The sequence below is a fragment of the Pinus tabuliformis genome, chromosome 8 (genome assembly GCF_031772625.1).
Source record: "Pinus tabuliformis cultivar Carrire ecotype Pingquan chromosome 8, CPIR1, whole genome shotgun sequence".
NCBI lineage: Eukaryota > Viridiplantae > Streptophyta > Pinopsida > Pinales > Pinaceae > Pinus > Pinus tabuliformis.
Window position 1 is genome coordinate 907,080,925 of NC_142294.1, and position 144,179 is coordinate 907,225,103.

At 39.5% G+C, this 144,179-nt stretch overlaps 1 protein-coding gene across 2 annotated transcripts; it reads right to left on the reverse strand.

Annotated features, from left to right (window-relative positions):
• Positions 1-9,364: 9,364 nt before the first annotated feature.
• On the reverse strand, positions 9,365-96,554 carry LOC149238474 (protein RBL-like). Of its 2 annotated transcripts, none has more exons than XM_089373042.1 (7): positions 95,942-96,554; positions 94,657-94,845; positions 94,455-94,553; positions 74,630-75,717; positions 74,257-74,533; positions 10,221-10,489; positions 9,365-9,977 (listed from the first exon to the last, which is right to left on the reverse strand). In XM_089373042.1, the coding sequence occupies exons 2-7, from the start codon at positions 94,673-94,675 to the stop codon at positions 9,840-9,842; spliced, it is 1,890 nt and encodes a 629-aa protein (XP_089229168.1). In that variant the 5' UTR covers positions 94,676-94,845; positions 95,942-96,554; the 3' UTR covers positions 9,365-9,839. The 2 variants fall into 2 exon arrangements, with proteins under 2 accessions (XP_089229168.1, XP_089229169.1); XM_089373043.1 differs by having other exon boundaries at positions 9,365-9,974; positions 95,942-96,552.
• Positions 96,555-144,179: the final 47,625 nt, after the last annotated feature.

Below are 144,179 nucleotides of genomic sequence, written 5' to 3' on the forward strand. Positions count from 1 at the left end.
GGTAATTATATGTATTATTTTAAAAACATTAAAAATAAAAATAAAAATTACAAATATAGAGATGTAAAAATTATATAAATATGGATACTATTATTAAGAATCAACATAGATCCATCTTACTTTCATATATACCAAGCATTGAGAGAAATCAAATTTCTAAAGGTGCAAACTTTTCCTCAAGTTTTGCACTCAAAAAAAATTGCATCTTGAGAGATTTGATCCCTCTATGGGCTTGGTAGATCCAGAGATATGGTGGATCTATGCTGATTGTAAGTATGATTATAGAAGTATGATGGTTTGTGTGTCATGATGGAATGAGTCAAGGTCATTTGGCTTATAGCCAACTCCATATTTGGGGTGGCAGAGCTTTAAATTTGGCAATTAGCTTTGGATTATGACCTTTCCAATTAGTATCTTACTCTTTTTGCTTAAAGTTTCTTGTTTCAAAAAAAATTGGCTCATGAAAGAAGTGGGAACTTTGGAGGGATTGACGATTTTGGGGATGGCCCAATGGCCTGCCCCACCCTAATCAAAGCTCTGAATTTTTTCTCTAATTTACTTCTTATTTAATTTCTCTAATGTTTTATTTAGTTGCCACCATCCATAAGGACCTTGATCTCTTTAGAACTAAGGTCTCTATGATTATTAGGTTTACATCTTTTGAGATTAACTCCCTCTAGACTACCTATTCTAAGTATTGGTTCCTCGAGGAATACATTCAACATTCAACCATACTTTGGAGGAAGATTCACTTCCTAGCTTTCAAGGGTAGTCCTAAAAACTTGGAAGCGCGCCCAACTCACTTGTCAAAACATAGATACAAATGCTTCTCTTAGAAGCAAGAAATTGGGTCTCTAGTTTAAACCTATTTGTTTATCTTGGTATGAAAAGAGAAGCAATAACGTCCTCCTCAATTACTCGTCTCATTTTTTTCCTAATACTAGTAAGAGAGGCAAGCATAGGTTAATGTTTTTAAATACTTAGGAAAATCTTTAGAATTTTTGTAAGATGAAAATAGTGATATTTTGATATTGTTGCAGTCTTGGTTTCGCATATAGATGGGCCATAAACAATTATACTTGTATTATATTATGTGACATGTTAATATTAATTTTATCTAGTTTACAATGAAAGAATAAACATGTTTATAAACCCTTATTACATCATTATCATTAAAATTTAAATTAATAAATATAATAAACGATTGAGTAGTATGACTCCAAGGAGGGTATATATGGGTTAAATATATATGATATGACCTCAAGATACATGTGCATGTTAATATTTACACAACTCCAGTATAGATATGAAATTTATTTAAGACTTTGATGTCATATTCATAGAGGTCATAATTTGTAGTAACACCTTCAATTTTATTTTAAGAATCAAAATGAATGAGATTGATTTATATTTAATCCAGCCAAGTTATTATTTTACAAATCCTTTGCCATTATATGCAAAAATATAATAGTTCAAAGTTGTCTTCTTATTATTTCAAGTTTCTGGTATACACCCAAAATTGTCATGAGAATAAACAAAAGTATTGCCATAGTCAAAAAGAGACATGTACACATTGATTTACATAACTCTAGTTTAAATATGAAACTTATTTAAGGCTTTGATGTCTCATTTATATCTAAAATTTGTAGAGATCAGAATTTGTAATAACACCTCCAATTTTCTTTTGAGAGTCAATATAATCGAGATTGATTATTATGTCATCCAAGTTATTCTTTCACAAATCCCTTGTCATCATATGGTAAAAACATAATATTTCAAGTTGTCCTGTGATTATTTCAAGTTTCCGGAATACCTCCAAAATTGCAATGAGAAAAGCCAAAATTAATGTCCTGGTGAAAAAGAAACATATACAAGTTGATATTTACACAACTCTAATTTCGAGATGAAATTAAATCGGATGTCTCATTTATATTTGAAATTCATAGAGGTCAAAATTTGTAGTAACACCTCCATTTTTCCTGAATCAAAACGACAAATTGGTTAATATTTCATCGAACCAAGTCATTCTTTCACATGGCCCTGTCATTATATCATAGATGATAAATCCAAATTGAATCTTTGCTTCTAAAAATATTTGTTGAGATTTTGATCCTACAAATAAATTGGGTAATGAAACTAATATTGGGCCTCTTGTGATATTTGTGTAGATTTGAATTTGCAAGTGATCAGCAATGTTTTTGAACAATAACAATTATCTAGGCAGGTTGTCATGAAGTATTTCCACCTCTCTTGCTTTGTCAAAAATAAAAATAAAATTACTCGTCTCCTTGCCATTGATCCCTTTCTCCCTATTACATGGGATTCTTGAGAGCTATATTTGACCCTTTTATCAAAAGTATAGAATCTTGACAGGGCATCGATTCATTGGTGAGATCAATGGAGTATTTACTATTATGCAATCTACTAAGGCTGCATTCTTGTGGTCCAGCCCACCTAAGTGACATGTCATCAAAGGGATGAAGTCCAGTGCAAGTTCCTGGTGTTTTTGGTAGAATAGATACCCCCCAATCTATTACAGGAAATTAGTGTTATGGAGTGCATCCCCCAATCTTGGGGAATGTTACTCAGATTAACTTCCAAAAAAAAAATAAAGAATCCATCCAAAATTACTTCATCCTAGCTTTCTTTATCCTATTTTGTTCCTTTGCATATCCAAGGGAAGTCTTCCACTCAGCAAACATCATGACTTTGGACCAAAACTTGATCATGCCTAAGATTGTCAAGGGAGAGCACTTTGCTTGCAAAAAATCATGACTTTGAGCCAAAGCCTAATCATATTGGTGTAGACCCCAATGCAAGTATATTTGACACCCTAGATCAAAATAGCAGCTCTACTTGACAACTACTTGGCAAACCCATAATGGAGAGCCAACTTCTCAAGTCAACAAAACTCAACAATAGCTTCTATTATCAAAAAAACAATGTAAATAACAAAAAAAAACAAGGAACGTAAAACTCACTAAACTTGACTATAACATAGGAAACTAGCTAATAACTTGTTAAGTTTGAGTAAAATGGAGCAAGTTTTCATTCAAATATTAACTCCACTCTTAGCAAACCAAGTTGATTCATGGAGTACTTTACATATTTGATAAGCCCTATTACAAGGCCTTGGATCTTTAATCTACAAATTTTTTAATGTAGCTTGGATAGTTGGGAGAAATGTTGTAATCCTCCCCACTCGAGTTCAATTCCTGCATGTGACATATTCAGCTCATAATGAGTATATCCTTCTAATGGCTTTGACTCTTGTGTTCTAAGAGCCACTCAAGGACTGAAACTTGTATATTCCTCATATGGAACATAATGATATTTCAAAGAAAAAGAAAAAAAAGCACATGCAGACACATTATCATCTAACACATCTTAAGACCATTTTATTCAATATCTCCCCATAATCAGAAATTCTTCTAATTATTATAACATGAACAAAGATACAAAATTAAACTCCTAAATATTTTTTTTCAATATATTTGTATGATCATTGTCTAGTAAATGGATCAATTACAATTACTAGCACGTCTATTATCCCAAATCCTATTGTATACATATATGAGATACTGAAAAAACTAAATTAAAAATCATTCTTTTCAAAATAAACTAGTTATTTATATTATAGCTCCCCAGCATATTAAACCTGAAGTCAAAAGTGAGGAAATTGTAAGTTACAAGTTTCTTATTATTACAAAGATATAATATTAGTAAGTACTATTCCATAAAGTGAAAAATTTAAGTTAGAAATCAAACATGTTTTCGTTATAAAATCAATTGTATCATAATTGTGCAAAGAGGCCTGCTCTACAACCCAGCGAGGGCAGACTGCAGTATTCATCCATCCTGTCAGTGAATCAACTGTATCATAATTGTGCAAAGATACCTGCTCTATAACCCAGTGAGGGGAGACTGCAGAATTCATCCATCCAGTCAATGACACTATATGGAATACAATATTGTAGCTCCCCAGCATATTAAAGCTGAAGTCAAAAGTGAGGAAATTGTACGTTACGAGTTTCTTATTATTACAAAGACATAATATTAGTAAGTACCATTCCATAAAGTGAAAAATTTAAGTTAAAAATCAAACATATTTTCGTTATAAAATCAATTGTATCATAATTGTGCAAAGAGGCCTGCTCTACAACCAAGTGAGGGCAGACTGCAGTATTCATCGATCCTGTCAGTGAATCAATTGTATCATAATTGTACAAAGAGACCTGATCTACAACCCAGAGGGGAGACTGCAGAATTCATCCATCCAGTCAGTAACACTATATGGAATACAATATAATGATTTATTCATATATTTAATAAATAATAATTAATTTGCAAATGTATATTAATCATTTTAAATCAATTAGATGCCAGCCTCACCTCAAATTTTTACAGTCAAAAAACCTTTAATCTCATAAGAAATGGTTCCTCTCAATAATGCAGTGTCAAGATAAATCCAATTTGATATCATTCTAAATAACTACAATAAAAATACAAGCAAAATTTAGAACCAAAAACCCAACCATAACAATCATATATAAACATGGAATACGAATAAATGGTTCCTCTCAATAATGCAGTGTCGAGATAATTCCAATTTGGTATCATTCTAAATAACTACAATAAAAATAAAAATCAATGTTACTTGGGAGCGGGAGCGGCATTTTCAGAAGCTCCCGGTTTGGGAGCGAATCCCGGAGAGATTTTTTAAAAAAATATATATATTTTATATTTTTTAATTTTTTATACATATATGTCAACAAAAACATGTGGAATGATGAATTAGATAAAAAATAAATAAATAAAAATAAATATATAGATTGATCATTGAACCATATCACATCAATCATCTAGAAGTTATAATCTTCATCAACCATGTCCACAAGTTAGTAACATACATATTACAACTGCAACATATTGAGTCTCGTGAATCATGATTCATCAAATTCAATCTTAAAGTTTCAACTTCAAGCTTTCAAAATTGAAAATTCAATATATAACATTTATCATCATTGATCACCAAAGTTGTACTTGTAAGCTAAGTTTAACCATTACAAGAAATAATATCTTAGATATTTCTAAGTTCTAACTTCTAACTGTTAACATGAAATGAAATGTTATAAAATGAAATATGAATAATGAAATGAAATGAAACAACTTTAGTCTTTCACGAAGCATCATATTCATAATTCACAATCATTACCAATGAGTTATAATTGCCAACTTGGCAACTTCAAACTTCAAACTTTCATTGTCACAGTCATATATTGTTTACAAAAAATATCATTATGATATGAAAGAGTCAAGAGTCAAGAGTCAAGGACTCAAGACTCAACAGTTATGAAAACTAATAGAAACTAGAAAAGACAAGTAAACTGTAAATCTACATGTGGCCCTTGCCACGAGAGTCTCTTGTATAAGCAAGTCATGGTGGTCTTCTAGGAGTCTCCCACACAGACCGACGACTAGAACTAGAAGGCACATGCCCTCCACGTGAGGGTGTAGATGGAGGTGGCGATAGAAAAGGAACAAAACTCGGAACTCGACCACTGCTACTGGATGGTGGAGGTGGCATGGCTACTGCAGCTGCTTCATCTTCATCCCTTATAAGTTCCTCTTCCAGTTCTTCAAGATGTATAGTGTCATCCTCCAAATTGTCATCCTCTGGGTGGTTGTCCTAAATTTTATATGTGGGATCCTCATAAGCCCGATCACAGTAATGACTCAACAACCTCAAGTTGTAGTGCACATAAACCAGCCTTTTGCCCAGTTTTCATTGAATCTGTTTCTTTTCACATTATGTATGAAGTTGTAGGTGCTCCAACACCTCTCTGTAGAAGAAGTATTTCCTGTGATAGAACTTTTTTTGCCAATTTTGGCAAAAGTCCCTAGCCGCCATATGTTTCCCACCATGTGAGAGAACCAAATCTGTCTCTGTCTTCCATTGCATGGAAGTTACCAAACAAACCAGTGCCACTGAAGTATCTGCATATTTCAAGGCGCACAGCTGCACATTCCTCCCTGTCGGGTATCAACTTTTCTAATGCTTCCAAATATCCTCTAGTTACCTCTGCATCTAAATGGGGTTTGGTCCTAATCCCACCCCCTGGTGCAGGTTGGCCCAACCAAGATGTATAGTATTTTGGCGCAAGGATATACGCCAAGCAATGTAGTGGAAGATTAAGTTTATTCCACCATACACACAATCGTGACTCAGTTTGTACAAGTCGGGATCTCTATTATGAACAATATCTTTTATTTGCCCCAACATGGTATCCATTTGCTCATACACCTCGCCAATCACTGATTTATTTGTATCTGCAAACCAAATCATGTGATAAATGGGCTTGCTGAAATCCAATACTTGCCTCACACTTGACCAAAACATACCATCAAGAGCGGCCTCCTCCACCAGTTCAAAACCTCGCCTGTCAGCTACATTTGTAGCCCTTTCCTTTAATACCTGCCAATGTGGACTTGATACCATGCTAGCCAATGACTCTCTTACTTTCAAAAGGCGCTTGAAGGTGAGGTAATAGCTACCAAATCTGGTCTTCGCAATCTTCAACAACTCCAATCTTGAGTGACTGCGGAAAAGGCCATGGGTATTGCTATGATTTGTAATAAATGTTATCATTTGTTTGTCTTTGTTGTACAAATCACCAATCCATTTGTATTGTGCATTTTTGTTCTTGACAACATCATGCATCAGAAGGTTCAATGTGTGAACCAAACACCTAGACCAAAATATGTTGGGGTATTTATCCTCAATAATTGCTCCTGCTGCCTTGTAATTAGGAGCATTATCAGTGATGACTTGGATGACATTGTATGGCCCAATACGGTCAATTGTTTCAAGTAATGCTTCTGCAATGTTGATGGCGGTCTTGAACTTGTCTGAGTAATCATATGCATTTAGAAAGATGGCACCACTAACAGACACAGCAAGAACACTTATCAATGGCTTGCCTTTTACATTTGTCCATCCATCAGATACAGTGGACACCCCATCATCAGTCCAACAACTTGTCATTCTATTCAAAGAATGTGATATTTTTGCTTTTTCATGATCAAGTCCAACGGTTCTTGCCTTGTCATACCCAAGGCTCTTGTATCCTTTAGGGGCATCATTTATGGCAAAAACCATTTCGTGCCAATAAGGTGAGCGAAGAACATTGAATGGTATCCCACATGCATAGAGAAACCTATAAACTTTTGAATCCACATCATTTCTACACCCCTCATCAAGGAAATCTGATATGGTTCTACGCCTTAACGTTGTTGACCCTGTGCCTCCATATCCACTGCCTTGAGAGGATGCTGAATGAGTTCTTTGTGCTTGTGATTGTGAGCTTGGTTCAAAGAAACCCCTTGATTTTTTAGATTTGTATTGGGCTTCCTCCTCTTCCCTTATATATTTGGCTCTATCTGTTGCTGACACAACAGCACAAGTTTTGATTCCTATTTGTTTATCTCCATCCCATGGCCTTTTCCCGCAGAGGTGTTTTCTGGCACGGGTGTATGAACTTGTGTAATTATTGTTGTAATGGGGGCAATGAAATTTAGTGGTTCCACCCCCTTTCCCTGCTTCAGGCCTGTTAACATATTTCCACAATGGGGTTTGGTCTTGTTTAGTTTTTTGAGAGTCATGTTCACCCTCCTCCAACTCCTCCTCACCAGGGTTTTCATCAAATCCACTTTCTCCAGCTTCTTCATCTCCCTCTTCATTTTGGCCCCTCCGTTTCCTACTCTCCAGCACCATAATAACCAGAAAAAGGACCAAGAAGACGAAAATGCCAAGAAATATAACCAAGTCCATGATGTTTGATATTTGTAGGCTTTTGAATCTGCAAAATTTAATGGGAATAGGAATGAGAAAATTAATTTAATTTATTTAGATTCATGATTTTTTTTACTAAATAAACTAAACTAAACTAAATTACTAAATTACTACCTAACTAAGGTTTAAAATACTAAATTGCTAAGTTACTAAACTCCTTGCAGGCTTGCTCCTTGCTCCTCGGCGCTCGCTCTTCGCTTCTCCTCGCTCCTTTGCTCAATCTCATTTGCTCTCCTCAACTCATTTAAGTCACAATGAAATATTTTTTTGCCCCCCGAGCCCTTTTAAAACAATTTTTTTTTTTAAATGAAAATTTTTCTTGGCATCCGCGGAAATTTTTTCGCGCAAATTGCTTCCGGCGTCGCGCGCGTCACTCTCGGAACGAAAATTAAAAGCTTGGGAGCGATCGGGAGTGATTGCTCTCGAGCTTTAATTTTTGCTCCGGGAACGACGGAGCGACGCTCCCGAACTCACTCCCAATTTTGACATGGAGCGGAAATTTTTTATCAGGAGCGCGCTTCCGCCCGGAGCGCGGATTGGGAGCAGGTTCGGGGGGGGGTGGGGTGCTCCCCCACAACTCTGATAAAAATACAAGCAATATTTAGAACCAAAAACCCAACCATAACAACCATATATAAACATGGAATACGAATATTTGAGTAGCAGTCCTTGCATTCATTTTAAATATTTCAAATATTGCATCAAGGTTTAATTTAATTCCCCATATATCTCACCGATAATTTCAACAATGCCCAATTTTATCATAATTAAAAGGATATCAAAAAAACACACGTCAAAAATGAGAACAAAGTAAATGGCAATTGGTGGATGATATGGAAATGCAAAGCCAATGTCGTAGAAAACCCAGTCAGTCATTTATATCCTTAGATTAAACAAAACCTGCGAAATGGCGTGAAATCTCTCCTTAAAATCCACATATACAAGAAAGGAGATGATGGAAATGCAGTGGAGGGAAAAGAAAACGAGGAAAAAGAAAGACCAAAGAGAGAAAATATGCACCGGCATTATTCTCAATACCCATTACATTACATTAAAACTTAATATTAGTTGACAACGTTGTTCAACGATTTTTATGGCTTTTCTTCAACTTTTTTTTCAAATGATTTTATATAGGTACGGAAACCTCCATGCTACAGTCCGGGCAATCATAGGAATCCTCTGTGAATATCAACAATGGGGCAAAGTGATGATCCTAGTCAGGAGCATGCAAAAGTCATGACTATCATTAAAGCATTGTCGAAGGTCTAATTAAAGAATGAAAATATTAAAGAGTAGATGAAAAGATTCAGATGAGAATCACAACACTAACCAATGCCCAAAGCATTAAATTTATGAAAGTGTTTCAGGAACATTTAACGGAAAGAATGCATTACTTAACCACTATGACAAAAAGTATGCCCATACTATATCGGCATTAGAAAACAAGCACAGACAATAGCCCATTTTGGAGTATTAACGCAAGAGATATCATAAGCAGAAAATTCTGAAATCTGGGAAAGCAAATTCCTTTTACTGTTTTTACCTCTTTAGTTACATAAATGACAGGAAGAACAAATTGCATTCCCTGTTAAATATGTATGGCATCCATGAAATGGCGATATGCTTGCTTCACTGAAGACAACGTGAAAGTTTGCATTGCCTTCCTGAGGTGATGAATATAAATTTATATTTACACTGCATGCACTTAATGGTGCCTGATTCAATCGAGACAAAGAACCCAATAAACAGCATCCCAGACACATGCCTTGTATAGGACGATATAAAAAATTGGCCTCAGCTTCAAATACAGGCTGTCAAATAACTTGAGAAAGTTGCAAGCAAATAATGATGTTTCCCAGCGCTATCTAAGAATTCGTCTTTGGAACCAGAGAACAGACAAGATTTCATAAAATTGGGATTTCCCATTTTATGTTCTACAGATATTCCGAGGCAAAAGAAAATCGTGGTCGAATACATGTACAAAATTTTATAGATATCTTCCATTTTCAAAGCCATTTGACTCACTTTCCGGGGAGCTTGATGAGTCACGTGTGTAGTTACACGGATGAAAAATCTTAAACCTCTGAAAGTCCTTGCCACCCTTTTGAGATAAGCTGGGAGCCTGCTGAAAAGAATCATTAAGGAAAATAAGCAGTCCACTGTATCATAAGAACATTTGGGAGGAAAAAGAAAAAATAATAACACTTCAACAAGAATATAAGCATGACATCAATTTTGTTAGGTCTTTCCTGTTTTCCACTATATTGTTACTTGCACAAACAAATCCTAAAAACGATTTATAAAACATAATGACCCACTGTCGATTTCTCTATTTATTTGGAAATTTTCTTTCCAAGATAGCAAATACCTCGTCCCCATTTCTGAAAGGCTCATCCCCAGTTCCAAAAGGCTCCCCCGCATCTGCTTTGGAGCCTGACTTTAGATTTGAACTAGAGTCCAACAATCCACCTTGAACCACATCAACCTTATTTGTGTTCATGAAATTAACTCCAGTCTTCCGCTTTGCCGTAGACCCATGCTTCTGAAAAGTTCTACGTCCCTTTTCAGCCTGCAACTCAGCTCCTTTCTCTGATAACTTGCGTTTTCGCTTGGCCCGTCCATTTAGACTCGGCTCCTCTGCAATGGTTTAAAAATGCTTGAGGAGTTAGTAATTAAACATAAGAGTAACTATCACAATACTACCCCATTAACATTGATAATAGCTCACCCTAAGACACTGACTTAACTTTTCACCCATGAAAATAGCAAACGGATTTTGAGAAATGCAGATTATAAATTTCACTTATATGTGATCTCACAAATCACAATCATAAGGCCTTGTGGACTGTTTATCTTCGGCAAAACCTATAAACTAATATGGCTCTCTTTATCTTCTATACACTGGATATGCTGAAGAAATAAATATGAAGGAAGAGAAACTGAAAGACTAAATGATTTATGATTCCTGGAAGTGCACAACATGGGATTGGCGTCTAATTTTAATTGACCTTTTAAACTCATGAATAATCTGGCAGTTACATCTCTTTTACATATAAGTAGCAGTTACACATTATACAATAGAATTACAAAATTTAACAAAGCACAATTATTCAGAATTCTTAACAAATATGAGCAATAAATTCTAATATCCTGGATAGAAGTACTCATCATTCTCTCCTTGTGGGAAAATTGTCCCAATTTTTTGTTATAGATAAGGTTATTGCTGCTTGTGGATAAAATCACCCCCATTGTCTCTTGTAAATTCTGCTCTATAAACACTGGTTTTTCCTTGTTCTTCATGCTAGCATGTTGTTGACGTTGAAAAGAATATGTAAGTTCATGTGGTGCAACTGGTTAAAGGATATTTTACATTTCAGACCCACCATTGTAAAATTGCTATTAATGCAATTTGAGAGGCATCATGTAATATACCTAATTACTATTATTTATAATATCTTTTTTACATAAAATTGTGTCCAATAAGGTAGTCATATATATTCATATATATATATATATATGAGACTCTGTGTGTGTCAATCTCCTCACCTACCTATCACCATACTTTTGTAGCTCTTATATTTGAATTTAGTCCTTTGGAGAATATGGCTTTGTGCATTTACCTATGAATGCATATGGCTCACCATGACTGCTGTAAGGTATGCCACAAGTAGCAACAGAGATTTGCCTGAACCACCAATTATAGTCACCCCACTTTTATCTTCTCTGTAGCCTTTTCCCCCTTTCCATAATTTTTTCACTGGACATCCACTAATATGAGCAAAATTGCAACACTGGAATGTAAATGCATAGAAAGAGGTGACATAACTTTACATGTATCTCGTACACTCATTTGTACTACGTATATGTAGTACAAAAAACCCACAATTTGAATGTAAATGCACAAGTGACATCCAAAGCTTTCATCACTCATGTCCTTCCAATAAAGCTAAACCCTGTATGAGAAGAACGTAGAAGCTATTATAAGTTACAATAAGAAATATAGAACATTGCCACTTGGCACCTACTAATTCTCATCATTTCCCCACCGCTTAGAGGAAATTGTTCCCAATTTCTGTTGTAGTTTGAGAACACCTCTACCAATGAAGTATAAAATGATCCTTGGGCCTTGGGTAGTTGAGGTCTTTGTATGTACCCATGTCCCTGCTAAAAATGAAGTGGAAGAACACTCTGCTAAAGGGAACATGTTAATTTTAGATAACAATGGTATGTTTTATGCTTTGCAACAATTACTTCAATGTGCTTTTATTAGCCCAATGATAATTTCCAATTTAGTTTTCCAATAGCAATCACATTAACCATTAATCACATTGACAGTGACTGCAGATAGAACATAAACAATAAATGCAGAGGACAAGCCAAGACAAGAGAACATCAATGCTAGGGAAAAACCCCAAGATGGGGAAAACCCTTGATCAATTCTTCTTATTATAAATATCAAATGTTCAACACAGAGAGAGTACAATAATATAAAGTCAAATTCAAAATTGACTTGCCAAATCATTGTCCAAAACAGCCCTGTCAAAACAGCAGTATTCTGCTTCCTGTCAACAGCAGTCAAACAGCCCTAACCAGAGAGTCAATGGTGATCAACGCAGCAGCACAGTCCTCTTGGAGCTCAGTCAAATCCACTCAAATTCAGCCTTCCTTTCTGGTCAAAGTCAGCCCAAAACAGTCAGGAAAACAGTAATCAAAATCAGTCAAACTGATGTCAGCCCCGCGGTCAACGCAGGTAAAAGTGACCAGAAATTCCCGGTTTCTGTGCCAATCAGTGTGTCCTGCCCAAACAGAAAGATGTCCAAAAGATCGAACTGAATTCTGCCCATAAAGTCAAAGTCAACACTGGTCAATGCTGGTCAAAGTTGCAGACAGCTTCAGATTTTCGGCCTCCTGAAATTCGTCCTCCTTTCTGCCACGTGTGAAAAGAACAGCTGCCCAATGAGGTGTACAAGCCAATCAGATGAGGAGAGAGAAGAATGTGTTGTGTGATGATGATCCAAATGAAGGTGCAGGTCTCTCTTATGTATATGAGTCGATGAGGATCAAAAAGCACGTCTGTTGGGCTTCACTTCAAAAACACATTTCTCCTTGTTCAAATTTAGTGATCTTTAGGTCAGTTTTGGTCCTCTCGAAATGAAGAATTCAATGCAATAATTATCTCCATCAAATGAGCTGTCCAAAGTGGAATTTGGCCCTAGTTGCCAAATTTAACAGAACAGTCTTATAAAAAAAAGTCATTGGAGAACCTCCCTGCTCAAGAACAAAACTAGTAGAAGATTGTAAAGGATGGGAAGGGGGAGCACCAATGCAAAATATTGTGTGTTTTTTTGTAGAAGAAAAATGAATAGGAGTAACTACACAAGTAACATAGTACACAAAAGGATTGAACTCATTTCCATGGATGAGGCGTGTGGAACCAAGAGTTGAATGAATCTTTGTCCAAAGAAAGATGATAAGATCGAAAATTGCATGGTACATAAAACCATCCCTGCTTAAGTGGGAAGCCCCAGTGAGATGTCTATTGTGAGCAACTCCAAATGGATAAAAAGTGTCTAAGATCAATCGAGGGCAAAAAGCCCCAAAAGAACAATGTGGAGACAAATTCGAGATGATTCTCCAACACCAATGGATCACCATGTAATGGAGTTGGAAAAGTCCAATGCATCTCTAAAGTGTGAGCAACTTGAAAAACTAGTAGTGAAGTATATTCATGTCCATAATAGGCACAAAAATGGACTGCAGTTGAGGTTGCCTTGGCTCATGCGATTCTTCAATGTTTGTGTCAGATGGTTCTATGACAATCTCTTAGGTTCTTGAAAAACATCTTAATATGCATGTTCAAAATGTAGCGAGTAAAGGTCTTCTAGATTGTGCCTTACCAATGAAGACCTTGATTTGTCTCTCTCAGTATGAGTGCGAGCTCATGAGTTAGACCTTAGTTAGGATGAGTTTATTTCCAATTTATTGGAATAATCATCAAGATGGCGTGCATAGAGTTTGAGCTTCAGTTAAGTGGAGTCTTCATCAATTTCACTATAGAACGAGGCGACAGTTACAAGTTCAATTAGAGCGAGTTAGTCTTCAGTCTTGATTGAAGGGAGAATGAGCTAATACTTCGAGTGTTGATTGGAGACAGAATCAATTGGACTCTCAATTAACTCGTCAATCAGAACTCGAGTTTCTAAATTGAGCTAGGCCCCTTGCATGATCGAATTGGGTCTATAAAGAGGAGGACGAAGGCACAAGAAATCATAAGTTTTGTACAAAAGGTTTGTGAGACAAGACAGTTCAAGAGTTTGTGAGAGCATCTTTGATTGTGGAGAGCGCAGAACTTGTGTCCTAAGAAATAGGAGATCACAAATGCGCTAGAATTTAGGAGATTGATGGTGTGCAGTTTTGAAAAGTTAGTGTCCTAAGAAATAGGATGCAGGAAGTGCGCAAGGAAATAGGACTTGCGCTAAGAAATAGAAGTCGGACTTGCGCTAGGAAATAGGGGATTTGCGCAAGGAAATAGGGTTGTTAAGTGCACAAGGAAAGAGCAGGATCAAGCAAGAGGAAGGGTCCGTCAAGGAGGCAGCAAGGGAACAATTGCGTGCTAGAGGGCCGAGATCAAGCAGTGATCAAGGCAAGCCGAGATCAATTGTAGCAGTTGAGATTTGTGAGAAGAAGAAAAATGCTTTCTCGAAGAGACAGATTGCTTTGTAATAGATCCAATTGCTCAATAATAATCAATAAAATACACATCAAGGAAGCAGGTTCTCCTTTTTGGGTTTCCTGAGAAAACAAGTGTGTCAATTTGTGTGAATGTGTTTTTATCTTTGTTGTTTTATTCCGCAGCTTCTAATTTGTTAAGAAACTTTGTATCTTGGTGAAAGTAAATTTGGTTTCAGCATTCAGTTGCCTAGTTTTCAGTAATTCACTGAGTAATTGCAAAGTTTCGTGGAAATTTAACATGGTATTAAAGCAGAGATCAGCATAAAGACCAGCACCAAATTGATCTGTCACAAATTAAGCAAGATGCTTGCGCTAGAGTTTGAAGAGCAGTATCTTTCAATAGTAGCATGGCGTTCCAAGGACTAAGGTTAGATCATAGTTTAGAGGGATCCTCAAACTACTACTCATGGAAGGAGTGGATCTCAGTGGTGTTGGAAGATAATGGGTTGCTAGAATTTGTAAAGAGCCAGATAGCTCCACCTCAAGATGCGCAATCGTTGATCCAACATAACAAGAATGACATCAAGGCAAGAAGGATCATTTTAGAGTGTTGGGTTGTGTTATATTCTTTCCACGACTAGCCCCAAAGGATAAAATAACAAAGTTGGATAGTAAATCTAAAAAGTGCATCTTTATTGGGTATAAGGATTGTTTAAAAGGCTATAAGCTTTGGAACCCAGTGACAAGGAAGGTTGTATACAGCCAAGATGTGGTGTTTAGAGAAGTGAAAAATGTTATTAAACATGAAGTTCCATCAAAGGAACCTGAGAAGATAGAATTTGATCTAAAGGAGGAAGAATCAGACTCTACAGCAAAAGAGGAATCAGAAGATGAGGAGCCACAAACTTCGGTTGTGAGAATATCAGTTCAAGAAAGGCAGCCAGAATAGTATAGTCCATTTGCTTCCTGTTCAAATTTTGCTTTATCTATTACTGATGATGATCCCAGAACCATGAAAGAAGCAGTAGATTCAGAAAATGGAAAACTCTGGAAAGAGGCCATGGTTGATGAAATGGCATCTTTGCAGAAAAATGAGGCATGGGATCTGGTGGAGTTGTCAGCTGGAAGGAAACCCATTGGCAGCAAATGGGTGTTCAAGAAGAAGACAAATGCAGAACGAAAGGTGGAGAAATACAAAGCTCGGTTGGTAGCAAAAGGTTATTCCCAAGTGTCGAGAATTGATTTTGGTGATATTTTTCTCTCGTTGCCAAGGTAGCTTCTATTAGATTACTTTTATCCGTTGTTGTTGCTTTTGATTTTGAGGTAGAGCAAATGGATATGAAGACAACATTTCTTCACGTGAATCTGGAAGAAGAGATCTACATGAAGGAACCTGAAAGCTTTGCAGTGAAGAGTAAGAAAGAACCGGTATGCAAGTTAAAAAAGGCTTTGTATGGATTAATACAGTCACCAAGGATGTGGTATCAAAAATTTGATACATTTATACGAGGACTTGGCTTTACCAGAAGCAAAACAGATCACTGTGTGTATTTTAAATTAATTGGTAACCGTGTTATTTATCTGGTCTTGTATGTGGATGATATGTTGTTGGTTGGAAATGACAAAGAAATTATCCAAGATTTGAAGACCCAATTGTCCTCCAAATTCAACATGAAAGATTTTGGTGCTGCAAACTATATTTTGAGTATGGAAATTAAAAGAGATAGGGCAAAGAGGAAACTCTAGTTAAACCAGAGGAAGTATGTCAAGACAATACTGCAGAAGTTTAATATGCAGGATAGTAAACCAGTGAAGATTCCTATTCCTATAGGTGTAAAGCTATCTACTGAACAGTGTCCCAAGACACATGAAGAGGAAGAAGACATGTCCCGTGTTCCATATGCAAGTGCAGTGGGTAGCCTGATGTATGCGATGGTCTGTACTAGACCATACATAGCACATGCAGTGGGAGTATTGAGTAGGTTTATGTCAAAACCAGGGAAGGAGCATTGGATAGCGGTGAAGCAGGTTTTCAGATATTTGCGTGGCACTAGTGATTATGGTTTGTGCTACCAAGAAAGACTAGGATTGGACAGAGTTTTGAATATCCGTGGCTTTGTTGATGCAAACTGGGCTAGAGATCTGGATCAGAGAAGATCTACAAGTGGATATGTGTTTAACCTATTTGGGGGTGCAGTCAGTTGGATGAGAAAGAAACAATATGTAGTGGTACTATCAACTACAGAGGCAGAATACATGGTAGCCACTCATGCAAGCAAGGAAGCAGTTTGGGTGCAGAGATTGTGTTCAAGTGTGGGGTTAGTACATGGAGCTATAAGGATAGACTATGATAGCCAAAGTGCAATTTTCTTGGCAAAGACCCCTGCTTATCATTCAAAGACAAAGCACATTGATGTTCAGTGTCACTTTGTGAGGGATATGATAAAAGACAAAAAGGTGTTACTGGTAAAAGTGGACACTTTGAAGAATATTGCAGATGCATTGACAAAATATGTGAGCTCTGAGAAGTTCTCTTGGTGTAGAGAAGCAATGGGCGTTGCAGGGCTAGATAAATGACTAAGCTCTCCTCCGGCCCCCTATGGAAAGAAAACAACAAGTGGGAAAATGTTGGGTTGTGTTATATTCTTTCCACGACTAGCCCTAGTAGAGGGGCGGTAGAGCCCCTCTTTTGTTGGGCAATGCACAGCAGGGGAGTCACGGGGGGGGCATGCCCTCCTGTACGGGGGGTTTGAGGGGGGCAGTTCGGCCCCCTCTACGAGATCCGGAACAGCGCCTCAAGAAAAAAAAAATTGGACCTGATATCACCCCAAGAAACTCTCCTAGGTTGTACATCAGATATGCTCATGAACATTACAAACTCAACAAAAATGTTGGAAAATGGTGGATGAATAGAAGAAATGATGCATATTCAAGCCAGATAACCACTTCTACTATGCTTAACCCCAGACATGGGTGAACACCCCCAGACTACAAGGCTTTAGACCACCAATTACTCACAGTTTGAGGATTTAGTGGAAATGGAGAATGTTGATCACACCAGCAGATGCACAGGACCCTGTGATGGCCAGCTGCAACCAGTTAAAAGGTCTGTAAATCTATTTCTTAATGCACAGATAGGATGACAGCTCTCTGGCATTAAAACAACAGAAACCTGCATACACATTCAATAATACTAACTAGATTCTAACACAGAGGTGGGATGACAGCCCCTCTAATGCTAAACATCAAGAGCACATGAATAAATGCATAACAGGCACAGCCTGGAACAAAAAAGAAGTGGAAAGTGAACAATTAACAGCAAAAGAAGCTTGCATTAGCTGTAAATGAAGACCAGACGCTACAAGTATCACAGTAGTTACAGTCTCCAGAAGTTGAACCTTACATCAAGATAACATTCATCAACCCGATTACATCTTGTTTCTTGGTATATATGGAGTTTGTTTACGAAACTGCTCTGCTGCTCTATGCGTGGAGGGGTCATAATGGACCACCAACCACATTTACAATCAAATATAGGTCTCTGCTGCAAACTGTGTTTTAATGAACAAAATCAGCCTTTCTAGTACTCCGATGTCCTTCTTGAGCAGACGGAGTACCGTATGGGACAAAAAACTCCATAACTGGTAAATGAATTCAACTACTCGAAGCAGTACTTTCCTTCCCTAGCCGTGTTGTCTCTTGAACGAGGTAGTTGAAGACTTAACTGTGAAGAGCGCTGGTGGGTGTTTTCCTTCTTCCCTCGGATGCACGGGACAGACTAAAAACACGACAACTGCATGGGGAATGAATGGAGGGCAGGAAATGAATATTGGTCGTCGGATGCAACTAACGGAGGTCTACGATCTCATGGCGGGAGGCGATGGGAAGACGTGGGGCGGAGCACTATGAACCGTCGAATCACATATACGGACGGCCGAGATTATTTGACAGGGAGGAATGGAGGGATGGATGATCGAGAGATCGAGGGTCGTCGGATCTTTCGCGGGCAAATCTGACGGCTGACGGGCGGCTAACAAGCGCAGGAGATAACGCGCGAGGGTCGTACAGGATAGCGGTAAGCGGTTTCCCCGCACCGCTCACGAGAAAAGTAAAACAGTGCGAACAACGCATATGGATTTCCAAATGAATTAATTAATCATGAGCAAGCTAAAGCTCAATAATAATACAAAGATATTTACAATAATAGAAACATCAAGTTTCTATGTAGAATATGGAAACAATCAGTTTCATCTAAGAAACTGCTAAAAGAATAAAAATAGCAACAGCTAAAAGAATGAGCATTAAATACTAAATAGGAATATTCTAATACCCTCCCTTAATGCTCAATCTATTTACAACACCAATAGACCCTCGGAATTTTACAAATTTATCAGGACCAAGAGGCTTGGTGAAAATGTCTGCAGGCTGCTCTGTTGTGGGAACATATTGCAACTGAACTGAGCCGTCTTCAACAAGCTGGCGAATGTAGTGGCAATGAGTTTCCACATGCTTTGTTCGTTCATGAAAGACTGGATTCTTGGCAAGTTTGAGCACTCCCTGATTATCACAAAACAAAGAAGTAGGCCCTGTCTGGGAAACATGCATATCTGCAAGCATACGTCGAAGCCAAACTGCCTCACAGGATGCCTTAACTGCTCCCCGATACTCTGCTTCTGTTGAGGAGAGAGCCACTGCCTGTTGCTTCTTACTAGTCCAAGTAACAGCACCGAATCCTAGACTAAACACATACCCAGCTGTAGATTTACGGTCATCAACCGAACCGGCCCAGTCAGAATCAGTGTAACCACTGAGTATAGGATTGGAACCTCGAGTGTATAGGAGGCCATAATCAGAAGTGCCACGCACATATCGTAGCACACGCTTTGCTGCTATCCAATGATCAGCTTTAGGAGCTGACATGAAGCGGGAAATGTAGCTTACTGCAAAACTGATGTCAGGTCTGGTAGCAGTAAGATAGATGAGACTGCCCACTAATTGCCTGAATAAAGTTTCATCCACAAGGGGAGAGGATGACTGTGCTGAAAGTTTGAGCCCTGGTTCCATAGGAGTCGTGGCCGGTTTGCAATCCTGCATTCTGAACCTTTCCACAAGATTTTTGGCATACTTGGACTGAGAGAGAAAGATCTGATTTTCCGTCTGCCAAACTTCAACCCCCAACAGTAATGAAGGAGTCCCAAGTCTGTCATCTCAAAAGTTCTGCATAAATCTTGTTTGATCCCATGGATCAAATGTGCAGAGCTGCCAGTAATGATAAGGTCATCCACATAGATAACCACAAACAAGATATCATCACCAGTATGCTTGATATACAGGTTTGCATCAGATGGGCTCCACTGAAAACCCTGATCTGTCAGGTACTGATCAATTTTCATGTACCAAGCCCGAGGAGCTTGTTTAAATCCATAGATTGCTTTAACTAACCGACACACTTTCTGTTCTTGACCAGCAACCTTGAATCCTCGAGGCTGCGTCATGTAGATTTCTTCTTGGAGATCACCATTTAGGAAAGCACTCTTTACATCCATCTGATGAACTTTCCAATTGAACTGAGCTGCTAGGGCAAGGACAAGCCTAATGGTACTCATCTTGGCTGTAGGAGCAAAAGTCTCCTCATAGTCGATACCTTCCTTCTGTGAGAACCCTCGAGCCACAAGACGAGCTTTATACTTGTCTATGGTTCCATCAGCTTTGTATTTCACTTTATACACCCATTTGCAGCCTATGGGCTTTTTCCCTGCAGGAAGATCAGAAAGCGTCCATGTGTGATTCTTCTGAAGACTCTGGAATTCGGCTTCCATAGCCTGTTCCCACTCAGATGTACCCTTAGCCTCTGAATAGGTTTGAGGCTCAAAAATACTGTGTAGGTTAGCCATAAGAGCAAAATTCACTGTAGACTGTTGTCTGTTCTTATGTCTAGAAGTTCTACATTCAAGGAGCTCATCATCCCGGAGATCACCAATGGTTTTAGCCCACCATTTAGGCCGAAGAGTAGAAGAACCAATATCAGGAGTAGAGGAACCAATATCAGGAGGAGGTGGAGAAGACTCAAGAGCAATAGGGGCAGCAAGAGGAGGGTTATTTTCTGGAGGAAGCTCAGATAGAGTATTATCAAATACTGATGCTACATCATCCCTCCCATCAGGTGGACCGACCGGAAGAAGAACACTGTGAGGCTGATCCTCAGAATACTGCTCAGAAGAAGAAGACTGAAAGAATCCTTTGTCTTCATCAAATACTACATCCCGACTGAAGCTAAGAGGCTATATCTATCAGCCTATAGGCCTTGTGATGATCACTGTACCCTGTCATCATGAGTTTCGGGCTTTTGGAATCCAACTTAGAGCGCTTAGCCGCTGGAATCCAAACATATGCAACTGAGCCAAATACTTTGAGATGACTGATCTTAGGCTTACGGCCAGACCAAACCTCTTCAGGAGTCTTCCCTGTAACAGCCTGAGTAGGTGATCGGTTAAGAAGGTAAACAGCAGTAAATACTGCTTCAGCCCAGAATTTGTTTGGAACACTCCTGTGTTGTAACATGGAACGAGCCATTTCAACAACCGTGCGGTTGCGACGCTCGACAACACTGTTCTGCTGAGGAGTGTAGGGGGTGGTTAATTGACGTTTGATGCCATGAATATCACAGAAGTTGGCAAAAGCTGAAGAACAAAATTCCCCCCCATTGTCGGTCCTAAGAGTCATGATGTTATAGCCAGACTTTTTTTCAACTAAGTTTTTAAACTTCTGAAAAGTACTAAGTGCATCAGATTTATTTTTTAGAAAATACACCCACATCTTTCTACTGAAATCATCTACAATAAGTAAAAAATATTTGCAAGCAGTGATAGACGCTGTATTCATAGGACCACAAATATCAGCATGAAGTAACTGGAGTACCTTAGATGCGCGCCAAGATTCTCCATTCTTGAATGAAGACCGATGTTGCTTTCCCGCTTGACAGGCGCCGCATACCCCCAACTGCTGAGTCTGAATATCAGGTAATCCTGACACAAGTCCCTCCCGAGAAAGCTAAGAGAGATACTGCATATTTAGATGCCCATATCGCTGATGCCATAGAGTACTGATGGGAGAGACACGGGCTGCTAGAGCCACTTCTGGAGAGTCACCGGTGTCAAGTAGCCTGTATAGACCATGGTCCTCTAGGCCAACAGCAACTGTAAGACTAGTCTCCCTGTCAATAATGGAGCACTTGTGCGCACTGAATACTACGTCAAGCTGAGGAGAATTTCTCATAATCTGGCTGACAGACAGCAGATTAATTTCCATACCAGGAACATAGTATACATTCAGAAAGATGAGTGTGCGCCCACCAGACTGGATTTGAACTGTACCTCTGCCAACTACTGTGTACTTTTCACCTCCGCCAAATACCACGGAATCACTGAAAGGTGAAAAATCAATAAACCAGTCACGCCTGTGAGAAAAATGGCGTGATGCACCAGAATCAATATACCAGGCAGAGGACGGAACATGATCTGAAGACCTTTTAGCCATAAAGGCGTAAAAGGCAGAATCTGTCTGTTCGGAATGTTCTGTCAGATTGGTGAGTGATGCCATTTGAATGTTTCCCAAAGTAAATTAAAAAAAATCTGGCACAAATTTCAATGTAGATACCCACTGATCTTGGTGCAATAAAGATAAGCAAAGCAGAATTTGATCTGCGAAACAGGTTCAGGAAAATATATATATATATATCACTTACCCAGCAAAAATCTCCACAGAAAAATGAGCGCTATATTTTGAACCAGCAAAAAAAAAATTCTGGGTGGCTATCTTTCTAGATAGGGCGAAACTCCAACGTCTGATTTTTCAGCAGATAACTTAATTCATGCAACCAAGAAACAGCATAATGACCAATACGGGAGAAGAGTTTGACCAATACGTGGGCTGAAATGTGGAACCACGTGAGCCGCACAGCACGTATACACGTTTTTGAATAGACCCACGCTGCACGCGGGGAGAATATTGCCTGGACACCGCCACGAAAGAAGCAACAATTCACCGTAATAAATTATAGCCTAAGAGATTATGTAATTTTGTTGTGACGGGATGACTTATCCCTTGCCTGTTAGACGGAAATATAACGAACACGGGACTGGAGACCACAGTGATTGCCAAAGGTATAACTTGAACCCACTTATGTATGTTGCTTTGAGCCGAGGGATACAAACACTGAACCACGTTTCTGTCTGTCAGAGACACAACAGCGAACACCAGAACAGCAAAACCAGCTGCCAGAAAATCCTCAGCGGCTTCGATCTTCGTTTACCTTGCTGCGATTTACCTTGCTGCCACCAATCTGCACTTTGCTGAAGATTAAACGTAATTTTCTAAGAGGCTGAGACTTTTACCATTGACGAAGTTCGACCATCGACTGGTGCTCGGATCCGCCACGAGAGTCGAGCCAATGTCCAAGATGCGTGGTCAATTCTCACTGCAAAAAAAAACTGATTGACCACGTGACGTGCAGAGGGCTCGTAGCAGGGGACACGGTCAATGAAGAAATGTCCAAAGAACGACGGTAAATATCGTAAATAGCTTCCTTATCGAGGAGAACGGCCACATCGGTGTGTTCCTATGAGGACAAGACAGAGACGCCGGAATTAGAACAAGACGTCCAATCTCCTACATCTGCCGGCACCACAAACCCATCAATTTCTGTGTCCGCTGGCCGTTTATTGAATTCGCTGAACCATTTGAAATTTGAACAGAGCCGAGAGCTCCCCAGATGCAGCTTCCAACGACCACTTGCTACGTCCTCAACTACTCAGCTACTCAGAATCCATTTCTGTATCGAGATAGACGACTGTAAGCTTTTATCACAGTGAGCAAAGCCGAGGCTAAGACTCAGTGAAGGCTACCTGGCTTACAGAGGGCTCGACCTTAGAAAGGATTGAAAGAAAGAATTCAAGAGATTAGAAGCGTTCTTTGCAAATGGATACGCTAACCCTTAAAAAAAATTCGAATGTGGCCACTATAACCAAAATCCAGACCCCTAAAGAGCAATTTCGAAATGAAACAGAATTTTTCAAACAGTGAAAAATTATTCCGAAAGAAACCTGTGCTCTGATACCATAAAACAGTGCGAACAACGCATATGGATTTCCAAATGAATTAATTAATCATGAGCAAGCTAAAGCTCAATAATAATACAGAGATATTTACAATAATAGAAACATTAAGTTTCTATGTAGAATATGGAAACAATTAGTTTCATCTAAGAAACTGCTAAAAGAATAAAAATAGCAACAGCTAAAAGAATGAGCATTAAATACTAAATAGGAATATTCTAATAAAAAGGTGGTAAACGTACAGGGTGGGCGGGATACCATTCAAACGTTGACGCGTGGGGGACGTGACTCACGGGAAACCGCTTTCCGTGCTAACTATCGTGCGCGTATGTTACGGGAGTGGGGGCTGCGAACGCCGTCAGATCTTGCGGCAGGCGATTGGACGGCAGAGAACAAGCATGTGGGTTATGGGCGCGTGGGACAGTGGGACCGTCAGATCAGGGGATGTGCGGTCGGACGGTGGGGATTAAGGCGAAGGGTTGATCGGATGGCGCGAAGCTTATATGCACGAGTTTTTAAATGGAATAAAGTGAAAAAGGCTTGCGAAAGTGTTTGGACGGGTTATCGGGGTTTTATAATGTTAAAACAAAAAACACCCGCGAGCCGAGGAAAACGGATATGGTTTATGGAGAACTTTTAGAGGAAAATAGAGGAAAATCGGGGTGGCGGGAGTTATAAGGGTATACAGCAAACCAAGGTGAAAGGATGAAATAAACTGTTGTGAGCTCCCTCCTTGTAAAGACAAACGGCCACGGTAGTCATTTGGTCCTCCAAACACAAAAATGCATAGCGGAGCTAACACTGGCTCCTTCTGGGGATGAGATCCTCCCTGTGAGGTCTCAAGAACCTGCAGATCAACGCCTTTCCAGTTGAAAGCAAACTTAACCAAAAATTCCTAGTGTTCCATTGGGCATAAAGTCTACTTTGCCTACACAAAATTGATAAAAACAAAATATTTACAACTTTTAAGGCCAAAGACCTTAAACAACATAATTCTTCAAAAAACGCCCATTAACTGGGCCATCAAAAACTGCTTCTCCTCCCATACTTTTCAATATGACGATATTGTTCCCTTGAATCTGTAAAATGATGAAAGGGCCTGTCCAGAAAGCATCAAACTTCCCATGATTGCCTTTCTTTTCTTTTAATGCATCCCACTTCAAAACCAAGTCACCAACCTGAAAATTATTTGTTTTTGCCTTCTTGTCAAAGGCTTCCTTGATCTTTCTCTGATGTGCTGCAGCCTTTTCAACCAGCGGTTCTCTAATTTGATGTACCTCTGCTAAATCAGTGATCCTTTTTGCCATTTCTTCTTCCTTGTTCTACTCTTCTTGAAGGAATTTTGCCACAGGGAGAGTTAGCTGAATTGGGAATACAACTTTAGTACCATATACCAGCCTGAAAGGAGAATTACCTGTGGATTTCTTAATGGTCACTCTGTCAGCCCACGGTGCATACTTGAGCTTTGAATCCCAATTCTTTTTGTTGTCCTCTAACGGCTTCTTAATTATCCTTATCAGGCTTTTATTAGAGGATTCTGCTAGACCATTACCTTGAGGATAGTATGAGGTGGAATGAACAAGTTTAATACCCATTGAATCACACATTTCCACCAATTCCTTTGCCATGAAGGCTGTTATATTATCTGTGACAACCAAATCTGCTAAAGATATTCTCTGTCAAAAACTTCATGACCACATTATGATCAGCCTTCCTGGTAGGAATTGCCTCAATCCACTTGGTAAAATAATCAGTGGCTACTAATATCCATCTATGCTAGCCACTGGAATGTGGATTGATTTCTCCAATGAAATCGAAGCCCCACTACTGAAAAGGTCCTTTTGCAAGAATTGGTTTTAAGGGCAAGGACTTCAACTGTTGTTTTCCTTCAAATCTTTGGCACCTGTCACAGGATTTAACAAACAAAGACACATCAGAAAATAAAGTGGGCCAATAGTACCCAGCTCTGAGAATCTTATGGGTAGTGGTTTTCCAATAATGGTGTCCTCCACACATGCTGGAATGAAATTGCTGCATAACTTCTTTTGACTGTTCATTGTCCAGACACCTCAAAAGCATTCCAGATGGATCCCTCCAATGGAGCAGATTCTCAATAATGCAATATTTAGCTGCCCTAAGCTTTATAGTCCTAGCTTGACTTTGAGTAAGATCTGAAGGGATTTCTAGCTTCAACAAAAAATTAATTATTGCAGAATACCAATCACAGGAAGCTAGATTTTCAGCCACTAACTGCTTTCTGTGTGGTTCAGTTGTTTCTTCTTCTTCTTCTTGACCATTTTCTGCAATTGTGCACAGGAAATCCATATCTAAAGATCTGCAATTTTCCTCAGCCAACAATCTAGCAAGACCCTAAACTCTGACAAGTTTGGTAGCTTTAATTCTATATTAAATTCAATCAGCTTTGCAATCCATTTAGCCCTTGTTCCATCAACGTCAGGTTGTGTCAAGACATCTTTTATTGCAGCAGAGCGTACATATGCAATTATCTTAGAATGCAGAATATATACTCTGAAAGCCTTCAAGGATTTGATAAAGAGCATATGCCTGTTTTTCAATAATATCATACCTCAGTTCAGCATCCTTTAAATTTTTGCTGAAAATGCCACCGGATGCTCTGAACCTTCTTCATCTGCTTGCAATAGAACTGCTGCAATGGTATCTTCAGAGGCAAATGAAAATATATGGAACTCCTTGCTGTAATCTGGACTTATTAATGTGGGAGCCTCCATAATAGCTTTTTTAATAGACTCAAATGATTTTCTTGTTGCATCAGTCCACCTGACCTCTGATCCTTTCTTCAACATGGAGGTAACATGCTTCACCAGTTCTGCAAAATTTGGTATGAACCTCCTGACAAAATTAATTTTGCCCAGAAAGGACTGGATATCTTTCTTTGATCTCGGGACAGACAAAGTCTGTATTGCTCTTACTCTTTCTGGGTCAATTCGGACACCTGCAGCAGAAACAACATGTCCTAACAGCTTGCCTTCTTCTAAAGCAAATTGTGATTTTTTAGGATTGACTGAAATCCCAAACCTTCTGCACTTCAGAAACACTTTTTTCAAATGCTGCAAATGATTTTGATGGTTGTTGAAGTATATTGTTATGTCATCAAGGTAAATAAGGACAAATTTATCCTTCTCTCCTACAAATGCTATATCCATAGCTCTCTGAAAGGTTGCTCCAGCATTCATCAATCCAAAAGGCATCTTGGCATACATAAAAGTGCCTCAAGGAGTGGTAAATGCAGTCTTCTCTTGATCATTTGGATGCACAGCAATCTGATTAAAGCCGGAAAAATCATCCAAGAAAGACATTACTTTGGCTCCTGAGACCTTTTGCAACAAATGCTCCATCTTCGGTAGGGGATAATTGTCTTTCTTTGAGCACTTGTTCAAGTTTCTGAAATCAACACACAGTCTGATTTCTCCACTTTTCTTCCTCACTACCACCAAATTGGCTACCCACTTGGAATATCTGAGAGGGACTATAATCTTGGCAGCCAGCAACTTTTTAATTTCCTTTTCAATTAGAGGAAGAAGCATAGGATTTATTGGTCTCAACTTCTGTTTGAAAAGAATAGTGTCTTTCTCCAGAGGGATTTTATGCTGGATTATGTTTTTATCATACGTTTTCAAATCACTATACTCCCAGGCAAACACATCAGCAAATTGCCTCATTAAATTGCAGTATTCAGCGCTTTGATCAGCAGACAAATGAGTGGACAGATTTATGTATCTAGGCTGACCTGGACTTCCTATATCATGCCTACTAACTGCAGATTGGTCTTCTTTTTGGGCAATTTTGTAAGGCACATCATTCTGGTCAAACAGTCTTTCTAGAGTAATTAGACCCTTAGGAATATGATTGCTGGGAAGCTGGACAATGCTATCTTTACCAATTTTATTTCTAAGCTGTGACTGGGGGTTTTCTTCCAAGGCATCATTTTCTTGATCAATTTGCATTTCAGAAAATTCATCAATGACTTGCAGAAACCTAGTTATCTCATCATCATCTTCAAAAACCTTCCAATGTTGGACATTATCAGGCAAGGATGGTCTGTACTTTATTTGGACTTCATAAACTAGTCTGGGAGGCATTAGAGGGATAAATAGACTAGCAGAAACAGCAAGGGAATCAACAAGCTGATTTTTGGCTCTAGGAATATATGAAATATAGAAATTTTCAAAGGAATCTTTGAGTCTCCATACCTCATCTCTGTATGCTTTAAGCCTCAGGTGCTTTGCTTGAAATGTTTTATTTACTTGTTGAATGATCAAATCAGCATCTCCAAACACTTTTATGTTCTTGATTCTTCTGTCTTTTGCTGCATTAAGACCCAATAGCAAAGCCTCATACTCTGCTATATTGTTTGTGACTTTGAAAGCCAACTTAAAAGACAGCTCTGTGCTTTCTTTCTCTAGAGATACTAGCACCACCCCTGCTCCTGCAGCGTCCTTGGAACATGCTCCATCAAAGAACATCTCCCAAACCTGACTTCCTTGCTCTTCTTCGGCCTGAACTGTTGGTTTCCTGATCTGCAATGAGGCCTTCTGAGACTCTTCTATTTGGAGAATACATGCTCCAAAATCAGTGTCCACAGCATATATGGGATGATTAGTAGGATTCTTCTCATCACTGATAATGTATGCCAATTGTGCTTCTCTATACAATCTCCTGCTTTCTCCTCCAAAAACTGGGACAATGGCATAAGATAGATCATTCTGTAATGTCCCACCTAGCCTCTTAATCCATCCTCTGGACAGCAGCATGCCAAACTTAGGAGGAACATCTGCTACCACAGTATCCATCATCATACTCTTCATGGGCAGCTGAGTTAAGGTAATGGCCAAGTCTTTGATTAATCCTAGGCATTTCACTTTCCTTGAATCAAAATAAATAAATCATGATAGGGTCTGGTGATATCAAGGCCTAACTCTTCCATGACAACTTTAGGCATTAAATTGTGGCCGGCCCCTGTATCTAGTAGGCAGTTGTGGAGGATTTTGTCATGAATGGTCAGGGAGACATAAAAAGATGGAGAATTATTATCAGCAGGTTCAATCATAGGGTTGAGCACAATGGTAGGCTTGTCATCTTGCAAATTGACAGAGTCAGTGGAGGTTTGTGTGATTTCCAGCTCAAGGGCTTCAAGGATAGGCTTTCTAAACATTTCACTCTTGACCAACTCTATCAGAGGCACAGATATTTTCATCTTCTGGACTTCTGACTCTAAGCTGAAAGAGGAAGGTAATTTATCAGAACCTCTTACCTCTTGAATTGGAGCTTTGAGGATGACTGGATCAGCTGTTGGTCTTCTCTGTTTGATATTCTGTGGCTCTGTTTGGACAGCAGCTCTTTGGGCAGTATTTTCCTTGACATTTTTTGCATTTGATCTTAGATTATATCTTTGTTGTTCACCAGTCTACAGAACAACTTCTTTGTCCCATTCTTGACTGTCTTGTTTCTGCAGCAATGATTCTTCATAAGCAGCCAAAGTCAAAAATGCAGCGCTACCTTTATCTTCCATGTAGTGAATTTCATCCTCATCTTCAAATTGTTCCTCCTCCATGACTACATTTTGAAAAGGAGCTTTAACTTTCTGTTCTTCTTTTGATTCTTCACCCCTTTGAATAATTTGTAATTGTTCATTCGCTATTCTGAATGGATTTGGATTTCTTGGAGCAAATGTGTTCTGCTGCCTTGTTGTCCCTGAATTTTGCTCAACCTTTAGCTTATAAATTTCAGCAACCAATGACTCTATCATCTTAGTCATTTTATCTAATTTAGGCTCTGAAGATGATGTAGATGAGGTAGAAGCCTGACCTCTCTGCCTTCTTCTGTCAGCTTGACTTTTTAGCTTTTCTGCAGCCATAATATTAGATTCCACTTCTAATGCTGCATCCCGCTGTCAGCTAGAGTGGCACATCTTCTTTCTCTCAACAATAGGCAGAAATCAGAGTCAAAAGCATTGGCATAAGTGAGTTTGGTAGAGGTGGGGGTAGGCTTTACCTCAGTTGATATCTTACTATACATACGATTGAATCTTTTATTAAAATCGGGCAATGATTCCCCATTTTCCCTCTTCAGGTTACCAAACTCAGTGTGATAATACAGCAAGTCCTTTTTATCTCCCCAATGCTTCAAAAATGCATCATCTAAGGCTTCAATATCTGTTATAGATCTCTAGGGTAATTCTCTGAACCATTTCCTGACCTCTCCATCAAAGGCTCTGGACAAAAACTCTTATCCACACATCATTTTCACTTATATCTAAATTATCAGCATAACTGTAAAAAGCTTCTAGGTGTTCTTCTGTTGTTACTCCATCTGTGCCAGTGAACTTAGGCATATATTTCTGATATTCTCCCACAGGCATAGGATTCAAAGGGACAGGCAAGACCAAAGGTCCATATCTGACAGCAACGATTCTTTCTATCTTCGTAGGTGCTTGTTGGCTTGCCATGATTGGGATATGTGGAAGGATACTAGCATATTGAATGGTAGGAAGCAATGCGATGGATGGCAGAGACAAAGGGATGTTTTGGGCTGGATGGGAACCTTTCTTTGGACTGAGATTCAAAGGGGAACTAACTGCACAAGGGGTTGAATTAATCTTTGAAGGAATTTCCTTATTAACAGAGCTGGGCTTTAAATCTTCAAACTGTATATCTTCAGTTATAACTGTATCTTTCAGAGATGAATGAGATTTCTTAGGCTTACCTGATCCTGATGCCCCTTTCTGTGATGCTTTCTTCGATTTAACAGTCCTCTCAAGGTCAGGCACTGGTTCAGCTGGTGATTTCTGAGGATTTCTTCGAGTATGTCTCACAAACTGAGCCAGAACTTCAATGTGGAGTCGCCAAAGGTTGGTCTTCCTCCAGTGGAGTCGCCAGATAGATGATTACAACCAGAAATATGCCCAGACCTTGTCTATCATCAAAATTTGGAACTGTGTCGTTCTCCCAGGGATGCTGAGCTTCAATCTCCTCTCCCCGGCAATGGGCCAATTAATGTTATCACCCCAAGAAACTCTCCTAGGTGGTATATTAGAGATGCTCGGGAACATTACAAACTCAACAAAAATGTTGGAAAATGGTGGATGAATGAAAGAAATGATGCATATTCAAGCCAGATAACCACTTCTACTATGCTTAACCCCAGACATGGGTGAACACCCCCAGACTACAAGGCTTTAGACCACCAATTACTCAGTATGAGGATTTAGTGGAAATGGAGAATACTGATCACACCAGCAGATGCACAGGACCCTGTGATGGCCAGCAGCAACTAGTTAAAAGGTCTGTAAATCTATTTCCTAATGCACAGACAGGATGATAGCTCTCTGGCATTAAAACTACATAAACCTGCATACACATTCAATAATACTAACTAGATTCTAACACAGAGGTGGGATGACAGCCCCTTTAACGCTAAACATCAAGAGCACATGAATAAATGCATAACAGGCACAGCCTAGAACAAAGAAGAAGTGGAAAGTGAGCAATTAACAGCAAAAGAAGCTTGCATTAGCTGTAAATGAAGACCAGACGCTGCAGTTATCACAGTAGTTACAGTCTCCAGAAGTTGAACCTTACATCAAGATAACATTCATCAACCCGATTACATTTTGTTTCTTAGTATATATCAGTGTTCCACGGGGACGCGTCCCCCAGGGTCGGGTGCGCGCACCCCACGCACCCGGGATGGTGGGACGTCTAGGGAAACATTTCCCCACGCTCCCCTTCTGGGGAGACGCGGGGAGATGCAGGGGGGACGTTTCCCCAGTGTGGGGGATGCGACTCCCCAAAAGGGCTCAAAATGGGCTATGCATCCCCCCTTAAATTTGCTTGTAAACAATGATTTCTGATAGGGAAAACGTAGTATTTGACCATATTTCCCTACTAATGCTATGTTATTCATGGTAATGTTAGATTCTTAAAGTAAAAGTGACATTCTCCTTTATCTTTCATTTTCATCCTTTTACTTAAATTTTTAATGACTCAGGATGTTTGATCGTGGTTCTGACCTCATTGGATTTCATATGGAGAAAGTAAAATTTTAGATCTCACTCAAAATCCAGCAGACTTAACAGTTTTTCAGGAATTCAGGATTCGATGGAGTGCAATGTTTCCATTGCATTTTGTCATGTACAAGGGTATGGAATTAGTATTTAATCAAGAGCACCAAGCCTTCTTTGTACTTTAGAGTGACTTTTAGACTCATCACTCCATTGTTTTTGAGTTTTAGTTATATCAATTTACTATTCCAGTCTTTAGATCAATTTTACAAGAATTCAGGATTCGATGGAGTGCAATGTTTCCATTGCATTTTGTCATGTACAAGGGTATGGAATTAGTATTTAATCAAGAGCACCAAACCCTCTGTGTACTTTAGAGTGACTTTTAGACTCATCACTCCATTGTTTTTGAGTTTTAGTAATATCAATTTACTATTCCAGTCTTTAGATTTCAGTATCTATTATAGTCTATTTTGCTTAGCACTAATTAGATTCTAGAATGATAAATGATGAATTTTAATTTTAAATCAATTTAGAATCTAGAATGATGAATGATGAATTTAATTTTTAAATCAATGTAGATTCGAGAATGGTGAATAATGAATACTGAATATGGATTAGAGTATTTCATTACTGAATCTCGTGGTTTATGGATGAATCATGTATGTATTAGTAAGGATGATGACTATGGATCAATGTATTTCGTTATTTAATTCAATTATGTATGTATCATTCTATTTATGCTTTCATTATTGAATATGAATTTGAAATATATATATATATATAAGGGGAAAATATATTATATACCTCGACGTCCCCCCGTCCCCCCTAAATTTCCCTAAAATTTGAGGGTACTCCCACACGTCCCCCTTGTGCGTCTCCCCACACCCGCATCTCCCCGTCCCAGAGTCTTGGTGGAACATTGGTATATATGGAGTTTGTTTACAAAACTGCTCTACTGCTCTATGCGTGGAGGGGTCATAATGGACCACCAACCACATTTACAATCAGATATGGGTCTCTACTGCAAACTGTGTGTTTTAATGAACAAAATCGGCCTTTTTGGTACTCTGATGTCCTTCTTGAGCAGGCGGAGTACCGTATGGGACAAAAAACTCCATAACTGGTAAATGAATTCAACTACTCGAGGCAATATTTTCCTTCCCTGGCCATGCTGTCTCTTGAATGAGGTAGTTGAAGACTTAACTGTGAAGAGCGCTGGTGGGTGTTTGCCGCCTTCTCTCGGATGCACGGGATAGACTAAAAACACGATAACTGCATGGGGAATGAATGGAAGGCAGGAAATGAATATTGGTCGTTGGATGCAACTGATGGAGGGGTACGATCTCATGGCAGGAGGCGATGGGAAGACGCCGAGCGGAGCACTATGAACCGTCGGATCACATATACGAACGGACGAGTTTATTTGACAGGGAGGAATGGAGGGCTGGATGATCGGGAGATCGAAGGCCGTCGGATCTTTCGCATGCAGATCCAACGGCTAACGGGCGGCTAACAAGCGCGAGAGATAATGCGCAGGGGTCGTAAAGGATAGCGGTAAGCGGTTTCCCCGCACCGCTCACAGGAAAAGGTGGTAAACGTACAGGGTGGGCGCGATACCATTCAAATGTTGACGCATGGCAGACATGACTCGCGAGAAACCGCTTTCCCCACTAACTATCGCGCGCGTATGTTACGGGAGTGGGGGCTGCGAACGACGTCAGATCTTGCGACAGACGATCGGACGGCGGAGAACAAGCATGCGGGTTATAAGCGCGTGGGACCGTCAGATCAGGGGATGTGTGGTCGGACGGTGGGGATTAAGGCGAAGGGTTGATTGGACGGCGCAAAGCTTATATGCACGAGTTTTTAAATGGAATAAAGTGAAAAAGGATTGCGAAAGGGTTTGGACGGGTTATCGGGGTTTTATAATGTTAAAACAAAAAACACCGGGGAGCCGAGGAAAACGGATATGGTTTATGGAGAACTTTTAGAGGAAAACGGAGGAAAACAGGGGTGGCGGGAGTTATAAGGGTATACAGCAAACCAAGGTGAAAGGACGAAATAAACCGTTGTGAGCTCCCTCGTTGTAAAGACACACGGCCACGGTAGTCATTTGGTCCTCCAAACACAAAAATGCATAGCGGAGCTAACAGGACCCATGGTTTTGTGCATGGTTTTCGCACATGGTTTTGGACGCGATGGTTTTCGGTCCATGGTATTGGATGCTTCGGCATGTATATATATGTATTGTAACATTGAAAGGAACATAATGAAAAATCAATCTGGTAGTCCTGGTTTTGGGATTCAGGGGAAATCTCTGTGTATATTTGTTTTATGTGTTATGCTCTTGCTATTGTTTATTTTTTGTTATTAGAATTCGTATGCAAGTAATTTCTGTACGGGGTGCTAGAATTTGTAAAGAGCCAGATAGCTCCACCTCAAGATGTGCAATAATTGATCCAGCATAACAAGAATGACACCAAGGCGAGGAGAATCATTCTAGAGAGGGTTAGAGATCATATTATCCCTCATCTCCATGAGAAGAAGAAAGCATATGAGATGTTTAAAGCCATCTTAGATCTATATTAGGGTTTCAGTGATGCCAGAAAGCTTGCTCTCAAGGACAAGCTAAGAAATATCTAGATGAGCAAAGAGAAGCCCATCATTACGTATCTTTCCAAGTTCACCCAGGTTCGTGACATGCTAGTTGGAGTGGGCGTTATTGTAGCAGATAGTGACCTTGTGAGTCTTTTGCTTCTAGGACTTCATAAGTCTTGGGAGAATTTCCAAGATGCAGTCAAGGACGAAGAGAATCTTCCCAGTTGGAAAAGGTTGTGGTCAGATTGCATCCAAGAAGAAATCCGAAGAGGAAAGACTGTTGGGAAATCAGCTCTGACAAAGGATGAGGAGAACTTTACCCTAGCAAGAAGGGCCAATGAGAGGTCCAGTCTAGCCAGAAGGGTGAGAAAAAGAAGAAGGATTTGAGCAAGATCGAGTGCTTCCATTGCCATGCGTTTGGGCACTATGCCACTAAGTGTCCTAATTGGAAAGAGTCCAGTAAGGATCATGTGGCTGCATCCGCCGAGGTAGATGCGCTTCCTTCTCAATTCGAGAAAGATTTCTCATTGATAACTTACATGGAAAGCTCAGCAGACAGCAGTGTATGGTATATTGATTCAGGAGCATCCTTCCACATCACAGGGAACGAGCATTTCAACCAACTGAAGGAGAAGGACATGCAGCTTCAGATTGAGCTAGGAGATGATGGCATGTACACAACTATGGGAGTTGGTACTGTCAGGTTTGAGAGGGAGTCAGGTAGCTCTCTCCATCTCAAAGATGTCCTCTATGTTCCAGGCCTAAAGAAGAACCTTGTTTCAGTAGCTACCCTTGAGGAAAAGGGTTATGATGTAATCTTCGGCAAAGGTAAGGCTTACATCAAGCACTTGGCTTCTAGATGTAAGAAGCAGATAAGTGTGATGATGAAGAATTTGTACGTACTACCGGTTGAGACAAGCGCAGCCTTGAGAAGCAAGGCAGGAAGTGCATAGAGTAGAAACATGAGGGTTGAGAAGAGCGGAGTTCTGAGGGAGTCCTTAAAGAAAGCGTAGGTTAGAGCTCCCAAGAAGGAGCCTCAGCCAATATCACAGTTTGAGTCTTGGCTAATTGGCAAGTGGGTCGACCAACAAGATGATGAGGAGAAGAGACCAAGACGAGTGGAGGTAGCCACTCAGTCAGTGACTCCCGGCACAGGGAGGAGGAGAGCCAACTGGGCCAATCAGGAAGCGCAGGAGCAAGTTGAGAATCCTATCTCTATGTTCAGGCAGAGTAAGTAGCCACAAAGGTAAACCGGGTATATGGCATTGATGATTGAGTTGATAGACTCAAATCCAAAGAGAAAATCAGTAGTAGGCTCAAATGGGGTGTACAAGGTAGATCATAGGAGCTTGGTTGAAAGGAACGGGTCTTTAGACCAGATTCTGCAGCAGGAAGCAAGAAAGTCTTCTAGTTCAAAGGGAGTAGCTACAGCTATGGATAACATGGTGGTGTCGGAGACATGCCCAGGTGGAGGATGTTCTTCCAAAAGTACCTTCCTCGCTAAGAGGGACTGTTGAAAATGTAGCGAGTATAGGTATTCTAGCTTGTGCCTTAGCCAGTGAAAACCTCGATTTGTCTTTCTCTTAGAATGAGTGTGAGCTCATGAGTTAGACTTCAGTTAGGATGAGTTTATTTCCAGTTTACAGGAATAATCATCAAGATGGCATGCATAGAGTTGGAGCTTCAATTTAGCGGAGTCTTCATCAGTTTGACTACAGAACAAGGTGGCAATTACAAGTTCAATTAGAGCGAGTTAGTCTTCAGTCTTGATTGAAGGGAGAACGAATTAATACTCCAAGTGTTGATTGGAGAGAGAATCTGTTGGACCCCCAGTTAACTCGTCAATCAGAACTCGAGTTTCTAAATTGAGCTAGGCCCCTTGCATGATCGAATTGAATCTATAAAGAGGAGGACAAAAGCAATGGAAATCATAAGTTTTGTGCACAAGGTTTGTGAGACAAGACAGTTCACGAGTTTGTGAGAGCATCTTTGATTGTGGATAGCACAAAGCTTGTGTCCTTTTATCTTTGGTGTTTTATTCCACTGCTTATAATTTGTTAAGGAACTTTGTATCTTGGTGAAAGTAAATTTGGTTTCAATCTTCAGTTGCTTAATTTTCAGTAATTCACTACATAGTTGCAAAGTCTCATGGAAATTTAACAATGCATCCATAATAGCCTAAGTAACTATGTTATCTTCCTTTGCCTGTCAAACATCATAAAGTGTGAAGTACTTATTGATATTAACCTATTTCATTGCCTTCTTTCCAGAAAGTTAACAGGAGTTGGGTAAAGAAGATGAAGAGGTATGTTTGCAAACGTTACCACCCATCTGAATTGTGTAGGTGTCATACAACCCATCGGGAACATGTCAGTCATACTAGTAAGGACACCCAAGGATTAACTTAGAACATCTAAGTGGAGTGATGTCACATTGAATTAATGGGTCCAATGCAAAATGTCACTGCACATTGCCTCATTACCGGAGTTGTATTCCCAGATCTTAGACCCACCCCAAGTGATAGGGAATAGAATGATTTGTATTAAGAAGTTGTAAATTTGAAACCAGCATCTTAGATACTAGACTTTTGTCACTGCCATTATCAATAATAAGAGAAATCAGGTGGTCCTTTACCTTGCATTTCTGGTCGAAGTGTACTTCATTCAATCTTGTTGAATGGTCTCTAATCATCAGGATAAGCTGCAGATCTAGAGCGACTGGATTGTCAACAACTATCTCTACATCTTTTGGTTCAAGCTGCTGCCGTATGAGGAGAGCCTTATACATTTTCTTGGACTGGAGAGATTCACATTCTTCAGTGGAATGACCATACTTCTTGCAATATTGCAATTTTATTCATTCTTTTACTAGCAAATGAAGATGGTTGGCCTGAACTCTTCAACTCTCCATTAGGGTTGGACAAAATCTTGCAACTGGAAGGGGGGTTTGAACTTTGAAGAAGAAGCACTAGTATTGTTTTAACTAAACCTGGAACTTTTCTTTGCAAACTTCAATCCAAGTTTGCTTTTAACGGACATAACTATTAAATATGTCGTTTCCAATGAATCCACTTCAAATATTATTTTTTCTGACCTAAGACCAGAAAGTGAACTACGAAGAAACTTGACCTTAAGTACCTCTTTGGGATTTGGACTTTCACCCTTGTCTTGGAGCTTGTTAGATGGTTTAATGTGTTGTTGGACTGACTGATCTGGAACTTACCGGAGTTGAAGACAACATGCCAACGAATTCTGTTGATACACAAAAGGGTGGAAATTTTTCTTAACAATGGATTTGAATTCATCCCATTGAGTGATCTAATTGTCTTTGATAGCAAGCATATTCTAATGATTCCACCAGCAATCTAGTACAGCTACAACTTTCTTCCATATGGACCACCGCATTTTATATCTTGTCTGCATCAATGATCTTAGGCCATCTTGAAGTATGCCTCGAGACTAGACAATCAGTTGAGCTTCTCACCATTGAAATTGCTGTAAACTTAGGGATCGTGACTTCTGCTTCCAACTGAAAAAAACGTGTGCTATCAGTTTGTTTGTGGTCAATTTTGTCGGTGAATCATTTGGAATGCTCTCATAATTTCCTCTGGTTTGGTTTCCAACCTAACTGGTAAGAATTTGTTCAATAGAACCAGTATTGGCTGATTCTTTGTCTATTCAACCTCTTGTACACTTCTCAGGGCAATTCTGGATCAAATCTGGAACCAACCAATGAGGACACAAGAGGGTCACCACCCCCTTGACCCCTCTGATATCATTGAAGGTCACCAAGAGCATGTTTTTTAGTCCTGGAAGGAGATTTCCAGGATGGTACAACAATGACGGAGTTTGCAAGAAAAGCCATGATGCACTAGAAGCTTCTTACTCTACCTGGTCAGAGGGCATGGTGCTGAGTTGATGAAAAACACAAACACTGAAGTGATCCCCATACCAGGCAAGAGAAGGTACTGATTGGCTCCAAATGCGTAAGCCAACAAATTTGAAGCTTGTTGAAGAGAATAGATCACGTGGAGAGTAAGAGGAAAAACCCCTCAACCACACTAGATCTAGGCCTTTACTGCATGAAGCCTAATGGTGTTAGATCTAGTAAGTGTAAAAGATAGAAACCTTGGCAACTGGATCTAGATTCCAAGAATAATAAGTTGTGATACCAATCAATATGACCACAATTGCAACAATGATAAATAAATGCACACAAATTTCAAAGAGATTGTCAAAACTATACATACAAGTTGCACACACACACACACACGAGTATATGAAGTTCAAAATTGGAATTCACATAAACAAGTAGTATGCAAAGCCAATATTACTCAATTTTTTCCAAATAAAACCAATGTTCCACCAAGTTTCCGGGGCAGGGGGGCGTTTGGGAGCAACTCAAAATTTTAGGCAAATTCAGGGGGGACAGGGAGACGTCAGGGTCTGTATGTGTGTGTGTGTGCATGATATATATATATATATATATATATATATATATATATATATATTCAAATTGAAATTCAATAATAAAATGCATTGATCCATACATCATAAATAATTCAATGAAATAGAAATAGTAAATTATGGTATATATTGATTTAATTCATCATTCATTATTCTAGAATCTAATTATTACTCAGCAAAATAGTAGATACTAATGTATGAAGACTGGAATAGTAAATTGAAATTACTCAAATTCAAAAATGGTAAAGAGTGACAAGTCAAAGACTCGGCTGAGGTTGTCAATATCTAGAGTCAAGACTCAAAATTTAAATCTGAAAATGAACAATGGCCAATGAACCAATGTCATCAAAATCGGACAGATCAACCCCAAAACTGGGAATCAAAAAAAAAAATAACCAGACCAAAATACCAGTTGACCAGAAAATATATAAACATTGAAATTTTGAAAAAATTACATAAATATTCATATGCATCTATATGAATCCAAACCATTATACACAAATATGTGAAGTTTCTCATATATATAGCAAAGGTGCATATAACCAAAATAGCACTGAGTGCAATTTGCCTTTGAACCAGAAATACATCAATAAAGAGGTTCTAGATGGCTTCTATAGTCCAAAAAAAAATCAAGCTACAAAATATACCTACATATAATCAAAATCATTGGCTATATTGGGATCCTCATCATCAATATCACCCTCTAAGCATTAAAATGAGATAGAAAAAACTTAACTTGTCAAATCGAGATTTTCTATGATGGGTACATTTTTACTAGGGTAATGACAGAAGAGTTCAACAATCAATGCCTCCAACACCCAGGTGCTTTGAGGGCTTGGTGCTCTTGATTCAATGCTAGATCCATACCCTCATACGTGATAGAATCCAACAGAAACATTGCAATCCCCCTCAATCCTAAATCCTGAAAACTATTAAGTTTGATGGATTTTGAGTGGGATTTAATATTCTATTTTCTCCATATGAAATTCAATGAGGTTGGAACCACTCTCAACACCCTGAAACAATTAATGGTAATGTTAATAATTTAACATTGCCAATAATTACGTACCATTAGTCGGGCCCTAGGGTTGAATATCAAGTTTCCCCACTCATAAATTATTATTTGTAGGCAAAATTCAAGGGGGGATTCCTAGACCTTTTTGAGGGGGGGCACCCACATATAACCCTTTTCCTCAAGTTTCCCCAAAAGGGTGATGTGGTGAAACGTTTTCCCAAGCGTCCCCTTGTCCCAAGAGCATGAGAAGGGGGGAGCATGTCCCCCACCTTGGGGGACATGTCCACATGGAACACTGAATACAACTCTTCAAACAAAGGAAAACATGGATGTGAAGAACCTAAATTCTATTAGAAGTTGCATTTATACATATAGTATATTGCCAACTGGTACACTAATTTTCATGACCCCCATATTTCCCTATATACCCGAGGCAATTCCTCTTGGCCTCTAGCCATTTTCCTTTGACTAGGGACCATATGTTGTTACAATACACATACACCATTATTGCCAAGAAAGGAGAGATGTGAGAGATTGTCTACTAAAACGACAAAATGTCATAAATTCAACAAAAGAGGGGTGAGTGTTATCACTAGGGAAGTGCCCCTAAATATATTTGTAGAAAACACTATTGTTAAAAAGAGCATTTGCTACCCACACAAACTACAAGCATAAACCATGTACAAGCAACAATGTGTAAACAAATGAATAAACGATAACAACCATCATGGCAACCATATAGTAGTAACAATATATCAAAAAACATTTAAGAAAATTAGAGCAATCCAAACATAAAATATATGTGTAACACACCCTCCCACCCCCATGGCTTATTCTCGGGCAGTGGAAGGTGTTACATCAAAATTTAACCCGATCTTCAAGGACTATTATGAAAATGGGGTCACAAAAATCCTCTTTTTCCAACCTCCTTGAAATTTAAGACAAACGCCACCATCACGTTTGGCTTGTCGAGAGCTTTCCAGCGATATAATTTTTTATCTCAATTCGACTCTAGGATTGAAAGTTATGCCCATTTGAATATTTTTTCATTAGTCATGCCACATCATCATTCACTTCCAAGTGGTATACATGGCTCCCGCCACGCCATCGCACCAAGGTGAGAAGTAATTACCATTCCGAACTGGCACAACAAAATGGTAAATTTTAGGTCAGTTACTGTGGAGTTCCCCATATAGTGCTTTCCGTTAGTTCACGCCCATTTCCCGAAGCACTGCCAAAGAACTCGGCGCTAAATAGAAGGCGCAGATAGAAACTTCTTTGTCTATGTATGCTAACTTAACGTCGCACCCTCTGTCACCTTCGACGTGGTATGACCCATGGCACCACCTAGCAACCACGTCATCCAGTGCCACATCACTTGTCTCCCTTGCTCCTTGTTGACATCAAGGTGATGTCACCCTACCACGTGGCATCCTTTAACAATGCCACGAGTCATCCAAAACTCGACTCCTTAGCCCTCCAACAGGGTCGATTCAACCTGCCACGTGTCACACCACAAAAGCACCACATCACCATCCACGTGGTGACCACAACATCTTGCTCGACCTACATGGCACCTACCACCTCAACCTGCATTGTGGGTCCCACCAACCCGAGTCCTTTATGTTTTGCAGTGAAAACACGTTATATCCAGTTTGGATGAAATCCAATGCGCACTAAGGTTTTTGCACTAAGCAAACTTTATGGACTCTTGTACTCCCATATACCTATTCCATTCGCAAGGTAATCTAGTCCCTAGCCCACATCCAAATTCACTTACCAAAAGACATAACATTTGGCTCTATCCCAATCCGAGCTTGCGCCAATGATTCCACTAGACCAGGCCCACCCTGAATACTCATAAAAAATATGTCTTGACTCATATCTGACTTCATGCCTTCAAACACCCAAACAAACCTCACCCTAAATACACTACCCTCTTTAGCAAAATCTAGATTCATTTGCATCCAAGCCTCGCGCCTAAATACCTCCAAGCAGGCCCCACTCCAGATACATCTACCAATTGAACAGATATTCGACTCCACAACAATTTTCCAATGTGGGCAAACTCTTGGATTGCCCAAATCCCAGATTTTCTTACCTAACAATATAATATTCATGCTTCGCCTAAGCAGTGCCCTCACCGAATACCACCTTTTTCTTGCTCACTCTACTAAAAGCCTAAATATCCAAATCATTTCAAATTTGGCACACTCTCAAAAGTGCACAAGAACGAAAGTCCTGGATGTTCAGTCTCCCGAATACATCCATCAAGCCTATAACACATCCAGCCTAGATACAAACTCTGCCAATGACTCATCCGGTCTGAGATGCAAATTTGATTCCCTGTGATACTCCAACATAGAACTCCAAGGATTTCAAGGACTTTGCCCAAGTTTCCCTTGTTGCATAATGTTGCTCAAAACATTATTATCTACTGGAAAGAAACCATCATTCTATCTCTAACATTTCAAACATTATTTAGAGACATGATACAACAAATGGATTCATCAACATGCCTACAACCAAGCATCAAACCAATTAAACCATAGGTAATTGTGCTCTATAGATTCAATATAGCAACACCAGATTCAAACATAGGATAAATCCCAAGTAGGGACATCAGATCTACTGAGAGGTCATGTAATATGATGATAACCATCTACAAATTTAAGGGCGTAACTATCCACATCAATTTATCTCAGAGTTCTATAACTCTTGCAAGATTCTTATACAACACACAGTGCATATCCATCATGTGCAATATAGAGTGTGTAACATTATTAAGCAAGAACAGTGAACCTTTCAATTTATAAGCATGCTAACCATCAAAGCACTGTTATTAACAATTATCTGCATGTCTTCATGCAACCAGTCACAATTTCATATATAATCAAGAACATTCATATCATCCACATAAAGCTAGTATTCCAACTTAAGCCAAAATAACATCAAGGAAATGCAGCAATTTCCAATGACCATTTAGGAATAACACAAAGCCATTATATTATTCATTAACATACCAATCATGGTAATCAATTTCATTCAATTATACACAAACCATGACACTTATCTAAATGGCTAGAGATGGTTGGAAACTGAAAGTGGGACTTCAACTCTCCACCCAACCATAGACCAAATGCACCATAGTCTTTCTTGCAGCTGTCCACCTCGAAGCCAGATCCACCATCTGAGGGATTGCTTTCTTAGGAATTTCAACCAAGCTCAACTGGGATAATGCTCAGCTCCAGGAGTATGGGTTTACTTTATAGGTGGTTTATCAGTTGTGTCTTCAATTCAAGCACTACAAGAACCTATAGCTCACTGTCTGGGTGCTTTAGCAGCTTTCTTGGCAAGCACTAAGTGGTTTATTAGCCTTCTTGGCAATCACTCAGTGATTTATCAACCTTTTTCAGCAAGCACCCCAGTGGATTGCTACCCTGCCTGGTGGTTTATCAGCGTTCTTGGCAAGCACAAAGTGGTTTATCAGCCTCCTTGGCAAGCACTTAGTGGTTTATCAACCATCTTCTTCTCAGCAAGCACCTATCACCCAATTCCTCCTCTAAGCCTCTCAATGATCTTTCAAGCTTGGACACCACAATCTAACAGCTTCTATGCATCAATACTGGAATCACATCCCATCCGTCTAAGTAGACTTTCTCCATCACACAACACTCTTGCTCTTGCACTCCACGCTAGTTTCTCTCTCACGTTGTTTGTCTAGCATTTTGTTGTTCATGAGTCCTATGTTTTGTTTGCCATTATTTCTTTTGCTTCGAAGCTCCTTGTGTCGTCACGTGAGATTGTCTGTTTCCCCTTCCCTTCACATCATGGAAGCATGGAATGTGGGCATTTCCTCTACCCAATATTGCCAGCCAACTGTTAGGTGGTGGGCGCTCAGCAACACCAACCAGCACCACTCACACCTCTCCCTCAGATCATGGATCTGTCAATCCAATTCTTCAGTTCCAGCAAAATATTAAAATTTATTTACAATCATAGTCATCATTTATCATTACAAAATCAGGGGCTAATACAAGGGGTGTTACAATAAGAGTCGATTAAGAGTGATAAACGATAAGGTCATGTGTCATAACTGCCATCTTATCCAATGTGTCTATTGTGATAAGGGATGATTAAAAATCCCACCAAATATGAAGTGAAAAAACACAGTTTGATCTTCACTTGACCACATTCCCATTTGCTAGTTGGGCTAACAACAATGCATAATTATACTTTGGTGTAAGGATATATTTTATTTCCCTATGCCTTGTATGCTCTATCATGGATCTGCATAGAATTTTGGCATTCTCTGTTCTAATCTGCATATTTCTCTCAAGTGCACTTTTGAATTTTTATTTTTAGCACTTGTGCTTGGCTTTTGCACTCTCCTCAAGTGCGCGAGACCTACCTCTCTTTAGCACACTTGTGAAGAGACTATTTTAGAATTTGGAGGAGATTTGATTCCATTAAATCTTCTGCTAACCCTTTTAGATCTCAAAATGGTATCAAAGCAGACGTGAATCATATTCTAAATCATTTTCGCTAATCTGAAAACTATTGGCTAATCACATCATTTTACAATGTAGAGTTATGGTTTTCTTGGCTCACTTCTTCTAGGGATTCTTTGGGGGTTTTAGAGATTTAAACCCTAATCTAGGGTTGTGCCTTCCTTGTAAGGAATTCTTTGGCACTTTCCAACTTTGTAAAGGCCAACACTTTCATTTCTAGGGTTAAAGGACAACTATTTGGATCTATAGAGGCAAATTTTCTAAGCCTTCATTCCATATGCAATCTTCATCATGTTGTTGTAGATCCCATGGATTCTTAATGGTTGTTTCCCCACTTGAATGGGACCAACTAACATTATTGGGTGGATCAAATGACTACCCTACTTCAAATCAAAGATCTACAAATGTACTTGGCAAGATCACTTCCTATTGAAGATTATGACAATCATGACCTCGTATGTTTGAAGAAGAGCAAAGTTATTTGGGTTGATCACTCTTTATGGCAACCTAATCTCATTCATCATACCAAGAATAAAAAGGGTGTGATGTAATAGAGGACAAATTAAAAACTCACTTTGGAATAGTGGATACTACTCGAGTCTACTCACTTGAAATCGAACTCTCCAACCCAAGATGCATGACTTTGGCATGCTTGAGAAATAAAAATCCTAAACATTGGTATTATTCAAGTAGGACAAAAAGATAAATCATATCTCGAACTTGCAAATATTGTTCTAAATAATCTCTCTCCAACATTCAAATCTTTTGCTCTTGTATTCAATGGCATTCCTTTATGGTGTAAAATGTGGAGGAACAAATATGCGCCCAACACATCAATATTGCAACTCATCAAACTCACACAACATCAAAGGCTCACATACTTGGAATATTGCTTGGGCTGTTAAAATTGGCAACTTGGGCCAAATTTCACCTTGGGACAACTCTTTTGACGGAGATGATGATTGCATTAAATCCCTCTTTTCGAGAGGACCAGAATTGATATAAAGATCATCTCATTTGGACAAGCAAAAGTATGATTTTGAAATAATGCCCTCTCATGTATTATTTGTTCAGGTCGACCTCATCATCTTGTAGGCTCAGAAAGCCCAATGGATGTGTCTCTTCACCCACAACAAATTGTATAAATACAAGTGTCCCTCCTCCTCATTTGGCACATTCATCACTCACTCATTCTCTCTTCTTCTCTCATTGATTCGTACAACTATTGGGCAGCTTCTCTCTCTCACAAGTGTGGCAAGAAGGATGAAATTTCAGACTAAATTACAGGGCCGAAAATCATAGGAAATTCTACAGTTTGACCAGTGTTGACCAAGGGCTTGTTGACCAGATTTGACTGCAATTTTTGGAGGATCTTTTGTCTCTTTAGGTCACATTTCTGGGCATAGAAATCGAGGGAATCTTGGCAGTTTGACCAGCGCTGACTTCAGGGTTGATTGTAGTTTGACCGCAGAAAATTACAACATTTTTTCTCTCTCCTTTGATCGAGTTTGACCGAGTTGTTTTGGGCTAACTTTGACCTCCTGATCAGGGCGAGTTTGACTATGGAAGGCCGAGCTGCTTTGAGGATGATTATTGTTGATTTGAATAGCATTGACTTTCTGGTTAGGGCTGAAGTTTGACTCCAGTTGATTGCAGAAATTTACAGGGTTGTTTTGACTTTGAATTGGGCAAGTCAATTTGACTTTTGTACTCTCTCTCTCTCTCTCTACTAAACTTTTGATATAATAATAAGAAGAATTGATCAAAGGGATTTCCCCACATTGGGGTTTTTCCCTGGCATCCGCCAAATCTGGTGTCCTCTTGTCTTGGCTTGTCTTCTACATTTTGTTTCATGTTCTATTTGTTTATTGTGATTGCTATTGGAAATTGGAAATTGTTATTGGGCTACTCAGGAACATTGAAGTAAATTGTGCTAAGAATAGAACATACCATTGTTAACTAAAATTAACATGGTATAGAGCCAATTTGAAGACAAAGCCCAAGCAAGAGTGAGAAAAGTAATCACTAAGGAAAGATGGTAGACAAGAATATTGGTCTAGCTTCAATGACGACTACATAATACTTCAAAACCGAGGATAAGCTCAAGGACAAATCCAATTATCATCCATGGAAGATGTCTTTGGATTTGACTTTGGAAGAGAATGATGCTATGGGCTATGTAAAGGGAAGAATGGTGGAGCCTCCTTCAAATGCACCTACTACTGCAAAAACAAAGTACAAGAAAGATGAGGTCAAAGCTAAGAAAATTATCGTAGACTCTATTCAAAAGCATTTGGTTGCCTATATTTCTTATTTGGAAACATCTAAGGAGATGTATGATAAGTTGGTTGGGATGTTCAAAGTAAACAATGTAAAGCAAATCCTCTTTTTCAAGAACAAGTTGAAGGACATCAAGATGGATAGAGGAGAGTCTATTTAATCCTACTTCATGAGGATTACCGAAATCAAGAATGACCTTCTATCTATTAGAGAAGTTGTTGCTAATACAGAGGTCACTCTCATTGCACTTGGAGGTCTTATAAGAGCATGGGATGTGTTTAACACCACCATCCTCAACAATGACAGGATTCTTGGTTTCGATGAATTATTGGCTAGATGCACTCAAGAAGAAACAAGGATGATGGAGAGAGATAAGCCTTCAAATGGAAATGATCCTACTGCTTTCTCCGCTCATGCTAAGAGGAAGAACAATGTTGGTCCAAGGAAACAAGGTCAAGGATTTAAGTAGGGATTCAAAGAAGGAAGAAAAGGAAGATGCTACAATTGCAACAGGTTTGGCCACTATGCTAGAGAGTGTCCTCACAAGAAGGATACTCCAAGGGATGATGACAACAACAACCACAACAATTACAAAGGCAATGGCAATCAAAGGAACAACAAGTTCAACAATAAAGGAAAGAGGAATGCTCCCACTGCTCGATATGGAAATGGTCGACCTCCCAAAAGATCAAGAAATTCCAGGTATGAGGAAAGTAATGTTGTAGAAAAACAAAATGAATTTTATCTTATTTTCGCTTTATCTACTGCCTCTCCTCTGGATACATTGGGTCATTGATTGGTTGATAGTGGAGCCTCAAGGCACTTCACTAGGTACAAAGAGGCCCTATCAAATTTGGTTGAAAAGAAGGCTAACTTGAAAATCATACTTGGAGATAATGCCACATATTCCATGAAAGGAATAGGTACCGTCACTCTTCACTTGAATCAAGGTCAAAACATTCATGTACAAGAAGTATTGTAAGTGCCCGATTTGAACAAGAACCTAGTATCTATTTTTGCGATGGAAGATAAACACTTCAAGGTAGCATTCATTGATGGAAAGGTACGTCTTTGGCAAAGAAACCCTAAAGATGCATTTACACTTGGATTTAGGGTTGATGGTATTTATCAAGTTGGAGGAAGTCCTTTGGGAGCCATGTCTTGTGATACTTCTCTTCAATCTGAATTATGGCATCGGATATTTGCCCACCTTCATTACAAAGCCTTACCTGGGGTAAGGAAGATGGTCACAGGTATGCCCGAATTCAACATGAATCATGAAGGAATTTGCAAAGGTTGTGCAGCTGGGAAACTTACAAAGGGACTATTCCCTTCAAGTGAAATTCAAACCTCTGATATTCTTCAATTGGTCCATTCTGACCTATCTGGTATGTTGCCCGTAACATCATTAGGAGGATACATATATTATGTTATCTTTGTAAATGACTTCTCTCGTGTAACATGGATCTATTTCTTGAAGAAGAAGGATGAAGTGTTCAAATGGTTTCGTTCTTTCCAAGCCTTGGTGGAGAATCAAACAGGGAAGAAGATCAAAATATTGAGGATCAACAATGGAACCAAATATGAATCAAATGAATTCAATCAATTTTGTAAAGATGTTGGCATTAAGAGGGACACAATCGTTGCATACACTCATAAGCAAAATGGAGTTGCTGAAAGGAAGAATCGAATGATCCTGGAAGCCACCCATGCCATGCTCCATGTTCTAGGTCTATTGAAGTTCTTATGGGGAGAAGTTGCCAATACTATCGTATATGTTCAAAATAGGTGGCCACATCAAGCATTGAATTTCAAGACACCTGAAGAAGTTTTCACTGGTAAGAAACTTGATGTTTCTCATTTTAGAATATTTGGTTGTCCCGTGTATTTTCATGTGCCTAAAGAAAAGAGAAACAAGTTGGGAGCATGCAGGAAGAAAAGAACATTTGTGGGCTACAGTGAAAAACCAAAGGCATATAGAATCTATGTGCTTGGTCAACGAAATGTGGAAGTAAGCCATGATGTTACATTCGATGAAGACATTGCTCTTGGGAAAGCCAGAGAACTCCCCACTCCAGGAAAAGAGAATGATGATGCTACAAGAAAGCAGGATGAACCTTCGTCCAATGAGCCTATGCTCGATGTTGAAGGCCCGATGGATCCCATTGATCTATCTCCTAGTAATCCCTCTACCTCAAGAAAAAGACCTTTGTGGCTCAAAGACACTCTAGAAGATGCTAAAAATCATATTGCTCAAGAGGGACATTTCGTGAAATTAAGAAGCCAAACAAGTATCAAGGGTACCTTGCTGCTATGAGTACTATTGTTCAATTTGAGCCATGTACGTTCGAAGAAGTCATGAAACACCAAGTATGGAAGGATGCGATGAATGAGGAATACGAATCAATCATTTAGAATGATGTCTGGGATGTGGTTCCTAAACCCAGGGACAAGTATGTGGTCACTTCTAAATGGCTTTACAAAATCAAACATGGAGCTGATGGAGTTCTGAAAAATACAAGGCCAGGTTCGTTGCTTAAGGCTTCTCTCAAAAGGAAGGAGTGGACTATGATGAGATATTTTCACTAGTTGCCCGCTATACCACTATCCATTTGATTATTGCTCTTGTTGCCTCTCAAGGATGGAGCCTACACCAAATGGATGTTAAGATTGTTTTCTTGCATGGCTCGCTTAAGGAGGAAGTCTACTTGGAACAACCTGAGCGGTTCAAAGTACAGGATCGAAGGACACGCATATGCAGATTGAAAAAACCCCTCTATGGGTTAGCAAGCCCCCAGGGCTTGGTACCAGAGGATTGATAGTTATCTTATGAAGTTGGGATTTACAAGGAGTGAAGTTAACCCTAACCTATATTTCAAGATTGAGAGTGACATGTCTCTCATTCTGGTCCTTTATGTGGATGATCTTTCTCTGACAGGTGCAGACCCTCTCATTTATCAATGCAAGAGGGAGTTGGCCTCTGAGTTCGAGATGAAGGACCTAGGACTGATGCACTACTTCCTAGGCCTGGAGGTCTGGCAAAAGCCAAATGAGATATTCCTTTCTCAAGGAAAATACATTGTGAAGTTGCTTGAGAGATGTGGGATGGTAGATTGCAAGTCTGTGTCTACTTTGATGGAACTCAATTTCAAAAAGTCATGTGGCAGTGTTGTTGGGCCCAGATTAGCAAATCCTTTTGAATTAGACAACCTATGGGGGCCCTGATGTTCTTAGTAAACTCATGTCCTGACATATGCTTCGCTATGAATGCGTTGAGTCAATTTATTGTCGAGCCTCATCACATACATTAGATTGTTGCTAAGAATCCCTTGAGATATCTTCGGGGCACAATCAATTATGGGCTGAGATACATTGCCGGGAATTTGAGGCTGCATGGATATTCAGATGTTGACTGCGTTGGCAGTGTAGTGGATTGTAAGAGCACGTTTGGATGTTGCTTCTCATTAGGGTCCGCTTCAATTTCTTGGATGAGCAGGAAGCAAAAATCGGTTGCTCTAAGCACCCCCGAGGCTAAATACATTGCAGCTAGTATGGCTTCTTATAAAGTTGTTTGGTTGAGGAAGCTCTTCAGCGAGCTATTTGAGCACGTGTTGGATACCACCGTGATCTTCTGTGACAACCAAAGTGGGATTTGCCTTTCAAAGAATCTCGTGTTCTGCAGCCGCTCCAACCACATTGACATCAAGTACCACTCTATCCAGGATATGGTATAGCAGGGAGAAATAAGACTCCAACACATCAAGACTGATGAGCAAGTCGCAAATATCCTCACAAAGCCTTTGGGGAAGGTCAAATTTTTAACCTTTTGAGAGAGACTTGGAGTCGTGGAAAGACCCTCCCATGAGGGCCCCACTTGAGTTGGACACTGAGCTTTAGGGGCTTGGGGTACTTCATGGAGCTATGAGCGACCATAGGGTGAGAGGTTCACCTTCCCCTGTGATACCCCATGGTGACATGTGTGTAGGGTGAGTGGTTCACCTTCCCTTACAAGACACATGTGTATGGTGAGTGGTTCACCTTCCCCTACGATTGAAATATGCATAGGATGAGTGGTTCACCTTCTCCTATGGCATATGAGCAGGATGAGTGATTCACCTTCTCCTGTTGATGCCCCAGCATACATCCTACCCATCTAGTCTGGGACTCATGGGAAGTACCTCTCATCTGGTCAATGAGTTGGGAAACGTGGATAAGGACCATAGTACTACCGATGGATGCATCTTGTATTGTCGTACTCCCTATGTCTAGGATGCATGGTGTTCAACAACTTGATCTGGAATCATTTGAAGTTCTACCCTTGGACTGACCTTTGTCAATGGAGAGTGGTAAGGTCTTGTGGCTCACTCTCAATCGATTCTTTTTCAATATTACATCATGGTTCAACAGAGCAGAGATGATACATGATGACAGGATGGCATGATGATCGATGACGACAGATGGATTGGCAGATGGAATTCTCCCTAGTTGAGAGGGAGTGTTAAAATTGGCAACTAGGGCCAAATTCCACCTTGGGGCAGCTCTTTTGATGGAGATAATGATTGCATTAAATCCCTCTTTTCGAGAGGACCAAAATTGATATAAAGATCATCTCATTTGGACAAGCAGGAGTCTGATTTTGAATTTATGCCCTCTCATGCACTATTTGTTCAGGTCGGCCTCATCATCATGTAGGCTCAAAAAGCCCAATGGATGTCTCTCTTCACCCACAACCAATTGTATAAATACAAGTGTCCCTCCTCATTTGGCACATTCATCACTCACTCATTCTCTCTCCTTCTCTCATTGGTTTGTACAGCTATTGGGCAGCTTCTCTCTCTCACACATGTGGTAAGAAGGGCAAAAATTCAGACTAAATTATAGGGCCGAAAATCACAGGGAATTTTGGAGTTTGACCGGCATTGACCAGCTTTGACTATGATTTTTGGAGGATCTTTTCTGTCTTTTTAGGCTGCATTTCTGGGCACAGAAATCAAGGGAATCTAGGCAATTTGACCAGCGCTGACTTCAGGGTTGACTGTAGTTTGACCGCGGAAAATTACAACAATTTTTCTCTCTCCTTTCGCCAAGTTTGACTGAGCTGTTTTGGGATGACTTTGACCTACTGATCAGGTCAAGTTTAATTGTGGAAGACCAAGTTGCTTTGAAGATGATTTATTACTGATTTGACTAGCATTGACTTTCTCGTTAGGGCTGAAGTTTAACTGCAGAAATTTACAAGGTTGTTTTGACTTTGAATTGGGCAAGTCAATTTGACTTTTGTACTCTCTGCTGAAATTTTGATATAATAATAAGAAGAATTGATCTAAGGGCTTTTCCCTGGCATCTGCCAAATCTGGGGTCATCTTGTCTTGGCTTGTCTTCTGCATTTTGTTTCATGTTCTATCTGCTTATTGTGATTGTTGTTGGAAATTGGAAAGTGCTATTGGGCTGCTAAGGAACATTGAAGTAAATTGTGCTACGCATAGAACATACCATTGTTAACTAAAATTAACATGGGCGCAATGAGACCTCATCAAAGATCACATCTTTTGGGAAGTGAAAGATGGTCGAAGTACTCAATTAAAAGAATCGGATAATAAACTTCAACCACACCCTCCTAATTTATCAAATCTCCATCATCTCCTTTCTAATCGTAAAATTCCTATTCAATATGTTGATGATATTCTCCATCGAGGATATCGTCCTCAAGGAAATTCCAACTTATTTGAAGCTTGCAGCCTACTCTCCCCCCAACCCTGATGAAAACAACATCAAGTGGGAAAAACTTTGGCACCTCAAGCACTGGCCAAAGGTCACTCTCTTCCTATGGCACTTAACTTGGAAAAAAACCTCTTCAATACCTGCTGCTGCACAACCACTCTTTGGGATGACCTCGCCATTCTATTTCACCAAACTAACCAAGACGTCAATTGCATCCTCCATACTCTGAACTCATGGCCATCCTCTCCTTTCCATGGATCTGGATACCGAGATTCCTCCTTTGGAACACTTGGAAGGAACGCAATTGACGAACCTTTAAAGGCAAATGCTCCCCTCCTATGACCATTGGCAAACCATTCTCCTCAATTTAAGAGAATCAATCCTCTCACTACCTTGGACTAAAAGAGATTGGGAATGCAACTCTGTTGAATCTCGAAATCTTACTCTCCTCGGCCTATCTCCCTTTCTACCTAGCAATCCCCTTTTCTCCCCCCTTCATTCCTCCAGTCCATCCCATTGGTCTCCCCCCCCGTCTTCCCGCACCCCCCCCCCACCGCTTCATCAAGCTCAACTTCAACAGCGCCTCCAAGGGCAACCCTGGACCATCGAGTTATGGAGGGGTTTTTTGCAATATGCAGGATCATATCTTGCACATCTTTGTTAGGGCCATTGGTCACACCACAAACAATGTGGCAGAAATTTGGGCACTAGAACATGTTGAAAAATATAATTAGGTTCAGTCTTCACTATAATCATGACATTGTATATTCTTTGTAAAGAAAGAAAAGGAAATTATACTTTATTTTTTGGAGTATGGGTTTCATACTCAAGTTTGAGTCAAAAGCATGTTCTTCGTGCTTTTAGGTCTTCTAGGTCTTTCTAGGTCTTTCTAGGATAAAGAATAATATTGGTCATGTGTCATAATCCCATTATAATGAAGAAAAATATTTATTTTATCAAGAAAAGCCATGGATAAGCCCAAGAGCAAGATCAAGTCAGTACAAAGTAGGGGTATTCGACCCTCAAGAAAGGCTATAAATAAAAGGGAGTTCGACCTCATTTGGACACACAACTCAAGCAAGTTTGATTTGCAATAGCGAAGGAGAAGAAGAGTAGCTGGGAGGACGAAGAAGAAGAGCAGAAGTCGAAATTTTGTCAAGGAAGCTTTTCTCTTGTCTCACTAGGGTTTGTGAAGCTACCAGTTGCAGGAGGACAAAATTTTGTAGCAGTTGCAGGGGGCCAAAATTGCAGGGCCGAAATTTTGTTGCAGGGGTCGAAGTTGCAGTAGCAATGTAGCAGTATCGAAGTGTTGGAAGTTGTCTCAAGGAAGATCTTGTTGGGGCTGGCTTGGGGCTTGGAGGGTTTATTAGCTTGGTTCTTTGGGTCTTAGAAGTCTCTTTTGTAAGAAGATTTTAAAGAAGAGAAGCATTTTCTGGGTTTTCCATTTGGAGAGGTTTTGCCCTGGCTTGGAGCCTATATCTTGTGTACTCTATCTCTCTGTGATCTTCATTGTTTTGGTAATTGCTTGATGAACATATCTAAAGAAGTAATAAAGAACCAAATAACATCACAAGTAAGTTCTAATCTACAAGTCTCCATATTTTCCAACAAAACAAGGGTTACTCATTGCCAACCAGCAACACTACAAAAAGCTTATCATTGAGGGTGACTCAAAAACCATCATCCACATATTCCACCAAATCCAGTGCGAAATTGATCCAAGCAAAGTCACCAAAATTTGGAGGTTAGAAGCCCGAGTTTCACATATAGCAAAACTTTTGGCTCCAATCTCTGCTCCTATCCTTTCCCATATCCATCAAGAAGGTAACAAATTGGCTAATCAGCTTGCCAATTATGTTCTAAACCTCGTAAATGCCTCTTTGGATATGAGTTGGGAACAACCCATTCCAGAACCTCTCTATTTACAATGCCAAGCACAAGCCATTATTGATCTTACCCCCCAAGATGGGTGCCATAAGGCGAACCCCCCTTCTCTGCAATGATTTGATGAATAGATATCACAGGATGGAATTTGGCATGCCTGCCACCCACCTCAAAGCAACTCCATGTGTCACCCTTGCATGGTGCACTCCAACGACTCCGCAAAACCGTCAAGCTCACACAAGCTATAGAACCTCAGCTTTAGACTACACCACCACACCGCAAGAAATGACCACTCTGCACCATCATTTGGTCATGACCATATCTCATCATCATCAAACAATCTATTTTCCTTCCTTCGAGGACAAGCCTCCTAGTAACATCTCCAACAATCATACTCTTGGTACCAGGCATAATCAAGATGACAATTCAGCTCAAGTAAGCACCTTCTTAAAGTTTGTTAAAATTGGCAACTAGGGCCAAACTCCACATGGGTCATCTTATTTATGACAGCTGATATTTTTCTTGGATTCCTCTCTTCGAGAGGTGTAGGATTGATCTAAAGATCATCTGATTCCGACACGTACAAATGAAGTTATGAATTTATTTTGATTATGGTCAAAATATCAAGGTCAGCCTCTTCTATATGTCAGCTCACCTAATCCAATAGTCACGTCTCTTGACCCCCACCGATTGGTATATATAGAGGTGCTTTCTCCCTCATTTGAATCATCCAACAAGGCCATATACCTCTGAAATTTTCGGTGGAGAAAATGTGAGCCTAAGCCACAGCAAGGAGAAGCCTAAGGACAGCGTGGAAGAGGGCAAAAAGGTCAGCGTACTTCTGTGATTGGGCTGCAGGAGCTGCAAGGATAGCGTGCCACATTTGAAGGGTTATTTTTGCTTATGTTAAGGGCTGTTCTTTGGCTGGGTTTGCAGGTCTGTATTGGAGCTAAACCGCAGTAAGGAGGAGACCTAAAAGACAGCGTACAAGAAGCCTATCAACATGGTTTCTTTGGTTGACGTAGGTGACAGCATGGAGGAGAAAGGACTGTTTTAAGGTATAAGGAGGGCTGTCTTAAATGCGGATTAGTGCCAGCAAGAAGAGTTGTCTAGGCTGAGGATAATGGAAGGATAAACGCAGTGGTTGAGGGCGTTTGTATGGGTCTGTTGCTACAGCAAGTTGCTGAGCTAGGCCGCAGGCCATAGCCAGCAACATGAGGCTGTTATAAGTGCTGCCTTGAGGGTTAGGAGCAGCATGGTGGTGGAAGGGTCTTACCTTGGAGAACCGTAGCTCTAGAGGCTTGATATGCTGACATCAGTTGAAGATTAGAAGGCTGATAAGTACACCCTTACTTGTGATGCAGCAAAGGAAGGAGGGTCTTGTGGAAGGGAAGCCGCAGTCCTTTAGGTGACTGTTGGAGCACTTTTTAGGGCTGACTTATTTCTGACAAGTATGCCCTAACCAGTATTCAGAACTGCAGTCCTTGGTGCCAGAATTACAATTTCATTGTGTCATCTTCATGGTGAAGATCTTTGATGTCAGATACCCTATTTTGACAAGTCAGTATTGACTTCAACTCATTGTACTCTATCTCTCTCTCTCTGCTAAACTATTGAAGAATATATAAGAAGAATTGATCAAGGGTTTCCCCACATTGGGGTTTGTCCCTGGCTGGTGCCACATTTTGTGTCCTCTTGTCTTGGCTTGTCCTCTACTGATTATGTTTATGTTCTATCTGCATTTTGCTATCATGTTGATGTGATTGCTATGTATATTGGGCTAATAGAGAATTTGAAGTAAAATTGCTCTAAAGCATAAAACATACCATTGTTTCCTAAATTTAACATGGTATGAGAGCTAGGCTAGGACAAAGCCCAAGCAAGAGTGAGAGAAAGCAATCTCTAAGAGTTCATTGACAAGCCTCCTTGACTCCTGCCAGTCTAAAGTATATTCAAGCATGATATGGGCTGGAATATTGAAAATCCAAATCCATATATTACAGTGATATTTCTTGATGAACATCTGAAGAATGTTGCATAACGCTGGATACTGTAGCTACAAAGATTGCAAGGCATTAATACCATTTGTTGATATGGCCCCTACACATGCTAATGCCAAGAAGCATAACTTTTTGAAACAAGTCAGGTAGTCATGACAAGAGATTCAAGGTTGAAGACTGAAGTACTGAAGGCTGAAGTGTAGAACTTGATGAAGTATAGACTACTTGTGTTGAGGGGATCAAATCATGTTTAATCGAGGACACTTCAGCCCTATTCAAAGGAACCCAAAGCTAACTTATCAGCCCTCTCTTGATTGCACTCTATTGGCATGTAATCTGATCTCTGCATCAAAGCCACAGTGATGACAAACTTTCTGAAAGCTCGCATCCACAGAGATGTTATGTCACAAAATGATGATCACAAAAGTACAATCCTCTGGACACTCGCATGTCATAGAAAGAGAAGGTGCCACAGAGCTCTGGTATGTATATTTCATTATTGAACAAATATATATTAATGTTTTTATGACAGGACTGATCTCCAATGCTGGAAGGCATCTAAGGCCTTCCTATTCAACCATACTCTAGAAGAAAGGAAAACGGTCTATATTCAACTCATAAAGGACAGCCTTCAAAAGAATTAGAATTCTGAGTTTACTCCTACATAAATACTCAGTCCGAAGTTGACTTTGAGGACACTTTGAGCATGAAATTGCACCCAACCTTTTACTCATTCCCGAGCATGAGGCCCAAGCTTCTCGAAGCAAGTCTAGCTCTTCTGTTCCGAGTAGAATCTGTTGTAAAGAAAGAAGAACCGAGACACCAGTATCATGTACGTTTGGAATCAGTATGAGCTCCTGGGTGATGAATTCCATAAAGTGTGCCTTCATCTCATACATGGATTCACAGCCTCAATCTCTTATGTCAGTCAACCTGACCTGTGAAATGTTATTTACTTACAGCAGCAATAGTTTTATTCATCAGCAAACTTTGGAGCACTACAAGCCTCAAGAAGTTTGGATCCTCCGTTGGCTTCTGAGATGAATCAAGGTGTATTCACTAGGTCACCGATTCTAGGATCCAGCAGGTATTCACAGTCATTCTTCATTCCATGTCAAGCATCAGAACCTAGAGGGGAGAAGTCAGGTTCTCTTATCTTGGAAGTACTTCAGTACATTAGCAATAACACAACATCAAGCATGGAATGTATTCAATGACAGAAGCATTGGCAATGGATCTTGTTCACAATCGAAGTTGTGAACAAGATGTGCAAGTTTTCTTTGTCTTGCACTAACGACTTCTGATGAATGGCTTCGGCATATCGCTCATTTCAACAGAAGATTTGAAACTGATATCTTTAATATAGCAGCACTATTTATTCCTTGTGCAGTAGTTGATGTTATACTTCCTCAATTCAAAGGAAGATGATGAAATTCTGAAGTCACTTATCATGGTCATATAGATACAAATGGCTGGATGAGATCATCCTTACTGAGTAGAGTAATGTCATGCACATGGCAGAAATCATTAAGCAATCTCATCGTTGAAAGACAATCTGACATATGGCCTCAGAGGGAGCCATAGAGTATTTCAAGAAAGATAACCATGTCAAAAGGTGTTGAGTCATGATAGTTGATATGATATCTGGTGACTTTAAAAATTGTATCCTTGTTACTTGAAAGGAAGCATGTTTGGCTGACTTTGATGTATAGACCGAAGGATGAATAGCAGGATGCCGATGGCTTGATGGATATACCCTGAACAAGCATACATTTCCAATGTTTAAAGGAAGCCGTGATGATTATTGAGATCCTCTCATGCAAAAGGGAGTTGACCTCTGAATTTGAGATGAAGGATCTAGGCACTACTTCCTAGGATTGAAGGTCTCGCAAAAGCCAAGAGAAATTTTTTTATCTCAAGAATAATATGTTGTAAAGATATTGGAAAGATTCAGATGGTTGACTGCAAACCTGTGACTACCCCGACGGAACTTAACTTCAAGAAGTGTTGTCGGACCAGAATCGGGAAATGCTTCCGAGTATCATCAACTCATAGGAGCACTGATGTTCTTGGTGAACTCCCGTCCGGACATATGCTTTGCAGTTAACACGTTGAGCCAATATATGGTTGAGCCTCATCATATACATTGTTTGGTGCCAAGAATCTTTTGAGATATCTTCGGGGCACAATCACTCATGGACTAAGATACACTGCCGAAGATGTAAGGTTGTATGGTTACTCTGATACCGATTGGGCTGGCAATGTGGTGGATCGCAAGAAGCACTTCTAGGTGTTGTTTTTCTTTGGATTCTGCTTCGATATCATGGATGAGCAGGAAGCAAAAACGGGTTGCCTTCGAGCACCGCGAGCACCGCTGAGGCCGAATACATAGCTGCTAGTATAGCCTCCTATGAAGTTGTCTGATTGAGGAAGCTCTTCAGTGAGCTGTCTGGACATATGCTGGATACCACCGTGATCCATTGTGACAACCAGAGTGGGATCCAATTATCAGAGAGCCTCGTGTTTCATGATCGCTCCAAGCATATAGATATCAGATACCCCGTACCACTTTATTCGGGATATGGTACAACGAGGAGGAATAAGGTTCCATCACATTGGGACTAATGAACAGGTCGTCAATAGTCTGACAAAGCCCCTGGGGAAGGTTAAGTTCTTGACCTTTCGAGAACAACTTGGAGTCGTGGAGAGACCCTCTTGTGAGGGTCTTGTATGATATGGATATTGAGCTCTGGGAGCTTCAGGGACTTGGGGTACTTCTTGGAGTGATGAGCAACCATAGGGTGAGTGGTTCAACCTTCCCGTAGTGGTTTGATATGTACAAGGTGAGTGGTTCAGCCTTCCCCTGTGATACCCCTTGGCGACATGTAGGCAGGATGAGTGGTTCATCCTTCTCCTAGTAAGACATCCTACCCATGCAATCTGGGACTCATGGGAAGTACCTCTCATCTGGCCAATGAGTAGGGAAATGAGAAAAGGGACCATAGTACTACCGATGGACGCATTGTGTACTAATGTACTCCCTATGCTAGGATGACCTATATTGATCTGGATCAAATGGAACTGACTTCGGGTCAATAAGAGTGGTATGATACACTCTCTTTTATCCAAAACTGACTTCGGGTTAGTAAGAGTGGTATGATACACTCTCTTTTATCTGGGAATGACTTTGGGTCAGTAAGAGTGGAATGATACACTCTCTTTTATCTAGAACTGACTTCGGGTCAGTAAGAGTGGTATGATACACTCCCTTTTATCTAGAACTGACTTCAGGTCAGTAAGAGTGGTATGAGACACTCTTTTATCTGGGATTGACTTCGGGTCAATAGAGAATGGTATGACACATTCTCGATCACTTCTTCTTCTTCATAGTTCATCAGAGCAGAGCAGTGCAGTGTAGTGCATTGATGGCAGAGATAGTACCCACTGGCAGATGGATTAGCCAATGGAGTTCTCCCTAGTTGAGAGGGAGTGTTAAAATTGGCAACTAGGGCCAAACTCCACATGGGTCATCTTATTTATGACCACTGATATTTTTCTTGGATTCCTCTCTCTGAGAGGTGTAGGATTGATCTAAAGATCATCCGATTCCGACATGTACAAATGAAGTTATGAATTTATTTTGATTATGGTCAAAATATCAAGGTCGACCTCTTCTATATGTCGGCTCACCTAATCCAATAGTCACATCTCTTAACCCCCACGAATTGGTATATATAGAGGTGCTTTCTCTCTTATTCGAATCATCCAACAAGGCCATATACCTCTGAAATTTTCGGTGGAGAAAATGTGATCCTAAGCCGCAACAAGGAGAAGCCTAAGGACAGTGTGGAAGAGGGCAAAAAGATCAACGTACTTTTTTTATTGGGCTGCAGGAGCTGCAGGGATAGCGTGGCACATTTGAAGGGTTATTTTTGCTTAAGTTAAGGGTTGTTCTTTGGCTGGGTTTGTAGGACTGTATTGGAGCTAAGCCGCAGTATGAAGGAGACCTAAAAGACAACATTCAAGAAGCCTATCAACATGGTTTCTTTGGTTGACGTAGGACTGTTTCAAGGAATAAGGAGGGTTGTCTTAAATGCGAATTAGTGCCAGCAAGAAGAGTTGTCTAGGCCGAGGATAATAGAAGGATAAACACAGTGGTTGAGGGCATTTGTATGTGTTGAGCTAGGCCGCAAGCCATAGCAAGCAACATGAGGTTGTTATAAGTGTTGCGTTGAGGGTTAGGAGTGGCGTGGTGGTGGAAGGGTCTCACCTTGGAGAACTGTAGCTCTAGAGGCTTGATATGCTGAAATCAGTTGAAAATTAGAAGGCTGATAAGTATGCCCTTACCTGTGATGCAGCAAAGGAAGGAGGGTCTTGTGGAAGGCAAGCCGCAGTCCTTTAGGTGATTGTTGGAGCACTTTTTAGGGTTGACTTATTTCTGACAAGTATGCCCTAACCAGTGTTCAGAACTGCAGTCTTTGGTGCCAGAATTACAATTTCATTGTGTCATCTTCATGGTGAAGATCTTTGATGTCAGATCCCCTATTTTGACAAGTCAGTATTGACTTCAAATCATTGTACTCTATCTCTCTCTCTGCTAACCTATTGAAGAATATATAAGAAGAATTGATCAAGGGATTTCCCACATTGGGGTTTGTCACTGGCTGGTGCCATATCTTGTGTCCTCTTGTCTTGGCTTGTCCTCTACTAATTATGTTTATGTTTTATCTACATTTTACTATCATGTTGATGTGATTGCTATGTATGTTGGGCTAATAGAGAATTTGAAGTAAAATTGCTCTAAAGCACAGAACATACCATTGTTTCCTAAATTTAACAAAGTTCGACTGGCAAAATTTGCTGACAAATAAAATGCCCACTCTCGATCTTGCCAAAAGTCTTCTTCTTAAGGTGTCTTCATCCACTTATCAGGACAATGCAACCCCATTCCTGCCCTTCATCCACTTCAATCCCACGCAACATCCTTCAGAGACTATCAGAACTGCGGGGGGTCGTATCTTGGATCATTTGTCTCTTCATAACACACTCCCCCAACCTCAAGATAAGATCTCTATCTCTGCAATTCAATTTCTTCTGTCTCAAATTCTTGTTAATCGGCCCATTCCTTGGAATTTTCAGCCTGTGGATTGGTGCTTCATTACCAGGCGGTTGTTTTCAAATCAGAATTCTCGTCCTCCTGAGGCCCTCCCAATCTTCCTGACTCATCTCCATTGTTTTCAAAGCGCTCCTCTTAAGCCCCTACCACTTCACCAGCTTCTCCTTGTCACTAGATTATCCTCCCTTCAAACCTCATCTCCTTATTCCTCGCCTACAGCCAATTTATTCCTGACATCATGACCCATTCCCTCATCATCTCACCATGGCAAGGGAAGAGGTCGCCCCTCCCCCTCCTCTCCTCTGCCTAAAAACACTCCTCCAGTCACCCAGCAACATGCCCATACTCAAGCCAGGCAATCTCAAGCTTGTTATGAGCAAATCATTCCTGAAAGCGTGCACCAAGAAATAACTCACTATGAACCTCTGGTCAAGAAAGATCATAGATATACTATTGATCAGCATGTACAAGCAGAAACTCAACAATGGATTCCCAACACAAGAACCTCAACCCGTACTAGATACGCCAACAACATGCAAGCAGTAAATGTTTACTCGCACACCAAGATCCTTCTTGGGCGTATCCTCGAAAAGGAACTCCACAAACTCATAGAATTTAAAGACAAAATAGAAATCATGGATCAAAAGTTTGATATGCTTCTCAAGATGTGTAGTCAAAACTCAGCCTTCGGGAACGTTCCAGCGACCAAGCCAAAAGGATCAGGCTAACATCTATTATGTCTCTCTTCCAACTCTTTGGTAAATTCTATGTATATGTTTTGTCAATCTACTCTCAGTCTTAGTCTGTCCAATCCTACTATGTCATGGCCTTTTTGTTTATCTGATGCCCTTATCAAGCAAAGAAATCACAATGTAAAGATCGCAATGTTCAGTCTCTTTCAATCTCTGGTTTGGCCTTCCTCAAAGTCAACCAGAGCATGGAAACTCCAGGATGTGTGTAACTTTTTGATATCAATAATACAAAGTGTCTAATTTATAATATATATATACACACATACAACTCAAAATCTTGAATTTGATGGTGTTATTGGGTGTTGTCTCAAAAGATGAGGAAGAAATCAAGTATTGAAACTTCCTCACCAGAAGCAATGGTGGCTAGAGGTCAGTACAAGGAAAGATGAGGAAAGTTGTAAGGTGCATCAAGATCAAAGTCGAAAGGCAAAAAGAGTAAACTCAAATGTTGGCACTACAACAAGACTGTGCATCTCTAGAAGGATTGTTCCAAAAAACAAGAATCCAAAGATGACTCTAGAAAGGAGGCAAATCCATTTGAATCGGGCTCAAGTATGATTGACAAAGTTTTGTCTATTAGTAAGGTTACTTAGTACTACGAATATTGGTTGTTAGATTCTGGCACTTCTCATCATATGTGTCCACACAAAAAATGGTTTTCTTAAGAACATTAATCGATGTTAGACATGTGTGCTGGAACTAAAGAAGAACTTAATTTTTTGGGGAATTTTGGATTATGGAGGTCATAATTTTACAGGTCAAGGTGGAGCACTTAAAGTGTCCAAGGGCGCTTTAGTGGTCATGAAGGCTACTAAGACAGGAAACCTTTACAAGTTGGATGGAATTACTTAAATCAACAAAGTAGCGGTGGCATCTGAGGAGGCAGCTGAATCCACTCATTTATGGCATTATCAACTGGGTCATATGAGCATAAAAGGACTACATGTACTAATTAATGGTGAATTGCTACCATATTTGAAATCTTTGAATTTGAATTTCTACAAACATTGTATATTTGGAAAGAAGTGTAGACAAAAAATTAAAGCAGGTAATCATGTTAGTAAAGGAATTCTTGATTATATTCATTCTAATGTTTGGGGGCCATCCCCTATAGTTTCTTTCAGAGGATCATCATATTTTGTAACATTTATAGATGATTTCTCTAGAAAAGTGTGGGTTTATGTTTTGAAAAGAAAAGTTGATGTGTTTAATACATTTAAACAATTTAGAGTAATGGTAGAAAAGAAAACCAAAAAAAATCAAATGTTTAAGAACGGATAACAGGGGGCGAGTTCACTTCTTTAGAATTCGAAAAATATTGCAAAGAAGCTAGGATCATAAGACACAAAACCACTGTATATACTCCCTAGCAGTGTTACTTGGGAGCGGGAGCGGGAGCGGGGAGCGGGAGCGGGGAGCGGGAGCGGGGAGCGGGAGCGGAAGCGGGAGCGGGAGCGACCATTTTCAGAAGCTCCCGGTTTGGGAGCGAATCCCGAAGCGATTTTTTAAAAATATATATATTTTTTATATTTTTTAATTTTTGATACATATATGTCAACAAAAACATGTAGAATGATGAAATAGACATAAAAAACATAAAAAAACATAAATTGATCATTGAACCATATCACATCAATCATCTAGAAATTATAATCGTCATCAACCTTAGTAAAATAATAAATTAAAATAACATTCAATTCAATAACATTTATCATCATTGATCACCAAAGTAACAAGTTGTACTTGTAAGCCAAGTTTAACCATTACAAGAAGTAATATCGAAGATATTTCTAAGTCCTAACTTCTAACTGTTAACATGATATGAAATGTTAAAAATTTATAAAATGAAACATGAATAATGAGATGAAATGAAACAACTTTAGTCTTTCACAAAGCATCATATTCATAATTCACAATCATTACCAATGAGTTATAATTGCCAAGGCCCAACTTCAAACTTCAAATTTTCATTGTCACAGTGATATAATGTTTACAAAAAATATCATAATGTCATAATGATATGAAAGAGTCAAGAGTCAAGAGTCAAGGACTCAAAACTCAACACTGAACAGTTATGAAAACTAAAGTGACAAGTCTAATAGAAACTAAAAAAGACAAGTAAACTGTAAATCTACAAGTGGCCCTTGCCATGAGAGTCTCCAGGAGTATAAGTAGGTCTTGGCGGTCTTCTAGGAGTCTCCCGCCCAGACCGACGACCAGAACTAGAGCCTCCACGCGAGGGTGTCGATGGAGGTGGCGACAGCAATGGAACAAGACTCGGGCCCCGAGAACTGCTACTGGATGGTGGAGGTGGAGGTGGCATGGCTGCTGCAGCTGCTTCAGCTTCATCCCGTACAAGCTCATCTTCTAGTTCTTCCATATGTACAATGCCATCCTCCAAATTGTCGTCCTCAGGGTGATTGTCCCAAATTTTATATGTGGTATCTTCATTAGCCCGATCACAGTAATGGCTCAACAACCTCAAATTGTAGTGCACATAAACCAAGCTTTCTGCTCGGTTTTCGTTGAGCCTGTTTCTTTTCACATTATGTATATAACTGTAGGTGCTCCAACACCTCTCTGCAGAAGAAGAATTTACAACCTGTGCAAGAACTTTCAATGCCAATTTTCGCAAAAGTCCGTCGCCGCCATATGTTTCCCACCATGTGAGAGAATCAAATTTATCTTTGTCGTCCATTGCATGGAAGTTACCATACAAACCACTGCCAGTGAAGTATCTGCCTATTTCAAGGCGCACAGCTGCACATTCCTCCCTGTCAGGCACCAACTTTTCTAATGCATCCAGATATCCTTTAGTTACCTCTCGATCTAAATGGGGTTTGGTCCTAACACCACCCCCTGCTGCAGGTTTGCCCAACCAAGAATCTGAGTAGTATTTTGGCGTAAGGATATACGCCAAGCAATGTAGTGGAAGGTTAAGCCTTTTCCACCGTTCACACACACAATCGTGAATCAGATTGTACAAGTCGGGATCTCTGTTATTAACAATGTCTTTTATTTCCCCCAACATGGTATCCATTTGCTCATACACCTCGCCAATCACTGGTTTGTCTGTATCTGCAAACCGAATCATGTTATAAATTGGCTTGGTGAAATCCAATACCTGTCTCACAGTTGTCCAAAACTGCCCATCAAGAGCGGCCTCCTCCACCGTTTCAAAACCTGCAATGTCAGCTACATTTGTAGCCCTTTCCTTTAACACCTGCCAATTTGGACTTGATACCATGCTAGCTAAACCCTCTCTTACCTTCAAAAGGCGCCTGAAGGTGAGGTAATAGCTACCAAATCTAGTCCTCGCAATCTTCAGCAACTCCAATCTCGAGTAACTGCGGAAAAGGCCATGGGTATTGCTATGATTTGTAATAAATTTTATCATTTTTTTTCCTCTCTTGTACAAATCACCAATCCATTGGTATTGTTCATTTTTGTTTTTGACAATATCATGCAACAGAAGGTTCAATGTGTGAACCAAACATCCAGACCAAAATATGTTCGGGTATCTATCCTCAATAATTGCTCCCGCTGCCTTACAATTAGGAGCATTATCAGTGATGACTTGGATGACATTGTATGGGCCAATACGCTCAATTGTTTCAAGCAATGCTTCTGCAATGTTGATAGCGGTCTTGAACTTGTCTGAGTAATCATGTGCAGCTAGAAAAATGGGACCACTTCGGGACACAGCAAGAACACTTATCAATGGCTTGCCTTTTACATTTGTCCATCCATCAGATACAATGGACACCCCATTGTCAGTCCAAGAACTTGTCATTTTATTCAAAGAATGTGATATTTTTGCTTTTTCATGATCAAGGCCAACTGTTCTTGCCTTGTCATACCCAGGGCTCTTGTATCCTTTAGGGGCATCATTTATGGCAGAAACCATTTCGTGCCAATAAGGTGAGCGTAGAACATTGAATGGTATCCCATTTGCATAGAGGAACCTGTAAATTTTTGAATCCACATCATTCCTACACCCCTCATCAAGGAAATCTGATATGGTTCTACGGCGTAAAGATGATGACCCTGAGCCTCCATGTCCATATCCACTGCCTTGGGAGGATGCTGAAGGAGTTCTTTGTGAGCTTTCAAAGAAACCCCTTGATCTTTTTGCTTTGTATTGGGCGTCCTCCTCTTCCTTTATGTATTTGGCTCTATCTGCTGTTGACACCGCGTCGCAAGTTCTGATTCCTATTTGTTTCTCTCCATCCCATGCCCTTTTCCCGCAAAGGTGTCTTCTCAAACGGGTGTATGAGCCTGTGAAATCATTGTTGCAATGGGGGCAATGAAATTTAGTGGTTCCACCCCCTCTCCCTGTTTCAGGCCTGTGAACATATTTCCACAATGGAGTTTGGTCTTGTTTAGTTTTTTGACCCTCATGTTCACCCTCCACATCCTCCTCACTGGGGTTTTCACCTATTTGACTTCCTCCGGCTTCTTCATCCACCTCTTCAGTTTCAGGCCCCCTCCGTTTCCTACTCTCCACCACCATAATAACCAAAAAAGGGACCAGGAAGAGGAAAATGCCAATAAAAATCCCCAGGTCCATCGTGTTTGATGTTTGTAGGGTTTGAGTCTTGAATCTGCAAATTAATTTAGTTTATTGGGATTAATTCATTTAATTTATTAATTTAATTTAAATTAATGATCTTTAAACTCAAACAGGTAAATTAAACTAAACAAACTAACTACCTAACCAACTAAACTAACTAAATGATTAAGTTACTTACCTCTGCAAGCTTGCTCCTCGCTCCTTGGCACTTGCTCCTCGCTCCTCAGCTCTGGCTCCTTGCTCCTCAGCTCTTGCTCCTTACTCCTTTGCTCTCAAACTCAAGCTCAATCTCATTGAAATGATTTTGTTTTGGCCCATTGGGCTTATAAACCCAAAAAAATAGGTTAATTTTTTTGTTTTTTTTCGGGTCCGCGGAATTTTTTTCCGCCGAACCGCTCCCGGAATTTTAAAATTCGCTCCCGGAGCGTTTTTTAATGCCCGGGAGCGATCAGGGAGCGATCGCTCCCCGATCGCTCCCGGAGCGTTTTTTAATGCCCGGGAGCGATCAGGGAGCGATCGCTCCCCGATCGCTCCCGGGCATTAAAAAGCGCTCCGGGAGCGCGGGAGCGATCGCTCCCTGAAGCGCTCCCTCACAGACCAGGGAGCGCAAATTTTTTTACGGGAGCGCGCTCCCGAAAATCGCTCCCGTCCGGGAGCGATTTGGGGAGCGCGCTCCCGACCCGCTCCCGCCCGGAGCGCGCTTCGGGAGCGGGTTCGAAGGGGGGGGGGCGCTCCCCCGCATCACTGCGAGTCCCTAGCAAAATGGCATAACAAGTGCATGAACAGGACTCTTATAGAAATAACAAGAAGCATGTCAGCAATGCCAATTTGCAACAAGAGTTGTGGGTAGAAGCAATCACTATTGCTTGTTATCTTGTAAATCAATCACCATTGGTCACGATAAACTGTAAAATCCCTGAAGAGGTTTGGACGGGTCATCCATATGATTATTCAAATTTTAAAAAAAATTGGTTGTGAAGCTTCCGCTCTTACTCCTAAAAATGAGCGTTATAAATTATGCCCTAGATCAAAGAAATATATCTTTGTTGGTTATGACGATGTTGTTAAGGGATATAGAATGTGGGATCCTATTGCCCACAAAATCATCATCAGCGTAGATGTGATATTATATGATTCTCCTCTCATTAAGTTAATGAGTCTAGAAGATGCTTTGAAATAGGAACAAATACAAAAACAGGGACTGTTGAATCAACAAATTTAGTTGGAAACGCAACCATCTATAGGCACAAGGAAGCAAGAAGAATCTTCTTATGACAAAGAAGTTGCAGAGGTTGAAGATATTCAATAAAATGTGGAAATTCCACAATCAAAACTGAGGAGATCTACAGGGGAGAGAAATCCTCCAAAAACATATATTGGTTTTACTTCATTTGTTGCTTTGGTTACTGATGATGGGGAACCTTCTTGTTATCAGGAAGGGATAGACGATATCAATAGTGCCAAATGGAAGACGGCAATGAAAAAAGAAATGGATGCCTTGGAGAGAAACAAAACTTGGAACCTGGTAGAGCTTCCTAAAGATAGAAAGATTATTGGATGTAAATGGGTTTACAAATTGAAGAAAGGAATTGACGGTAATGTTAAAAGGTATAAAGCCACAGTTTTATTAAATGTGGAAAATACTAGGTAAGACCCATAGAAATTATCAATTGTTTGGGAAACCTGTGACATGGTTCCCAAGGGAAAAATCCACTTAGAAAACTCAGCCTGCTGTGGAAAAAGTTTGGCCTACTGCTAGAAAAAATTTGGCCTACTGCCCAAACTCGGCCCCAGCGTCGTTGTATAGCTTGTCTCAACCACACGTGTGAGCTATAGCCTACCTCTGGTGCTACACGCGTGAGCTACAACCTCCTCTCAGTCCACATGTAAGCCACAATCTCCTCTTTGCTACCTCGATGCCCCTCTCTCTTCAACTTGACCCTTTGAATTCTTCTCTCTCTCCTCAATCAAGTCAAGCCAACCTCTTGGGCAAAATCACTCACTCAAGCGCTCAACCAATTAAAGTGTCTTCCACCTCATCATTAGGCCAAGTCCCTAACCCTAAACTCCAAAGTGACCAATGTTTAGGATTAAATCCTAAGATCACTTGAGATCAACGATTAAGGTTATATCGTCTAAGTCACTTTGGAAAGAAAGAGGCAAATCGAAATCTTCTCCATGCTAAGATACAAAGCTAGAAGAAGACCTTCCACAGCTATAAAAATCAACAAGAAGGTATAGATTTCCATGAAATCTTTTCGCCAGTTGATAAGCTTGTATTTGTTCGTATTGTGTTGGCACTAGTTGCTTTGTTTGATTTAGAGTTAGAGTAGTTAGATGTTAAAACTTAAAACAACTTTCTTACATGGAGATTTGGATGAGGAGATATACATGGAACAACAACCAGGTAATAGTACAAGAAGTTTGATTCCTTCATGATGAGCTAGAACTATGCTAGAAATGAGGATGACCACTACATGTACTTCAAAAGTTTGAATGACATATTCATTATCTTAGTGCTATTTGTTGATGATATGCTTGTTGCAAACAAAAGCTTGAAAAAGATCAACATGTTGAGGGCTCAGATGGTTGGAACTTTTGATACAACAGATCTACTAGTAGAAAAACAAACCTTGGGCATTGAAATACACAAAGACATAGAAAACGATGAGATCAGGTTTTCACAATAGAAGTATGTTAAGAAAGTACTTGTGAAATTCAGAATGAATAATGTGAAACCGGTTAATATCCCTTTGGCTTCCCATTTCAAGCTTTCTTCAGGTTTATGTCCTAGTAGTAAGGAAGAAAAGGATTATATGTCTCATGTTCCTTATGCTAGTAGGAAGTCTAATATATGCGATGGTATGTACAAAACCGAATATTTCACATGCAGTGGGTGTTGTTTGCAGGTATATGGCAAATCCAGGAAAACAACATTGGAATGCAGTGAAATGGGTGCTTCGGTATCTTAGAGACGCCGGTGATTATTGCATCACCTTAATTATTATGTTTGTGGCTATGTTGATTCATATTTTGCGAGTGACTTGGGCAAAAGGAGATCTACTTCACATTATGTCATTACTCTTATAAGGGAGATATTAGTTGGATGTTGAAACTACAAGGAACAGTTACTTTATCAACCATAGAGTTAGAGTATAATGTTGTCTCACATGCTTGCAAAGACACAATTTGGTTGAAGGGTCTTCTAGGTGAATTTGGAAGAATACAGAACAACGTAATTGTATTCTGCAATAGTTAAAGTGCTATACATTTGGCTACAAATCCAGCATATCATAGTCAGACTAAACATCTTGATATAAAGTACCATTTTGTAAGGCAAGCCATTGATGAGGGTGGAGTAAACCTTAAAAAGGTCCATGCTCAAGAAAACCCTATAGACATGTTTACAAAACCAACGTTGTTAGAGAAGTTGCGATGGTGTTTGGCTTCTCTTGGGTTACAAGCGAGGTGATGAAAGGCCTTTGGCAAGGTCAAGGTATCAGGAAATTGTTGTCAAGGTGGAGATTGTTAGAGTATGATAACAATTTAATTAAAGGAAGATGTAAAAATTGGAGTTACCTAAGTAAATCATTTGTTAGAGTTACTCTAACAGTGTTGATTTTCAAAACCAAATGATAGTTATCAAAACTATTGTAACAATGCCTACTTCATTTATGAAGATCATGAGATTTTCTCCTAATTTTAAAAAACCTTGCCTTGCCTGTGGATGTTTCCTTGACAAATTATTAGGGTTTTACCATGTAAAATCTCTATGTATCATTAATCTTTGTCATTGTGTCATTGTCATTGAATGTCTGAACAAACCCAAAATACTGACATAGATTGAGCCATAGGAACCTTTGAACTCAAATCTTGGAACTACAAGGCCCTAGCAAATCTATCGTGGGGAGAACCCCCCTAGAGCCAAAGGAGAGATAGCTAGAAGCAAGAAGAGAGTTTGTGAAGTGACAGTGGCCCCCTCCAAGGTGCAGCGGGTTTCACACTTGAGCTTTTGAACTTTTATCTCAAGAGCAGGGAAAAGTTTAGAGGCTAATATTCACAGTTGAGCTAATTTTCCATGCTTTTTCCAATAAAATGATTCACTAATTTCCATTTTTCTCTAAAAATGATTTGCCCAAATTTTATACTTTAAAATTATTTACTTTAAAAAATAGCTAAAATTTTACAAAGACTATATAATATCATTGTAGATTTGAATATTTTTACAAAAATATCATCAAACATTTTATAGTTTGCATGTTGGAGACTACTAACATTCACCAAGATTTCTAAACTTTAAAATAAGTTTCCATCCTTAAAATTTTCCTTGCTCAAGAGGTGTGAGATTTCGTTGTAACACATTATATTGGCAAGCTTAATTGAAGATTGAAGGTATTGATTCCACTTTATGTGAGGCCTTTTATGTTTGCAATTCTTTCACATCTTGGTTACTGTTGTATTAAACCCTTGTAGTATGTTATGAAGACCTTGAAATGGAGCATCTATCATTTGGATAGTATAATGTGAGGATTTAATCCCATTTATATCTATTGTCGTTATGTTAAGCTTGCATCTAATAAACCTTGTTGCTATAGTAACATGACATCACCTTCATAACCATGCTTTAGAGTGGCACCCCTAGCTCTCTAAGGCTAATTTTCAGCAAGCTAGGGTTTATGTGGCAAATAGAACAGCCCTTCTTTACTGTAGATATTCAAACATTCACCCTCTTGGATCCATACCTCTTTGACTCCACTCAGCCCATGATTGGATTGGCACTGCTCTTAGTGTTCTCCATCACCTTTTGTTCTCACACTATTTAGTTATCCACCTGAACTACAACCACTTGTACAACCTAAAGCCTCCACTCCATAGCCTTAGCAATGCTACTTGGGGATACCCCCTTTGTGTTGGAGAAGAACCAACATAAAAAGAGAGAAAGAGCTGCTGAGGTGAAAGTGGATAGCCTTCTAGAGTTACACAGAGCTAACACCTTGTGCCTGGAACTTTACACTTTGTTGGTGCTACTTTTTGTTGTAACAGGCGCAACAGCCATACGTCTTATTTTCCACCCTATAAAGCATCCACAAATATAATGATGAAATAATAAACAGTGATTCATTGCAGGTCACTTGCAAGCTAGATGAGAAACTCGATGGGCCCCTTTATAACACATATAGGTTAAAATATGCCATGCTGCTTAGATTTTTTATTTTTCTATTAATCAAGTTTTTGTCAAGTTCAACTTTTCAAGTCAAACTCATACTCTCTAGGCCTAGCTGAATTTTTCAGAGCTAAGTTTATGATCTATCACCCTTCAAGGCTTTGACTTACATGATGGATGCAGAATTAGAATTTAATTTTCCATTTATACAAAGTATCTGTCTATTTTAATCTCTAAATGACAATTTATTCATGAGACGGTGTCTCTTTTCTTTGGTTCATTTTTTAATATTTTATGGTTATGGAAGCTTTTGTCAAGTCTCAAATCAACTCTTACTCTTCAGCTCATTAACTCATTCCCAAGTCCAATTCATGTGACTTCTGGCTAACAATTAAAAAGAATATATGTTTTTTAGGATGATGATGTAAAGGCAAATAGCCTAGGGATAAAAACCAAACCTTGTAATTGCTGGCTGTCTGACGTAACGCCAGGCAGTGAACCTCTAAAATATAAAGAAGATGATTAATCTGCATTTCCATATTGGTGTTAATCAGTGAAACATGAATCTCCGATCACTCACGATTAATCACGAGTCAAACTCTGCTCTTCCCTCAAACGATCCGATTCAACTCTGGGCGAGTCAAACTCACGTTGACCGAGTTTGACTCGTGACTCACCGATTAATTGCGATTTAGGGGACTGAGGTGATTTTCAGCCCTCTACTCGATGAGCATGGGTTTTAACATTCAGGGTTGTTGCATTGTTTGCCACGTGTTTTAGTTAGGTTAAAAATTAAACGTCGGCCTGTAACTTACTTCTCACTGCTCAGACCCAACAACTCATATGCCGAGAAGGTAATAGAGGCATGGTTTCAGTTTCAGTTTACTCTGTGTAATAGAGGCATAGTGTGTAGTGTGCTCTAGCATTAGCTTCAGTGTGTGCTCTGTCAGAGATTTCAATAGCAAACCATTATCATATCATTTCAACAACAATCAAGAGATTTTAGACACTGTTTTTTCACTGATTAGTATGCAGTATTTTATAAACTCTTAGAAGCAGATGCTTCTGGTTCTATGTAGTCACTGGTTAGGAGTCAAGACTCAGTACTTTGGATCATGTTTGGACTGAACATATACGAGATACTTATTCATTCATGATATTTTGGACATCTATTGATATTATGGATTGTTTGGACATGGCTTTATTGAATATCAATGAAAAATGTTTTTTTTTTTTTTTGTTTAATTCAATATATGTGTATATCTTTATTTATTGAATTCACCGGGCTTTTCCCGATTTTTTCCCGATCCGATTAAAACTCTTCGCTCTTTTGCCTTGCCGATTTATTGCCGATTCCGAGTCTGGTAACATTGGTGTTAATGCATTGCAATTGCATCTTGTTGACAATAGTTCTGTTGTTACCTATTTTATTTTTAGAAAATAATAAAGAAACGGCAAGAAACAATCATATCATCTCATATTTTCTATTTCTTTTACGATGTCCATCACTTAAGTATACATGCATAATTTGCTGCACCATTGATCCTGCATAAACGGATTCCAAATCAATTACAATAATCATACTATTGAAACCACAGCAAGAAACAATCATATCATCTCATATTTTCTATTTCTTTTACGATGTCCATCACTTAAGTATACATGCATAATTTGCTGCACCATTGATCCTGCATAAACGGATTCCAAATCAATTACAATAATCATACTATTGAAACCACACCCTCAAAACCTTTAAAACTATGCAATATTTGGGTCCAATAATCTGACATGGAAACATGAATCCTCGAGTCCAGTAGTAATGGTGAGGCTCTTTTGATCATTTTCCTGTTTTGCAACTTCTAGGGGAGAGATACGTGGTAGCAAAAAATTTCTGAAGGCTTTAAGTGACATATGTGATAGCAAAAACATTCTGAAGGCTTTAAGTGAGAATTTTGTTTAGATTACAGCTAAGCTGCAGCATCTTTTAAGGTCAACATGCTAGTAGATGATAAATGAGCTGATTGCACTGTTATGAATGAGCATTATTATAAGTTTTGATGTCTCTGGCTATCCGTCATTTAAGCTTTAATATGTTTTCTGTATAGTCATAGGAGTCACATCTGGGAGTGAACTCAGACATACACGCAGAAAACCCAGGTCTTTGTTTAATAGCAGTAGAAACAACGGCAATATTTAAAAAGCATGCAATGGCAAAAATAATGTTTTCTCAAATTTTCAGTGCAAAAAAAAAAACATTTTAAACCGTCATGTAATGCTTGCATATTAATGGACTAGTATTATTGGCAAAGCAATCTAGTTTTCAGCTCGATGTCATCAATATTGCAGATCTTAGATTGATGACTAATTGGACAGTTTTGCAGTTTGAACAATAACTATATGCAATTTGACAAATACACTAACAAAACAAGACACGTTTAATATTTATACAACAGACTCATATCATAAAAAGAACTGATGTTGAGTAATCTTCTCACCTAAAGGAGAATCTGGAGCTTGAGCAGCACTATTCTCTGGTGTTCTATTAGCTTTCTCTTCATCTAGAGCAGGAGACCTGTCTGACTGAGGAGGAGTGCTGCTTTCAGGTTTAGAGGGACTTGCTGAAGACTGTTCCTGCTGTTTAGGACTATCGGGCAATGGAATTGTCGGTAAATGGTATAGCCTTTCACCAGATTCATCCGAGTCACTATCTAAAAAGTTTTCTGTTGTCATGATGTCAACCTCTTCATCTTCATCAACATGTGCAATTTTTACCTATTCAAGCAATGTTACAGCATTCAGTGAATATTCACATACATCCAAATGACAAGGTTGAAAAGGTACGTCATAGATTCAGCATTGAAAAAGTACCTTCTCAGTGTCAGGCATCATATCAAATTCATCTTCTCTCTCAACATATTCCTCATTTTCCTCTAGCTCCTTGAAATCTGGAGCAAACGCACTCCAATTTTCTGTATAGTCTTTGGCCCATATGTAAATTACCCCTGGCATTGCCACTGAAACCACCACTGGGCGAGTAGGATGCCAAGATAAATCTGTCAAACCCTCTTTTGGCCCTTCTAATATTTTGACAAGCTGCCCAGATCTGTCCCATATACATATCTTGTGTTCCCCTTTGCTAGCAGGTGCGCCTACAACCCACTCACTGTCACCACTAAAGCATGCAGCCTTCCAGGGAAGACGGTTAACAGCATCCTGGAATTCCTTTGAAAGCTTCAAGCATTGAGATCCCACGAGCTTAATGTTTTCAGTTACTGCACTGTCACCAGAAGCATTGACTAAATCTTCCAAAGCACGAGCTGCTTTATCTTGAGGTAGACAATTCTCAAAAACTCGAATTGTGCGATCCCCCGAATTAGAAAGCAAATACTTGCCACAATTGCTAAAAACAAGTTGCCTAATTAGTCCATTCCCAGGAACCTGAAATACTGCTTGTACCTTTCTTGTTTCCGTATCAATAATCAGTATATCCCCTTTCGAATTCCCAACGTAAATTAAATCACCTCTCTTATTAAAACTTGCAGCAGCAGATTTAAGAGCTGCACTTCCATCAGAGAATTTACTCCGAGGATGGGCAGCTTGTTCTGTACCAGCAGAATGTGCTGTAACAGGAAGTACATACTGGTTGCTTGAATTGAAGTCCACAAGGATTGGTGCACTGGCCATGGGACAAGCCAAACCCAAAGATGGATTGTGTGATCCAGGATGAAGACGAGCATATAAGGCAGTCTGCTGGAGTGTAATACGTGCAACCTTTCGTCCTTCAGCAACATCCCAGAGTGTCAAAGATTTATCTGTAGCAGATGTCAGTAATTGACAACCACGCCTGGACCAACACACGCTTGTAATAGCTGCACCATAGTCCTTGTCACGAAGTTCCTTAGCAACTCCTCTGGTTTCAAAGTCCCATATAACACAAGTTCCGTCTGTACAGCCAGCTGTTTCATCCAGATAAACAACAATTCAAATCTCTTTCCAACAGATAGAGATGAAAGTGAGTGTTTAATATGCAAAGGAAGCATACAACGTAATGACAATTGTGAAGAGAAAAATAGAAATTCTAAAAGACTGTAGCCTGTGGGCAAATAAGATAACAGAATTGTTATTAATCATCCATATATTAGTAACAAATATGAGTTCCTAAAACTTTTGCATTCATTTCCAAAATGGAAAAGAGAACATGAAATAATTTTATGACAGCTTTAGCAAAATTTGCTTCCAGGTTTGTTGATTCATAAATGGAAGAACCTTATTTAATTGTTACCAGTAAAAATCAGATTATTTCCCGGCTGCTGTTAACCCACTCTACATGAAAGCTAACAGTAGCTTTAGACATTTGAAACTTCAGTTTCGATTTCAATGACAGAGGACAAAAGACGACAACATTTTCATCAGCTCACAATCTACAGAACATTCTGCTTCAACACCAAAAAGCTATTTCTTTTGTTTCTTCTTTCAATCAAGCATTTTCATATCTGACAACAATTGATAAATGATAAACCTTTGATGAGTGTTCGTTGGAAACCACATATGTGACATATGATCTATTTTACTTCGTGATTAGGCATAATAACAAAAAACTCATCACTGAAAATTTAGAAACCTCTATGTATCCTTGACAAGAACAAGGAGATAACTTGTTAAAATTGACAACTAGGGCCAAACTCCACATGGGTCATCTTATTTATGACAGCTGATATTTTTATTGGATTCCTCTCTCCGAGAGGTGTAGGATTGATCTAAAGATCATCCGATTCTGACATGTACAAATGAAGTTATGAATTTATTTTGATTATGGTCAAATTGTCAAGGTCGGCCAGCAAACTTATGTAAGCTCAGAAGCCCAACAGTCACGTCTATTCATCCTCAACGTTGCATATAAATAGAAGGTGACTTACCCTCTTTTGGACACACTCATCTTCACACTTCTCTCTCTCTCTCCTCATTGATTGGGTACGGATTTTTTGGCCTCTCTCTCTCCACACGTCCAAAATTTCAGGAGATTGAATTTCTGGACAGTTTGACCAAGCATTGACCAGCATGCATTGACCTCCTTTGATTGTGTTTTTGTCAGGGCTATTTCTGTTTGGGTAGGCCGCATTTATGGGCACAAAAATCGAGGCTAAACGTTGACTGTTGACTGCAGCTAGGGCTGACCGCAGGTGGGCTGTTTGACCAGACTTTGACTGGGCTAAATTTGACTGTTTTGAGGGCTGTTTTATCTTGCTGTTTGGAGGCCGAAGTTGACTGAAGTTGACCGATTTGCTGAGGGTCAAATATGCCATGTTGACCAGTGTTGACTTTTCTGGTTAGGGCTCTTTTGCTACTGTTATAAATTATCAAATTTGTAAATTGTACTATCTCTCTCTACTGAACTATTGAAGACTAAACGAAGATTGATCAAGGGTTTCCCCACATTGGGGTTTGTCCCTGGCTGGTGCCACATCTTGTGTCCTCTTGTCTTCTACTGTTTATGTTTATGTTCTATCTGCATTTTACTATCATGTTGATTTGATTGCTAATTTGAATATTGTTATTGGGCTAACAAAGAAATTGAAGTAAACTTGCTCTAAAGCATAGAACATACCATTGTTGCCTAAAATTAACATGGTATCAAAGTTGAGGTGAAGACAAAGCCCAAGCAAGTGTGAAAGAGCAATCACCAAAGGCAGTTGGACAAGGACAAAAGGTTCAATGGGTTCCTCACCCTACTTCCCAGCTGAAAACAAGCTCCATGATAAATCTGACTATCATGGATGGAAGATGTCTCTTGATTTGACCTTGGAAGAAAAAGAAGTGATGGACTATGTGCAGGGTAAAATCCCTGAACCTCCTTCAAATGCACTGGCTGCTGCGAAGACCAAGTACAATAGGGCTGAAGTCAAAGCAAAGAAGATTATCAGGGATTCCATTGACAAGCATTTGGTGGCCTACATCTCTGAATTGAAGACCTCCAAGGAGATCTACGACAAGTTGGTTGGCATGTTCAAGGTTAGTAATGCCAATCAAATTCTATATTTCAAGAATAAGTTGAAGGATATTAAGAAGGGCAAGGACGAGGATATTCAATCCTATTTCTTGAAGATTACTGAGATCAAGAATGATCTACTCTCGATTGGAGAAGTCATTCCTAACAGCGAACTTACTCTCACCACCCTTGGAGGACTCCCACCTGAGTGGTATGTATTTAGAACCACCGTCCTCAACAATGATTGAATTCCAAGGTTTAAAGAATTGATATCGAGATGCATTCAAGAAGAAACAAGAATGGTGGAGCAAGAAATGCCTTCTAATAGAAGCAACCCCATTGCATTCTCCGCTCATTCCAAAAGGAGAATTAATGCAGGGTCTAAAGGTCATTTCCAAGGAAAGCCTGGATCTAAGGGAGGAAGGAAGGGCAGGTGCTTTGTTTGCAATAAGTTTGGCCACTATGCAAGGGAGTGTCCAAATAGGAGGGACACATCGCATGATGATGATCACAATCATTCCAGGGGCAACTTCAACGACAATGATCAAAGGAATGGCAGGACCAATGGCAAAGGAAAAAGGAATGCGAAACATCAAGGAAATGGTTGACCCTCCAAGAAATCAAGGAACTCCAAGTATGAAGAATCCAATGTTGTTAACAATAAGCAAAAAAAGTATTATCTTATATCGGCCCTCACCACTGCCTCTCCTCTGGACACTTTGGGAAATTGATTGATTGATAATGGTGCCTCAAGGCACTTCACCAGATACAAGGAAGCCCTCTCTAATCTGATAGAAAAGAAGACAAACTTGGAGATCATCCTTGGAGACTATGCCACTTATCACGTGAAGGGAGTAGGGAATGTGTTAATTTTAGGTACGTTCTATGCTTAGAGCAATTTATTTCAATTTTCACAATTAGCTCAATATATTTTCCAAATTAGCAATCACATCAGCATAATAGTAAATTGTAGATAGAACATAAACATAAATCGCAGAAGACAAGCCAAGACAAGAGGACACAAGATGTGGCGCTAGCCAAGGACAAACCCCAATGTGGGGAAACCCTTGATCAATTCTTCTTATATGTTCTTCAATAGTTCAGCACAGAGAGAGAGAGAGAGTACATATACAACAGAAGTCAACACTTTGACTTATCTAAATAAGAGCATAGATCATCTCTAAGAAGATGATACGTGAGGTAGCTGAACTCAAATGAAGACATGTTGCTTCAACTGATTCTCCAAGGTGACTCCATCACCATGTTGCACCTCATCATCATGTTGCACCTCACTGTGCTGCACCATGCTGCACCCATCATCACTATGTTGCATCACATCATGCTTCACCAATCATGACTGTACCTATCATTGTACTGTTGCACTATGCTGAGCTCTTCATTGCACTATGCTGCACCCAAATGCATGCTACAATACCTCATCATCCTGCTGCTATATGCATTCTCGTTGTTGCTATATGCCCATCATTACCATGTTGTCCCATTGCTTCTCCAATGTCCAACAACACTGATCTACACCATGTTGCACCATCATATGCTGCATTCAACATCATGCTATGCATTGTTGCTCCTATGTGCACTATGCTGCACTGCACAACATGTACTCATTGTTGCTCCTATGTGCACTATACATCTTGCTATGTTGCTCCGAGTCTATATAGGATGAGGGTTGACTACGTCAAAACTTTGACCCAACACACTACACAATCGTTGCTGCAATACTGTTGTATGGTTGTTCCTGGTTAGGGCATGTGCATGCTGCAACAATCCTTATCAACCCACACAAACAGCCTCCAAATAACTGCGGCCTAATCAAAGTAGAGTGTTGCCTCCATTTGTTGCTATTATGGGCATATGTCAGCCTCTCAAGCCTACACGCAACCCTGTTTTGGAGTGGCTAGGCTTGCGGCCTAGCACAGATCTCTACGGCACCCTAACAACCAATGTCACATGGTTCGGGTTCGAGTTCGGGTTCGACAATGATTGGGTTCGGTTTGAGTTCGAATTTTTTGATGGGGTTAGCTATTAGGTTCGTCTATATATATAAGCATATATTAATTTAAAATGAATTATAGGATAAAATAGTAATAAATCAACATCAATAAACATAAAATATGCTATCAAAAACTTGGAAACTGCAAGGATAAAATACAAGCTTGAGTTGTGACATGAAGTTATGAGTTTTGATCTATGGACTTGGTCATTGGCTAAAAGGTTAGATGAGGTTCGCCAAAATTCGAACCTCAAGGTTAAAGTTCGACGAACCTTGTGGCATAGCTAATAGCCCTCCAAAACAGTCACACCTTACCTCTTTCTACCCTCACAGACCTGCGTGCTCCCTTCTTCAAACTCATCTTGGTTGTAGCATAGAACAACCCTCCATGCAGTCACCAAGAGGCTCCAACATCCCTAAGACACCCACGTTGTCCCTACCTTCTTTGTTGGTTAGGGAATCCTTTAGACAGCGAGTTAAGGAGCCTCTTTACTGCGGTTAGGGTATCTCTTTTCCAGCGTCTAAGGGTTGTCTCAAACAACGTATAGATTAGGGCATCTAGGGTATTATAAGATTGCATTTAGGGACAGCTGTTAGGCCTCCTCCATCGTGCTAGATCTCCCTTTGAACTGCGGCAAAACCTTCACAAGACTTGCTGCTAAGGCATCCTTTTACTGCGAATAGGGTCTCCTTCTAGACCTGCGTTTAAGGCTTCCCCCTCTTAGACTTCTCTTCCACTAAAACCCAAAACAAGTGGAGAGAAATGAAGAGTGAAGTGTGTGCACAAATGACTATCAAGTCACCTCCTTTTATACTAAAACGTTGAGCACACATGGGGGTTATTTGGTTGTAGGCCAACCTTGACGAATTGTCCCATAACACAAATAAATTCATATCTCCATGAATACTTATCGGAATCAGATGATATTTAGATCAATCCTACACCTCTAGATGTGAAGGATCCAAAAAAAAATATCAACTGCCATAAATAAGATGACCCGCATGGAGTTTGGCCCTATTTGCCAATTTTAACATTCCCTCTCAACTAGGGAGAACTCCATCTGCCAGACTGTACTATCTCTGCCATCAGTGCCCTGCACTGCTCTGCTCTGGTCTGTTGAACCATGAAGAAGAAGAATTGATCGAGAATGTCTCATACCATTCTCTACTAACCCAAAGTCAATCCCATATGAAGAGAGTGTGTCATACCACTCTTAATGATCCCAGATCAGTTCCAAAAGAGAGTGATTTATGTCACTCTTACTGACCCGAAGTCGGTTTCATTGATCCCAGATCAATATCAAAAGAGTGTCTCAAACCACTCATACTGACCTAAAGTCAGTTTCATTGATCCCAGATCAATATCAAAAGAGAGTGTCTCAAACCACTCATACTGATCCCAGATCAATTCTAGGAGAGAGTGAGCTATATCACCCTTACTGATTCGAAGTCAATTCCAAATAATCCCAGATCAATGTCGGTCATCCTAGCATATGGAGTATGGTAGATACACGATGCGTCCATCGGTACTACTATGGTCCCTATCCTCATTTCCCTGCTCATTGGGCAAATGAGAGGTACTTCCCATGTGTCCCAGACTGCATGGGTAGGATGCCTCAGCAGGAGAACCACTCATCTTGCCCACAAGTCGCCACGGGGTATCACAGGGGAAGGCTGAACCATTCACCCTGTACACAGCGCACCACTAAGGGAGCGTGAGTCACCCTGTGGTTGCTTATTGCTCCAAGAAGTACCCCAAGCCCCCCGGAGCTCCCAGAGCTCAATGCATGCATCATACAAGACCCTCATAAGAGGGTCTCTCAACGACTCCAAGTCATTCTAGAAAGTCACAAATTTGACCTTTCCCTGGGGCTTCGATAGAATGTCTGCGACCTGCACATCAGTCCCAATGCAATGGAGCCTTCTTGCTCATCGATGTACCATATCCTAGATAAAGTGGTACCTGATGTCTATATGCTTGGAGCGATCAAAACACACTGGATTCCTCAATAGTCAAATCCCCCTCTGGTTGTCACAGAAGATCGCGGTGGTATCCATCACGTGTCAAACAGCTCACTGAAGAGCTTCCACAACCAGACAGCTTCACAGGAGGCCATACTCACTGCTATGTATCCAGCCTCATCGGTGCTCAAAGCAACCGACTTCTGCTTCCTGCTCATCTAGGATATCGAAGCAGAACCCAAAGAGAACCAGCACCTAGAAGTGCTCTTGCAATCCTCCACACTGCCTGGCCAGTCAGCATCAGAATAATCATCCAACTTCACTTTTTCAGCAGTGTATCTCAATCTATGAGAGATTGTGCCCTGACAATATCTTAAAAGATTCTTGGCACCAATCCAGTGAGGCTCATCCATATGTGAGCTCAGCATGCTAACTGTAAAACATGTATCCAGACGGGAGTTCATCAAGAACATCAATGCTAGAATGAGTTTATGAAACTTAAAGGCATTTCCCAAATCAAGTCCGACATCACTACCACATAACTTCTTAAAGTTAGGCTTCATCGAGGTGGTCACGGGCTTGCAATTCATCATTCCAAATCTAGAATCCAACTCCCTCTTACTTTTGCAAATGAGAGGGTCTGCATCTGTCAAAAAGAGGTCGTCCTCATAAGGTACCATTATGAGAGGTCTATCATCCACAACCTATGGTTTGGATCGGCTTCACTCCTAGTGAATCTCAGCTTCATCAGACAGCTATCAATCCTCTCATATCAAGCCCAGGATGTTTTGCTTCAAGCCATAGAGGGCTTTCTTCCACCTACATACATGAGATTCTCGATCATGAATCTCAAATCCCTCAAGTTGTTCCAATCTTGTGGACCGGCTACATGAGGGGAATGGTCCCCTTGTAAGATTTTCCTTCGGTACATCTCGGACATGTACCTTCATGCTCTTCTTGAATTCGGGCATCCCTGTCACCATCTGACTCACATCAAGTGGGGCCCCATAATAAACAGACCTTCGGTGTTATAGATGAGATGTGTCAACTCACATGGTCCCCAATGGACCATCCTGCAACTTGAAACAAATTGCCAATGTTGAACTCAAGGATAAAAGCATCTTTGAAAATTCTATTTTCAAACACGTACCTTTCCATCGATGAATGCCACCATGAAACCTTTGACTTCCATTGCCAAAATGGACACCAGGTTCTTCTTGAGATCAGGTACATAAAGAACTTCTTGTAAATGAATCATGTTACCCTTATTCAATTGAGGGGTAACATTCCCTACACCCTTTCTGGGATAGGTGGCATTGACTCCAAGTATAATCCCCACGATTGTTTCCATCTCTAGCAAATTAGAGAGAGATTCCCTCTATCTGATGAAGTGCCTTGAAGCACTACTATCAATAAGCCAGATTCTCAAAGAGTCTGGAGTTCCTTGCTTTATTTGAAGAGTCAACCATTTCCTTGATGACCTGCATTCCCTTTTCCTTTGCCATTGTACCTGTCATTCCTCCGATCATTGAAGATGCCCCTGGAATGATTGTTATCATCATCAAGTGATGTGTCCCTTCTATTCGGACACTCCCTCACATAATGGCCAAACTTATGGCAAGCAAGGAATCTGCCTTTCCTTCCACCCTTAGATCCGGACTTCCCATTGAAGTCATCTTTAGGTAGGCCATCAAAAGCTTCTGTTGCATCATTCTGATAATATTCTTTGCTTCGACCTCACCCTTGGTGAATTTGAAGAGGTATGAGGAATCCATTGAGCCTTTTGTCCTTTCCCAACTGTCTTCGATGATTGCTCTTTCACTCTTGCTCGGGCTTTGTCTTCACCTCAGCTCTGATGCCATGTTAATTTTAGGTATGTTCTATGCTTAGAGCAATTTATTTCAATTTTCACAATTAGCTCAATATCTTTTCCAGATTAGCAATCACATCAACATAATAGTAAATTGCAGATGAGACATAAACATAAATCGCAGAAGACAAGCCAAGACAAGAGCATACAAGATGTAGCGCTAGCCAGGGACAAACCCCAATGTGGGGAAACCCTTGATCAATTCTTCTTATATTTTCTTCAATAGTTCAGCACAGAGAGAGAGAGAGATAGTACATATACAACAGAAGTCAACACTTTGACTTATCTAAATAAGAGCATAGATAATCTCTAAGAAGATGATACGTCGGGTAGCTGAACTCAATTGAAGACATGTTGCTTCAACTGATTCTCCATGGTGACTCTATCACCATGATGTACCTATCATTGTGTTGCACCTCATCATCATGTTGCACCTCACTGTGTTGCACCATGCTGCACCCATCATCACTATGTTGCATCTCATCATGCTTCACCAATCATGATTGTACCCATCACTGTATTGTTGCACTATGTTGAGCTCTTCATTGCACTATGTTGCACCCAAATGCATGTTGCAATACCTCATCATCCTATTGCTGTATGCATTCTTGCTGCTACTATATGCCCATCATTACCATGTTGTCCCATTGCTGCTCCAATGTCTAGCAACGCTGATCTACACCATGTTGCACCATCATATGCTGCACTGTACATCATGCTATGCATTGTTGCTCCTATGTGCACTATGCTGCACTGCACAACATGTACTCATTGTTGCTCCTATGTGCACTATACATCATGCTATGCTACACCAAGTCTGTATAGGATGAGGGCTGACTGTGTCAAAACTTTGACCCAATACACTACATAATCGTTGTTGCAATATTGTTGTACTGTTGTTCCTGGTTAGGGCGTGTGCATGCTGCAACAATCCTTATCAACCCACGCAAACAACCTCCAAATAACTACGGCCTAGTCAAGGTAAAGTGTTGCCTCCATATGTTGTTATGGGAATATGGCAGCGTCCCAAGCCTACACGCAACCCTATTTTGGAGTGGCTAGACCTAGGGCCTACCGCAGATCTCTATGGCACCCTAGCAGCCCTCCAAAACAGTCATACCTTACCTCTTTCTGCCCTCACAGACCTATGTGCTCCCTTCTTAAAACTCGGCTTGGCTGTAGCATAGAACAACCCTCCACGCAGCCACCAAGAGGCTCCAACAACCCTAAGACACCCACGTTGTCGCTACCTTCTTTGCTAGTTAGGGCATCCTTTAGACAGCAAGTTAGGGGGCCTCTTTACTGCCATTAGGGTTTCTCTTTTCCAACGTTTAAGGGTTGTCTCGAACAACGTAAAGATTAGGGCATCTAGGGTATGATAAGACTGCGTTTAGGGACAACTGTTAGACCTCCTTCACCGTGCTACATCTCCCTTTGGACTGCGGCCAAACCTTCACAAGACATGTGGCTAGGGCATCCTTCTTTTACTGCTAATAGGTTCCCCTTCTAGAACTGCGTTTAGGGCTCCCCCCTCTTAGACTTCTCTTCCACTAAAACCCAAATCAAGTGGAGAGAAATCAAGAGTGAAGTGTGTGCACAAATGACTATGAAGTCACCTCCTTTTATACTAAAACGTTGAGCACACAAGGGGGTTATTTGGTTGCTGGCCGACCTTGACGAATTGTCCCATAACACACATAAATTCATATCTCCATGAATACTTATCGAAATCGGATGATCTTTAGATCAATCCTACACCTCTCGATGTGAGAGATCCAAGAAAAATATTAGCTGCCATAAATAAGATGACCCACATGGAGTTTGGCCCTAGTTGCCAATTTTAACAGAATGTTACCCTTCAATTGAATCAAGGTACCACTATTCATTTGCAAGAAGTACTATATGTACCCGATCTCAAGAAGAACCTGGTGTCCATTTCGATAATGGAAGACAAAGGATTCAAGGTGGCTTTTATCGATGGAAAGGTACGTGTTTGGAAAAGAAATTTTAAAGATGCTTTTACTCTTGGTTTAGGGTTGACACTTTGTATCAAGTTGGAGGAAGTCCATTTGGAGCTATGTCTTGCGACACATCTCTACAATCTGAACTATGGCACTAGAGGTTTGCCCATCTACATTATAAGGCCCTACCCGATGTGAGACAGATGGTGACAGGTATGCCCAAGTTCAAAGTAAGCATGAAGGTGTATGTCCAGGATGTGCCGAAGGAAAATTTACAAGGGGACCATTCCTCTCAAGTAATAGCAAGACCACAGATATATTGCAATTGATCCACTCCAACATATCTGGTATGATGCCCGTAAACTCTTTGAGATGATACTTATATTATCTCACCTTTACAGATGATTATCTCGCAAGACCTGGATCTACCTCTTGAAGAAGAAGGATGAAGTGTTCACCTGGTTCCGACACTTCAAAGCCTTGATCGAAAACCAATCCGAGAAGAAAATCAAGATAGAGGACTGATAATGGGACCGAGTACGAATCCAATTAATTCTAAGATTATTGCAGAGAAGCTGGCATTAAGAAGGAGACTACAACGTCATACACTCCTGAGCAGAATGGTGTGGCTGAAAGGAAGAATTGCTCTATTGTAGAAGCAGTTCGTGCCATGCTTCATGATCAAGGCCTTCCAAAGTTCCTATGGGCTGAAGCTGCAAATACCGCTATGTATGTTCAAAACCGATGCCCTCATCAAGCATTAGACTCCAAGACTCCCGAAGAAATGTTCACTGGTAAGAAACCCGATGTCTCTCATTTTAGAATTTTTGGAAGTCCCATATATTTTCATGTGCCGAAAGAGAAAAGAAGCAAATTGGGTGCATCTAGGAAGAAAGGAATCTTTGTGGGCTATAGTGAAAATTCTAAGGGATATAGAATTTATGTGGCTGGTCAAAAGGAAGTTGAGATAAGTCATGATGTCACCTTCGATGAAGATATGGCCCTCAGGAAGATCAACAACCTTCCTATCCTAAGGAAGGACAAAGAAGTTGACACCGGAAATCAGGGTGCAAAAGAAGACGAAACGATGCCTGATGTTGATGAACCTATGGATCCTATTGATCCTCCTCCTCATGAGCCCTCCTCCAAAAGGAGACCCTCATGGCTTAGGGAGACTCTCGAAGATGCTGAGAGACACATTGCACCAAGAGGGACTTTCTGTGAAAGCAAGAAGCCGAACAGGTATCAAGGATATTTGACCGCCATGAGCACTATCATTCAAAATGAGCCTTCATCATTCGAAGAAGTCGTGAAGCAACAAGTATGGAAGGATGCTATGAATGAAGAGTACGAGTCAATTATGAAAAATGATGTCTGGGATGTGGTCCCTAGACCTCAGGACAAATCAGTTGTCACCTCCAAGTGGCTCTTCAAAATCAAGCATGGAGTTGATGGTAGTGCAGAAAAAGTTCAAGGATCACTTTCTTGCTCGAGGCTTCTCTCAAAAGGAAGGTGTAGATTACGGTGAGATATTTGCACATGTTGCCTGATACACCACCCATAGTTGCAGGAATCGCCCCCCCCCCGATCCTAAGCCGGAATCGCGACCTGTACGGAATCGTTCCGAAATCTCCAGGCGAAGCGCGATTCCAAATTTTAGGTTGCGCGATTCCGTTTTTTAAAAACGATTCCTGGTTTTTAGGTGGCGTTGCCCCGGATCCGCGCTTCGGAGGGCGATTCGGGCATCCGGTTGCGCCACGCAACCCGCCCGGAAGCGCACGCAACCCGCACGCAACCCGACGCAACCCGGACGCAACCCGCGGGCAGCAAAAATTAACTTAAATTTTTTTTAATTTCTTTTAAAAGTTAACTTAACTTAGCATGAGGGGGTGGGTTAGGGTGAGTTTAGAAAAGAATAAAGCCCCCATTCTCTTCTCATTTTCTCACTTTGAGTTTATGAGGGTTGGAGAAGAGAAGAGAGGAGAGGAGAAGAGAAGAGAGGAAAGGAGAGGAGAAGAGAGGAGAGCTTGGAGGAGTGAAGAAGGAGGAGCTAGGAGAAGGAGGAGGAGCTTGGAGCAAGAGCTTGGAGGACTTCATCTACAAGAGCTAAAGAGGTAAGTTCAAACCCCAAACTCCCTTGTTTTTTTGAAAAAAAAATTGTATTTTTCTCCTCCCTCTCCTACTCTTTCCCATTGTTTCTACTTGCTCCTTTATTTACAGGTTGTCCACCACCTATATCCATATTCCAAGATGGTGTTCTTTTGGCTTCTATGTATCATTCCACTCTTGGTTTTAATGATGGCAAGGGTGAGGAATAGAGGGGAAGAGGAAGGGGATGAACTTGGTCCTAATAGTAGTGACCCAATGTATGATGAGGAGGAAGGGTTTGAAGAGGAAGGGGATGAACTTGAAGGGGACACTGAAGCACAAGATGGGAAAGGTACATCAAATCCCTTGTGGAACCATGTGACCAAACTTGATGGGGGAAAGGGTGGTGGATCTTACAAATTTGTGTGCCCTCATAGTTGTCATGGAGGAAAACCATATACGGGTTCATATACCCGTCTGAGGAGGCATCTTTGTGGGGTGCTGGACAGTGATGAAAAAAAGGGTTCTGTGGGGGTACAAATTTGCCCAAACATTTCAACTGAAGAAAGAAGAAAATACATCCAAATAGAGATGGCTGCACAACGAAAAAACAAGAAACAAAAAACTCATTCTGAATCAAGTGCAACCTCTAAATTTGGTAGTTGCCCATCTCCTCATGGTACTTCTGCAACCTCTGGAGGTAGAAAAACAATAGGGGATTTCCTTAATGTTTCTGGGAGGGATGATGTGGATGGAAAGATAGTCCGTTTTCTTTGTGCTTGCGGTGTACCATTCAATGTGCTTCGCTCTCCCTATTGGCATGACATGGTAAAGGCCATCAATGAAGCCCCAAAAGGATACAAGGCCCCCAACTATGAGAAAGCTAGAACAGTGTTATTAGAAAGAGAAAAAGCTAAGGTTCAAAGAGCTTTGACACGTTTTACACATGAGTGGGTGGATTCTGGGGTATCCATTGTATCAGATGGGTGGACAAATATTAGAAACCAACATTTGATAAATGTTCTTGGTGTTTCTTCTAGTGGTGCAGTATTTATTGCATGTCATGACTCCTCCTCCATCAGTGCAACTGCACAAAACATTGCAGATCTCCTATTGAAATCAATCAAAGATGTTGGTCCGAATAATGTGGTTCAAGTGATCACAGATAATGCAGCAAATTGTAAGGCAGCAGGAAAAATTATTGAGCGTACTCATCCACACATCTTTTGGTCTGGGTGCCTGGTTCACACATTGAACCTTTTGATGCATGATATTGTGAAACACAAAGATTGTGGGTGGATTGCTGAGGTTTACAGGAAAGGGAAGCAGCTCATTAAATTCATCACAGGGCATACAAGGGTAAACTACTTCTATGGCACTTACTCCATGTTGCAATTGCTTAAAATTGCAAAGACAAGATTTGCTAGTTATTACCTCACCTTTAGGCGGCTAGTGAGGGTGAGACAAGCTTTAACTAATCTGGTGTGTGCTGAAACATGGGATGAAATTAACACTGACACAGATGGTGCTAATGTAGTCAAGGACACTGTTCTTGACAGTTACTTTTGGTCACAGGTTAAATATGTTTTGCAATTCACCAAACCAATTTATTACATGATCAAGTTTGCAGATTCAGATCGACCAGTAATTGGGGAGGTGTATGAGCAAATGGATAGCATGTTGGGGCAGATTAAAGACATTGTTGAGCCTAGAGATACCACCTTGTACAATTATATTCGTGTAGAGGTGCAAAACCGATGGGAAATGCTAAATATTCCATTGCATGCATTAGCATATGTTTTGACACCTAAATACTATCATCCATCATGGCTTTCAACACCAGCACCTGGGGGGGGAAGCAGGAAAAAACCACACCAAGATAGAGAGGTTCACGAAAAATATATGGCTGCATTGAGTAGATTAATCCCTGATAATGAGGAGGCTGCATTGGTACGGAGACAGGTGAGCAACTATACGCTCAACACTGGTCCATTTGGGAGCATGCATGCAATTCAAGATCGAGAGCATTTTTCTGCTCTTGAGTGGTGGAACATGCATGGAGGGGCTACTCCACTTCTACAGAGTTTGGCATTGCGGGTGCTATCACAGGTGGTAAACACTTCTTCTGCAGAGAGGTGTTGGAGCTCTTATTCTTTCATCCACAGTGTTAAAAGGAACAGGTTGAATTTAGACCGGGCAAAGAGCTTGGTTTATGTTCATTACAACTTGCGATTGTTGTCCCATTACTGTGAAGATGCAAAGTCTAATAAAGACTTGTTGACTTGGGACAAGAATCCAGAGGAGCCCAATTTGGAGGATGGAGTGTTGCGACTAGAGCAATTAGAGGATGCTCTTATCCAGGTATGTCCATTGTGGTATGAATTTTCCAATTTTCCCTTATAAAGCATTTCTCTAATTCATGTTTTTAATTTTTTTGTTAACTAGTGTTTTTTTTTTTTGCATGAATTTTTTGAGCGATTCTAGGATGATGATGACCGTGTTGATATGCCACCACCCCCACCCCCATCTGGTCCCTTGGTTCCTAGGTTCCATGGTTCAACAACAACAGCAGGGGGTTCTTCTTCATCAGTTCCAGTGCCACGACTTACACAGGGACCATCTTCTTCATTGCCACCACGTGGAGGCCCGCCATCACGTTCTATTCGTGGTGGAAGGAGGAGAGATTAGTAGATATATTCACAATCTACTTCTTTTTGTCATAGATTACTCATTAGACTTGTAGACTTGTGAATTTGAATTTTGAACCTTTTTGGCTTGGCGGTGACCAAGTGACATATTTTGTAAACATTATTATTTGAATTTTGGACATGACAAATGTTGACAGTTGCTCACTTGCTAGATAAATCATAATATGCTCTATGTTTTATGTTTTATAATATGCTTAAATGTTTTATGTTTTATAATATGCTTAAAAATTTGATGTATGTTTGTAATAGCTAGAATATAGATGATTGTTGTACTAGTAAGTAACTACAATGGAATCATGGATGCCATATCTATCTTGATTTATGCAAAAATATGCATGTTTTCATGTCTTCTACAATTAATTTGGTATTTGGGATGTTTGTTTTGAGTATAAATGCAAAAAAATATAAAAAAATATATATATATAGCAGACGCTTCCGCGGACGCTTCGCTTCCTAGATTTTTGGAAAATGACGCTTCCGCGCTCCGCGCTTCCGCTTCGCTCCCGCTTCATGCAACATTGACACCACCATCTGCTCGATCATAGCCCTTGCTGCCTCGCAAGGATGGAAACTACATCAGATGGATGTCAAAAACGCTTTCTTGCATGGTTCGATCAAAGAGGAAGTCTATGTGGAACAACTAGAGGGGTTTGAGGTTCATGACCGGGAATCTCATGTATGCAGGTTGAAGAAAGCTCTCTATGGGTCGAAGCAAGCACCCCGAGATTGGTATGAGAGGATCGATAGCTATCTGATGAAGTTGGGATTCACTAGAAGTGAAGTTGGATCCGAACCTTTACTTATTCTGGTACTGGACGACCTCTTTCTAACAGCTGCAGACCCTCTCATTCACAAATGTAAGAGGGAGTTGGCTTCTGAATTTGAGATGAAGGACCTAGGACCGATGCACTACTTCCTAGGGTTGGAAGTATGGCAAAAGCCAGATGAAATTTTCCTATCTCAAGGAAAATATGTTGTGAAGATATTGGAAAGACTTGGGATAGTGGACTGCAAGCCTGTGACTACCCCGATGGAACTTAACTTTAAGAAGTTATGTGGTAGTGCTACTAAACCTGAATTGGGAAATGTTTCTGAGTATCGTCAACTCATAAGAGCTCTAATGTTCTTGGTGAACTCCCGTCCATCTTCATCTTGTCCTAAATATGAACCACATTGGTTGGTTCGAAACGCGTCCACCTAACACTCTCTATGTGATTTTTACTGAAAATTTTCATGAATTAACAAGTTATGGATCACAGAAGCTTGAATTCAAACATATGTTTTGCAGTTAACACATCGAGCCAATATGCGGTTGAGCCTCATCATATACATTAGATTGGTGCCAAGAATCTTCTGAGATATTTTCGGGGCACAATCACTCATGGACTGAGATACACTGCCTAAGATGTGAGGTTGCATGGTTATTCTGATGTTGATTGGGCTGGCAGTGTGGTGGATAGCAAGAGCACTTCTGAATGTTGTTTTTCTTTGGGTTCTACTTCGATATCCTGGATGAGCAGGAAGCAAAAACCGGTTGCCTTGAGCAGAGGTGAGGCTGAATACATAGTTGATAGTATGGCCTCCTATGAAGTCGTCTAGTTGAGGAAGCTCTTCAATGAGCTGTTTGGGCATGTGTTGGATACAACCGTGATCCTCTGTGACAACCAGAGTGGGATCCGATTATCAGAGAATCTCGTGTTTCATGATCGCTCCAAGCATATAGATATCAAGTACCACTTTATTCAGGATATGGTACAACGAGGAGCAATAAGGCTACATGACATTGAGACTGATGAGCAAGTCGCCGATACTCTGACAAAGCCCCTAGGAAAGGTCAAGTTCTTGGCCTTCTGAGAATGACTTGGAGTCGTGGAGAGACCCTCTTATGAGGGTCCTGTATCAGATGGACATTGGGCTCTAGGAGTTCCAGGGGGCTTGGGGTACTTCTTGGAGCGAAGAGCAACTATAGGGTGAGTGGTTCAACGTTCCCCTGCGATACCCCTTGGCGACATGTAGGCAGGATGAGTGGTTCATCCTTCTCCTGCTAAGACATCCTACCCATGCAGTCTGGGACTCATGAGAAGTACCTCTCATCAGGCCAATGAGTAGGGGAATGAGGATAGGGACCATAGTACTACGGATGGACGCATCGTGTACTGTCGTACTCCCTATGCTAGGATGACCAATATTGATCTGGGATCAATTGGAACTGACTTCGGATCAGTAAGAGTGGTATGAAACAGTTTCTTTTGATTGGAACTGGCTTCGGGTCAGTAAGAGTGGTATGACACACTCTCCTTTGATTAGGACTAACTTTGGGTCAGTAGAGAATGGTATGATACATTCTCGATCACTTCTTCTTCCTCATAGTTTAGCAGAACAGAGCAGTGCACTAATGGCAGAGATAGTACAGATTGGCAGATGGAATACTCCCTAGTTGAGAGGGAGTGTTAAAATTGGCAACTAAGACCAAACTCCACATGGGTCATCTTATATATGACAGCTGATATTTTTCTTGGATTCCTCTCTCCGAGAAGTGTAGGATTGATCTAAAGATCATCCGATTTTGACATGTACAACTGAAGTTATGAATTTATTTTGACTAATGGTCAAATTGTCAAGGTCGGCCAGCAAACTTATGTAGGCTCAGAAGCCCAACAGTCACGTCTATTCATCCTCAACGTTGCATATAAATAGAAGGTGACTTGGCCTCTTTTGGACACACTCAGCTTCACACTTCTCTCTCTCTCTCCTCGTTGATTGAGTACAAATTTTTGGGCCTCTCTCTCTCCACACATCTGAAATTTCAAAAGAGTGAAATTTCAGGAGGACGAAATTTTAGGAGAGCGAAATTTCAGAAGAGCGAAATTTCAAAAGAGAGAAATTTTAAGAGGCTGAATTTCTGGACAATTTGACCAAGCGTTGACCAGCATGCGTTGACCTCCTTTCGCTGTGTTTTTGTGAGGGATATCTCTGTTTGGGCAGGCCGCATTTCTAGGCACAAAAATCGAGGCTAAACATTCATTGTTGACCAGTGTTGACTACAGCTAAGGCTGACTGCAGGTGGGCTGTTTGACCAAACTTTGACTGCGCTGAATTTCACTATTTTGAGAGTTGTTTTATCTTGTTGTTTGGATACCGAAGTTGACTGAAGTTGACCAATTCACTGAGGGTCAAATCTGCCCTGTTGACCAACGTTGACTCTTCCGATTAGGGCTCTTTTGCTGCTGTTATAAATTATCGGATTTGTAAATTGTACAATCTCTCTCTGCTGAAGTATTGAAGACTGAAAGAAGATTTGATCAAGGGTTTCCCCACATTGGGGTTTGTCCCTGCCTGGTGCCACATCTTGTGTCCTCTTGTCTTAGCTTGTCTTCTACTGTTTATGTTTATGTTCTATCTGCATTTTACTATCATGTTGATGTGATGGATAATCTGAATATTGATATTGGGCTAACAAAGAAATTGAAGTAAAATTGCTCTAAAGCATAGTATAGAACATACCATTGTTGCTTAAAATTAACATAACTTAATACACTAATACACAAAAGATCACGCATTTGCAGCAGCTCGCAATCTACAGAACATCATATTTTAACATCAGAAAGTTATATCTTTTGTTCCTTCTTTCAATCAAGGATTTTTATATTTGACAAGAATCGATAAATGATCAACTTTTGTTGAGTGTTCTTGGAAACGACATATATGACATAATACCTATTTTACTTCATGGTTGGGCATAATAACAAAAAATTCCATCGTTGAAAATTTGGAAACCTCTCTGTAGCCTTAACACTTCAGAACAAGGAGATAACTTCATAAACTAGTTGAATTTTCCATCAGCGTATCGATTTCAACTAGTTCCCTACAAAAAATACTGCAATGCCAGATGCAATCTGCTCCTTTCGGTAAATAAGACTCCCTAATTTATATATGATCTAGACATAAAAACAGATGACAGAAAAATAGAAATAATGTGAACATATCTCCAGCTTTATGCCATTTGGGCACAAATCTTTGAATGGGAAGAAAGAAAAACTGAACATCAGACCCCACCAAGCAGAATTATAGAGAGAGGAGCACGGGGAGGGGGCAATGAATACTAACCAGCAAGAAGTGTGCCCCTGCTATTGAATGCAATGCACCTGGCTACCCCTTGTTCCAGGAACTCTTCTATGACTTCAGGGAAGTCTCCCTGATATGGGTCTGCTTGATACCAGAAAAACAAACATTGAAGCAATTCAGGATTTAGCCGATTAAAAGGACCATAGTTCAATTCATGGAAAACTTGAACATATATTGTACTTACCAATGATAGAATGATTCATGATGGCAAAAAGGTCATATCATCAACAATCTTTCACCAGGCAGGCATCTTCCATTTTGAAACTTCAATCCCCTTCTTCCCAATTGGGGGCCAAGGGAGGGAGATTTTGTGCTAGGTGACCGGCAGTAAACAGTGGTTTGAAGTATTCTATTTTAGACTCCAAATTCAGTCCTAGTAAGAACCACAGCACAAGAAACGTACATTACCAGAAATGGAAAACAGGAAACGCTACGAGAAAGGGGAAAGGTACAAGAAATTACTCAAAATCTCGCATATGAGAAACATTCATTATGTTATTAAAAAAACATATTCGTATCTAAAAATGCATATATATTATACAAAAATATTATCAAACAGAAGAGGCTAGAAGGAAAATTGCCTATTGTAGATATTGCAATTTGATCATTTAAAATGTTGTAACCCGTAGACAAGCCCTGATATAATTAGTTTGAAGAAAATAATATGCTCTTTCAATAACGCTCTGGGCATTAAAATGCTCTGGCTTTTAACATAATGCTCACTATGAATTTCTCTTCACGCCAACACTCAAGTGATCCACTGATCAGATAGGAAAAAAACTAATTCTGTTGAAACCCGGATGATCCGGGGACCCTATTCAGAAGAGTTGGAAGATTGATCTTGACACCCTAAAGATCACTACAGAGAAGTGAGAATATGATGCGGTAGAGAGTATTATTCGCTTTGAATGGTGAATCAGACAATTTTCCCTCGTAATCCCGTCTGATTGGAGAGATTCATCTTGATATCGGAAAGCTTGAGATCACACAGAGAACAGAGAATATGACGTAGTAGAGAGTATTAGCTGCTTTAATTAGACAGTTATACTCCTATGGGTATTAGCTACTTCTACCTCCTGTGCCTCTTTCATTTACAGGAAGTGCCCAGCGGGTTTACCCGGATATGTATTTCATGGAAAAACATAAATTACATTTTTTTTCCTTCCAGAAAAGACAAACACAAATGTAACCAAGTACAAAATTAAGCAAAGTATGCTAACCAAGCTACAGTAGATTGAAGCAAATAAATTTGAAGAAACCACGACATAATCCAAAAATTTCTGTTTTTTCACGTAAGAGATGTAGACCTTTATACATTGGGAATGCGGTAATGCAATGACCAAAATAACATTAGTAACCTTTCAGCCAAAAAGACGGCAGGACTTCGAGAAGAAATTGAGGAAATTATGCCAGTACCTGAAGTATGCATTGAATCAGACAAATCAAGGGGATATAGGCTTCGAACTTACCAGCAAATAGGAGCACCAGCTGAGTAGTATGAAGCCCTCGGCCAACACTTGAATTAAATTATGGTCAATCGGCTCTGGACTATTCTCCCCAGCAGCTGGCAATTTCCCCCCACCAATCTCCTCGACTGACCCGCTGAGCCACAGCTCCTCAACAGGCAATTTCCCGCCGTCAATCTCTTCAACTGACCCACAGAACCCCGGCTTCAATGTCGTTCACGATTTTGTCAATATTCAGCAAAATGACTGCTGCAAACCCGCAATTTGAAAAATTGGAGGTTCATGAAAGCGTTTAAGGATGTCCACTGCACAGTGAAAACCCTATTCGGAAAACCAGGGGTGTATGGTATGGTACGGTAAATATGCTTGAGGAGTGTGATATGGTATGAAGGCGTACGATAGAATGAGATGCTTTAAATCATTTCACGTTTCTAAGAAAATGGAAGAAAATATTACAAGACGAAGGCGTTTTCGGGAACGAAACAAATCAATGGGAAAGGGGTGACATTCATTGAGAAACTGTAATCAGAGACGCTTTGCATCTTACAAACAAAGACGAATGGAAAAAGTGTCGATTTTTCATCTTGCGGAATCAGAGACAGAACGACTGCCTAAAAATATATATAGTCTAATTTCATTTTTCCATTTTTAGATTGTTTTATAAATACAATCCATTTTCTCTTTAGCTCCTCATTGTTTCGATTACTATTAAGGTATTAGCCCTTTATCCTTTTCCTATTAGAAAGTCCGTCCTTGTTTTATCTAGCTTTATTTGTTATTTTTTAATGAAATATCCTTATTGACTAAATAAAAAAATTTAGTTTATAATTCAATGGTTTAAACTTATTTAATAGTCTCTATTAATATATTATTAATCCATTATATTATTTAATTATTTTAACCTTTTAGATTCATATTAATCCATTAATTATTTTTAATCCATTATATTACTTAATTTTTTAGTTTTAGTTTATAACTTAATGGTTTAAATTTATTTAATAGTCTCTATTAATATACTATTAATCCATTATATTACTTAATTATTTTAACCTTTTGGATTCATATTAATTAAATATATACTTAGATATACAATTATTTAACTAAATATTTATTAATAAACTTCAATATGATATTCAGTTTTTATTAGTAGGTTATGATACTAACTATAACATAGAACAATAACATCTTGGGAAGAAAAAATAGTGAGCGATTGGTTCCGCAGAGCGTTCTAGGGTTTATCTAAGAGAGTAACAAAGGGTAACAAGTACCCATGGAGGCACAGGGAGGAGGGAGCTCCACTCCCTCCTACAATAATGTAGTTTCAAACAGAGGAAGAGGAGGGAATAAGAACAAACCTCCACACCCTTTAGAGGTCAAGACAAAAAACACTGAAACTCAGAAGGTGGAAGGCAGCAAAACCCATGCAGATCAAGCGACCCACGAAGAAGACCGACAGGAGGAGAAAGCGGAAGACAGAGGTCAGAGAACTGAGAACAGAGCCAAGATGGGACCCTATAAACCCAAGACCATAACTAAACCTCGGGTTATTCTGAATGATCCAACTTTGCAAGCGCACAGGGATCACATGGCAAACTATGCCATCATATGCAAATTTATGGGAATCTACCGTCAGAGAAAGCGTTGTACACCTGGATAGAATACAACTGGAAACCAAAGGGGGAGTTAAATATACATCTTGGATCCAAAGGTTTTTTTACAGTGGTGTTCACGAACATGGAAGACAGAGACAGGATTTTTGAAGGGGGACCATACTTCTTTGCAGCTACTGGTCTCTATATGCGACCATGGACGATGAACTTTGTGCCAGAACGAGAAACCTTCACTTTGGTACTGGTATGGATTAGACTCTACTCCTTACCTTTAGATTACTGGATGCCAAAGTCTTTAAAAGCTATAGGCAATAAATTAGGTCATTTCTTAAAAATTTCAGAGACAACTCTACGGGGAAAATATACCTCCTATGCTCGTATATGTGTGGAGATGGACCTATCAGGAGCCCTTCCAGATGAGATCATTCTAGAAGTCTATGACGAGGAATGGGTTCAAACAGTTGACTATGAACATATCTCGTTCCAATGTCACAGATGTCATGAGCATGGGCACCTATCTAGAGATTGTCCTCTTAATACAAGGGAGGAAAACCTAAACACCGGCAAAGGGAAAGACCAGGCAGGTTTCACCAAAGCATGAGGAAAAGGAAAAGGAGGGGGAAGGAAGACACAAAAGTACCTTATTATGAATGATAACAAAACAAAAAGTCATAACAGTTTTGAGATCTTAGGAGAAAAAGAAGTAGATGGAGGTGATCAAGAGAGTACAAAGAATCAGTCAGCTCTGTGGAGAAGATCCACGAAAAACATAGCAAATGGTTAAATAGATATGAATACCTTGAAGTTAAGGCAAATAAATCTGTTGGTGGCATTCTCACTCTATGGGATCCACAAAAATTTGGTGTGATTGATGCGAAGGCATCCAGACATCACCTTTCTCTAATTTTCCAACCGGTGGGAGACAGACAATGTTACATGATCACCAATGTCTATGGTCCACAACCAATGGAGGACAAACTTCGACTCCTCACAACACTGGAGGATATGAAGAAGAGATACCCAGCTCTACCCTGGATTCTTGGAGGTGATTTTAACATGACAAAATCACTTATGGAGAAGAAAGGAGGAACTAGAACACTTGGTAGAGATTCAGTTGCCTTCCAGAACTTCATCACCAATATGAAATTGGTTGATATGGAAACAAGCAATGGAATCTTCACTTGGAATAACAAAAGAGGGGGCCCTACCCAAGTAGCCTCAAAATTGGACAGATTTATTGTTTCAGAGGAACTTCTTCTCATGGGAAGCAGCATTACTGTGCTCATCCTACCTTTTGGAGGTTCAGATCACTGGCCTATCCAATTGGAAGCTTCTCTTTTTGGTAAACCAAGGAACTCCCCCTTCAGGTTTGAGAACGCTTGGCTCACACACTTAGATTTCCTCACAAACATCAAAAAATGGTGGAAGGAAGAGCTACACCTTCAAGGTACAAAGATGTTCCTTCTACACTGCAGGCTCAAACACATTAAAGGTAGACTCAAAGAGTGGAATAAAAAGGAATTTGGTAATATCTTCAAAGCTAAAGGAGATGTGGAAAAGAAACTAAAGGAAATAAACCATATTCTTATCACAAAAGGCTATACAGATGAAAGGAAAGAGATGGTAGAGTCACTCCAGCAGGAATGGGACAACAGATGTCTTCAAGAGGAAATATTCTAGAGATAGAAATCCAAAGTACAATGGATTAAAGAAGGGGAGAGAAACACCAAATTCTTTCACACATCCACCATAGCGCACAGAAACAACAATAGAATTGTGAAACTTACAGAGCATCATGGAATAGAAAGAAACACTCACGAAGAGATGGAGAAGGTTCTAGTCCAGCATTTTCAGAAAATTGCTGAGGAAACCTTGGAAGACAGATACCAGTTTACGAAAAAATTTACTCAATACATTCCTAAATTGGTTACTAGAGAAGATAATTATAATCTCAACAGACCAGTAACAGAGGAAGTCGTTAAAGAGATGCACAATGGGAAAGCACTAGGCCCGGATGGCTTCAATGTGGACTTTTTCAAAGCTTGTTGGAGGATAGTAAAGCAGGACATCCTGGAGGTAGTGGAAGACTCTCGACGTTTTAAGACAGTCCTAAAGGTGCTCAATGAATCTTTCATAGCTTTAATCCCCAAACAGGAAAAGGCCACCTCTCCAGACAGATTTAGACCTATAGCATTATGCAATGTGGTATACAAAATAATATCCAAAGTACTTGCCAACCATCTCAAACCACTCCTCCCAACCCTAGTATCAGAGGAGCAAACGGGCTATGTGGAAGGAAGACAAATTCTAGATAACATAATTCAAGCACATGAAATGGTTCATTCACTCATTACCAATAAACAGGCAGGAATGATAATTCAGCTAGACATAGCAAAGGCCTATGACAAACTTAGTTGGTCGTACATAAGAGCAATATTAAAAGCCTATGGATTTGATTACAATTGGATTAAATGGGTTATGGCACTAGTTACCACCACCAGTTGTTCAATTATTCTCAATGGCTCTCCCTCCAAAACCTTCAAGCCTTCTAGAGGTCTCAGGCAAGGCAATCCTCTTTCTCATTTCCTTTTCATTCTAATGATGGAAGGGTTAGGGAGAGCAATCAAAGTTGCTAAGGAGGAAGGGAGAATTCAAGGTCCAAGACTCGCTCAAGGTGGGGACATGGTGACACATCAACAATTTGTGGATGATACTATGCTTCAAGGCACACCCATTGTCAAGGAAGCCAAAGCATTCAAGCAGATTCTAAGTGAGTTTGCTAGGGCAGCAGGCACAGAGGTAAGTCTTACTAAATCAAAGATTTTCTTTTTCAATACAGATATTTCAATACAAAGAAATCTTTCCAGAATTTTGGGCTTTCAAAGGGAGTCACTGCCTGCGAAGTACCTGGGAGTTCCCCTCACCAACAAACTACTACACAAGGATATCTGGGAACCTGTTCTTAATAAGCTAAAAGATAAGATTAGCAAATGGAAAAATAGAGCACTAAATCTAGCAGGGAGACTGATTCTAACTAAGGCTATCCTCCAAAGTATCCCTATCTATATGCTATCAGCCATTCCGGCACCAACTAGTGTAATTACTAACATAAGAAACATTCAGAGAGACTTTCTCTGGGGGAAAGGTGAAGAAAAGAAGAAATGGGCCCTTGTGGCATGGGATAGGGTATGCAAACCTAAGTCCCATGGTGGCTTGGGTCTTCATGACCCAGGAATTCTTAACAGACTTCTTGGTGCCAAAATCTGGTGGAGATGGCTAAAGGAAATACAAGCCCCCTCGGCAAAGCTTTGGAAACAAAAATATGCAAGAGAGTGGCAGGAGAAGGACCTCATCAAAATGACAGGACAAGTAAAAGGTTCTGCAATTTGGAATAGGGCATGGGAGAACAGAGCCCTAATCCAAAATCATAGTTTATGGGAGATCATAAATGGAAATCTGGCCTGGTTCTGGGAGGATAATTGGCAGTAGGAGGACAATCTCCGAAGTGAAGAATTAGCAAACATTCACACTGATACCATCAACAAAGGATTAAGGTGGGTAAGTGACTATTGGGACCAATCAAGGAACAATGGGAAATGGAGAACATGGAAACTTCCAGATTACAATGGAATGGGCATGTTGCATACCCAAGCTATAGCCCTTAAAGGTCTTTTAGACAAGAGACAAATCTTAAACTCAACCTTGGACAATCAACTAAGATGGGGAAAGAACAAGGCAGGTCTCTTCAACCTTAAGGAGGCCAAAAGGATAGATTTAGGGCTTAACCTTCCAAACACTGATAAGACGTGGAAAGAACTCTGGGATAATCCTCATTGGATGAAAGTCAAACTATTCAAGTGGCTGGTTCAACAGGGCAAGATTCTGACATGGGATAACCTAAGAAAAAGAGGCTTTGTTGGCCCCTCAAGATGTCACTTATGCAGACAACAGGAAGAAACTACAAATCATCTCCTGAATAGATGCACTTTCACTTCAATACTTTGGAATTGGGTTGGAGAAGTCTTCGAGCAGACAAATAGAAATGTAAATGACATCATTGCTACTTTGAAAAAATGGCGGAATTTTTTTTCGGATAATGAGATCATTAACTCCGCCTGGATGTTGACCCCAGGATTCATAATCTGGAATGTTTGGAAGGAGCGCAACAATAGGATTTTCAAGGATAAAGCAAGTCTGGTGAGCAGCATCCTTAAGTTAATCCTTAGACAAAGTTAATCCTTAAACAACTCAAAGAGACTATTCATATCCTGGGAGGTGTAGCTACTGGCAAACCCATCGAACAAAGAGAGGCCAGAATACTAGAGAAGTTAGAGCTCAAGGTTCATCCCCCTCAGGGTTCTATGCAGATCAACAAGAATACCTCAGCAGAAAAGGCTTCATGGCAACCCCCTTCACATGGCTTTTTAAAATTTAACATAGATGGGGCCTCAAAAGGGAATCCTGGAGAAGCAAGATATGGAGGGGTCATGAGGGATGAGGAAGGAAACATACAAGTCATCTTCCACAATTATCTAGGAAAAGCAACCAACAATATGGCTGAGCTCATGGCGATGGAATTATGCCTAGAAATACTGCTCAAGTACAACATTCACAATGTCATCATTGAGGCTGACTCGGAATTAGTCATTAACTCAGTGAAGAGGATAAATGCTGGCACTGCACCAGAGAAAATCTCAGGACACTGGCAGCTTCTACAAGTCTACCAAAGAATCCAAGCACACCTAAGAATGTTGAGAACTCTTAGGTTGGTGCATGTCTGCAGGGAAGCCAACAAAGTTGCGAACTGGCTGACCAATGAGGGGGTACGAAACAAGCATATTGACTTGTGCTGCTGGTGGGAGGAGGTAATGGATGACAGGTTGAAGGAGGAATGCTCATCCCAAGCCCTCAGCGATAGACAACAATATTAGGAAAAATCAAGAGAAAGAATTTTACTTCATGAAAACGATGGATAAGTTCACTTCAGAAGGCCTGTCAACGGAGATGTATTGTCGGTTTTTTAAGGGAGCTTCTAGAAACAGAGGCAGTAATCGAGATAGAAGATATCTGTTCATAGGGGGAATGATTCCATGGAAGATGAAGGCGTCAAAGGAAGAGATTAATGGGGTCAAAAACTGCCTGAGACATACCACCTGCTTCAGGCAACCTCTGACCCGGGAGAAGTTTTCCTAGAAGACAAGTGATGCCATTCAGCAGGCGACACGTGGAGGTGGATGGACAATGATTACTGCCTTCATCGCTAGGTATTTCGTGAGCAGTTGTGTGGTCCGATTTGGTTTGTGGCCGTCAGATCTAGAGAGGGAAGATCAACGGCCACCTTTTGGTGTGCAAGTTGGTGGGGCCGAAAGGATAAAACCACTAATGGTTTACCACCTTCATATGGCGCCTTCCAAACCAAAGACGGTTTTAACGAAAAGCCAGTGATTCCACTCAAGAAGCAACATGTGGCGAAGAACCGAAAAAGCAAATCGACTTCATCGTGGGGTATTCAGCAAGCTTTTTAAGCCGCGCGATATGGACTCCAGCCGTTGGATCAGAAGGAAAAGATCAACGGTTAGCGTTGATCGTGCAACTTTAGGGTTTTTCGTGAGCAGTTGTGTGGTCCGATATGGTCTGTGGCCGTCAAATCTGGAGAGGGAAGATCAATGGCCACCTTTTGGTGTGCATGTTGGTGGGGCCGAAAGGATAAAACCACTAATGGTTTACCACCTTCATCGGGTGCCTTCCAAACCAAAGACAGTTTTAAGGAAAAGCCAGCGATTCCACTCAGGAAGCAACACGTGGCGGAGGACCGACAAAGCAAACCGCCTTCATCGCGTGGTATTCAGTGGGCTTTTTAAGCCACGCGATATGGACTACAGTCATTGGATTAGAAGGAGAAGATCAACGGTCAGCGTTGATCAGGCAACTTTAGGGTTTTGGGGGGCTTCGCCCCTGCGTGGGTTGAATCTTGACCGTCGGATTGTTAGAAGACAGATCTTCGATTGGTTTTGGGGAGTGGACTTCGGATCCACTTGCCCGCTCTTGGTTCCAGGGCAGTCCAGGCCTTGTCTCTGTCTGATTTTTGGAGGATTTTTTTTGGGTACGAAGGGTATTTTTACTCCCCTTTGTGGGAGTTTGTGCCTCTGAGCATATGTTGTAACATGTGTAAAATATTTTTTAACCTAAGTTAATAGAAGGACCGTCTCTTGCTTGAGCAAAAAAAAGATACTAACTATAACATAACTAACTCACAATTAACTATTTAATTAGATAATATTAGCCTCCTTTTAGTTCATATTTGATAATTAATTGTTTTGTTACACAACTTGTTAAATTTATTATAATATTAAATATTTAATTTTATAGTCTGTGATATAAAAAAAATTTAATACATTGCTTCTTTTACATATGATAATAGTTATGAAACTAACTTATATTATTTAATTAAAATCCTTCCGGTAATTAATTAATTCCTATTAATATATAATCTTATTTCTCCCCCCTATCCCGTAGTCCTGTCTAGTTAGCCGTTTCCCAGTCAAATATAGTTGTTAGAAAGTCTAGTTGACCAGTCCAATATAGTTGTTGGTGGATGATTTGCTCTTCTATTTAACTTGTAGCCAGGATCTGGTTCTTCAACTTGTCCTGACGATGAACCACACTCGTTGGTTCGAAACGCATCGACAAAAGCATCCCAATGTGATTTACGCCGAAGAATCTTCTCTTAAAAAGCATAGTTTCATTTTAATTTTCTAGCTATTCGAGTTATCATGTGTGAGGGATCCAAATTTTGTAAAGTACAATTTATTTATTTTTTCATCAAAAATTCATAGAAATAATTATTTTTGGAGGGATTTGATTATGACCGGGATAAATTTACATCTGTGTTTGGATGCTTTGAATGGTTTGTGTGTTTATATGTTTGGATTTGGATGATAATGTTTTTGAATGTTACAATTGTTGTGTTATATTTTTATATGTGTATGTAATTGTCTGTTAGTAATTAATTGGTGATGAAGAAAGGAGAAAATCTTGTCAATAGTTTGCAGGACTATTGATACTGCACATTTATTTCATTTAATTTTAGGTATCACAACTTCTCACAACTAATTAATTCTCAATAGTGTCCCTTAAGGTATTACTAAATATATCTTGAAGAATAGTTTTAATAATTTATTGCATCAAGATTACTCTTGAAATAAAAAAATTCTTTGCTAATGTTTGAAACAAATTATTTCCTTCAAGAATATTTTGATGATTTTTTATCTATAGTCTATTCAGCAAAGTCAACAAATAATATATTTTTTTATTATTTTTTTAATGAGTGACTAGAATCATAAATTTTTTACATTATTTGTTTCTCCAAACAATTATCACATCTCCTTCAAGAATATTTTGATTTGTTTTGAATGTTTATAAATATATATTTTCCTCTTATAAATATTATGAATACATTATTCTATGCAATTATCTATTAGTAATTTTGAATATATGTAATTGTATATTAGTAATTAGTTGGTGATGTAGAAGGGAGACGATCTTGTCAAGGATTAATTTGCACTTTGTAGGAGGATTGATTCTGCACATCTATTTCCTTTTAATTCTAGGTATCACAATTTCTGACAGCTAATTAATTCTTAATAGTGTCCTTTTAGGTATTTACTAAATATAACTTGAAAAAAAATCATAATAATATACAATGTCAAGATTAACAACATCTAATGCAATTAATCAAATAAGAGAAATCAATGCATCTAATGCAATCAATCAAAGGAGATTAGAAATCAACATCTACACTGAAATCAATGCATTTAGTGCAAACAATTGAATATAATTCTAAGAAAATGTCATATGCACTGAAATCAATGCAGCTAGTGCAAGAAATATTATTCCCCCTCTCTCCCCTCCATCAAATCTTGAAAAATATTTTTAATAATTTACAATCTTAAGATTAACAGCATCCAATCCATCTAATGCAAGCAATCAAATAGGATTATAAAACAACATCTACACTTAAATTAACGTGTCTAATGCAAGAAATCAAATAAGATTAGAAATCAACATCTACACCGAATTCAATGCATCTAGAGCAAGAAATCAAATATCATTAGAAATCATCACCTACATTGAAATTAATGCATCTAGTGCAATCAACCAAATAGGATTAGAAATCACCATCTACACTATAATCAATGCATCTAGAGAAAGCAATCAAATAGGATTAGAAATAAACATCTACACTGAAATCAATGCATCTAGTGCAAACAATCAAATATAATTACAAATCAACATCTACACTAATATCAATGCATCTAGAGCAAACAATCAAGTAGGATTATAAATCATTATCTACACTGAAATTAATGCGTCTTGTGCAAGAAATATTCTTCCCTCTCTCCCCCTCCATATATATATATATATATATATATATCTTCATCTCTCTGTCTTTGTCTCTCTATCTCACCCCCCCTAAACACACACACTCTCTCTCTCTCCATATATATCTTTCTCTCCCTCTCTCCCTCCCTCCCTCTCTCTATCTCTCTCTTCTTCCCTCTCTTCACCTCCCATCTATATCTCTATCTCCCCCTGCCTATCCTTTGTCTCTCTATATCACCCCTAAAGCATACACACTCTTTCTCCATATCTATCTATCTCTCCCTCCCTCTTCCTCTCCCTCTCCCTCTCTCTCCCCCTTCCATTCCTCTTCCCTCCTGCTCTCCTCTCTCCCTCTCTCTCTCCACCTTTCTCTCTCTATGTCTTTCTTATTACCTACCTCTCTCTCCCCCTTCCAACTCCCTCTCTCCTCTTTCGCATGCCCTCTTTCTCTTTCTTCCTTTCTGTCCCTTTCTCTCCCCCTCCCCTCTCTCTTCGCCCACCAACTCTGTCACTATCTCCCTCTGATCCGAATTTGAAAAGGAACGCAACAAATTACAAATATAACCATAAATACAAAGGTGTAGTAGAAATAACACTTCATTTCATTAATATCAAACATTGAAATATGCTTACAGACAAAATGGAGATAAGACTAGCTCGGGCGATGGTAGCTTATCTCTGAGAAGAGATGTGGTGGCTACATGCCTCTGAACTCTGTTACAATGAGCCTCAAAGGCCTATTTATTGTTGAGAAATAATGGAAAACCCTAAACATCTAAAAACCTAACCCTAGGAGATGAAGCGCCAAACTATGGGCCCCGTTTGGGTAAATTGGTACATTAACTTCCCGGGGTCGTAACTTTGGCATACGATCTCTATTTGATGCGCACAATACCTTGTTAGAAAGATCTATCCGATGACTACAACTTTTGAGTGAGAAACATCGGATCGGTTGATCAATGTTGCTCTCGGTTTCCCCAAAACAATGTCGTTTAGGGCCTCAAAACGGTTCCAGAAGTTCAGGACCTAAAAAACTGCCAAAAATAGTAAATTGTGCTACAAATAAGGAAACTGAAAAACTAAAAGAAACAATGGTGGGGTCTAGTGGAATAAGCGTGTGGCCACCAATATCCACCTGGATCACCCTCCCTCTCTCTTCTCTCCTTCTTTCCCCCTTCCCTTCCATATATCCTTCTTTGTCTCTCTGTCTCAACTCAAAACATACATTCTCTCTCTCTCTCTCTCCCTCCAATTTTCTCTCTGTATGTCTTTCTTCTTCACTCCTTCTCTTCCCCTACAACTGCATCTCTATGTCCCTCCCTCTCTCCTCCTCTCTCTCAAGTCTTCTCTCTGGTCCTTCCCCTCTCTCCCTTTCTCTCCCCCATCTTTCTCTCTCTCTTCCCTCAAACCTTGTCACTATCTCCTCCCCCCTCTCTCTACCCTCCAACCTTGTCATTATCTCTCTCCCCCCTTCATCTTTGTGTCTCCCCCTATCTCTCTCTTACCCTTCTCTCCCTCTCTCACTCCTCTCTTTCTCTCTCTCTTCATTCCTCCTCTTCCCTCTCCTTCATTGTATCTCCTCCTCTCCCTTGTCACTCCCCCCTACCTCTCCACCTCTATCACTCTATGTCCTTGTACTTCCCTCCGTAAATATCAAGATATCGAGAGTTAACATATATCATGATAAATTAATATATATTATAATATAACAAATTTAATATCGCATTAATCTAAAGGTATTAAATAATAATATTAATATTATAATATATTAATATCAATATTAAATATAATATTAACATTATAATATCAATATTAGATTTAATGATGTTTTTTACATGGCATGATAGCAAAATTTATAATAAAACTACATCAAAATAATATTTTCAAATATTGCAACTTTTATGTGGAAATATTTATGTCTTTAAAGATTTTCATATATCCTTAGGATGTGACTTTTCCTTTTAAACGCTCATTTTAAAAATGTTTAGTTAAAAGAAATATTATTAGATTTTGGAGCAAGATTTTTGATTCTTTGTGTAGTATTAACATTTTTCCTTTGATTTAATAGATGACATTGGCTTTAGTAAAGAGTAAAAATGTTTAAATTTTTAGCTAATTTGGAATTTTAATGAGGTAAAAAAATATGTTAAAGGTAAATTTATGATCCATTCAATTCACATATATAATAAAGGAACTATTAAACAACGCATGAGATAATTTATAATCCATTCAAATACATAGTTATATTTTAATAATTAATCTTAGTCCATTAATAAGATTAAAAAGTTATATATAATTTAAGATTGGCCGACATTAGCGATATTTATTTTTATTATTGTTTGAGGACGTAACATATTTACACATCGAGGTCATACTGGGTTGTAGACTGTGCCTCTCAGCGCAATAATTAATTGTAATTATAATTTATTTTATTTTTACCTTGATGGGGGTGGGAGAACACAAGGTATGGACTATGACTCCCAACATGTGAATTTGGGCCAGATGACGAGGGATAGCAGGTGGTGTCACTTGGGTAGAAGTCTCGAGAAGGTTATACTCCATTTATTTGTGCAGCACGATGGATTTGGCATCATGTTGGTTCTTGGTATGGGAGGGAGGGAACGCGGTCTCAATTCGAACGAGTATGCACAGGCTTGTCCCCTGTGCATGTCCACAGGTTTGGTTGGCTTTGCAACTATGGGAATTAGTCGGGGTGAGTGCGCTCACAACAAGGTTTTCGTTCGAGTGAAGCTTAGGACTATGTTGGATCGCGAAGAGTGGGCTTGGAGGAGCATTTTGGATGTGCTTGAGTTTTAGAATGTAGCCAGTGCTGTGAACAATTCCGACGAAGTGCTCAGGCTTGGGTGGCAACACTGAGTCGTAAGCGGTAATTAGGTAACCGTTGGTCTTTATGAAAATTTCAATTACCCTCTGTATTTCTTTCTTGGTCTGGGTTTGGTTGTTTTGGCGTTGTTCCTTTCTTGGGAATATGTTGTTCTGGGTCAAATTTATGTTCTAGGAGGTTGGGAAGCTACGATGTGTCATACCCTCCCACTATCGATTCTGTAGAGGAGACCTCTATGAGGGATGACAATAATTGGATTGATGTTTTGTGCTTTGGTCGTGGGGGTGGTCTCACCATCTCTTGGGTACTCGCGTCTTTCCCTGTGGACTATAGAGGCCAAAGTTTTGGGTGTAGGTTGAGTGTTCTCTCCTCTTGGGAGTTATGGTGGCCTATCAAAGTAGGGGATTTGTTGAGACAGCGTGGGCAGGCTAGGCGTGGTGCAGACCCTCGAGCCCAGCCCGGGAGGATATTCGACTGTGTGATGGATATGGAGGAGGATGTGGTTGGTGGAGTAGACATGGAGTGTGAAGTTGCCTTGGCCCATGCCTAGTCTTCGGGCCATGTTGAACAACCGCCCACGTTGGATTTCATTGTTGAGCAGTTGCGAGACATCCTAGCAAGCCTAGAGATCATCCGCCAACAGAGATATGAAGACCATAACGAAGCAATTGCATACATTAATGATGTTCAGTTCAATCAGGGTGATATTGTGGACCGGTTAATTTCCATTTGAAGAAGCCAACGTCGCTCAAGTGAAAGGTTGGACAAGATAGAATCTCGCTGGCGCATATTGATTTCCACGTCCATGAACACTGTGACCCTCCAAGGGCTCCTGGTGTTGGTCATGCACCACCCTCTCATCCTTGAAATGTAATCTGTTGGTTGTTTCTTAGTCTTACTGTTTTTTCTAGGTTGTCTGGCTTTTTTGCCTCTAGAATTCATGTAAAAACTATAATTTCTAGTTTGTTTTTGTATCGCTCTCTTGGCTAACAAATACGGTCGAAGTGAAGCCGAGAGAGTAAGGAGTACCTGGATTGTAAACTATCTCTTTTTGATGAATTAATGAAAGTATTATGGTCGACAAAAAAATCATTTTTATTTTTTATTTTTTTTACCAAGTCAAAATGTTTATAGCAAATTACAACATCTCTACATATTGGGTTGAAGAGCGCCTCTCCATGCAATTACGTTTAACTTTTTATTATTTTTTAATTGACCCCACATGTAAATGTTTACAAACATTTGCACCACTACAACATCTCCCCATACCTTTTTGCATTTAGATTTAATTTAAAAAATGTTATAAATAAAATTAAAATAAAATATTTTGATTCTAAAATGAATTTTGGTTTTTTGTCAAGTGATATTGATAAACCATGGTAGCAGCGCATGGTGCTATAACAAAGTCTATTTACAAGTTAATAATATCCATGGTAAAATGGGGTTGAATATCCATGGTTAAAAATCTTGTTATGTTATAAGTTTATTGTAAGTATTAAGTTTTATTTTAAAAAATGCTATAGAATTAAATTCAAATAAAATATTTTTATTTTCAAATGAGTTATGTCTTTTGGGCAAGTGGTATTGATAAACCATGGTGTTGTAGCAAAGTCTATTTAGAAGTTAATCATATTCATGGTAAAATTGGGTGAATATTCATAATTAAAAATCTTGTTATATTGTAAATGTTAAAATTTCATGTGCTTATAAATTAAATTTAAACATGTTACAGGATCATTATTTTAATTTATATGGTAAAATGGATCTTAATTTAGAACTACAATATATATGTTATATATTTTAATGTGATGTGTATATTATGATTCCTTTTATTGAAAATATTGTTTGTAATGGATCTTAATTTATAACTACTATTTATATGTTATATATTTTAATGTGATGTGTATATTATGTTTTCTTTTATTTAAAATATTGTTCGTAAGTTTATTAATAAAAACAAAAATACAATAAATAAATAAATAATATTTTAACAAGTGTTTACATCTAACATGTAACACCTACTTATCTCCCCTATATTAGGTTGTAGAGCGCCTCTCAGTGTAATAAATAATTTTTAAGCTTACTGTTCCTGAAGATGGGTTCAACCAAAACATCAAATATTGTAGTTTCCACACACAATTTTGCCAAACATTTTATCTCCAACATAATAAAGATGTTGACTAATAATAAAATGAGATGATTAAGATATTGAAAAACAAATATACAACATCATATCATTAAGAAGTGGCATGAAGAAGATATTGAAAAACTCATAAATTACATGGTAATTGATCTTAGTCTATCTTCTTCAATGTTTCTCTTAGACATACCCACACAGTTTCCCATCTTTTCATGTTGATCATGTGGAAATGGAGGTTGAAATGGAAGATCATCCATAGCTTTAACTTGAGATATTGCAGTAAAAGTGAGACCTTGTTGCTCTTTCATTCCAATATTAATAGTTGCTTTCTCTAATATGAATACTTGAGATTTATGGATTGTTAATCCTCAAGAAAGTCTTAATGAAATGTGTCTATTATTATCTCTTTAAATAGGTATAATAGGAATAATTTGAGGGAATAATTCATTGCATCGAACACCCACATAGTTATCAAATCTTATTAAAACATATGTGAGAGGTTCAAGAGGGATGTTCGAAGATTATACTTAATATGTTCAACTGCCTCAAGGGCAACTTTGACAAGTCCTACATTAATCCACAAGTTTGAAGTAAGCATAACCCTAGCTCCAATAACAAGAAGCAACTCATTATCCCATTTTTCCTCATTTGCTTCCAAGGAATAGCTGCCATTTGATCTTGTAACAACACTACATGCAATAGATTAATATGGGAATATTAATCAATGCTCATTGTGATTGTGGACATCATCATTTATTGCAAACAAATGTATAGCCTTATCAAATTACAAATGTATAAGCTACAATCTCTCACATTTAGGCTTGTCCAACATGTAGAGTAACCTCTTATGGAGATGATAGTCAACTATGATGTCACCTTCATCTACATGACTCTATTCCTGTAGTCATTAAAACAACTCCTTAAAGTCATCGTCTTTTATATATGCTTTTTTGTATGCATCAAGGATAAAAGGTTTCATCTGCATCGGAGTTCCTAAAGCTATATTTTTGTTTATGTGGGTGGCCTTAAAGCATGTCAACCAACTTGTTTGTGTTATCCTTCATGTACTTGATGACTAAATGAAAATGTTGTAAGGACATATTAATGGTCAAAAAAATTATGCTAACAATAATAAGGGAGGATCACCTAATGGTAGGTCCAATTGAACCCACTCTCGTTTGGTTTAATGATCGCCACTGATATGTGCCAATGGTTCTTAGCTGAGTGGTTGGCATTGTGGCTTACCACCTCACCCACCTAGGTTCAAGTCTTCGAAGACATGTTGTAGCATGTATTGATTAGGCTCAAGTAGGCGACTCCAGGGAGTTTCCACTCCGTTCGTGGTCAATACAGAACGTCTCGACTCTTGCTTAGTCATTGGGTCTTTCATGTTAAAGAAAAAAATTATCTCCACCAATATGTGGACCCAATTGCCACCAAAAGAGGTTGTATGTGTAGGGGCATGTTTATTGAAACCAGACACAAGATTAAATAATTTATTATTGAATATAAGGAAATAATACACTCATTCAATAATATATGAAACACTCATACGGATATCGTAATTTCCTGAATAAATAACTATTCGGAAAATTACAAATGTATTCTTATATGTAATGTATGATCAAATTAAAAAATCCGATTAAATTGTGAAAATAGTTTCACATAAAATCTTGAATGATCTACCTATATAATTCACAATAATGCAAATAAATATAGTCTCATTCTATTTTACAAATTTCTACGTAAAGATCTCGATTCTCACTTTTCATTAAAAGCCTCATAAAAATATTTTGTCTTCAAATGCAAAGTTATTTTTCAGCCTATGGCACGAATTCTTGATAGCAAGAATTTTCCCCACCAAACAAAGTCCCTCTCTCTTTCACTTGATAATAATATGCAAGAAAAATACAAAGGATCTCAAACTCTTCCTTCCTTTTAACCTAATATAATTACACAAGCAAAACCTTAAAAGTTCCAACCTTCTCACTATAAAATCTAGCCCTTACTTCCTAAAAGAAGCCTCATTTTAAACTCTCTTTAAGGAGATTGCATCATACCTCATCCTTCCTTTTTTGTTTCCTCCTTGGTTACAACTACTTCTATTTTCCAACTCATGCTTCAACATTTTTTATTAAAATCATTGAAAAATATACTAAGACAAGTATAGTGATTTCTTCGACAATAGATTTGTTGCAAACTTTCTTCATTTTCTAATGTAAGGACTTGTATATAACACATTTAAAATTGCTATATTTAATTCATTTACTTGTCTCATGCACAAAATAAATTAAATATAGTCATTGATGTCTTCTTCTTTTTTGAAAAATATATATATTCATGGAAGAAAAATAAAGAGAACCTTCTCACTAACTTAATCCTTCTCTTTTGGAGTTTGTTTTTATTTTCCTAAAATAATTGAAATAATCACGATGATATTAATTTTTTTTTTAAATATATTTAGAATAAATTTCTATAATTTTGGGCTTACTTGTAGTTCAATTAAGTCAAATAATAAAAATATATATACAATTTGTTGTCCCAAAATAATAAAGCAAAATTACTATGAAAAATAAGTGTAATGATTAAAACTTAAAATCTTCCCTAGTCTTCATTAATTCTTTTTTTAATGCATATAGCAAATGTGTGGCCCTTTTCCTTTCAAATTTTAGGCATTTTGACTGTTGATTTGGAAAAAAATAATCTATCCAAAATGTTCCTAACATTCATAGTGTTAAAATTAACCAGAGAGAAAATATAAAATTACTAAGAGGATTAACAATAAACCAATAATACCTCGGATCTAGGTGACCAGAGAGTGATCCCCTTGGAAAATTGACGACAACAAGCACATGGAGGGCGTCCTTCATCTCATGGAAAACACATGTCCTCATTACTCCACCTGTCCCGTCTCCTTGGATTGTGTGGACCACCTTTTCAATCAAGGCTTTTTATTCCACAACGGTCTGGCCTCCCAACTATTCCTCCTTTGATCGCCTACCCCCGTGCTCCACAATGATCCTTCCAACCTTAACTTTGTGGCTCCCTTCTCCTACAACCCAATTATGAGCGGTGACAGAGGAAGAGGTCGTCGTCCAGGTCATGGCAGAGGTTTTGGACGACCCTCGAACACCTTAGATGACACCTCCATAGCCATTTTGTTCGACCACAACATACCTAAGCGCATCCACAAAAAGGTGGTGGCCATGGAAGACGAGGAGACGCGACGTGGACGCTTTTCCCTCTAGGCTCTCCACAAACTTTTGGACCAACATCTGAATGACAAGGAAGAAGTCAAAACCAAAGCCACCAACCGAATTCCAGAGTTCTCCGCGTTCTTTAGCCACTCATCCTCCTCACTGAAATGATTGACCAAAGACCTATGTATCAACTACCCTCCCAATGTCCCTTCCCCTGTTGTGTCTCCCTCGCACTCCCCCCCAACCAGTTCGTCCCCTCCCCCCTCTCGCAAAGCTACTTCGCCTCCCTCTGTGCCCCTCACTCCCCAACTGATGACTGGAGTTCCCCCTCCCTCTTCCCCTCGGCCCAGTCCATTCAGGTGTTTCATTCTGGATGAGCTCCCAGAGGAAACCAACATGGTGCAGGTTTGTGGAAACACTCAGGCACGTGGTGGCTCCAATTCGACATCGATATGGCTTCATAGTGGCATGTGTTATCCACCGACTACTTGAATAGCACAAGGTCGGTTCTCTCTCCCTCTTTTTGGTTGATGGCTTGCAAAATGGTCTTGTTTTGGCTCAACAAACATAGTGTGATAACACCCTTCCTGCTCGGCCTAAGAGCACCAAGTCTAAGACTAAGTATCCCATAGTTTTGCTGCAATTCACATCTGCCGCCATCCCTTATACAATTGTCGAAATGCCACGAGGCTCGGCCCTCTTGTGTAATTCATATGGCTACATATTTTTTATAAACACTCTGGAAATTGTAGGCTCTGGTTTCCCCCTTCAGGGGCATAATTCTTCTGATTTTTCGCTCTCGTTTCCTCATACTGAGGCAGAGATGGAGCTCATGGCTGTAAATACTGTATATTTTGTTCAGTTAATATGATTTAGAATCACTTACCTACAAAAAAAACAATAAACCAACAATAATCATAAAACACAATGCACACAATTTTACCATGGGAAACCCCAACTTCAGGGAAAAACCCAGCTAACAAAATTCCATTAGTCTCCTTGGCTAAAACCCCGGCTTAAGTGAACCTTCATCACTCACCTCCCTTGGCCCATTACAATAGAGTTCCTCCTAGCCTTTTAAAGGCTTCATTATATGTAATCCACGAGCACAAAATCATGGGCTACCAAAAAACCATAGGCCCAAACCCATTATTGTTCACCCTATCAACTTTGACTCTTTCCTCAAGCCATGTTTACCTAACAAGCCCTCCTTAAACATTGACTTGGGATTTCCCTTGACCAAATTTAATCAAACTAGCCAAGTGAGTGAACCTTTCTCACTCTAGCCCTTAGCCCCCTCAAATTTTATACCCATGGTATCCTCATGCCCTCCTATCACCTAGGTCTAACACCAAACTTTACCGTCAATTTCCTAGGGGCACACATGCCTTACCAAGTCTTACAACAATATTCCCATTTACATGCAAGAAATTTTGAACTCCAATATAATAAATTTATTTTCGTTATTTCTCTCCTTTTCCATCCTCTCACCCAGTGCTCTCCCCTCCAACTGAATCCTTCAATAACTAAATCTATCTCCTTGTCCTCATTTGTATACCGCAACATAATTTCATGACCAACATATGCCCCATGGTCCCAATGTACAACTCGTTCACCGCGAAGCACCATTAATAGCATTCTCAACCAAACCACCACCACAACTAATGCTCTAGTTATTTCCATACACACCAATCCTCATACCTTATGATGAAACATGACTTTGATTTCATTAACATCGAATACATTATTTCGGAGTCAAGCATTTCACTTCCTCTGATTCTATTTCGCCATTGATTAGTAGCACACTGTCCTTGACATCTACTTTAGCAATTTCTTTACCCAATCCAGGCATGTCTAGCCGCAACCGAAACAATTCATCATTTTCTTTGGTGTCCCAAGGCACTTTCACATTCGACTGCCCCGTTAATGTCTCTCCTCTTTATGTGACCCTATCCCCAGTTTTATCTTCACCTAATCCATTACAATACTATTGAATAATGCATTGCTCACATTAATATCACCCGCTGTTGGGCGCAGGATCCCCCAAGGAAAGTTTTGGGGCTTAAAGCCCAGATTTTGGCTAAAAAGTGTAAATCTGATGTAAAGACTCCACATTTTGTGGGCGCAGAGCGCGAAGTTGTAAATGAGTCATAGGGTTGTCCGCCCTCAATTTTGTAATGTAATGTCAGCTTTAGAGATCTACCCATGGTCTGCGGACCATGGGATTGTATAAATAGAGCGAGGTTCTAAGTAGTTAAGATAATATAATCTAAGTAGTGATCATGGAATAGAAGCATAGCAGAAGATCTAAGTGAAAAGTCAAGTCTTTGGGTCGTAGAGTAGGAGAAGGCTCTGCAGTTGAGTGCGCAGAGGCCTAGTAGTCCGCAGCTGAGTGCGCGAACCCCTGCAGCTGAGTGCGCAGGGCAAGTCGAGTTTGTAACTGTTGAAGCATTAATAAGGAGAAGTTTTACATCAATTTTGTGTATTTATTTATTGTTTTCAGTATCAAATATATTGGGTATAAATTACATTTCTGTTGTCTATATGGTGCGCGAAAATATATAATTGTGTAGATTAAGTAAATGTGAGTTAAAGTATCTGGTTACGCGAAGTTGACTAACATCAATAAGAGGATAATTAAGATACATGGTGTAACTTGGGGAAATAGCATAGATTGCTGCCATAACAGCGCGAAATCACCTCAGCCCCCTAGTTAGGAAGGATAATTATAACAGATCATGAAGGTATTGCGGGTCAGAACAGTGCGCAAAGTAAGCTGCCCGAAGGTAGGCACAATTGGACTAAATTGACCCCTCAGACATCTCAAGGGTGTGGAAACTTGGTTCCAACATCCCCCCATACTGCTTCAGGTGATACTTCAGTTTGCGCACCGCAAGCTGATGCCGAAAGGGCCAGTAGTGTAGGGATTTGTTTGGCTAATTAACTCCAAACCTGGGTCAGGCCCCATCAAGCCAACAAATGGTTCTGTTGCCAGAGCATGAATATGCATAGAGATGTATGATGTCGTATCATTGAAATCCAACTAAGAAGGAAATTGAAGGCTGGTTGGACAGAAGACTTCACGAGTTCGTGGCGCAGGAGAACAAGAACTCGTGACTGACAAAATAAGAGTGGTTAGACTGCTACCTGTACACAGAGATCCATGAAATCTTCTTCGTGTCTTTTCCTACTGAGCTGTACGAGTGGATCGTGAAGCTAGAAGATAGCCAAGGAAGGTGGAAACTCAACAATCCTATTGTGTGGACCCTAGAGTTAGTGCGAAGGTTGGAAGCATCAGAGGATAAGATCGTGCGCGCCATTAATCATTGGCTCAATCGGATTATAGGAGGATTCATTACTTAGTTCGCAGTTGACACCTCAATTAGCTACAGCGAGGCAGAGCGACGCTTTCTCAAGGGACCGCGAGGTAAGTACGTAAAGTCCCTGAATACTTGGATTAAAATGTTATTGTGTGAAAAGAGGGTTATGCAATTACCTTGATGTTCGGGGCTATGCAAAGTGGAAAAACTTACAGGAACGAAGGAAATAAGGGACCAGAAACTAGCCCCTTGATTTCACCTCTACGAGGGGACAGGGAAGAACTCGCGAAGGTCTCACCGTGAAGTGTGATCCATTTGATAAGGCAAAGAATTCCGCGAATACCACCCCCAACCACACCACCACCAACTTCACCGCCTTCATCTCCATCTTCACCCGTATTGCCTCCACCACCATCGCGAGTCAATATGGGAAGCACGATAAAGTTGCTTGTGTTCAAGGGATTGGGAAATGAGGATCTGGACCAATTTTCGTTCGTGGTAAGAGCCGTAAGGGAAGCGCAGGGAGTTGCAGATGATAATATAAAGAAAGCTACAGTGGTTAGCACCTTGCAGGACTGCCCATTGACCTGGTATATTAGGCACTCCAATGATAATCCAAATTCGGGAATCATGGATATCCAAGTAGCGTTAAACAGAGAATTTAGCAGGCCGAAGTCTGAAGCACATTCGATCATTAGATCCAAAGAAATCATGATGCTACCAGGCGAGACTCCTTGGGAGTTGGATCAAAGGTTGAAGTGTATGATTTGCGAAGCTAATATGAATCTGATGAATGGACAACATCGCGAATGGTTTGTAGCATCGCTAACGCCACATTTAAAGAGCGCGTTATCACAACAAAAGTTAATGACTCGGGCAGAGGCCTTAGAGATCGCGATGAGGCTGCATGAAACCCCAATGCAGGATCCTAGCTTAGGAGTTCAGCAGATCCACACGCAACTGAAGAATTTATGCCTGGAGATGTAGAGTCTGAAACAAGACAAAATAGCTCGACCAGAAGTGCACGAAGAGGTGTGGTGCATAAAATGCAAGGGTCAGGGTCATGATAAGGACCATTGCCCGGTGTTTGCAAATTACTTCGCATGAGGAGGACTGATGTCGTTAAGGTCGGAAGCACAAGCAGGACCTGGCGCAGCACCTGCTTTGTGGTGCGTGATTTGTCAAATAGGTGGAAAACACACTACGGACAACTGTCAGTTGTTACAAAAGTATACACAAAAATCGTGGCAATTGTTTCGTAACTTTTGTAGGTCGGTGGGATACAATGAGCGGACTTGTAGGAGCAATGAGTTGATGATGGATAGAACTCCCACCTATAGAGTTTAGGCTGAATCGCGGTCCCTAGACCAGAATACAGGAGTAGCGCAAATAGGATTTCAGGGGTGCAGACGAGGCCGAGGTGGAGGAGGACCTGGAAGAGGTCACGATTAGTTGATATGCTAGAATTGCGGATGGCCAGGACATTATGCCTGCTATTGTATGAATCTGACACAGACATCGTGTTTATATTGCACCTTGTTTGATCATGAGACAGAAGATTGTCCTACGTTGATAGCTAAGATACGCAACAAAGGAGCACTACCGCCTCCCCCGACTCAGAACCTGCAGATGATGAGGTCTGAGCCGCACGAGGAAGATTCAAAAGTGAACATTGTGCTCCGAAGTGGAATCGCGACGGAAGATGGTAAGGGCAAACAACCAGAAGATAGTACTTGGGTTCGCAAAGCTCCAGCAAAAGAAGCGAAGTTTGACTTGGAGCGCGCTCGAGAAACTTTCATGGAAGCTAAGAAGAGCTTTGCGGAGGCCTCCACTTTAGGAAGCAAAGATAGACTAGAGTTAGAGATTGATCCATCCATGATCACAACGTTCTTGGAAACATGTATGAAGTTACTGCATGACAGTAAAGTTGTACAATGATTACAGGAACTCATTAACAGATGTGTTGGGACAGCGCTAGGAGAACCACGCGTAGTCCAGAAGATTGGAAAGCATAAGACAAGAACGAGAAGAGAAATGAGGTTGATCGCGCAAATTGGAGAATATGAAATGGACCAAGTAATTATGGATTTAGGGTCAGATGTGAATGTTCTATCGAAGCATACATGGGAGCAAATGGGGAGACCTACGCTATAATGGTCTCCTATTCAAATGTGAATGGCAAACCAGCAGAAGATAATATGTTGAAAAGTGTGCAACAAGAAATGCTAAATTTAGAATGTGCTAAAAATAGAACTACATGAGTTAATTCATTATGGAAAATTAAACTTGAAGTCTTTGTAAGATGATGCAATTATTTTCTCCCTTGATTTAGGAATTTATATAAGGTTCAATTCTATAATGAGAGAATCAGTTGACTTAGTTTTACTTAGTCAAGTCCAGTTAGATTATTTTAACAAGTTGTTAAAATAATGAAATATAGTTTGTTAATGCTTGCATGCATGTGACAACTATTATTTCAGATAATTGAGCATTCCCTCATGGATAATTGATGCATGTCAGTTATGTTAGATACCTAGTTGAGATCAGAGAAGGGACAGTGTACTATCAGTTGGATGAATATTATTCCTATAAAGGAAGCTCATCCATGATGAGGATTTATCTCCTTCAAGTTTGTGCAGTTATTTTAGAGGTCAGTGCTGTGTGTGAGGTGAGAATCACACAGGTTGCAGCTGGAGGACCTAGGAAAAACTGTGCATAGAAATAGGAGGCTTGGAGGGTACAGGAGAAGGTTTGTGAGAAGCCTTTGACTGTCTATGAGTAGCAGAGGGATTGTACTAAGAGCTGGATAGCTTCCGAGCTAAGGCTTTGTGTAATCTGGACTATATTTCCACTTGTATGATAATACAAAGATGGGGTTTTAGGCAGGTGCTTTCCCTGGGTAAATTCTTCTGTGTTATGTGTGATTGATTCCTTCTTATTAGTTATATGTGTTCTTATTAATGTTTCTCATGGTTGATTAAGCTTCCGCTAAATTGTTTGTAGATGTAGATCAAGTGTTTTGCTTTAGTGCATTGCATTACCAGATTGATCTATAGGTGGGAAATTTCTACATGGTATCAGAGTTAGCTGATTTGTAGAAAAATTTCTACATGGTATCAAATCTAGCTGATTTGTAGGAAAAATTCTACAAAATTCTACATGGTATCAAAGCACAGGTGATCAAGGAGAGAATAGTATACTGAGAGGAGATTTCAAAGCTTTGAGTTTTGGGCCGAGAGTTTGCAAAGCAGATTTGAACATTTATGTACAAATTTTTCAGAAATAAATAGCAGATTTTGGTTCCTTGCGGAAAAATACCCAAAAATAAAAATAAAAATCGGTTGTATCGGAGTTTGGATGAGGGAGCTATCGCTGATTTAAAATCAGCTCTTTTTCTATAAAATTTCGTGACAGCGAGAAAGTGGAAATAGATTGGTGTGCTAGCCAAGAACTTGTATGCACTTGAGGTACAAGATGCATGCAAAGCCTTGAGGAGAAAGGCAAAGGTTAGATACTTGGTGGTTGAGAGGGAGAGTAAACTACCTCTCAACATGCATAGCCAGAAGAAGTCTCAGACAATTGTGGAGGAGCCACGATTGGTGCAGCAGTTTCAGGAGGTTGTGGAGTAGCCACAATAGAAGAAGTTGAGAGGAGATCAAGTAGAGACATCTACTCATGCAGAGACCTCTAGTAGTGGGAAACTTCGAGCTAGGTGGGCAGAGGGATCACATGCAGCCATACCTCCAGGTAGGAGGTGGGGCGATGTGGAGTGATCGTCCCAAGGAGGAGGGGCAGGATCGTTGAGGTACCCAACCCTTTGGATGTGACCTTGCTACGGGAGCCTCGATATGGAGTAGCAGGAACTGAATGATTGGGTAGAGACAGATGCAGATGGAGCAGCAACAGAGAGCTACAGTGCAGGGAATCTCAGGACAACGCATAGCATGCAGGCTGCAGCAATGCGAGTGGCACAAGTGTGTTGCACGGTGCTAGGTGGCACAGAGAGGTGTGCAATGGTGCGAGATGCATGGAGATGTTGTAGTAGCGTAGATGTCAGAGCGGGAGCACTTGTCAACAACATGTAGAGCTTCAGAATCAGAGTATGTTTCTAGTCCAACATAGTGGTTAGTTGGGAGTGTATTTGTTCCAAGAGTTGTTGGAGCAAGTGGACCTGGTGGATGTGTTGCATGCAGAACATTCCATAGTTACATGATCGGGTTCGAGAGGAAGACTTTCTTATTGAGAGGGAGTGTTGAAAAGTGTGCAACAAGAAATGCTAAATTTAGAAAGTGCTAAAAATAGAACTCCATGAGTTAATTAATTATGGAAAATTAAACTTGAAGTCTTTATGAGATCATGCAATTATTTTCTCCCTTGATTTAGGAATTTATCCCTTGATTAAAGGAGATAAGGTTCAGTTCTATAATGAGAGAATCAGTTGACTTAGTTTTACTTAGTCAAGTCTAGTTAGATTATTTTAACAAGTTGTTAAAATAAGGAAATATAGTTTGTTAATGCTTGCATGCATGTGACAACTATTATTTCAGATAACTGAGCATTCCCTCATGGATAACTAATGCATGTCAGTTCTGTCAGAGACCTAGTTGAGATCAAAGAAGGGACAATGTACTATCAGTTGGATGAATATTTTTCCTATAAAGGAAGCTCATCGATGATGAGGATTTATCTTCTTCAGGTTTGTGCAATTATTTCAAAGGTCAGTGTTGTGTGTGAGGTGAGAATCACACAGGTTGCAGCTGGAGGCCCAAGAAAAATTGTGCATAGAAATAGGAGGCTTGGAGGGCAGAGGAGAAGGTTTGTGAGAAGCCTTTGACTGTCTATGAGCAGCAGAGGGATTATACTGAGAGCTAGATAGCTTCCGAGCTAAGGCTTTGTGTAATCCGGACTATATTTCCACTTGTATGATAATACAGAGATGGGGTTTTAGGCAGGTGCTTTCCCCGGGTAAATTCTTCTGTGTTATGTGTGATTGATTCCTTCTTATCAATTATATGTGTTCTTATTGATGTTGCTCATGGTTGATTAAGCTTCTGCTAAATTGTTTGTAGAAGTAGATCAAGTGTTTTGCTTTAGTATATTGCATTACCGGGTTGATCTACAGGTGGGAAATTTCTACATGGTATCAGATCTAGCTGATTTGTAGGAAAAATTCTACAAAATTCTACATAATACCCATGGGGCGATTGCAGAGAATCACTGTGGATATTGAGGGAGCAAGCGCGCAGACTTTGAAGTGATAGAGATTGTTGATGACAACAATCCCTACCCCGCGCTCTTAGGAATTGATTGGGCCACTGACAAGAACAGGGTGATTCATCTGAAGAAGCGCAAGATGATTTTTGAAATGAAGTCACTACGCGTAGTTATACCTCTGGCCCCTGCTGAAGGATTGCACTATACAGAGCCAGTGCACGACTATGAAAGCAATGATGATTTGGACTGCATCTATAAGATAACAACACGAAACCAGGACTAGGTGAATCCCACTGCGGATGGACGACTTGCATGGGAGTGCAAGAGCTCTTGTATTTCGGATTCGGATGAGGAAACAAAGCGACGGAAGAATCAATTACATGAGGTGACTACACTAAATTGTAATATGATGACAAGGTCATTGCGCTGTGTATCGACAAAAGTAAGGGACCTGCCTACTTATGATGGCCTAAGTGAGGTAGATACCTTCTTGAATAAATTTGAAAGGGAGGTGTCGAAAAAGCAACGCTTCCAGGCTTTGAATTAGGTACTGCACGCTACACCCGCGAGGTAGTGGGGTACGCACAAATGGAGCTTTGACGACTGGTGCGAGTGTAGCGGAATGATGCACTTATGATTTGGGAAGCCTAGGGTGCGATTGACAGACAAATACAATGGGCAGGATAATCCGTGCGCACATCTAGCCAGGTGGATGCCGACATATGGAAAACAACCTACACAGATGCACATGAACTCCGCGCTGAGAGGTATGGTCATAAGCGTGTGTTGGGGGGATAGATGTGTTGTTGGCTCTTAAGGTTGCACAGACAGTATGTAGGAAGAAAAATCATGCAAAAGGTTATCCACGCGGAAGAATTTGACAAGGTGTGCAACACACAACGAAGTGGTTGGGACCTGCACGTACCCGAACATACGCCTTTTCGGTTGGTCGATAGAGTAGAAGTCGTAATGCCTATGGAGTCTATCATGTCTAGTCCGCACATAGTGGCGCTCACAGGGGTAACGGACCGCGGAGCCCTGGAAGAAAGGCTCACGTAGTTGGAAGAACTCGAAGAAGAACGGTTGGGACTCGATGAAGAGATCCAACAAGGTGATATTAGGCTCCAAGAACTCATGAATGAAAGAGTTCGGTTGAGGGAGAAAAGTGCCATGGCGGAAGTAGAAGTCAAGAAGCTTGAGGAAGGAATAAAGAAGGACTTTCTTAACAGAAAGACCGTGGTGATAGAGCAGGATGAGCTCGAGTACATTGACAGACTTGGTGACTACCATTGAGAGTTTATTAGTTTGATGCATTGGATGGGACCGTATGTTATTAAGGAAATCACAGATGGTGGCGTGGTGCAGTTGGAGAAGTTAAATGGCGAACTCTTCCCAGGAAAAGTAAATGGTAGTCGATTGAAGCCTTACACAGGTGGCCCGACCATCTGACTAGCCGCGGGAAGCACAGTATTAGTGCTCTAGGTAGCTGAAAGGAGGTGCGGGACTATAAACTACTCTACTCGGGAGTTGCGCAATGACAAGACTACACGCAATAACGAAGTGTCACTAGGTCCGCGACAGCGCGAGGGTAGTTGCGCTGCCACGTGGGATGGCTGGAAAGTGACTGTTACAGTCACTATTCATGATGTGATGCTTGGGTTGAGACCAAATGGAGCGGGTGATAGGCATTTAAGGTGAACTTTATGGACTAGATTTGGAAAAATCTGCCGCCAAGGGAGCATTAATGGACCGGATTTGGGGGGAACAGTCGAATTTGAATTCAAAAGGAATTATAAATTGCAAAGGGCTGCCCAACAAACAACACTTGGCCATTTGAGAATTGAGCTATTGCGCGCCCAGAGATTCATGAACCCTGATTTGTTCGATCTTTTGAAGTCGAAGGCATTGTTTGAGCACTTACCTGAGCCGTTGAGAGAATTGTGGAATAGCAGTATGGTCGCGCCAGAGGAAGCCATGGATATTGGAGAGATGACTGCTGAGGAGGCCGCGCAGGCCATAACAGTAGGAGAAGCCCTAGAAAGCATCGGGATAGTCACAGAAATCCCTAAATCATCGCGCACACCGAGACCCAAGAAAGATAAGCAGCCTATGGTACTGGTGCGCGTGTCCCCCAGGAATCTGTTAAGGATGAGGCTCACCATGGAAGAAAAGGGGAAGGCGATCAATTTGGAAGCCGATGAGGAGGAAGAAGACTTCAAAGAAATCTTGGTAGAGGAGGAGGACGAAGAAATGGAGGAAGAAACCCAGGGTGTGGACCCTCTGACCAGGCTGCCTGCGTATGTTCCTCCGCGGAAGGGGAAAGCAAGGGTGCCCAAGGACCTAGATGAGAGCAAGAGCTCTATGTAGACTCCGTTGTTACCTGATGATATCGTTTTTATGGAGCGCACTGGGGACGGGTGCCGGTTCTCAAATTTGAAGACTAGGATCTCGCGGACCACGATAAATTCCCAAATTTGGCAACTGCGCAGCCAATGCGGTCGAAGAAAAATACAGTGGTGGGATTCATAGAGTTGGAACCACATAAGTGGTTGTGAGGAGTAGAGAAAGAAGGATTGTTAAACCTGCTCTGGGTGCCGCATTACCATCGCGCCCCAATGACTATTTTTGTCATCAGGCAGCTACTCTGCCTGGTGCATGATGGGTGTTTGTGGCTGGAGGAGCCCATCCCCATCACGGATCATCTAATTCATAGAATTACTCGGCTCCCTTGCAAAGGGGAGGATCCAACGAACATATCCGAGGGTAAAAGTGATGATTTGGCCATCATGGAGGCCATGAAGAAAAAGTTTAAGCTGGAGAAGAAAACAACAGGAATATCGGAGATCAACAGTGTAGTGAAGGACTGCACCAAACTGTTTGAAGAGTTGTTCAAGGTCCTCACCACTCTGCAGGAGAACCCAAACATACATTGATTAGAAATAGAGCCGCGCGAGCTACAACAATAGTATGATGAAATAAAAGGGACCGTGCAAACAGTGGCCCTTACACAGAGGCTCGCGCGGATGCAGCAGGCAAAAGCACTCAAGGAGCAGGTAGACGCTACGCGACATAAGGAAAATGTCTTGAAGGCGCACGTACAACCATGGACCAATGAGGCATTCAACATTACAGCCTCGATTGAAGCCAAGCTCGCTTAGATGCAGGGAACGTAGGAACAGTGCAGGGCAGCAGTTCAACTATAGTAGTCTCTAAACAACTCGTCCAAGAAGTGCAGCAGGCAACTGCTCAGTGCGCTGGCGATCTTGCAGCAGTCCAGGCAGAGTTGGGAGGTCTCCATGCAAAGCTATCCACACCGACAGAGTCACTCGAGAATGAGTCACGATGTTTGTGTTGGGGGCCTGTTGGGTGCGGGATCCCCCAAGGAAATTTTTGGGTCTTAAAGCCCAGATTTTGGCTAAAAAGTGTAAATCCGATGTAAAGACTCCGCATTTTGTGGGCACGGAGTGCGAAGTTGTAAATGAGTCATAGGTTTTCCGCCCTCAATTTTGTAATGTAATGTCGGCTTTAGAGATCTACCCATGGTCTGCGGACCATGGGATTGTATAAATAGAGCGAGGCTCTAAGTAGTTAAGATAATATAATTTAAGTAGTGATCATGGAATAGAAGCATAGCAGAAGATCTAAGTGTAAGGTTGAGTCTTTGGGTCGTAGAGTAGGAGAAGGCTCTGCAGCTGAGTGCACAGAGGCCTAGTAGTCCGCAGCTGAGTGCACAGAGCGAGTCGAGTCTGTAACTGTTGAAGCATTAATAAAGAGAAGTTTTACATCAATTATGTTTATTTATTACCCGTTTTCAGTATCGAATATATTGGGTATAAATTGCATTTTTGTTGTCTATATGGTGCGCGAACATATATAACTGTGTAGATTAAGTAAATGTGAGTTAAATTATTTGGTTACGCAAAGTTGACTAACATATATAAGAGGATAATTAAGATACACGGTGTAGGTTAGGGCTGCACGAAGGACAATTATAAAAGATTGTGGAGGTATTGCAGGTCAGAATAGTGTGCGAAGGTAGGTATAGTTGGACTAAATAAACCCCTTAGAAATCTCAAGGGTGTAGAAACTTGGTTCCAACATCCCCCCATACTGCTTCGGGTGAGACTTCAGTCCGTGCACCACAGGTTGATGCTGAAAGGGCTAGTAGTGTAGGGATTTGTTTAGCTCATTAACTCTGAACCTGGGTCACGCCCCATCAAGCCAACACCCACCACCATATTGATGGTCTCGTTTATCTCATTGCCAATAATTTCATTCACTCATGGCCACCAGAGTTGAGTCGAAAAATGTAGCTCAAATGGCCCATTCTCCACCCTAGCTATGGCTAGTGCCTCAACTGCTTTGAGCTTAGCCATCTAATAGAACCTCTCTTACCTCCTTTAGGTTGCACATGTTCCAACAAGCATTGTCACAACGTCCACGTCCAAGTACATGCGAAATTCCTTAACTAGTTGTTCGTTTTAATCTCCTTCTTTTAATTCCCATGACCTCCACACAACTTCCGTCCTCTACGTGCAACAATGAGGTAGGCTCCTTTGAATTTATTTTGCGACTATAGCTTTACAATCTATCTGGAAATATATTTCTAGTCTATCCTATGCAATGGCCTCTTCAAACAAGAGTTGTCCAAATATCCTCTATGCATAGGTCACACACCACACACACACACAAACACACACACCTACCTCTGAAACTTTCCATAGCCTTTACAATTCCATTTCCTTAATTGTAGCAAGCCTCGATCTATGGTAGTGCTTCAACACTCTTAATAGCCTATGGAGCCAACATGTCTCCACCTTATCTAAAGCGAGAGTCGCCTCCAATGCCACTTTTTCTCAGCCATGGGGATCCATTGTTGGTTTCTCTAACCATTGGGTTCCAAATCCATATTTGCTTCAACAAAATAGATCAAACTTCCTTCATGCTCCCATATCCTTGCATTGTCAATCCAACTATAGTTTTCAAACAAACCAAGGTCTCTCTTCCACATCGTGATTTCCTTCACAATGCTTTATTCATCAGGCCATATGTTTCCTTGGCAATAGAGGTGTCTCTTTGAAGCCAATGTCTGGCTCTAATACCAAATGTTAAAGTTAATTAGAGAGAAAATAAAAAATTACTGAGAGGATTAACAATAAACCAAAAAAAATCATAAAACATAATGCACACAAGTTTATTGTGGGAAAAACCCAGCGAAAAGAATTTCATTAGTCTCCTTGGCCAAAACTCGACCAAGCCATTCAAGTGAGCCTTCACATCTTACCTCCCTTAGCCTATTACAATAAAGTTCCTCTTGGCCTTTTAAAAGCTCCATTACATGTAATCCACAAGCATAAAACCATGAGCAACCAAAAAAACATGGCCCAAAACCACTATTGTTCACCCAATCAACTTTGAATATTTCCCAGAATCAAGTTACCTAACACGTAGATTTCCATCAAGCCATTTGTTACTTAGTTTGGACATCTAAAACTCAATATATGGCTCCCAGAAGTTAGCACTCAACAATCGTTGATTTTACCCTAGGTTAATTCTGGATTATTCATCTATGGGCTTATATTTCTATCCCACATGCATTTTGGGAAGGCACTTCAAAGTGCTTATATATTTTTCATCGCCCATAATAATTTGTATGTGAAGTTATAAGAAGTATGGAATGTGGGTCTCATGCTAAAGTTTTGTTTGCATGTAAAGGCACATTCAGGGTCCAACGTATCTAAGATCTAGTATATCCAGTGTATTGAGATTCAAATACATATGAATTCAATTTTTTCTGGGACACTTGAGAAATCTTGTAATGTGAAAGATATAAATCCAAATATCCAATAACCTTCGAAGTCAACATGACAAATCATTTGTCATGTCAACATGTTCACTGTAATCATTTTCCATGTGATCTAGGGGACACGTCATTTACCACGACACTACAACATGGCTATAGTACAAACTTCCAAGGGAAATAACTATGTGTCTTGAACTTGAAATGAGAAAAAAATTATATTACCAGAAAGATCTCAACGAGTAAAAGATGACGGTGACCTCAAAATTAGGAAATGATGTATTTAAGTGAAGGCAAATTTTAATAACCTCTAACACTTTATCCATTCACTCCTTCATTTTTTCCTACATTTTGACTACACTGCTCGTCATAGGATTATTGTTGTTTCCTACAAATGTGGAAAAATGTACAAAAAAATAATAATTAGTATGAATATCATAAATAAATTACAAAAACCACAGTGAAAACATTTTTTTACACAAACTCATAATAAAATATTTTACAATAGATTTGATTCAATGATTTGTCCCCTAAGGTGTCACTTTATCCTAATCAATCTCCTATATTATCCTAATCAATCTCCAAAATATAGGATATAAGCCCAAAATAGTAATAGGGAATGTTCATTATTAGCTTTAACAGGGAACTTCACCATTATGTCGCTCATGAAGGTTAATGCCACATTGATCAAGTGAAATGACAATGAATAGTTTATAAGTGTTTTCTGACTTAATGTATTTTGTGTGTGTAAAACATACATTATGAACCTTGGTATGTGTAGTATTATTTTGACATTGACCACATAACTACTTCATATATGAACACCTCATAATTGACTTACACATCAACGACAAATCGATGGCATGCTAGATAATCTTAGGTGTCACATAGGTTAACTCTTACACAAATAAGTGATGTAGAGTCCAACTAGAAGATTATGTGGAATGCCTTAAAAAACATTTGGATGCACCACAAATGTTTGAGTATCTAGATATTTAGGTATCTCGATACTTCAAGTGGATACTTATAATACTAGACCCTAATCTAGATATAAATATTCAAGTGAAAGAATATCTTGAAACAAGAGCAACTTAGATGTTCCAAGAATATAGATAACCAAGTTTTTGGATATGGATACAACTGAAAGTGAATGATATCCGGAATATGGGACACCCAGGAGGTTTTAATGATTTTCACTTAGCTTCCTTCTTATATTTGGATATAATCTTCTGAGAAAGAATCATTTGAAATCCAGGGGGTTTCAATAAATCTTCAATTAAGTTTGCTTCATATGTGAATATAAAACTGCTAAGTCAGATGGACATATCAACAATCCACGTTGTTAACCACATAAGTATGATTCATTCACTATATTGCATGTGGACCAATGTGGCATATGACGCATCATATCCCACATTAGCAATAGAATTTATCCAATCTTAATATTGTGAGTTAGCAACATGTTGATGGTCCTGAATGACTGCATAAACATTGGGAAAACCACCCAATCTGGACCTTAGAACAAATCCTTTTCCATTTGGGATTATGGCTCCGAATGGAATTATGGGACCAATATCCCTTTCTATTAAAAAATATAAAATGAAGTAAATAAAGATATAATGCTTTAATATGGCTAGAAATTGAAATAAAGATTAATATACTACTATTTATCCCAGGTAAGTTGATGGTATATGTGTTTATAAAGATTTCAGAATCATCATAACAATATAAATCATCAAGTAATTATGAAGTTAACTCAAAGAATGATAAATAATTTAATTAAATAGTTAATTAAAGTAGTTGGTTAAATCACCACATATGCTGAGATCTTGTTGTTCACATATAATTTCTAATTTCAAGCGGACACATCAATAGTGATAATGAAAGATTGCCTTAACACATATATAGTGAACAAAAACAAAATCTCATTCTACTCTAAGAAGATAAACAAATAAAAGATAATAGTACGTGATATATCATGGATCTGCTCAACATAGAAAGGCAATGATTCAACTTGATATTAAGAAAAACCTTAGTTACAATAGTGTAGCTTAAGCTTTCTCTTACAAAAATTCATAACCCTGTCTTTATATGAGAGAGGGGATTTATAGTTTTTTAACAAAAGATAAAGCTAGAAAATTAAATAACAACTAGAAGCGATCATAAATAGAAGTAACTACAAGGAAGATATTTGGAATCAGTTACAACAAATCTGCTATGCTTGGGAGGAAGACTGTCCTCTGATGCGTTGTTGCAACTCATAGATATCAACTAAATTTTTCATTTCAGGTGGAGACTTGTGTTGAATCCACATCTGGCTTGTGAAGATCGCATCTCTCAACGCTGGCAGCATCTGTGTAGTGGCGTTCAATAGGCATCGTAACATTAGCCACTGACTGTGTGGTTTTACCAAGAACTGCCAATGACTTTCTAATTTAATCTTGGTTAGTTGATTAATAAACTCAACTCTTTTCTTGGAAGATTATTACCACGTCTTAGTCATCAGTTTGATATAGTGTAAAGTTCCCACGGGACAACCCGGGATGAGATTATCTTAGAGAAAGTTATCACTGACCACCTCAATGATATTGCTTGAAATGTCCCGTGCCTAATAAATTGTTGCTTCTCCTTGCTTAATGTGAATCTCCCACTCTATGAAAACAATCTCTTTATGGGCCTCTTCGATTTTAGGAATATTGGATGATCTTCCTTCTGCACTTTCCTGCCAGGTTAGGAAACCAGAAATTTTCTCCTCTATATCTTCAAAGTAATTTTTTATATCTGATAGTTGATCTACTAGAGAGCCAATTGTTTTGCACTGATCATGAATAATTGCCAATTTATGGCAAAAGACTATCTATTGCTGGGAAAGAAGATTGTTTAACTCTTTATCCTCTTTCTTGAATTCAGTCAATTATGGATTGACACTCAGATGTTCAATCCTTCTATATAACTCTTGAATATGTGTATCTCTGGCATGTGTATCAACATCATACTTTACTCTGAGAGTGTCAAATTTGTGTTGAAGGCATGTCACCTGTGCTTGCCAGCGCTTTGTTATCTTCTGCTTCAATATTTTGTTCTAACAATAAATAAAAAATCCTCTTTCTCCTTGAGCAGTTGTTGAACCCCTGTGGCTTTGTCAATAATGATTCAGGCATAAGCACCTGTAAATTGAGTAAGCCTTCCCAATTCTTCTGTAGGAGTTGTTGTGGAGCCATTTCATAGAATTTCAAAAGATGCATTACCGGCAACTAATGGCTGGGATTGGTCAATATTTCTTTTATTTCTCTCCCTCTTTACTATATCTTTGTGTTGAGGACTATAAAAAATGTCCAGTGGAGGAATCTCCTCAATCCTTAAAACAACTTCAGAAGAATGAAATGCTGGTATAATTTCTACATCCTTGTCATTCAAAGGGTTCTCATGAACTTTCATTGTTATTAGAGTTTGTTCTGGATTCTTTAGGGTGTCCTGAACCTTCATTTGTTGAGAAGTCTTAGCAGCCCGAGACTCATCAGTCTTGGAATTCAAAACTTGATTGTATTCTTCCCAAATTTATTCTAACCTAACATAAGGCATAAATCCTTCTACCTGAGAAGAAGAAGAGGCAACTGCTACTTTTGGTTGAGAAGGATCAACTGACTGTGTAGAACCAATAATTTCAACATCATCATGAACAATCTTCTCTTGAGGAACCTGTAATGAATCCATAGAGAGTTTCGCTAACCTGGAGGCTATGTATTGCGTAAATTGATTCATTTCTTCAAGGGTCAAATGTTGCTCTACTATTTATGCCACCATCGAATAAGAAGAAGCCCTTTCAAATAAATGATCAAATTTATCGGGCTCATGAAAAAACTATCTGATACTTGACGTAATTATGATCTTTTTAACCACTTGATGGGGATCATACTGTCTATTAGGTATAGTAAGAAAACCAAGAGCTTTAATAGCCTTTATTTTAATTTGTGCATGCTTATAATCATCTAAAGCAAATATACCAAATTGAGTTGGGAACGAAGGCCGCATGTTTTTGTTGGATTCCTTCAAGACTTTGGAAATACCATTACCGACAATTTGATAGGGTATCTCCATAGTCATAAGTTCATCTAGGGTATCTCCATAGTCATAAGTTTATCTGGAATGAACAATAGTAAAACATGAGGATTTGGTAGACTTCCATATACCCTGATATATGTGAATGATTCTTCACCAAACCATTCCCTACTCGAAGAAGATCATATTCAGCTTATGCAGACATCTGAGGTGCCTTTTTATCAAAGATAACCTGATAGGTTGGTAAATTGTAGATTTATAGAAATTGTGATGATATTTGGAGTCCCATAACATATCATGATAAATGTGAATGGAAGTTGGCTCTTGCAGATTCCATGATCTAGGTGGATCTTGATTGAGTCTTGTCATATTGGCTATGTAGTGTTTTTAGACTAGGGTGGTCATGGATAACAGCAGATCCTCAAAATGATCCAAATTTTATAGTCTCATATGCTCATGAAATCAACGCCAAGTTGAAGATGTTGTTGCATTGATTCCAGTAGTATATCCGATTTGCAAAATGTCCTCCATATGAGGGAGAAAACACGTTCTGAAGTTTTTCTCCAATATGCAAAAAAAAAGGGGCCTAGCAGGCCAAGTGGCAATCTCTCAGTAGGACACGTGGCAGGGTCAAACCATCAGTCAAATTCAAAATCAATAGAATGGTCAAACTAGCAGGGTCGAGGGTTGAACCCACAACCTCCGAAAGCACATCACAAAACTTTACCAATAGCCCACAACTATGCTTTATTAATCAAAGGCGCACATGTTATATTTAAAGTTTGGTTGTATGGTATATGGGGTAAGGGTTGGCAGAGCCTGCCACATCTAGCAGCCCCACCAAACCCACAGTTTACATTATAGCCACTCCAAAGTTAGTGGATGGACCTTTACAAATAGTAAACTACAGTTGGCAGGGGATTGTGATAACCCACCGCCGAAGTATAGCTTATGGTTAAAACCGTATATGACACGGGTTGCAGCTGGATAACACTGCCGGAGTATCAACTATTGTTAAATGTTCCAAACATGGCGCGAAGTTTATGCTATGTTGTAAACCATATGTTAAAAATATGTGCCATAGGTCGAAGTTTTATGCCATCGTCGGATATACATTATGGTTATCGGCGCTTCCACATGCCACGTGGGAGTATGTCGTCGGACTTAGGTTGGTGGAGCAACTATGTGAGAACATATATACACCAAACCGACGCAAGGAAACTCAGCAATCAACCATATGATAACAACCATATCCATACTCCAATAACCACGTGACACCACAATAATGGCGAGGAGTCCAAACATCACTATCGGGTTATGGTTATAACCATGTCACGATTGGTACAGGGTAAGGTCTAAAGTTAAACTTTATGGTTATAATTCCTATGTTAATCCATGTCACGGTTGGCGTATAACCACCTGCCACGAAGTATAAACTTTGGTTATATGATACATGCCATGGGTTGAAACATCATGTTACCGACTATGATAAGTCTATGGTTCCTAACCATATGACGTGTGGAGATTCGAGTTTATCACCACTAGGACTTGATTACTACGTTAAAACTATATTGATATATCATCTTTGATATGGTTGTGCCCCAACTCTAATATTAGAGTTACATTATAACAAAATTGCTATGTATTGCCAAACCCAATCCCGGGAGGTCCGCGGGTTTGACCTCAGGACCTGCCCATGGGTTATAAAAGGCTTTACCATTGAACCAGAGGCAGAGGAGTTGTGAGGAGAGCAACTCGAATTTGAGTTATTGGTGCCTATAGTATGCCTTTTGAGGCATAACTTGGCTAATATTGGGCCTTTTTGAAATCTGAAAGTTGCATGGGGAAGATGATATCGAGGCCTATCTTCTGACAGTAGCCATTGATGCCTGTGAGCACATTCGAGAATGGTGAAGTTGATGTAAGAGACTTTTTGAAGCATTCATTTTTATTTCTTGTTGATCTCAAGTTTGAGTACGAGGACCTTGCTATGTAGTCCTCTTGTTTTGGCGCAATCACCTCTTTGTAAGATTGAGTCAGATGGTTAGTGAGAGTTCTCTGTAGGAGAATGTTTCTTGAAGGGAAACAGTGCCACTCCATCATCAGTTTGACTCTAAGTGACGAAGAATACTTATGTACTCTCTTTGCAACTGAGATCAATAAAGCGGCCTAGCCTTTGAGCAGGGCCCGAAGACGTAGCCAAGGAGGGGTGAATTCCGTCATCAACTAGTTGTGTCTCTTTATTTATGTCATTATTATGTTTTGATTATGTTTCATCTTTAAGTTCATTAAAAATTCAATGATTCATATGTGAATAAATTATGAACTAAAGACATAATTTTAAAAGCTTGCAAAGTGTCAGAGGACAATCACACATTTTCATACCAGTCCACTTCCAACCCACGGATGAAAAATCCATAGAAAAACGTAGAGCATCCATGATATAGGCACTCTTATAGAAAGGAGGGATTACATTCTCAAAAACTTTGCATTTACTCCTAAAGGCTAAAATATGGGCAACTAAATTGTTTGAGAGTATAGTGGCCTAATCAAATATAAACCCTTCTAAAGCCCCATCTATTAGAGGTACCCATTGATCAAGAAATTTATGTACATTAGGGAATGCATGAAGCCTACACATCATAGCATCAATTTGAGAATAAGGACCAACGAGAGAGTCTACAATATACTTACCACTCTCTTCTCTTTTATGTTTGTTTGAGTCCTTTCTCCAACCCTTAATTGACTGCCTCAATGTATTCCTTGCCATATTTTCATTGCAGTTCAGGAAGACGATACATTTTTTGCAAATCCTTACTGGAAAAAGACCTGATGACTATGTGCTTGTTTGTAATAATCCACCTATTTGCAATACTTAGATTATCCACGACCTACTGAACCATATCAGTATAGGGAAGAAGTCTCGGTTTGGCTGAAATTCTGTGTAGAAAAGGATTTGCCACGTCACTGAAGGTTGTATTTGAAGTTGGGGTGGAATCATCAATGGTCACTGTTCTCTGAGTAACCCCGGGTCCTTTATCTTCAGAGAATTTGTACATTGCTTCCCATGAAGAATGCCCATAATCTTTAGTACAAATTGAATCGGAAAACAGTCCCGACATAATAGTATTTTCTTCAATATTTTCAATTGAAGGAGCGATGGAATGTTGTTATGCTGTAATTTTCTTCTTTCCCTTTCCTGCCTTTGACGTGTCTTCATTGTTACGGAAATTAGAGCTTGCCTGTATAGAAAACACAGAGATGAGTGGAACTCTTTTTTTTGCCGAGACTTAGCACAAACAATGCAATTTTACAATACTAATATTTTCCTTTTAAGCAAATCTCCACAATATCGAGGCATGAAGGCATTTAAAATTTCAAGAACCATAAATCCACATTATCAAAAATTAAGTGCACTAGTGAGGAAATACGTGGGCTTACCATGTCAGCTCATGAGAGGAATTATGTTAAAGAGTTACGATAAATTAAACTTCTGATGAAAAAGTTCCAATATAATAACGGTCGTGAAGGATATCGGATGAAAATCTCTTATGAAAGAGGCGCGAGGCACATCAAGAGAATTATATCAGAGGTTTCAATAAAATACTTCCGATGGGAAAATATCCGATAGAAAAGTTTTGATATAATAAGGGAGATAATATATCAGAGGTGTAAGATATCGAAGGTGCAAGATAACATAACTTCTGATATGAAATGTATCAATATAATAAACAATAGTTGTGGGGCAGGCAAGAGTTTTATAATATTACTTTATACGAAAAGCGTGAAGCCTTTTATAAATAAAAAAACCTTTTATACAGCTCTTTTAATAAAGCAAGCATCATGGAGTAGTTTTATGGGGGAGGAGCTTTGTCGTAACAATCTTTAAAAGAAAGTTACAATATAATAGAGTTCTGATAGAGATCTTCTGATATATCTTTAACTTTGAGAGTAGGGCCCATCGGAGTTTTGGTTTATCGTAACATATTTTAAAGTGTAACTCCGATATGAGAAGTTCTGATAAGGAAAAGACTTCAAGTTTATTAAACTTCATAGCAAATTTGAATATGCTCCAATTTTATTAAAATCAAACACTTTATTAATAGAAAATAAAATATAAAAAGTAAAGGGTCCCCATTTTTTTCCCATAGGAAAATCTAGGCAGATCAACCCCAAAGGGAATCTTTTAAAGCCCATCTGCCAGACTAGCAGGGCCTAACCCCAAGGGCGTCGAGGAGAATTGACCTTATGACCTCATGATCGGCGAGGTACTTAACAATGGGGACTCGACTAATTGAGCTAACCCTTGTGGCAAAAAGGGTCCCCATTATTTATTGATAATTAAATATAAAAATGGAGGGGTTGTTGAATGCTACAACAATTGGCAACGTACTGGGTGAAACAATTATCTCTGTAATAATAAATGAAATTTTAATAACTAAAGGAATAAGACTTAGAAAGATCAGAATGTTGAAATTTAGATTGTTTGAAATAACTCTGAATAACGCTCATTACTTTGCAAACCTCATAACTTGTTATTTACAAGAACCTACGTTATCTTTGTCAATCATTTTATCAGTTGAAAAGATAAAATAAAGAACTATTGAAGCTTTGCATTAAGATAGACTTACTTTTCACTGGTAGAGCCACTACTGCCAGTAGGCGTCCATAGCCTTGACAGGGTTACCATTTAACCGAGTAATACCAATATCCCATCCACTATAATAAATCTTAGAGGTATTAATCTTTTTCTAAAAAAATTATTTTAATTGCTTGAAAGCCATTGTCCTGGTTTGGTAGCCAGATGTTGACAATGCCATTCACAAGTTATAATGATATTGAACAAGCCGGCTCGTGATGAGACCTCTTGTCTTACAATCTTGCAACCATAAGCCATTATCCTGGCTTGGTGACTAGTTGTGATAATGTCAGTATCATTAGTTCCCCATGATCATGGTAAGTTGGCTCATAATGAGACCCCTTATCCTTCAAGTTTAAATATTTTTGAATTACACTCTAAAAAATGTAAAATCAGTGGATGGGGAGGTAAAACTGCTCCTTAAGAGTTATGGATGACAATTGAAGTCATAAGGTGCTAAAACTTTGAAATAGTATTTATTTTTAAAAGAAATTGTACATGACAGATCAAAGGATAATAAGATCTTTTAATGTTTCAAGTTATGAAAAATTCACAAGCTAATGGAGATAAAGATATCAAAGATTAGAATAGGTGCAACACTAAACTTCAATGTGATAATTTATTTCTAAATAATTCTCCTTTAATTCGTAAATTCCAATATAATGATGAGAGAACCTAATATGAAGTCAAAAGAGTAATATTCAATACAACAAATCTAAAGACATCGATATGTACATATAATTATTTACATATTTATAACAAAACATGCATTCTCAAGAAAAATATTTCTTTAAAACTAGCCCATTTATGAGAAGAAAATATCTCTTACTCTATAAATCTTGTAGGACAAAAGTTGATGGGACAAGCTTTTCAACGATATGAAATGGGCCAAGCCAAAGTTTCTGGAACTTTGTATGTTTTCCCTTTTCTTCATGGGCTTTATCCCATTTCAGAACCAAGTCACCAATTTCAAAAATTTTATTCCCTACTAAACTTGCATCAAACCAAGACTTGATTGTATGTTGATGTTGAGTATGAGTCTGCTTGGATTTATCTCTTCCTTCTTCCAGTTTTAGAATTTGAGACATTCTTAATTGTAAGGAAGAGCAAGGTTGTTCCTCAACATATTGCACTAGGGCCAGTGAAGGTAAAGCTAAATTAGGAGGCAACATAGCTTCTTTTCCATATACTAAGTAATAGGGAGAAGTTCTTAAAGAAGTTTTGTGAGTAACCCTGTCAGCCCATACAAAAAAAATTAGAGCCTTATGCCAGTTCTTTTCGTTTTCATCAATAGTTCGCTTAATAATTCTTATGAGGTTTTTTGTTGGTGGATTCAACCAATCCATTTCCCCAAGGATAGTAATTTGCAGAATATTTCACTTTAAAACCTCACTTTAGTGCAAATTCAGTAATGGCATTTCCAGAAAAGTATGATGCATTATCAAACATGAGAGCACAAGGAAGGCCAAACCTGGTAATTATGTGTTGATCGATAAAATCAATAACACTATTTAGAATTGACCACCTTTAAGGGTATTTCTTCCACCCACTTGGTGAAATAATCTATAGAAGTTAAAATATATTTGTGTTGTTTAGAAGAGTGTGGAACAATCTCACCTATGAAATCCGGTCCTCCTTGTTCAAAAGGTTGTTCAGTATTGACTAGCTGCAAAGGTAAGGTTGGTTTCTTCTCTTTCCCTTAAGTTGTTTGGAAGATTTTTCATTTTATTACATAAGCATGCATATCTTTAAATAACGTCGGCTAATAGTAACTAGCATGAAGGATTTTGTGAGTAGTGGTATCCCCACTATAGTGTCCACTAGCTGGTCCATCATGTAATTCCTGCAACACTTTTTCTGCTTCAGGCTTCTCTAAACATCTAAGTAAGACATAGTCATAATTTCTTCTAAACATAACATTATTAACAAGTTGATATTTGGTTGGTTTTAAGTCTCAAGGCTCTTTTTCTCTTATAATCGATTTCAATTGGAGCATAACCATTTTTGAAGTAGAAAATTAAATCATCATACTGACACTTAGTATCAACATGACATACCTATGAAACTTAGACATTGTTACCTGAATCTTCTTTAGCTGAATTATCAAAAGCTTGAGTTATCAACCTGCAAAAACCTTGACCTCTAAATATTTTGGCTAGTTTTATTTCTAGGTCATATTCTTTAAGGTTGTAGCCCAATTAACTTTCTTTTCTCCTCCTAATTCCCTTTGAAAAAACAATTTTCTAACTGATGGGAAAGGTACAATCACTTTTGTATGTGATTTCAAGAGAAAAGGTCTAAAGCGTTTTACTGACTTAAAGACTGCAAAAGTCCATTTTTCTACTTCTGAATAATTCAACTCTGCTCGTAGTTTAGAACTAAAGAAGGCAATGGGAACTAAAAACAAAAGTATATAGGACAGATTCTTTAGAAAAATTGGGCGATGATAATGAAGGAGCATCTATTATGGCTTGCTTTATTGATTCAAAAGATGTTCTTTCAGTTTGTCCCCATTTGTAGATTGTCTTATTTTTTATCATATTTTGTAAAGGCATGACGATCTGTGAAAAATCAAGGACAAAGCATTTAACAAAATTGATTTGGCCAAGAAAGGATTGCATAGATTTTTTGTTATGAGGTAAGGAAATTTATGAAATAGCCTTAACTCTTTCTGGATCTATACTAATTCCTTCTTTTGAAACAATAAAGCCTAAAATATTTCCCTCACTAAGAGAAAAGAATGATTTCTTAGGATTCAGAGAAATCCCAAACTTTCTGCATCTTTCAAAAAATTATTTTAAATCATTAAGATGATTATTCCTTTCCTTTGAATAAATTGTAATATCATCCAAATAAACAACAACTAACTTGTTAATCAAACCTTTGAAAGTGATATCCATATCTCTTTGGAATGTAGCTCCAACATTTATCAATCCAAAAGGCATCTTTTGATATGCGTATGTTCCCCATTTGGTCCTGAATGTGGTTTTTAATCTGTCTTTAGGATGTACAAGAATCTGGTTATATCCTGAAAAACCATCTAAAAATGACATTAATTCAGAACCTGCAACAGATTGTAAGATTTGTTCCATTAGTAGTAAAGGAAAATTATCCTTTTCACATGCTCTATTCAGATTCCTAAAATCAATGCAAATTCGAATGTCTCCATTCTTCTTTCTAAGTGGAACGAGATTTGAAACCCACTTTGAGTGTCTGACCGGGAAAATAATTTTGGCTTTAAGTAATTTATTTAACTTGGTCTTGATTTGAGCTTCAAGATTATGATGGATTTTATTAAGCTTTTGTCGGACAAGTTTTACATCAAGCAACATGGGTATGGGATGTTGAATGATAGATGTATTATATGTTTTAAAATCATCATAACTCTAGGCAAAAACATCATTTTATCTCCTTAACAAATGTATGAAATTATATCTTTCATTAGGTGAAAGTCCAAGGCCTAAATTGATATTTTGGGGTTTTTCATCAGACCCTATATTAACTAGTTCAAATCTTAGAGTACTACTCTGGAGTTTACAATTAGTAGCTTTCTTGAATCTATCCTTCAAGTCATATAAGTCTTCTAATTTTACTACAGGCTTTGGCAAGGAATTTTCTTCAAAAGACTTATTAAGTTGCTTATCATGTTCATCCTCGTCGATGATCTGATCTGAATAAGAACCTTTAGAAGTTAAAAAACTTAGAATATCATTATCATCATTGAATACACGCCAATTAGTAATGTTATTAGGAATGGAGGGGCGAAAAATAAACTCTATTTAAAATCTATCAGGACTGAAATCCTCTGGAGGAATGAACTTTGAAACAACATTAGCTAAGAGATCAACGCTAACATTTTGTTGAATGTTATGAAATGAGTAATTAAATCCTAAATCAAGGATTGATAATGTTTTAGATGATTTGAAACACAATGAATATTGTTCCTTGTTTAATAATAATTTATGAATCACCATAAACTTTAAGATACTTGACCTCAAGAGTGATAACTTTTTGCAAACTTTGAACTAGTGCTTCATGCTCAGCAATGTTATTAGTACAATCAAATTCCAACCCGCATGCAAGCATAGTTTTCTCTCCGTTTGGATTAATTAAAATGCATCCAACTCCTGCACCATCACTAGTCTTCTATCCATCAAAATAAAGAATCCAAAAAAATCATCACACCTATTTACAATAATATCTACAATATTAATCTTGATGAATATGTTTGTGAGAAATTTTATATTTGTGACAAAATAGAATCAACAGGAAAACGAGAATTCAGAGTAGGGAAGCTTCCAAAGAAGGATTTTGAAGAATAATTTCCCAAAATATCGTTTGTGAAAACCACTGGTTCATTCTCCTAATCTAAATCAGTCACATAATATTTCATGTGATTTTCCCCATGAACAGAAATTTGATTAGGTTTTCCATTGTAACAGAGCCAAAGATGTGACCAATCAGTTGCGAAATAACCATGTAGTTTCTCAGACCAATCCTTGCTTAAGATGAGACCATAAAATTCAAGGATGTCAGCAACCAATATATCAATTATTTGACAAACTTTTGGGTTTGAATATAGTCTGATTAGAACAACATCCATTTCTCCTAACCTTTTGACTTTTTTTCTATCTAATTTAATAATTTTCACAACAAACTTTTGAGGTGTAACATTCAATTTAAGACATACCTAATAGGGCATGATATTGGAGGATTCACCTGAATCTACTAAACAATTGTGAACATTTTTGTTGAAGATTTCAAAAGTCAACATAAATGAAGGAATGCGTGTAATAGCCCTGGTGAAAATTCTATGTAATAATATAAGTAAAGGCAAAAATAAAACCACAAGTAAGGGACATGTATTCCAAGATGAACGTTGGGCAAATATACCCTAGTGGGCATCATTCGATGTGTTTTGGCTAAGGAAAATTGGCAAAGGCTAAGGCAAAGGAATTCAAAGGCAAAAAGACATTTTTGGCAAATTTATTTATGAAAATAAAGGAAATTAGGAAAAAGGTAAGGTGAAAGGTCACATGTTGCATGTGAGGAGGTGTAACACCGTCCTCCCACATCCATGCAAGTAACCATGCCAACCGGGCTAAACATGACACGAGAGGTTGCTACGATCAGATTCGACCTCCTAGGTGGCCTTAAGTAAGTGGAATCGACGAAGCATCACACACAGTCATCCAACATCATCAAAAGAACCCTCAGAAGACAAGTCAACCACTCAGACAGCCTATCCTTGGTTCCCACTGTTGTTCTAGACCTCTGATGCCATAGTCGCTCTCATGATATAGGCAAGGAAGCGACCAAAGACCTAAAGTCGCTCTCATAGGCCTGCATGCCAGTGACGTTGGACCAAACTTTCCAGTTTTGTGCCAGCGACCCCGAGATTTAAGCCACTTTTTCAGGCCCAGAGCTTAGGCCACTGCCAAAATGGAATGAAAGCTTGAAATCAATAAAAGTATAGGGAAACAATGATGCAAAAACAATAATCTCAACAAGACCTTAACTAGACCCCTACTAGCCATGATAGGCATTTCCTCCAACATATCATCGACATGTAACCTACAGGTGTAAATAACGTGTAGGGATCTCATACTTATTTGAGAATCGCTATAAACCATTGTTTCCTGATGTCATTTGCTGCATATTCATCTATTAAGTCATAGACACATTATCCATTCATATACAAGTAAAAACATGTTGAGAGCCATACATAGTTGCTGCCATAAAATGTGCATATAGCCAGCACAATAGGAACAAAAATACAATAAACATATCAGCCATCAAAACCCATATATACACCAGTAAATTTACCCATGAAAATCAATGGAATGAATTTCTCATTAATCAATGCAATGAACCAACCGGTGATGGGGCTACCACGTTCCACCCGACCGTAAATTGGTTGAGCCAAGTCTCTCTTCAGCCAATCACCCCTGTGCCATATTCCAAGCATGAATGTAGGACTCATAGAACACATAAAAAATACCAATCAATGTGGATGCCACCGAAGTTCTCTGCCTACAACATGAGGAATTTGAGTGCCTCCTAGTCTCTTAGGCTTTACCATGCATCCACAATCTGATCCAGAGATCACTAGGCCCTACAGTGAGACATACTCTCTAGGATTTACCGTGCATTCCATTCTGGAATCACTAGACTCAACAGAGAGAAAATCCACCTCTTGGCTTTATTGTATATCCCGCCATTCACTAGAAAGGATTCCTAGGCCCATCAAGGCACACAATCTGGCTTTACCCCAACCCACAGTCAGGTTCAGGGGTTACAAGGCTAGTGGCTTCATGCATCCTTAGTCTAGTTCAGGGACAACTACACCATGTGTTTGTCAATTTGGAGATCCACCCCACTCAGCTTCGAATCTAATCCGACCATCCCACATAAATCGAATGAGATAACCAATCTCATCAAAGCTATTAGGAATTGGCAAGGCTAGGTTGAAAATACTGTCACACCTAGCAAAACCCATGCCCTGGTAGAAAATAAACACATGCAATCCCGTGCATGCCAAATGTAGCAAGGAAAATACACATGCAAGTCGATACCTATAATGGAGCTTGTTGTAGCTGCTTGATCCTGCCTTTCCTTCCTCTTGCCTTCTTTTCCTTTATTGCTCCAATGCTAAAGTGCTCGAAGAAAACTATGTGTCCAAGAGTATGAGAGAGAGGGAGAATAATGAAAGAACTCCAAAGCTAAACTAATAAAAGGTTACCAACTGATCCTCAGAAGCCTTTTTATGAATGAGGCTTCTACTTTCTTCATTTTCCATTATTTTCCTTTATTTTCATCCTCACATGCAACCTGTGACCTTTCATCTCCTTTTTCTCCTAATTTCCATTATTTCGATAAATAAATGTGCCAAAAATGCCATTTTTCCTTTCCAAAGCCTTAGCCATTGCCCTTGCCAATTTCCTTAGCCTTAAACAACCAAATGAACACCCCTAGGATGTCTTGCCCAACATTCAGCTTGGAATAAGTGTCCCATTCATCTGTGGTTATTGT

Excerpts from the sequence above, each read along its gene's own strand:
- LOC149238474 (XM_089373042.1), bottom strand. Across the intron at positions 75,718-94,454 it reads CAGGGGCACACTTCTTGCTG|CTGGCTGTACAGACGGAACT; the intron begins GTTAGTATTCAT and ends TGGATGAAACAG. Across the intron at positions 10,490-74,256 it reads AGCTCCAGATTCTCCTTTAG|AGGAGCCGAGTCTAAATGGA; the intron begins GTGAGAAGATTA and ends AAACCATTGCAG.